This window comes from Theobroma cacao, chromosome 6 (genome assembly GCF_053813885.1).
Source record: "Theobroma cacao isolate CCN51 chromosome 6, ASM5381388v1, whole genome shotgun sequence".
Lineage (NCBI taxonomy): Eukaryota > Viridiplantae > Streptophyta > Magnoliopsida > Malvales > Malvaceae > Theobroma > Theobroma cacao.
This window is the reverse complement of record NC_142644.1, coordinates 22574352-22718530: the sequence shown is the minus strand read 5'-3', so window position 1 is coordinate 22718530 and position 144179 is coordinate 22574352. Positions and strand designations below refer to the sequence as shown.

At 34.3% G+C, this 144179-nt stretch overlaps 9 protein-coding genes, 1 long non-coding RNA gene and 2 pseudogenes across 20 annotated transcripts; 5 read left to right on the top strand and 7 right to left on the bottom strand.

Annotated features, from left to right (window-relative positions):
• Nucleotides 1-6659: 6659 nt before the first annotated feature.
• Nucleotides 6660-8583, top strand: LOC148762184 (uncharacterized). Its single transcript, XR_016027147.1, has 3 exons — nucleotides 6660-6787; nucleotides 7439-7518; nucleotides 8385-8583. It is a non-coding gene; the product is annotated as an uncharacterized LOC148762184 (long non-coding RNA).
• Nucleotides 8584-62358: 53775 nt separating this feature from the next.
• LOC18595960 (protein NRT1/ PTR FAMILY 1.2 pseudogene) lies at nucleotides 62359-64349 on the top strand (annotated as a pseudogene).
• Nucleotides 64350-64703: 354 nt separating this feature from the next.
• On the bottom strand, nucleotides 64704-65554 carry LOC18595959 (uncharacterized). The gene is made up of 3 exons (XM_018122676.2): nucleotides 65303-65554; nucleotides 65060-65200; nucleotides 64704-64975 (listed from the first exon to the last, which is right to left on the bottom strand). The coding sequence occupies exons 1-3, from the start codon at nucleotides 65465-65467 to the stop codon at nucleotides 64817-64819; spliced, it is 465 nt and encodes a 154-aa protein (XP_017978165.1). The 5' UTR covers nucleotides 65468-65554; the 3' UTR covers nucleotides 64704-64816.
• Nucleotides 65555-71983: 6429 nt separating this feature from the next.
• LOC18595957 (uncharacterized) lies at nucleotides 71984-73137 on the bottom strand. Its single transcript, XM_007024142.3, has 3 exons — nucleotides 72858-73137; nucleotides 72453-72593; nucleotides 71984-72311 (listed from the first exon to the last, which is right to left on the bottom strand). Exons 1-3 carry the CDS (start codon nucleotides 73023-73025, stop codon nucleotides 72156-72158), a joined length of 465 nt encoding a protein of 154 aa, XP_007024204.1. The 5' UTR covers nucleotides 73026-73137; the 3' UTR covers nucleotides 71984-72155.
• Nucleotides 73138-76280: 3143 nt separating this feature from the next.
• On the bottom strand, nucleotides 76281-84214 carry AAE13 (AMP-dependent synthetase and ligase family protein). 2 transcript variants are annotated; one of them, XM_088807734.1, is made up of 17 exons: nucleotides 83705-84214; nucleotides 83247-83419; nucleotides 82984-83160; nucleotides 82272-82443; nucleotides 82059-82147; nucleotides 81531-81599; nucleotides 81317-81370; nucleotides 80984-81091; nucleotides 80402-80500; nucleotides 80119-80211; nucleotides 79917-79994; nucleotides 79150-79251; nucleotides 78664-78754; nucleotides 77474-77547; nucleotides 77127-77303; nucleotides 76653-76706; nucleotides 76281-76540 (listed from the first exon to the last, which is right to left on the bottom strand). In XM_088807734.1, the coding sequence occupies exons 1-17, from the start codon at nucleotides 83886-83888 to the stop codon at nucleotides 76496-76498; spliced, it is 1839 nt and encodes a 612-aa protein (XP_088663860.1). In that variant the 5' UTR covers nucleotides 83889-84214; the 3' UTR covers nucleotides 76281-76495. The 2 variants fall into 2 exon arrangements, with proteins under 2 accessions (XP_088663860.1, XP_088663861.1); XM_088807735.1 differs by having other exon boundaries at nucleotides 83256-83419; nucleotides 83705-84213.
• Nucleotides 84215-86553: 2339 nt separating this feature from the next.
• CCMH (cytochrome c biogenesis protein family) lies at nucleotides 86554-88717 on the bottom strand. 2 transcript variants are annotated; one of them, XM_007024138.3, is made up of 4 exons: nucleotides 88558-88717; nucleotides 87877-88066; nucleotides 87092-87223; nucleotides 86554-86998 (listed from the first exon to the last, which is right to left on the bottom strand). In XM_007024138.3, the coding sequence occupies exons 2-4, from the start codon at nucleotides 88018-88020 to the stop codon at nucleotides 86795-86797; spliced, it is 480 nt and encodes a 159-aa protein (XP_007024200.3). In that variant the 5' UTR covers nucleotides 88021-88066; nucleotides 88558-88717; the 3' UTR covers nucleotides 86554-86794. The 2 variants fall into 2 exon arrangements, with proteins under 2 accessions (XP_007024200.3, XP_017978125.2); XM_018122636.2 differs by lacking the exon at nucleotides 88558-88717 and adding an exon at nucleotides 88277-88496.
• A 1571-nt stretch (nucleotides 88718-90288) lies between these two features.
• On the bottom strand, nucleotides 90289-96880 carry SGB1 (Major facilitator superfamily protein). 3 transcript variants are annotated; one of them, XM_007024136.3, is made up of 15 exons: nucleotides 96300-96880; nucleotides 95563-95707; nucleotides 94961-95072; nucleotides 94807-94874; nucleotides 94598-94730; nucleotides 94084-94183; nucleotides 93861-93973; nucleotides 93515-93608; nucleotides 92613-92766; nucleotides 92376-92519; nucleotides 92219-92292; nucleotides 92047-92135; nucleotides 91558-91672; nucleotides 90896-91080; nucleotides 90289-90620 (listed from the first exon to the last, which is right to left on the bottom strand). In XM_007024136.3, exons 2-14 carry the CDS (start codon nucleotides 95654-95656, stop codon nucleotides 90898-90900), a joined length of 1473 nt encoding a protein of 490 aa, XP_007024198.1. In that variant the 5' UTR covers nucleotides 95657-95707; nucleotides 96300-96880; the 3' UTR covers nucleotides 90289-90620; nucleotides 90896-90897. The 3 variants fall into 3 exon arrangements, with proteins under 3 accessions (XP_007024198.1, XP_088663819.1, XP_017979396.1); XM_088807693.1 differs by having other exon boundaries at nucleotides 95563-95681; XM_018123907.2 differs by lacking the exon at nucleotides 96300-96880 and adding an exon at nucleotides 96131-96245.
• Nucleotides 96881-98812: 1932 nt separating this feature from the next.
• GC5 (golgin Putative 5) lies at nucleotides 98813-109831 on the bottom strand. Of its 2 annotated transcripts, none has more exons than XM_018123668.2 (20): nucleotides 109610-109831; nucleotides 108983-109202; nucleotides 107229-108172; nucleotides 106548-106619; nucleotides 105317-105391; nucleotides 103623-103737; nucleotides 103051-103112; nucleotides 102894-102941; nucleotides 101879-102163; nucleotides 101732-101791; nucleotides 101540-101623; nucleotides 101366-101431; nucleotides 101168-101266; nucleotides 100868-101086; nucleotides 100398-100512; nucleotides 100106-100326; nucleotides 99903-99962; nucleotides 99675-99788; nucleotides 99277-99351; nucleotides 98813-99158 (listed from the first exon to the last, which is right to left on the bottom strand). In XM_018123668.2, exons 2-20 carry the CDS (start codon nucleotides 109131-109133, stop codon nucleotides 99129-99131), a joined length of 2895 nt encoding a protein of 964 aa, XP_017979157.2. In that variant the 5' UTR covers nucleotides 109134-109202; nucleotides 109610-109831; the 3' UTR covers nucleotides 98813-99128. The 2 variants fall into 2 exon arrangements, with proteins under 2 accessions (XP_017979157.2, XP_088663611.1); XM_088807485.1 differs by lacking the exon at nucleotides 109610-109831 and adding an exon at nucleotides 109304-109401.
• Nucleotides 109832-115907: 6076 nt separating this feature from the next.
• LOC18595952 (protein tesmin/TSO1-like CXC 5) lies at nucleotides 115908-120644 on the top strand. Of its 3 annotated transcripts, none has more exons than XM_018122694.2 (8): nucleotides 115908-116430; nucleotides 116734-116847; nucleotides 117414-117591; nucleotides 118099-118587; nucleotides 118715-118818; nucleotides 118919-119010; nucleotides 119333-119680; nucleotides 120424-120644. In XM_018122694.2, the coding sequence occupies exons 1-8, from the start codon at nucleotides 116135-116137 to the stop codon at nucleotides 120528-120530; spliced, it is 1728 nt and encodes a 575-aa protein (XP_017978183.2). In that variant the 5' UTR covers nucleotides 115908-116134; the 3' UTR covers nucleotides 120531-120644. The 3 variants fall into 3 exon arrangements, with proteins under 3 accessions (XP_017978183.2, XP_088663244.1, XP_088663245.1); XM_088807118.1 differs by having other exon boundaries at nucleotides 116731-116847; XM_088807119.1 differs by having other exon boundaries at nucleotides 116731-116847; nucleotides 119333-119618; nucleotides 120424-120639.
• Nucleotides 120645-121074: 430 nt separating this feature from the next.
• LOC18595951 (CURVATURE THYLAKOID protein) lies at nucleotides 121075-124235 on the bottom strand. 4 transcript variants are annotated; one of them, XM_018122496.2, is made up of 7 exons: nucleotides 124109-124235; nucleotides 123854-123959; nucleotides 122825-122919; nucleotides 122034-122123; nucleotides 121828-121890; nucleotides 121575-121612; nucleotides 121075-121406 (listed from the first exon to the last, which is right to left on the bottom strand). In XM_018122496.2, the coding sequence occupies exons 2-7, from the start codon at nucleotides 123951-123953 to the stop codon at nucleotides 121352-121354; spliced, it is 441 nt and encodes a 146-aa protein (XP_017977985.2). In that variant the 5' UTR covers nucleotides 123954-123959; nucleotides 124109-124235; the 3' UTR covers nucleotides 121075-121351. The 4 variants fall into 4 exon arrangements, with proteins under 4 accessions (XP_017977985.2, XP_007024192.3, XP_017977984.2 ...); XM_007024130.3 differs by having other exon boundaries at nucleotides 122825-122916; XM_018122495.2 differs by lacking the exon at nucleotides 124109-124235 and having other exon boundaries at nucleotides 123854-124102.
• A 1405-nt stretch (nucleotides 124236-125640) lies between these two features.
• Nucleotides 125641-128580, top strand: LOC18595950 (G-type lectin S-receptor-like serine/threonine-protein kinase SD2-5 pseudogene; annotated as a pseudogene).
• LOC148762183 (EP1-like glycoprotein 2) lies at nucleotides 125834-126666 on the top strand. The gene is made up of 2 exons (XM_088807656.1): nucleotides 125834-125990; nucleotides 126107-126666. The coding sequence occupies exons 1-2, from the start codon at nucleotides 125834-125836 to the stop codon at nucleotides 126664-126666; spliced, it is 717 nt and encodes a 238-aa protein (XP_088663782.1).
• Nucleotides 128581-144179: the final 15599 nt, after the last annotated feature.

Here is a 144179-nt window from a genome sequence, read left to right as displayed (position 1 = left end):
CCTGCATCAACACACACCCTAATCCCAACTTAAATGCATCGCTATATACCACAAATTCTTTTCCACTAACAGGAAGTGTTAAAACGGGAACAGAGGTTAACCGGTTCTTTAGCTCTTGAAATCGATTCTCACAAACATCATCCCACTCAAACTTAACTCCTTTACGAGTCAGACGAGTCAGAGGAGCTGCTATCAAAGAAAATCCCTGAACAAATCTCCGATAATAACCAGCTAAGCCAAGGAAACTACGAATCTTTGTAACCGTTCTTGGTTGCTCCCATTGCAAGATTGCCTCTATCTTCTTAGGATCGACATAAATTCCAGCTCCGGACACCACATGTCCCAAGAAAACCACTTCTTTCAACCAGAATTCACATTTAGAGAACTTGGCATAGAGTTGTCTCTCGCGCAAAGTTTGCAACACAATGCGCAAATGGGCAACATGTTCATCATCATTCTTCGAATAAACCAGGATGTCATCGATGAATACTATCACAAACTTATCCAAGTATGGATGGAACACCCTATTCATAAGATCCATAAAAACTGTCGGGGCATTAGTCAAACCAAACGGCATCACCAGAAACTCATAATGCCCATAACGCGTCCTGAAGGCAGTCTTAGGTACATCCTGCTCCTTAATCCTCAACTGATAGTACCCAGATCTCAAATCAATCTTAGAGAATACCATAGCACCTCGTAATTGATCAAAAAGATCATCTATCTAGGGTAAAGGGTATTTATTCTTGATGGTCACTCGGTTCAGCTGACGGTAATCGATACACAATCGAAGAGTGCCATCCTTCTTCTTTACAAATAGGACTGGTGCTCCCCAAGGAGAAATGCTAGGGCGAATGAAACCTTTATCCACCAAATCTTGCAACTGGACTTTCAGTTCCTTCAACTCTGCTGAAGCCATTCTATATGGAGGAATAGAAATAGGTGCAGTACCCGAAAGTAAATCAATAGGGAACTCAAGCTCTCGATCAGGGGGTAGTCCCGGTAAATCATCAGGAAATACATTAGGAAACTCGCTTACTATTGGGACATCCTCTAACTTAGGTTCCCCCTTTGAAGTATCGATCACGTATGCCAAATAAGCCGGATACCCTTTTTGCACTAATTTCGAAGCTTTGATGGCTGAGATTACACAAGATGGTAATACTCGACGTTCCCTTACAAACATAATCTCTACTCCCTCCGAATTCTGAAAAACAACTTCTTTTCGGAAACAATCCACGTTCGCCCGATGTGCAGTTAACCAGTCCATACCCAATATTAAATCAAAATCCAAGATCTCTAGAGGAATTAAATCACCCCTAAATTCTTCCTCACCTACCCTTACCCCACAGTCTCTATAACAAGTATTTCTAATCAATTGTTCTCCTAGAGGGGTATGCACTACAATTTCTCCCTCTAATGGTGACAGGTTTCTATCAGCAATTGATACAAATGTCGTACTCACATAAGATCTATCTGAGCCAGAATCTATCAAAACATAAGCATCTTTATCAAATAAAGACATAGTACCTATCACTGCTCCAGGTCGGACCCGTGCCTCATCTTCTGTCACAGCAAAAACTCTTGTCACGGTACGAGTCTGTGGTCTCGAAGGTGGATGTGACGGGGTATTACTCTCCACACCGGACCGTATGGCTACTCCCTGTCTCGGTGGTAACCCAGAAGAATCTCTCCTCTGTATATCAGTGCGAGCTGGTGGAGATGATGCAACTACAGTGGCTCGTCCTAACTGTGGGCAATTACTCCTAATGTGACCCGTCTATCCACATTGGAAACATCTTGTTGGCCCTCTACATAGCCCACTATGATAATTTCCACAATTTCTGCATCTATCAAAACCTCCGAAACTCTTCCCAGAACCAGTCATAGCAGATCTGCTAAACCTCGAAAGTCTCTGCTGTGATGGTGGAAATGGAGGTCGAGGAGATGTCACGGAAACAGAAGTAGTGCTCCCTGAAGTCGTTGAGTCCTTGCCTCTTTTTACTAGCTGACTAGAAGACATACCAGGATTCCTCCTTTTTACAAACTCAGTCCGAATCCTCATATTCTCAATCGCAAGCTTCTCAGCCCGTAAAGCCATCTGTACCACCTCCTTATGTGGCTCCTTACTAGTCACTGTCATTCGTTCTCTAATCTCATTACGGAGCCCTTCCTCGAAATAGCTGGCCTGATCCTGCTCAGATTTCACCAGATCCGGCACATATAACATCAACTCGTTAAAACAAGTCTTGTACTCCTATACAGTTAGATTTCCCTATTTCAAACTCAAAAATTCTCTCTTCTTTTCTTTCTGATGGAAATAAGTGAAATACTGACCATCAAATTCTCTGAGAAAATCAGACCATGTCTGAGGAGTAGCGGAACGAGACTTCACCGAATTCCACCAAGTACGAGCCCTCTTCTCTAATAATCTCGTAGCCACCATCAGCTTCATGTCGTCATCTAATCCCATATCAGAGAGAGTCTCTGAAACTTGATTAATCCAGTCCTTTGCCACCGTGGCATCCAACTCACCCGTGAAAGATACACAACCCAATTGCCTAGCCTCCTTCAGCTTTTTGGAAATGGATACATTCTGTACTGGTGGTGGAACTAAAGGAGTAGTTGGAGGCACTACAGGTGGAACTTGACCAGTCTGAGCTTGACCTGCCATTGTTGCAAAGAAAGCTGCCAATGCTTGTGCTGCCTCAGTAGGCATGGCGAGAATACCCGTAGGTGGCTGAGGAGATGGAGGATGTGGAGGACTATCGGCCTGCTCAGCAGCAGGTGCTGCCCGAAGGGTAGATGCAGTTGATTCCTCCTCTACTGTATTTGGCTGATGACGTTGGGAACGACCTCTTCCCCTCCCAATCGATCTAGTGAGAGGTGGGCGTCCGCGTCGAGGAGGCATTGTAATCTATAAAAAATACGAGCAAGTTTAGGTAACCTTAGGCTCTATATGCAGATGCATGCATTCTATTCAACCTAACCTAACTTAACTTAATTCGGGGCCACACTGATATTGTAAATTTTTAAAACAACTTTAAAACTAAAAACTTTGATCTTTAAAACCAAAAGCTCTGATACCAATCACGACCCGGTACTCCCCTCGAGCCCGTGACAACCGCCGCGGTGTCCCGGTAGACACTTATTGCCCGAAATGTCAACCCGAAACCCCGCAAGGCTTTACTATCAGTTTCTCTGTTCCCTTGTGAGCAACCATTGTCAAATATCATGTTCTAAAAGATTTTAAGCTGTTTCCAACTTTAAACAAATAAAATATTAATTTTTCGTCTCACAGGGGTAATTTGGTCATTTTTCTCAAAAATTTTGAAACTGGCTAAAACGTAATATACAAGTACAAAACACACAATTCATATTCAAAATGAGTTTAAAAGTCTAAAATCTTCATTTAAAACGAAATTATGGTTATTTGAATATAATAAGAAAATAAAGAAATATTAAGTAAAATATTCTATTTTCTTATAAAACAATATTTATAGAGTTATACGTGAATAATTTTTATAGCGTAAAAGCTAAATAAATTTATACATACTTAAATACAGTAAGCTAAAATATTTAATTTAATTTACAATAACAAGAGTGCCCCCGAATAAACAAAAGTAAAGAGGACTGTGAACCTACGGTTTGGAAAATGTAGATCCCACTGTAGTCCTCGATGAGATCAGCTATCTATAGTCTATACTGAACCTGAAATGGGTGGAAATGAGGGTAGTGAGATTATAAAATCCCAATGAGTAAACAAACATCATCATAAACATCTAGAGTTGAGTACATGGAGACAATAAAGTAAATCATCATAAACATCTAGAGTTGAGTACATGGAGACAATAAAGTAAATCATCATAAACTGGGTTATACAATTAGAACACATCTCGTTCAAAATACGTAAAAAGGCTTATGAATCTCATAAAAATCTAGGCTTGTGCCATAAATCCATTCTCGGGGACACCTTGGCCGAGGCATCCTACCCAGACCGCCAAGACTATTAAAATTCACATTTCACATAAATCAGGTTTTTGTTTTGAAAACATAGCCGTTCCTTGGCGTTGGCTGAGTTCCCCCTCACGTGGTGGTTTAGCGTGAAGTGAACCCTAAACTTTACCCCAGGAGATACCCTACGCGCCTCTCCGTTCGAGGTAAGAATATAATGGGGTTTACCGTACCCCTCTAAAAGGCTGGTCCACAGAAACCCCCTACTGCAGTGATTAATTAATATATAATCCACCATATAATAAAACTCAATAACATGATATGGCAATTTTGTAATTCGTAGTTTTTCAAGGTAACCAAACAATTCGCATTTCAATACAATTGCCAACTAGCCAATCATGCTCGATTTATCATAAGCCAGTTAATTTAAACAATCAAATTGCCACAATTAACAGTCTCCGTGTACTCTATTTTTCAAAATCACTATTAATTTCAAAACAATTTATAATTTAATTTCATTGAAACTCATTTATTCATAAAACATGAAAATTTATCTTTTTAAATTCCTTTTTCCATAGAATTCATGAAAGCATCTAAAAACCACCCTAGATAATTAAAATGACAGTAAGTTTACTCACCATGTCTAGAATGCAGACTTTCGAAGCACTCTGTCTACTGGTCCTCGGATGCAATTTCCTTGCCTTTATCGGAGGACTCACCACCTTGACACAGTACAAAATCGAGAGTTTCACCAAGTTGGTACTAAATCAAAATTAAACTAATTTAGACTACCAATGCATGATATGGAATGCAAAAATGCACTGGTAACTATCTAAACCCGGTATTGGCCTAATTCGTCTTATCACCCGATTAAATTCCTAACGGGTCCGTTTAAACTCCAATTTAATTATTTTCAGTTTCTATACCTCAATTGCACCCAAATTAACTTAATGTCCCTCAGTGTGGTGCAAATTATCAGTCCCAACAGCAAATTACGAAAATACCCCTAATGGGTAAAAATTCGTATTTTTGCTTCGAAAATTCCCATTATTTTTCTAGGCTCATAATTCATTATTCCTTAACCAATTCTCCTAGAATAAAATCAAACTCATCCTCACTCACTACATTGTAAATTCAGCCATTAATGGTTGGGGGAGAAAATAAATTCTTTTCTTGTTGTTTTGTTTCTAAATATGCTAAACTAACTAAAAACACTAACATAAATTAAAATCAAATAAATCCAACAACTTTCTCTCTCCTAACCCATTTTTTCAGAATTGAATTCATCATGAAAACATGTAATTTAATCATGGAAAATAAAGAGAAATGCTTGGGAATAAGAAAACTCAAGCTTAATAGAAAAAATCTCACCTTTTTCACTTAATTTCCTTGAAAATTCACACTTTTTCTTTGATTTTCTCTCTCTAGGGTTTTGTTTTTGTTTTCTCTCTCTTCTTGCTGGTTTGGCCGGCCATGGGGTGGAAGATGGGCTGATTTTGTGCCTTTTAAAAAGGAAAATAATAAATTAATTAAGGCGTGACACATGGCATCATGTCATTGGCCCCTTTTTAAAATTTTAAAAATTTAAACATTTTATCTCCACCACATGTTTAGTCATGGGTCAAAGATGAAGACAAAGGAAGACCATGTGCTGGAAAAAATATCCTGGTGGTGGAAAATTACAATTTTGCCCCTGAGGTGGCAAAATAACCATTTTACCCCTATACTCCAAATTATACCGAACTTAAAATTTTTCACTTCTAAACCTCAAATCATACTCCAATAAGTCAAATTATACTCCAATAAGTCAAATGGGGCCAAAAAATTCTTTTCTAAAATTCCCATTTTGTCCCCAAGTGGCAAATGACCATTTTGCCCCTAGTTAGTGAAAATTCCGATTTGACTCCAAATTGATCCTCAAACTCCAAATTACCATTTCAAGTCATCCATGAACTTTGAAACTCTTAATATCACCTTAAAATTCCTATTTGATCTACTTCGAGGATTAAATCAACTTTGTTGTACCTCTAGGTACAATACCGACTTTTGTAAATTTTTCGGGACTCTCCTAGCATGCAATCATTGTCAAACCCTGCTTTGTAAAATAATTATAATATCATTCACATGCTCGATAGAATGTTTGTATATTTAGGAAGTTCGAGAAATCGTTAAAAGACGATATTGCCCCTAATGGTATCATTAAGTCGATTAAGCCTCGAACTAGTTCAAATAGGAATTTTAAGGTGAAATTAAGAGTTTCACAGTTCAGGGATGACTCAAAATGGTAATTAGGAGTTCGAGGATCAATTCGGAGTCAAATTGAAATTTTCACTACATAGGGGTAAAATTGTAATTTTTCCATCTGCGGATAAAATTTGAGATTTTGAGAGAATTTAGATCACATTTGACAAATTGGGGAATGATATGAGTATAAGGGATAAAAAATATGTCTATGGGCAATTTTTCAATTTTTGGGGTAAAAATGTAATTTTTGATTTTTACAGGGGCAAAAGTGTAAATATCAAAAATTACTTCACCAAGACTTTGGATAAGTTTGAGAATTTTATCTAAGTTATGGATATTTTAAGGAATAATGTGTGGTGGAGATTTAAAGCTTGAAAGATAAGAATTTAAAAAATGGACCAATAATGTAGTGACATGTGGCAAGTTTAGATTATTATATTATTTAACTATAAAAATAAGCCCACACCACCATTTTCTCTTCATTATGGCCGGCCATAGCAAGAAAACAAAGGGGAAAAGAAAAACAAAAACCTAGGGGGAGAAATTCAAGGAAAAATTGGTGAAAATTCAAGGAAACAAGTGACCAAAGGTAAAATTTCTTGATTTTGACTTGTGCTTTACCTTTCCCATGCATTTCCCATCATTTTTCATGGTTGAATCATGTGATTTGAGGATGAATTCAATTCTGGAAAAATGGGTTAGGAGAGAGAAACTTGTTAGATTAATTTGATTTTAAGTTATGTTAGTGTTTTAAGTTAGTTTAGCATATTTAGGAACAAAACAACAAGAAAAGAATTTATTTTCCTCCATTACCATTATTGGCTGAATTTTCTAGGGGAATATTGGCTGATGATCTTGATGTTTATTTGAGGAATTATGATGAATAATGATGAATTATGAGTCTAGAAAAATAATGGAAATTTTTGGAGCAAAAATATGAATTTTTACCCATTAGGGGTATTTTCGTAATTTGCTATCAGGACTGATAATTTGCACCACACCGAGGGACATTAAGTCAATTTGGGTGCAATTGAGGTATAGAAACTGAAAAAAATTAATTTGAGATTAAATTGGACGCGTTAGTAATTTAATCGGGTAATAGGCCGAATTAAGTCAGCACCGCATTTAAGCGGTAGTCGAATAAGTTGCATGTCATATCATGCATATATACCGAGCCTGAATTGATTTTATAATGGTCAAGCATTGATGTGGTGAATTATGTATTGTACATTGTGGATAGGTGGTGAGCAAATTACACTGGTAAAAGTACCAAAATTGTGCTTGAAGACTGAGATTAGGAGTACATCGACTCCTAGAACTGTGAGTGGACAATTTATCGTCTTAAATATCTAGAGTAATTATACTTGTTTGATGCTTTTATTGAATGGTGAATTTAAATTATAAAATATTATGTTTTCCAATTAAAATGTTTTTTAATAAAAATGAGATTTATACTGGTTTTGAAATCAAATATTGTTTTGGGAAAATTGAGTATATGGAGACTGTGTTGAAATTTATGATTTTATATGTTATTGAAATTGGGGCTTATGACACTATGGTAGCATGATGGTTAAATTTTTGGGGTTGGCATGAAATATATGAACAATTTTGGATTGGTCTCGGTAGACTGGATTACATTTTATTCGCCATATTATGCTACTGGAATTTTTATGGGTCTGGTGGTATATTAAACGGTCACTGCAGTGGTGGGGGTTTCCGTGGACTGCCTATGAGAGGGGCACGGTAACTCAATTATATACTTACCTCCGGGGGGAGATGTTGGGTGAAGTATCTCTTGAGGTATGATTTGAGTGCACCTCACGTTCGGGCCACCACGTGAGAGTGAGACTCAGCCAACGCCAAGGAACGGCTGTGTGTCAGATGTGAAAACATGTTTATGGGTATGGGTCATTGAACAGCCTTGGCGGTCTCAGTGGGATACCTTGACGAAGGTACCCGCGAGAATGATATTGGCAGGGGCCAAGTTTAAAAAAATTCATAAGTCGGGGAAATTTTGATGAAAAGAAATTATTTGGTATAGATTGAAACGAATTTTGTGTTATGAACATTATTGAGATATAACGTTTTTATATTGCCTCCATCTACTCAGCTTTAGATGCTTTTGATGGTAATTGTTTACTCACTGGGATTATTTAATCTCACTCCTCTTCCTATCCATTTTTCAGGCTCAGGACAATTTGTTGATAGTTGATTAAGACGAGAATTAATCTCGGAGTTGCATCATAGGAAGTAAGGGTTCGTAGCTCTACACCTTCTTGGTTAGTTGGGGGCCCACGTGTCACTGTAAACGAAATTTCATACTTTAATTATCTTTATTACTATATGAATAAATTTATTTTACTCTTACGCTACAAAAGTTATTTTAGGAAGACTTTGAAAATATTGTGTTTTAAGAAAATAAAATATTTTATTTAATGTTTTTATTATATTCAAATAGCTATAATTTTACTTTAAACGAATGTTTTAGACTTCAAAATTTAATTTAAATCATGTAATATGTGTTTCCACTTACATATTACATTTTTTCGGATTTCGAAATTTCAAAAAAAAATGACGAAAATGCCCCAGTGAGCTAGAAAATAATATTTTTATTGTTTTGAGTTGGAAACAACTTATGATTTCTTGAAATGCGAGATTTAATAACTATCGCTCACCGGGGAGATGCGGAAGTTGATGCTAAGCCTTGCGGGGTTTCGATCGGCATTCGGGGTAATGAGTGCTTATCGGGACGTCGCGGCGGTTGTCACGGGCCCGATGGGAGTTCCGGGTCGTGACAATCATGCTATCATCACATGTAAGTCATGATAGTATTTTATAAGGTCGGGCTTTACAGCTGAATTTTGAGGAAAAACAGAGCAGCATAACTGCTAATTTTGGAGCCAAAATAAGCAGCTTTAGCTGCTAAAAAATTGAAGGACAAAAGGGAAAAAAGTGTGGTCGGTGGTGAGAGGGAGAGAGAGGAAGAGAGTGGGACAGGTTGACCATGTGAAGAGAAGAAAAAGAAAGATAACAAGGGCTGTTGACGGTGGAGGAAAGAAAGAAAGAAAGAAAAGAAAAGAAAAGAAAAGAAAATAACGAGAAAGGAAAATAGGCATGGCCTAACAAGCAAGAAAAATGGACATGGTCCAATAAAGGAAGAATGAGCATGGTCCAATTAAAAAGAAATGGGAGAAGTCCATGAATAAGAGTCCAAAAACAACAAAGGAAGAAAAATCCAAAAGAAAAGGAAGGTGGAGATTTGGGTCAACCTAGCTTAATTAGGTAAAATTTCTTTACTCTTCACCATGATTTATTTTGCAATTGGACTATATGGAGGCTAGCTTATTTTATTTAATTATGCATTGGTTAGTTGGTGATATGAAGTACATTTAAGTTGCTTAGAAGGTTGAAATAGGCACTTAATGCCATAAGTAAGTTACTAGTGTTAATAATCTAAAGAATTATGTGAATGAAGGTTGCAATCAATTATAGTAAAAATGTATTAAGATGTGAATTAGGTGAGTGAATTTATGATAGATTGAGAGAGAGAAAAGTAGAATTGATGCACTAAATGTATTGAATTTAAATGGTTGCTAGGAAAGTGTGTTGATCGAAGTAGGTGACGGGCAATTAGGAATAATTGTATGCGTATACGAATCAATAGCGACATAGAAATCCTGCTATTGTGAGGTGAGTAACCTTACTATCATTTTAATTATCTAAAGTATGTTTTTATTCGGTTTTGGTGAAATTTTATGAAAAGGAGTTTAAATGGTAAATCTTTGTGTTTTACAAACAAAATGTATTTACATGAAAGGATTTTATAAATTGTCTTGAAATCGAATAATGATTTTGAAAAATATAGTAATTGGAGACCACTTGTGTCACGACCCGGAACTCCCATCGAGCCCGTGACAACTACCCCGACGTCCCGATAGGCACTCATTACCTCGCAAGGCTTAGCATCAGCTTCCGTATCTCCCCGATGAGCAACAGTTATTAAATCTCACATTTCAAGAAATTATAAGTCATTTCCAAATCAAAATAATAAAATATTACTTTCTGACTCACAGGGGCATCTTCGTCATTTTTCTTTGAAATATCGAAATTTGCCAAAAATATGGTGTAAAAGCTAAATACATTCATACACACTTTAAATCAAATAACTGAAGAATAAAATTACTTTTACAGTGACACGTGGCCCCCAACTAACTAAGAAGATGTAGGGCTACGAACCCTTACTTTCTAGGATGCAACTCCGAGATTAATTCTCATCTTAATCAACTATCAACAAACTGTCTTGAGCCTGAAAAATGGATAGAAAGAGGGGTGAGATTATGATTACATAATCCCAGTGAGTAAACAATTATTATCAAAGCATCTAAAGCCGAGTAGATGGAGACAATATAAAAACATTATATCTCAATAATGTTCATAACGCAAAATTTGTTTCAATCTATACCAAACAATTTATTTTCATCAAAATTTCTCGGCTTATCAATTTCTTAAACTTGGCGCCTGCCAGAATCATTCTCATGAGTACCTTCGTCAAGGTATCCCACTAAGACCGCCAAGGCTGTTAAATGACCCATACCCATAAACATGTTTTCGCATCTGACACAAGTCGTTCCTTGGCGTTGGTTGAGTCTCACTCTCACGTGGTGGCCCGAACGTGAGGTGCACTCAAATCATACCTCAGGAGATACTTCATCCAACATCTCCCCCAAAGGTAGTTATATAATTGAGTTACCGTGCCCCTCTCATAGGCAGTCCACAGAAACCCCCACCACTGCAGTGACCGTTTAATATACCATCAGACCCATAAAATTTTCAGTAGCATAATATGGCGAATAAAATTTAATCCAGTCTACCGAGACCAATCCAAAACTGTTCACATATTTCATGCTAACCCCAAAAATTTAGCCATCATGCTACCATAGTGTCATAAGCCCCAATTTCAATAACATATAAAATCATAAATTTCAACACAGTCTCCATATACTCAATTTTCCCAAAACAATATTTGATTTCAAAACCAGTATAAATCTCATTTTTATTAAGAAACATTTTAATTGGAAAACATAATATTTTATAATTTAAATTCACCATTCAATAAAAGCATTAAACAAGTATAATTACTCTAGATATTTAAGACGATAAGTTGTCCACTCACAGTTTTAGGAGTCGATGTACTCCTAATCCTAGTCTTCAAGCACAATCTCTGTACTTTTACCAATATAATTTACTCATCACCTATCCACAATGTACAACATATAATTCACCACATTAATTCTTGACCATTATAAAATCAATTCAGGCTCGATGTATATGGATGATATGGTATGCAACCTATCTGACTACCGCTTAAATGCGGTGCTGACCTAATTCGGCCTATTACCCGATTAAATCGATATACGCATCCATTTAAACTCCAAATTAATTTTTTTCAATTTCTATACCTCAATTGCACCCAAATTGACTTAGTGTGGTGCAATTTATCAGTCTCGGTAGCAAATTACGAAAATACCCCTAGTGGGTAAAAATTCATATTTTTACTCCAAAAATTCCCATTATTTTTCTAGGCTCATAATTCATCATTATTCATCATAATTCCTCAAATAAACATCAAGATTAGCAGCCAATATTCCCCTAGAAAATTCGGCATAATCGGTTTCAATGGGAGAAAATTATTCCTCTAGCTTATTTTTGCTATATTTCAATATAACCTAACTAAAATCACTTAATTCAATTAAAATCAACCAAAACTCCAGCTCAAAACTCATACATGGAGGTTTGGCCAGCATGGGTGTCCATACCCACTTTCTAATTTTGCATGGAAATGAGAAAAAAATGCATGGGTAGTGAAAATCACAAGGAAAATCAATGAAATTTACCTTTTTAATGCTTGATTTCTCTTGATTTTCCCCAAATTTTTCAGCTAGGGTTCTTATTTCTTTTCCCCCTTTTCTCTCCTGGTTTGGACAGTTTGAAGAAGATGAGAATTCTGGAAATTTTGACCTTTTTAAAGGCTAAAATAATATAATATTATTTTTTTGTTTTATTAATTTCTTAAATTCTAGCCATCCATTTGTTTCCAAATTTTCACCATACACTTGTCCCACATATCCATAGCTTAGATAAATTCTCAGACTTATCCAAAGTCTTGGTGGAGTAATTTTTGAAATTTACACTTTTACCCCCGTAAAAGTCAAAAATTACATTTTTACCCCAAAAACTGAAAAATTGCCCATAGACATATTTTTCATCTCTTATACTCATACCATTCTCCAATTTTTCAAATGTGATCTAAATTCTCTCAAAATCTCAAATTTTATCCGTAGGTGGAAAAATTACGATTTTGCCTTTACACTCCAAAAATCACCGAAATTAAACTTTTTCACTGCCAAACCCTCAAATTATACTCCAATAAGTTAAATGGGGCCAAAAAAATCTTTTCTAAAAATTTTCATTTTGTCCCTAGGTGGCAAATGACTATTTTACCCTTGGTTAGTGAAAATTTCGGTTTCACTCCAAATTGATCCCCGAACTCCAAATCACCATTTTAAATCATTCCTGGACTATGAAACTCTTAATTTCACGTTAAAATTCCTATTTGAACTAGTTCGAGGCTTAATCGACTCAATGGTACTATTAGGGGCAATATCATCTTTGAACGATTTCTCGAACTTTCTAAATATGCAAACATCCTATTGAGCATGTAAATGACGTCGTAATTATTTTATAGAATAGGGTTTGATAACTTGTTATATTGTAAAATTATGATTTAAATCGAATGGCTTATGAAAATATTTACATCAATGGCTGAATTGGTATTTGTGTTGAAATATATGAAATATATATTTAGCCTTGAAAGGCTGTGAATTACAATAATTTCCATATCATGTTATTGAATTTTATTGTATGGTGGGTTTAGCTAGCTGCAGTGGGCGGATTTTGTGGACCAGCTTATTAGAGGGGCACGAAATCCGGATATATATATGTACCTCGATTAGAGAGGAGCGTAGGGTTTCTCTTGAGGTATAGATAGAGTTCACGTCACGCTGAACCACCTCGTGATGATGAACTCTGCTAACGTCAAGGAACGGCTGTGTTTTTCTCAAACTAAAAATATGTTTTACGTGTATATAAAATTTTAACAACCTTGGCGGGCTCGAGTGTACGCCTCTGATCAAGGTGTCATCGAGTACTATTTGATGGCATGAGCCAAATGTTTATGAAAGTCATAAGCCTTAATGAGAAATTAAATGAAATACCATCGTTTGCATGGGTTGGGATAAATTTTCAAATTGTGAAATACTTAAAATGATGGGATATTTTAATTGTCTCTTTTTACTCGACTTTAACTGATTTAAATGATGTTTGTTTACTCACTGAGATTTTACAATCTCACCACCTTCATTTCCACCCATTTCAAGCTCAGAGTAGGTTGTAGGTAGCCGATTCCATCGAGGGCTTCCATTGGATTGGGTCCTCCAAACTGTAGGTTCACCGTTTTCCTCAGTTATAGTTATTCGTGGGCCTGCTTGATATTATAAATTAAATTAATTTAATTTAAATGCATTGGTTTACTGTGTCACAGTATGAATGAAATTATTTTGCTTTTACGTTACAAAAAGTATTTACGTATAACACTAAAATTACTGTTTATAAGAAAATAAATCATTTTATTGAACATTTTGTTTTATCTTCTCATTATGTTCAAATAATTATAATTTCATTTTAAATAAAGGTTTTAGATGCTTAAACTTATTTTGTTGTGAATTATACGATTAGTACTTGCTTACTAAATTTTTAACTGGTTTCAAAATTTTTTAGTGAAAAATGACCAAAATGCCCCTGTGAGACAAAAACTTTTATTTTATCTGTTTTAAGTTTGAAATAGCTCAAAATCCTTTGGAACATAATATTTAGCAATGGTTACTCACTGGGGGAAATTCTGGAAGACGAGTGCCCATCGGGGCACCGCGACGGTTGTCATGAGCTCGAGGGGAGTTTCGGGTCGTGACACAAACAATCCTTAAATAAATAAGTAATAATTAACCTTAAGTGCTTAATTAAGATAGTAAATCCTAAATCAAAATCATCAAGTAGAAATTATTAAATAAAGAAAAAAAATTAAAATTAAAAATATTAAAAATAAAATAAGAAAAAAAACCAAACTTACCAATTATTATGACATAAAAATTTAGTTACTGACTACAAGATTTTCTGCACAAAGAATCCTGACAAGCAAAAAAGTGTAAAAAAATGATTTTTGTTATCTCTACAGTATTTGGTAAAAAGAAAAGAGAACAAGAGTGAGTGGTTATATGATTTTGGAAAAGTGGGGTTTGGGAATACTTCTATTGCAATAGGTTTTATTTTAGTCCTATTAAAATTAGTTGTTAACTAATTGTTGTGAGGTATCTCACAAAGAATGCTGGCAAGCAAAAAAGTGTAAAAAAATTATGACCTAAGAAGTGCAGACCAAGTTAAACAAATCAATAGGCAAGATACAAGAAATGTAATATGATTTGAACTCTTAGATAGAATTAAATTATGATTATGATTTAAGGGGTTGTTGAGCTATAAATAGATCTCTCAATTCATTTGTAAATACACACTTGAATAAGATCTTCTTACTCCCTCTAAATACTTTCTTTCCTTCGAAATACTTTTTCTTATATTTCTCTAACAGTTATTCTTTTAAGATTTATTTCATAACACGTTATCCAAACGATTCTCTGATCTCTCAAGGTTTGGTATTATTTTGTTTTCATCATCTTCATTCTGCAAAAGGATTTCAATAATTGGGTTTTGATATTTGGTTTTACCAAATAAGGTAAGTGTTGGTATAATTTTGTTTTCATCATCTCCAAGCTTTAAAATGATTTCAATGGCTGGTCTTTAATTTTTGATTGTAGCAAATTAGGTAAGTGATTTGATATCTCTTTGATGTTTTCATTCCCTAAAAATCAACCTTAATATGAATTTTGCTATCATGTATTATATATTAGATTTTGTTCCTTGATTGGAAAGTGAATTTGCTATTATATAACTATTAATGAAAAATCATGAATGTATATTCCCTTAAGTGAATGCAACAAACGAGCTACTAATAAAAAATCATGAATTCGTCCATTTCCTGAAATGAATGCGACATCATTTAATAATTATGGTATGATCATGAATCCGTCCATTCCTTGAAATGAATACAACATCATTTAATAATTATGATTGCTATAATAATTTATACTATCATTATTTTAATTTTAAGAATAATTTTACCACCAAAAGTGGATAAATAATTTTATTATCAGAATCTAAGAATAATTTTATGACCAGAAGTGGATGGATAATTTTACCATCAAAGTGGATGGATGCCTTAACCCACTAACCCGCTAAAAATGGATAATCCACCAAAAGTGGATAACCCATCATAAGTGGATCACCCACTAAACGTGAATGGATACTTGTAACCTACAAAAAGTGGATGAATACTTTCAACCCACCAGAAGTGAAAAAATAATGAAAAGATAAAAATGGAAAAATAAAAGGAATATAGAAAACATATTGTCATTGATGTGGCATGAAAGACCATTGGTCACATACTTGTTGTATGTGTTGAATTTCATTAAGCATCACTGAAAACGAAAGCATCTTGTGATAATTTTAATCATCGCCAAGTTGATATAGCAAATCAAGATATTTGTCCACACTGAAGAAGGAATTGATCATTTGATTAGTAATGGAAATATCCGAGAATGAACTTAATAGTAATTGGTAAATTTTAGTATAATTATATTATAAAGATGCTTGAATATGTTCTTATTATATTTAAATGATATGTTCTTATTATGTGTTTTAATTATGTATTTTTGTGTTAACTTGTAAATTTCTTGTTGTGTATATCTTATTTTATTGAAGAAAATTATGGATATTCATCTTTTTGAATCCAAAATCTATAATGTAAATATATGTCTAGCAGACATTGCTACAACGCACACTATATTTAAAGACAAGAAATATTTTTTTCCCATTTGACAATGGAAAATACCAATGTCAATACAATATCTAGTAGTACAATATTCATTGAAGGCTCCGGAAGAGCTAATATTTTACTACCTTAAGGGATAAAGTTTATAATTGTCATGACCCAAATTTCGGGCCATGATCGGCACATGGACCCAATGGACGTAGTCCACTAAGCCCAAGCAAGCCTATTAATCTGACATATTCATCATTCCATCATAAACTGCTAAGTCATATATCATAACTTAGAATTGAAATAATATTGAACATTGCCCCTCATACTGGCATACCAAACAAGTGTATATACACTGTCTACAACATGTATCTTAATAATTCACATTAGGTTCGTCTATACATAACAAAAGAAGACTCGATGTCTAGAGGAGGAACTTGACGAATGTATAGCTACTAAATGCCGAGACACCTACCAATAGTCGAGTCTACAAAGGTACCTTGACCTATTTACCAGCTGCCTCGTAATTTGAAAACATGAAGTTGAAAGCGGTGAGCATAAACTCAGTGAGTGAATAAGAAAAGGAACAAGCATACCATAAGGAATGTTTAACGAAATCATGATGCATTCATTTTCTCAAAACAATGCAATTGTTTTGGCTCTTTTAAACCCCTCATGTAAACCCCACATGAGTAAATCACTTTATAAAGATTCATGCTCAACTATGGTACCAAAAAAATGGAAAATATGGCAAAAACCCACAAGTTAGCAAAATGGACAGAAAGTTTCTCGCTGCAGCGAGAATGAATCTCGCTACAGCAAGGATCAGAACATCAAGGAAAAAGTCTCCTTTTCCCTTAAAACAAGCCATCCTGCTAACATAACAATAGCAACATGTAACACATGTAAACTCCCAAATTTCAACAAATCAAATGCTCACATATTTGCATTTACAACCATATACCCATCATCATCATGCACACCATCCTATCATCATCATCATGCACACCATCCCATCATCATCATTCCCAGCTCATGCGCACTCCCTACTCCCACATGGCTAGGTCATCACCGGGTTATGCGCACTCCCTACTCGCACATAACTGGGTCATCACCGGGTTATGTGCACTCCCTACTCGCACATAATCGGGTCATCATCGGCTTATGCGCACTCCCTACTCGCACATAGCCGAGTCAATATCATTACACAACAATGTATTCATACATATATATCAACACAATGTGGTAGTGCATGAATCAATAATAGTCACATGTCACAACATAAACCATTTCTCAAGAGCTTGTTCCCAAGGCACTCATTTTTAAGAAAAGTTGTATAAAATCATTCAAACACTTTGTACAAAACAGTCACATTCCCAAAATAGTTTTGATAGGCAGTCCACTCACCGATATTAGGAGTACAAATACTCCTATTTTTCAGTCCATGGGTACAGTCCTTTACCCGTATCCAATGGCTCACCACCTTGCCATAATCCATGACACATATTCCAATTAAATTATGTTTAACAGTCATAAGCTATTTCAGGCTCAATATATATATGATATGAAATTAAAAATGCACAGGTAGCCATCTAGACCCGGTATTGGTCTAAGTCGATTTTTTTATCCGATTAATTGGCCAATGCGTCCAATTTCACTCCAACTTGCTCCATTTCTTTTCCAATCCCTCAATTCACCAAGCACAAACTAATTAACACACAATTAGGCAAAATTTATCTTCATTTTTCTTCTTGAAACTTTCGGCCAACAAGGGCACACTAACTCCGTGATTTTTTCCTACTTAATTTTCTCACCATTATTCATTAATTCTTACACCAAAAACTATTATTTCTTAATCAAATCACCTAGAATAACATCCCATTCTTCCTCATTATTCACTTAGAGAATTCGACTATTGATGGGCACCAAACCTTTGGTGGTTTTCTTCACTTGTTTTCATGCTACACATCATTAATCACCTAAAAACACTAACATACCTAAAAATCAAACCAATCCAAGATCATTTTCTCTCCATACCCATTTTTCCTACCACTTATTCACTATGAAATCATGTTTCTCAACCATAGAAATAAGAAAATAAAGCATGGGCATTGTAAATCTCAAGTAAAAATAAAGAATTTTCACTTTACCTTGCTTAATTCCTTGGAATCCCACACTTTTTCTTCAATTTTCCCACCTAGGGTTTGTGTTCTTTCCTTTCCTCTTCATTTCATGCTTTGGCTAGCCATATGGGTGAGACTAAGAGAGTTTTAAATAGATTTTACAAGAAAATTCTAGAATGATCCAAGCTTGACACATAAAATGTTTCCATTGGTCCATGTGCAATACTTATCCATTAAGCAATCTCTCTCCACCACATAAAATGTTTCAATTATCCACAATGTAAAATGTTAATGGCTGAAATCCATTGGCATGACAAGTGTCAGGTGGTGTAAAATTCTAAAAATTCCCATTTTATCCTCAGGTGACAAAGTTACCATTTTGCCCCTAGAACATGAAAATCATCAAAATTTTTATTTCCTTGTCATTTCACCCATATTTTCATCATTCATTTATGCTTTCGGCCTACTTAAGCCATAATATTGTTTAAAACTTACTTTTATGGGCTTATTGGAAAAATGACGAAATTACCCCCGATTAGGGATATCACGTATATTTCTATTTACGAGTCTATAAAGGTCAAGGTCTCACAATAATAGAGGATGAATTATTTTCTATTAAGTCTCAAAGAAGTTCATTAAGTTTTAAAGATATTCATCTGAATAGATATCATATTGAGACAATAAATTAAAAAGATATTTAATACTTCTATATTACATCTATTATCTCAAGTAGGAAGTGTGTGTTGAGAAAAAAAAATAATCGCTTTGTTCTCTAGATTAAAATACACAAATATCATAATACTTGAAACTGATAGTAAACCAGAAGTTTACTAATGATTTTAAAGTTTGGCATGATTGGCTAGACTATCCTGGATCAATAATGATGCAAACAAATATTGAAAATTAATATGATCATTCATTGAAAAACCAAAAGATTTTTCAATCAAATGAAATACTCATATACTGCTTGCTCTCAAGGCAAATAAATTATAAGGCTATCACCAGCTCAAGTTGGGACTAAATTTCCTATGTTTTTTGAAACAGATTCAGGGTTATATGTGAATTCATAATCCACCATGAACCACTTAGATATTTTATAGTTTTAATCGATGCATTGACTAAATGGTGAATGTGTACTTATTATCAACTTACAATTTGACATTTGCAAGATTAATTGCCCAAATCATTTGTTTGGAAGCATATTTTTTTGATTATGTAATCAAGACAATTCATCTTGATGATGCTAGTGAATTTACATTTCAAGCCTTTAATATTACATATTAGTTGGAATAATTGTTGAAGAACCTACTGTTTATGTATATACACAAAACAATCTAGCAAAACGGTTTATTAAATACTTCCAATTGATTGCAAAGCCATTACTTATGAAATTTAAAATCTTAATTTCTATTTAGGGGCATACCATTTTGGATGCAACAGCATTTGTATGCATCAGGTCAAATGAGTTATTATAAATTCTCTCTTCTATAATTGGTTTATGGTCATAAACCAAATATCCCATCTAAGAATTTTTGGATGTGCAGTATATGCTCTAATTGCTCCACCACAACGCATAAAGATGGGTCCTCAATGAAGTTTAGGAATATATGTTGGATATAAATCTCTATCTATAATTAAATATCTGAAACCCCCAATAAGAGATTTATTTACTGCAAGGTTTGTTGATTGTCATTTCAATGAAATAATTTTTCCAACATTAAGAGGAGAAAATAAGCAGTTGGAAAAAGGAAATATCTTGGAATACATTATCATTATCTAAGTTTGATCTTCGTACAAACTAATGTGAGCAAAAAGTTCAAAAGATAATTCTTTTGTAAAATATAGTAAATCAGTTGCCAAACGTATTTATTGATCTAAAAATAATAATTAAATCTCATATATTAGCTACAAATGCTCCAATCAAAATTGATGTAGGACAATCTGATATTGCTAATGAGTCTAAGACATGCCAAAAGCATGGAGATTAATCGGTTGCAAAGATAAAAATCCTCAAAAAAAAAAAAAGAGCACATATTCAAAATGGTTAGAAAGAGGAAGTAAAAACTCTAGAAGAAACCCCTAACATAATTGATAAAATTCCAAAAGAAATGCAAGTACCTGAAATCATTGAAAATGATGAGATCTCAATCAATTATGTCATGACTGGAAAAGATGGAACCAAAATGAAATAAATGTCGATGATATTTTTGTCTATAATATAGCGGTCAATATTATGAAAGAAAAACAAAGATCTTGAACTTATATTTATTGAAGAATGTAAACAAAGAAATGATTGGCCAATGTGAAAAGGTGCAATTAAAAAGGAATTGTATTAAATTGCAAAATGTGAAGTTTTTGGACCTGTAGTCCGTACATCAAATGGTGTAAAACCAATGAGATATAAATGGGTATTTGTGCGAAAGTGAAATGAGAAAAATGAGATTATGAGATATAAACCACAGCTTGTCGCACAAGGTTTTACCCAAAGACCTAATATTTGTGAGGCATATTCTGTTGTGGTAGATGCAATTACAATTCTATATTAATTAGTTTGGCAATAAATGAGAAGATTGAAATGCGTCTAATGAATACAGCTACAGCCTATTTATATGACTCACTTGATAATGATATTTATATGAAAATCCCTGAAGGATTTAAGTTTCTTGAGGCACAAAATTTGAATTTTTGAGAAATTTATTCGATTAAATTAAATCTTTAAACTAGAAAGGTGTGTCATTTTTCAGAAGATTACAGAGTGGCTTGGAGATTCTAGAAAAATCCTTGATGAAATGCCTGTAGAAACCTACATGATTGAGAAAACTCCAAATGCCCTTTACTAATGTTGGAGGTGGAAGCTTATTAATCATCTCAGCCTTTACTTTGTCCATTTCTATACCTTCGCTAGAAACCTGATGTCTAAGAACAATATCTTCTTGTACCACAAAATGACATTTTTCCCAATTCAACACCAAGTTAGTTTCTTCACACCTTTTAAGAACTCTACAAGATTATGGAGACAATCATCAAATGAATTTTCAAAAACTGAAAAATCATCCATAAATAATTCTAGACATTGCTCAACCATATCGGTAAAGATGGCTATTATGCATCTTTGAAATGTAGCTAGGGCGTTACAAAATCCAAATGCTATCCTCTGAAAGGCAAAAGTCCCATAGAGGCAAGTGAAAGTACTTTTCTCTTAATCTTCAAGAGCTATGGCAATTTGGTTATACCTAGAATAACCATCCAAGAATCAATAAAACTCCTTACCAGCTAATCTTTCAAGCATCTAATCAATAAACAATAAAGGAAAAGGATTATTCCAAGTGGCCTTTTTAAGCTTCCTGTAATCCATACATACTTGTTAGCTGATCACAAATCTAGTGGGAATGAGCTCATTATTGGCATTGGAGATTACAATCATTCCTCTTTTGTTTAGCATGCATTAGACTGGACTTAACCATGAACTATCTGAAATAGAATACACAATACTCGCATCTAACCACTTGATGATCTCCTTTTTAACTAAAGTAGGAGATTACAGTCGTGATTGGGTTTAGTCGATGTTGATGCTCAACGGTAGCTTGGTGGTTGTCCTCGAAAAAGATCTTATGTGTGCAGATAGACAAACTAATTCCTTAAATGTCTACAACAGTCCACCCTAGTGTCTTTTTATACTTTTTTAGCATATAAAAGAGCTTGTCTTCTTACACATTAGTAAGAGAAAAAGAAATAATAACTAGTAATGTGGATGAGTTACCCAAAAAAGCGTACCATAGATGAGTTTGTAATGGCTTAAGTTCTAGTTTAGGTGGCTCTTCAATAAAAGGCTTGGTAGCTACAAAAGAAGAAGTTAGAATTTCCAAGGACTCGAATTAAAGATTAAATCTAATGACACGTGGTGGGGCATTCAACAAATTCAAACATTCAAGAAATTCATCATCATCCCTTTCAAAAGTAGAAATTAAAGAAACCTCAAGTGGATCATTAGGATAGTTTTCTATAAACACTTCATTGTTGATGCTATTTACCACATTGACTATAAAGCATTCATCAGACTTTGAGAAACTTTGTCACTCTGAAAATATTAGAAGTTACCTCTTGGTCTTGTACCATTAAGGTAAATTCTCTTTTTTCTAATCAATCAAAGCTGTAGCAATAGTTAAAAATGGCTTCCCAAGAATAATTGGTATTTTATGATCTTCTTCCATGTCAAGTACAACGAAGTCTACTAAAAAAATAAATTTATCAACTTTAATTAGCACATCTTCAACAATACCTCTTGGATAGGTGAATGATTGAACAGTGAGTTGCAAGGTCACAGAAGTAGGTTTGATTTCCCTTAAACCAAGTTTTCGATAAATAGATAGGAGCATGAAATTGATACTAGCTCTCAAATCACTTAAAGCTTTTGCAAAGAATAAAGTACTAATAATGCATGAAATGGTGAAACTTCCTAAATCCTTGAGCTTTAATGGAAGCTTATTTTGGATGATAACACTACACTTCTTAATAAGTGCAATTGTCTCAAACTCACCCAATCGTCTCTTCTTAGTCATAATGTGTTTAAGAAACTTAACATAGCTTGGCATCTGTTTCAAAGCTTCAGGAAAAGGGACATTAATATGGAGCTTCTTGAATACCTCTAGGAAATTTTGGAACTACTTATCAAGCTTTTGCTTTTGAAAACATTGAGAGAAATGTGGTGGTGGGTTGGGCTAAACCTTCTCTTCTTGAACCTTTTCATCCTTCTTCTCACTCATTGTTTCTTTTTGCACGAGTTTACTTAGAGAATTTGATTGCATGCTACTCCTCTCTACCTTTTTTCCATTTTTGAGTGTGATTGCCTTACAATGCTCATTTTCTTCTCTTCTTTGATTGGTTTCAATGTCACTTGGTGAAGTTCCTAAAGCCCAATTGTTACTGGTATTGGCAAGTTGAGCCATTTATGCCTCAAGATTTTGGAATGATGCTACTTGACTCTAGATTATTGCATCATCCAAAATGATGCAAGAGGAATTGCATGAACATCTCTTCCATAGATGACTTCTTGTCACGACCCGGAACCTCCCTCAGGCCCATGACAATCGCCGCGACGTCCCGATTGACACTCATTATCCGGAATGCCAACCGAAACCCCGCAAGGCTTACATATCAGTTTTTTTTCCTTTCCTGTGAGCAATCATTGTTAAATATCAAGTTTTTAGAGAATATACACTATTTTAGATCAAAATTAATCAAAATAAAATTTTCGCCACACAGCGGTATTTTGGTCATTTTTTTCTCAAAAATTTTGAAACTGGCTAAAACGTAATATACAAGTACAAAATACATAATTCATATTCAAAATGAGTTTAAAAGTCTAAAATTTTCATTTAAAACGAAATTACAGTTATTTGAATATAATAACAAAATAAAAGAAATATTAAGGGAAATATTCTATTTTCTTATAAAACAATATTTATAGAGTTATACGTGAATAATTTTTATAACGTAAAAGATAAATAAATTTATGCATACTGAAATACAGTAAGCCAAAATATTTAATTTAATTTACAATAACAAGAGGGCCCCCGAATAAACAAAAGTAAAGAGGACTGTGAACCTACGGTTTGAAAAATACAGATCCAATGGTAGTCCTCGATGAGATCAGCTATCTACAGTCTATATTGAACCTGAAATGGGTGGAAAGGAGTTGGGTGAGATTTTGCAATCCCAATGAGTAAACAGACATTATCATAAATATCTAAAGGCGAGTAAAATGGAGGCAAGTTTAAACAACAAATTTCAACCCATTTCATAATGTTTTCAATTTATTTCTTAAACCATAAAATATTTGTAATTTACCAAAACAATTGTTAAGGCTTATATCTTTTATTAAAACAAGGCTCAAGCCAAAACTAATCCTCGGGGATACCTTGGCCGAGGCATCTAACCGAGTCCGCCAAGGGTGCTAAAATATTCACATGTGAAACACATTTTTATTTTTAAAAACCAGCCGTTCCTTGGCGTTGGTCGAGTTACACATTCACGTGGGGGTTCGACGTGAAGTGAGCTCTAATACTACCCCAGGAGTTACCCTCCTCGCCTCTACAACCGGAGTAACTATATAACTGGGTTTACCGTGCCCCTCTAATAGGCAGTCCACGGAAACCAGTCACTGCAGTGACTAACCCACCAATTTTAATAAAATTTCGACAGTATAACGTGGCTTTTATTTATTTATCCAGCCTGCATAGTAAAACAACTTACATAAATTTCCCAATGCATTCACAAAATATAGCCACATATACTCATTTCTCATAAGACATTCCTAGGAAAATATATATTTTTCAAGTCAATTTGTAGCCTCCAATTACTCAATTTCATAATCAATACAATATATTTTTATTTGTCACATTTATTCCTAAAACATCAAAAATCTCGTTTTAATCTCGTTCTCATTTCATAAAATACATAAAGGGCATTTAAAATAAACTCTAGATAATTTACAATAATAATAAGTTTACTCACCGTTTGTACAAACTAAAAGCTTTCAAACGCCCTGATCACTACTCGTCGAGTACGACTTCTTTGCCTTTTCCGGAAGGCTCTCCTCCTAGACACATTACAAAAATTTACACAATTCATCACATTGATGCTAAATCACTATATAATTAACTTAAATCCTATACTAATGCATGGTATGAAATGTAATAGCGTAAAACGGCTTAAACGCGGTATTAACCTATTTTTGGCACTTTGCTCGATAAATTGCTAACGCGCTCCATTTTAGCTCTAAATCATCCCATTCTCTCTCCAACATTTCTAACCATTAAATATCAGCCAATAACCTTCTAAAAACAACAAAATCAGCTCACTCCCTTCCTTGAAAAATTCGGCCAAAAATGGGACATTAAGTCGGTTAATTTTCTACTTTGTTTTTCTATCACGTTTAATCGTTTTTCATCATTTTCTCTTCATTTTCCTTAGAATAAAATCAATTCATCATCATTGTACAGCATTGAGCATCCAGCAAAGAGTGGGTATTGTGAAAATTCAATGATTTCTTACCCAATTTAATTTCTAAACACATTTAACTAACTAAAACTATCAATTTAACTAAAAATCAAAACCTAAAAATTTCAATTTCTCTCCCCTAGAATTTCATCCAGCCCTTGATATCACTTTTTGATCTCTCTCCTCAAGCATGCTAAATGGAAATAAAGGCATAGGAAAGGTAGAAATCAAGCTAAAATCGAAAAATCTTACCGTTAGACGCGTAAACGGTCGAAAACCGCGAATTTCCCTTTGAATTTTCTTGTTTCTCTTTGGTTTTTCTTTTTTTCTTCCTTTCCTCTCTATTTCCTCTCTTGTTCTTCCTTATGGCCGGCCAGCACTCAAAATTTGGGTTTAAATGGGCTGACTTTTCATTAAAATAATATTATTTCATTAAAAAAATGCCACGTGTCACTTTCCCATTGACCCATTTTTAAAATTTCATCCATTTGTTTCTAAATTTTCACCATACACTTGTCCCACATATCCATAGCTTAGATAAAATTCTCAGACTTATCCAAAGTCTCGGTGGAGTAATTTTTGAAATTTACACTTTTGCCCCCGTAAAAGTGAAAAATTACATTTTTGCCCAAAAAATTGAAAAATTGCCCATAGACATATTTTTCATCCCTTATACTCATACCATTCTCCAATTTGTCAAATTTCATCTAAATTCTCTCAAAATCTCAAATTTTGTCCGTGGGTGGCAAAATTATGATTTTGCCCCTACACTCCAGAAATCACCAGAATTAAACTTTTTCACTTCCTATCATTAAATTTTACTCCAAATAGTTAATCTTGGTAAAAATTTCACTCCATGATCAAATTATTATCTTAGGTGGCAAAATGACGATTTTGCCCTTGAATATCAAAATTTCCAATTTTACCCCAAATGAACCCTCGAACTCCGAACAATAATTTTTAGTCATTCCTGGACTATAAAATATTAAATTTCATCCTAAAATTCCTATTTGAGCTAGCTCGAGGTTAAATCAATTTAAGTGTACCGTTAGGTACAATATCGGGTTTCGTCTATTCTTAGGTGCTTTTCTAGCGTAATAACATGCTACTCAATGCATGTATGTCATGACATGTATTTATAGGGTCGGGTTTTACAATTCTACCCCCCTTAAAATAAAATTTTGACCTCAAAATTTCACTTACCAGATTCGACAAATAGATGCGAGTATTGGTTCCTCATCTGATGCTCTACTTCCCATGTCATTTCCTCCATTCGAGCACTTTTCCACAACACTTTGACCATTGAAATACTCTTGTTTCTCAGTACTCGATCCTTTCGATCCAAGATACTCACAGGTTGTACCTCGAACTTCAAATCGTCATGCAATTCGATCGGAGGTGCTTCGAGGACGTGGGAGGGATCTGGTACATATTTCTTAAGCATGGAGACATGGAAAACATTGTGGATCCGATCTAACTCCGGAGGTAATTCTAACAGATAAGCCACTGGTCCAATCCTTTCAATGATTCGGAATGGTCCAATATATCTCGGGTTGAGCTTTCCCCTATTCGCAAATCGAATCACACCTTTCATTATCCAATAAAACACCATAATTTATCATGATAATATAATCAATAAGATTTAATACTTCAAAGTATTCAAATTATTACCTTTCCAAGGAGAAACCTTAAGAAAAACTTTATCATCGATCTCAAACTCCAAGTCTTTTCTCCGTTTATCTGCATAGCTCTTATGCCTATCCTGGGCTACCTTTAGCCTCTCTCGTATAACCTTGATCTTGTCATTAGTTAGCTCGATCAATTCCACACTCACTAACTTCCTTTCACCTACTTCATCCCAACAGAGCGGAGTTCGGCACTTCCTTCCATACAAAGCCTCGTATGGTGTCATCCCAATACTAGACTGAAAACTGTTATTATACGCGAACTCCACCAATGGCAAATGTCTGTCCCAACTCCTAATAAAATCAATGACACAAGCCCGTAACATATCCTCTAATGTCTGAATAGTTCTCTCAGATTGACCATCTGTCTGCGGATGAAAGGCAGTACTAAATCTCAATTTAGTTCCAAGAGCTTCCTGAAATTTCGGCCAAAATCGAGAAGTAAATCGAGGGTCTCAATCTGACACAATAGAAACTGGAACTCCATGTAATCTCACAACCTCATCTATATAAAGTCTTGCCAGCCTCTCAATAGAAAACGTGCTATGGATAGCCAAGAAATGGGCGGACTTAGTCAATCTATCCACAATCACCCAAATAGCATCCTTCCCACTTTGTGTCCGCAGTAAACCCAATATAAAGTCTATAGTCATGTGTTCCCACTTCCATTCAGAAATCGGTAAAGACTGAAGTGTACCTACTGGCCTCTGATGCTCCGCCTTAACTTGCTGACATACGAGACACTTTGCTACGAATTCTGCTACGTCTCGCTTCATACCCGGCCACCAATAATTCTCCCTGATAGTCCTATACATCTTGGTGCTTCCGGGATGAAATGCATAGGCAGATGAATGGGCTTCTTCCATGATCGCTTGTCTCAACTGGTTTCCCTCAGGAACACAAACTCGATCTCTAAACATCAAGACGTTATCCTCTCCAAATCTGAACTCACTGACTCCCCCATCGGTCAGTTTTTGAATTTCTTTTCTTAACTCATCATCAGACCTCTGAATGTCCTTGATCTGATTAAGTAACGAAGGTTGCACAATGAAGTTTGCCAATAAGGATCCATCCTCACCATTTCTCAACTGGACCCCAAGAGATTTCATCTCTATTAATGCTGAAAAATAACAACTCTGAAGTGCTGCTAAAGACGATGAAGACTTACGACTTAAGGCATCAGCTACAACGTTCGCCTTTCCCGGATGATAGTCTATCATCAAGTCATAATCGTTTATCAACTCCAACCATTGCCTTTGCCTCAAATTAAGCTCCTTTTGGGTGAGCAAATATTTTAAACTCTTGTGATCCGTAAATATCCAACAATGCTCACCATACAAGTAATGCCTCCAGATTTTTAAAGCAAACACCACTGCTGCTAACTCTAAATCATGGGTAGGGTAATTTGCTTCATGCCTCTTTAGCTGTCTAGAAGCATAAGCCACAACTTTTTCATCCTGCATCAATACGCACCCCAACCCCAACTTTGAGGCATCACTATATACTACAAATCCCTTACCATTAACAGGAAGTGTTAAAATAGGAGCAGTGGTTAACCGGTTCTTTAGCTCCTGAAATCGATTCTCACAAACATCATCCCACACAAACTTAACTCCCTTACGAGTTAGACGGGTCAAAAGAGCTGCTATTAAAGAAAACCCCTGAACAAACCTCCGATAATAACCGACTAATCCGAGGAAACTACGAATCTCCGTCACTGTCTTAGGTTGCTCCCATTGTAAAATTGCCTCTACTTTCTTAGGATCAACATATATTCCAGTTCTCGATACTACGTGGCCCAAGAATACCACTTCCTGTAACCAAAACTCACACTTCGAAAACTTTGCATACAACTGTCTTTCCCGCAAAGTTTGTAATACTATACGCAAGTGGGCAGCGTGCTCATCATTATCTCTCGAGTAAATCAGTATGTCATCAATGAACACAATAACAAACTTGTCCAAGTAAGGGTGGAACACCCTATTCATGAGATTCATAAAAGCTGTCGGTGCATTAGTTAACCCGAAAGGCATGACCAAGAACTCATAATGACTGTACCGAGTCCTGAACGCTGTCTTAGGTACATCCTATTCTTTAATCCTCAACTGATGATACCCAGACCTTAGATCAACCTTGGAAAACACTGTAGCTCCTTGTAATTGATCGAAAAGATCATCAATCCTCGGTAACGGATACTTGTTCTTAATGGTCATTCTGTTAAGCTGTCGGTAATCGATACATAACCGAAGTTACCGTCTTTCTTTTTCACAAATAAAATCGGTGCTCCCCACGGAGATATACTAGGGCGTATAAAACCCTTGTCCACCAACTCTTGCAATTGTACTTTCAACTCCTTCAACTCTGCCGGAGCCATTCTATATGGAGGGATAGAAATAGGTGCGGTACCCGGAAGCAAATCAATAGGGAACTCAAGCTCTCGATCAGGAGGCAGTCTAGGTAAATCATCAGGAAATACATCAGGAAACTCACTTACTATTGGGACATCCTCTAACTTAGGTTCCCCCTTTGAAGTATCAATCATGTATGCCAAATAAGTCAAATACCCTTTCTGCACTAATTTCGAAGTTTTGATGGCCGAGATTACACAGGACGGTAATACTCGACGTTTCCCTACAAACACAATCTCTGCTCCCTCCGAATTTTGAAGAACAACTTCCTTTCAAAAACAATCCACGTTCGCTCGATGTGCAGTTAACCAGTCCATACCCAATATTAGATCAAAATCCAGGATCTCTAGAGGAATTAAGTCACCCCTAAATTCTTCCTCGCCTACCCTTACTCCACAATCTCTATAACAACTATTTCTAACTAGTTTTTCTCCTAAAGGGGTGTGAATTACAATTTCTTCCTCTAATGGTGACAAGTTTCTATCAGCAATTGATGCAAATGTGGTGCTCACATAAGACCTATCTGAGCCAGAATCTATCAAAACATAAGCATCTTTATCAAATAAAGACATAGTACCTGTCACTGCTCTAGGTCGGACTTGTGCCTCATCTTCCGTCACAGCGAAAACTCTTGTCGAGGTACGAGTCTGTGGTCTCGAAGGTGGATGTGCCAGGGTATTACTCTCCTTACCGGATCGTATGGCCACTCCCTGTCTCGGTGGCAACCCAGAAGAATCTCTCCTCTGTATATCAGTGCGAGCTGGTGAAGATGATGCAACTACCGTGGCTCGTCCTAACCGTGGGCAATTACTCCGAATATGACCCGTCTGTCCACATTGAAAACATCTTGTTGGCTCTCTACATAGCCCACTATGATAATTTCCACAATTTCTGCATCTGTCAGAACCTCTGAAACTCTTCCCAGAACCAGTCATAGCAGATCTGCTAAACCTCGAAGGTCTCTGTTGTGATGGTGGAAATGGAGGTCGAGGAGATGTCACGGAAACAGAAGTAGTACTCCCTGAAATCGCTGAGCCCTTGCCTCTTTTTACTGGCTGACTAGAAGACATACCAGGATTCCTCCTTTTTGCAAACTCAGTCTGAATCCTCCTATTCTCTGTCGCGAGCTTCTCAGCTCGTAAAGCCATCTGTACCACCTCCTTATGCGGCTCCCTACCAGTCACTGTCATCCGCTCTCTAATCTCATTACGGAGCCCTTCCTCAAAATAACTGGCCTGATCCTGCTCAAATTTCACCAGATCCGGCACATATAACATTAACTCGTTAAAACGAGTCTCGTACTCCTCTACAGTTAGATTCCCTTGTTTCAAACTCAAAAATTCTCTCTTCTTTTCTTTTTGATGAAAATAAGTGAAATACTGACCATCGAATTCCCTGAAAAAATCGGACCACGTCTGAGGAGTAGTGGAACGGGACTTCACTGAATTCCACCAAGTACGAGCCCTCTTCTCTAATAATCTCGTAGCCACCATCAGTTTCATGTCATCGTCTAATCTCATATCAGAGAGAGTCTCTGAAACCTGATTAATCCAGTCCTTTGCCACAGTGGCATCCAACTCACCCGTGAAAGACACACAACCGAGCTGTCTAGCCTCCTTTAGCTTCTTGGAAATGGATACATCTTGCACCGGTGGTGGAACTAAAGGAGTAACTGGTGGTACTATAGGTGGACCTTGACCAGTCGGAGCTCCACCAGCCATTGCGGTAAAGAAAGCTGTCAATGCCTGTGCTGCCTCAGTGGGCATGGTGGGAATACCCGTAGGTGGCAGAGGAGGTGGAGGATGTGGAGGACTATCGGCCTGCTCAGCAGCAGGTGCTGCCCGAATGGTTGACGCAGCCGATTCTTCCCCTACTGCATCTAGCTGACGACGTTAGGAACGACCTTTTCCCCTCCCAACCGATCTAGTGAGAGGTGGGTGTCCGCGTCGAGGAGGCATAATAATCTATAAGAGAAAACGAGCAAGCTTAGGGAACTTTAGGCTCTATATGAAAATGCATGCATTCTGTTCAACCTAACTTAACTTAATCCGGGGCCACACTGATATTGTAATTTTTTTTTTAAAACCACTTTAAAACAAAAAACTCTTCCCTTTAAAACCAAAAGCTCTTATCTTTAAAACCAAAAGCTCTGATACCAATTGAATTGTCACGACCCGGAACCTCCCTCAGGCCCATGACAATCGCCGCGACGTCCCGATTGACATTCATTATCCGAAATGCCAACCGGAACCCCGCAAGGCTTACATATCAGTTTTTTTTCCTTTCCTGTGAGCAATCATTGTTAAATATCGAGTTTTTAGAGAATATACACTATTTTAGATCAAAAACAATCAAAATAAAATTTTCGCCACACAGGGGTATTTTGGTCATTTTTTTCTCAAAAATTTTGAAACTGGCTAAAACGTAATATACAAGTACAAAATACATAATTCATATTCAAAATGAGTTTAAATGTCTAAAATTTTCATTTAAAACGAAATTACAGTTATTTGAATATAATAACAAAATAAAAGAAATATTAAGGGAAATATTCTATTTTCTTATAAAACAATATTTATAGAGTTATACGTGAATAATTTTTATAGCGTAAAAGATAAATAAATTTATACATACTGAAATACAGTAAGCCAAAATATTTAATTTAACTTACAATAACAAGAGGGCCCCCGAATAAACAAAAGTAAAGAGGACTGTGAACCTACGGTTTGGAAAATGCAGATCCAATGGTAGTCCTCGATGAGATCAGCTATCTACAGTCTATATTGAACCTGAAATGGGTGAAAAGGAGTTGGGTGAGATTTTGCAATCCCAATGAGTAAACAGACATTATCATAAATATCTAAAGGCGAGTAAAATGGAGGCAAGTTTAAACAACAAATTTCAACCCATTTCATAATGTTTTCAATTTATTTCTTAAACCATAAAATATTTGTAATTTACCAAAACAATTGTTAAGGCTTATGTCTTTTATTAAAACAAGGCTCAAGCCAAAACTAATCCTCGGGGATACCTTGGCCGAGGCATCTAACCGAGTCCGCCAAGGGTGTTAAAATATTCACACGTGAAACACATTTTTATTTTTCAAAACCAGCCGTTCCTTGGTGTTGGCCGAGTTACACATTCACGTGGGGGTTCGACGTGAAGTGAGCTCTAATACTACCCCATGAGTTACCCTCCTCGCCTCTACAACCGGAGTAATTATATAACTGAGTTTACCGTGCCCCTCTAATAGGCAGTCCACGGAAACCCGTCACTGCAGTGACTAACCCACCAATTTTAATAAAATTTCGACAGTATAACGTGGCTTTTATTTATTTATCCAGCCTGCATAGTAAAACAACTTACATAAATTTCCCAATGCATTCACAAAATATAGCCACATATACTCATTTCTCATAAGCCATTCCTAGGAAAATATATATTTTTCAAGTCAATTTGTAGCCTCCAATTACTCAATTTCATAATCAATACAATATATTTTTATTTGTCACATTTATTCCTAAAACATCAAAAATCCCGTTTTAATCTCGTTCTCATTTCATAAAATATATAAAGGGCATTTAAAATAAACTCTAGATAATTTACAATAATAATAAGTTTACTCACCGTTTGTACAAACTAAAAGCTTTCTAAGCACCCCGATCACTACTCGTCGGGTACGACTTCTTTGCCTTTTTCGGAAGGCTCTCCTCCTAGACACATTACAAAAATTTACACAATTCATCACATTGATGCTAAATCACTATATAATTAACTTAAATCCTACTAATGCATGGTATGAAATGCAATAGCCTAAAACGGCTTAAACGCGGTATTAACCTATTTTTGGCACTTTGCTCGATAAATTGCTAACGCGCTCCATTTTAGCTCTAAATCATCCCATTCTCTCTCCAACATTTCTAACCATTAAATATCAGCCAATAACCTTCTAAAAACAACAAAATCAGCTCACTCCCTTCCTTGAAAAATTCGGCCAAAAATGGGACATTAAGTCGGTTAATTTTCTACTTTGTTTTTTTATCACGTTTAATCGTTTTTCATCATTGTCTCTTCATTTTCCTTAGAATAAAATCAATTCATCATCATTGTACAGCATTGAGCATCCAGCCAAGAGTGGGTATTGTGAAAATTCGATGATTTCTTGCCCAATTTAATTTCTAAACACATTTAACTAACTAAAACTATCAATTTAACTAAAAATCAAAACCTAAAATTTCAATTTCTCTCCCCTAGAATTTCGTCCAGCCCTTGATATCACTTTTTGATCTCTCTCTTCAAGCATGCTAAATGAAAATAAAGGCATAGGAAAGGTAGAAATCAAGCTAAAATCGAAAAATCTTACCATTAGACCCGTAAACGGTCGAAAATCGTGAATTTCCCTTTGAATTTTCTTGTTTCTCTTTGGTTTTTCTTTTTTTCTTCCTTTCCTCTCTATTTCCTCTCTTGTTCTTCCTTATGGCCGGCCAGCACTCAAAATTTGGGTTTAAATGGGCTGACTTTTCATTAAAATAATATTATTTCATTAAAAAAAATGCCACGTGTCACTTTCCCATTGACCCATTTTTTAAATTTCATCCATTTGTTTCCAAATTTTCACCATACACTTATCCCACATATCCATAGCTTAGATAAAATTCTCAGACTTATCCAAAGTCTCGGTGGAGTAATTTTTGAAATTTACACTTTTGCCCCCGTAAAAGTGAAAAATTACATTTTTACCCAAAAAATTGAAAATTTGCCCATAGACATATTTTTCATCCCTTATACTCATACCATTCTCCAATTTGTCAAATTTGATCTAAATTCTCTCAAAATCTCAAATTTTGTCCATGGGTGGTAAAATTACGATTTTGCCCCTACACTCCAGAAATCACCAGAATTAAACTTTTTCACTTCCTATCATTAAATTTTACTCCAAATAGTTAATCTTGGTAAAAATTTCACTCCATGATCAAATTATTATCTTAGGTGGCAAAATGACGATTTTGCCCTTGAATATCAAAATTTCTAATTTTACCCCAAATGAACCCTCGAACTCCGAACAATAATTTTTAGTCATTCCTGGACAATAAAATATTAAATTTCATCCTAAAATTTCTATTTGAACTAGTTCGAGGTTAAATCAATTTAAGTGTACCGTTAGATACAATATCGGGTTTCGTCTATTCTTAGGTGCTTTTCTAGCGTAATAACATGCTACTCAATGCATGTATGTCATTACATGTATTTATAGGGTCGGGTTTTACACTTCTTCTCAAGCACAAGAGCTCTAACTTGTGGAGAAAATCCAAGAGGAAAAATTGGCTTTGCTAAAGATAAAAGTCCTTGAGTGTTGCTCCACGAGAAATTAGAGGGATTCCTCCAACCAAAATTGAAATTGTTGAAATAAGCATTATTTTGCTACCTATTGTAATTTCCAACATACTGCATTGACTCAGCATTAACAGGACAATGATCACTGCCATGCCTCTCCTTACATAGTTCACATGTCACAAAAGGGCTCTAAAAGGCGTGAACACTCAAAGTGTCAAATTTCGTAAGCAAAGTAGTTACTTGTGCAGTTAAGGTAGTAATTGCACCCTTTCCTTTTCTTTTGGGATTGGTTTCAATGTCACTTGGTGTTCTTTAAGGCCAGTTGATGATGGCATTGGCAAGCTAACCCATTTGTGTCTCAAAATTTCAGAATGATGTTGCTTGACTCTAGATTATTGCATCATTCTTTGCCATGTATTGCATGAACATCTTTTCCACAAATGGCTTCTTTTTAAGCACAAGAGCTTTAACTTGTGGCAAAAATCTAAGAGGAAAAATTGGTTTTATTGAATATGAAGATCATTGAGTATTGCTCCATGAGAAATTAGGGTGATTCCTTCAATCAGGATTGAAATTGTTGAAATAAGGATTATTTTGCTGCCTATTGTAATTTCCAACATATTGTATTGACTCAACATTAGTAGGACAATAATCACTGCCATGCCCTTCCCCACATAGTTCAAATGTCACAAAAGGGCTCTAAATGGAATGAACACCCAGAATGTCAAATTTTTTAGATAAACCAGCTACTTGTGCAGTTAAGGCAATAATTGAATCCAACTCATGAACACTTGCAACCTTCCTCAACACCAATCTCTCAAACGGCCATTGATAAATACTGAAAGTCATTTCCTCTAACAAATCATATGCCTCATCTATAGATTTTCCCATTAGTGTTCTACATGCTGCAACATCAATAGTGGTTCTAATTGAACCAAACAACCCACTGTAGAAAGTCTGTACCAGTAGCCATTTCGGTAAACCCATGGTGAGGATATCTTCTAAGCAAATCGTTGTATCTCTCCCAAGCTTCATACAACGATTCTAAATCAAATTGCAAAAAAGATATGATGTCATTCCACATCTTTGCTATCTTAGCTAATGGAAAGAACTTAGCTAAAAACTTTTAAACCAAATCATCCCAAATAGAGATAGAACTCGCCATGAGTGAATTCAACCAAATCTTTGCCTTGTCTCGCAGCGAAAAAGGAAAGAGCCTTAATTCAAAAACATCATCTTAGACCCCATTTTGCTTAAAAGTATCACAAATTTTCAGAAAATTCACAATGTGAGCATTCGGATCATCATTGGGTAACCCGTCAAACTGCAATGAAGTTTGAATCATATGAATGATTGTGTGCTTAATCTTGAAGTTATTAGCATGAATAGTAGGTTTTCGGATGCTAATGTGAACGCCTTGCATAAGAGAAACAACATATTCCCGCAAAGACTTCTTCAGGAATTGTGTGGAGATGAGTTTAAGCTCATAAATTCTCTCCCTCAAGTCTTTGAAAAGTTTTGTCAATTTTTGAATAAAAAAAACAATTTCCAAATTGCTAACTCTTCACATACAACAACCAAGAGTACCTAAAAATAAAGAAAAAGAAAGTTTGAATTAAGACAAAAATTACTTGGTATTAATATTAATAAAAATTTGTTAGATTTACTACACAATTGCACATATCACTAACAAGTAATATAGTGAAGAGTAGAGTATTGTTCCCATGAGGATTTATTACCAAAATTCGTTAATTACTAAAAGTAAATCAATTTAATCTTATCCAAACAAAAAATTTAAATTGAGTAAAATAAAAATCTAAACTAACAATAAGAATGACAATCTAAACTTTAGAAATTAATCAGAAAAAGCCTAGGACAATAATTTTCCTCAACACTTCACTTGAATCTCTTTTACTCTATTATAACTTACTAAATGGAATGAGTTGTTAACCTAGAGTTTTAATTTATTTATAAGAATATTCCAATGTTCTCCCTCAACCAATTCACTACATTGCTATGCAAACTAAATCAAAGAAAGTCTCATTAAGCTTAGACTCTAATATTAGCTACATATGACATGTAAGTATATTCCTATCTCACACGCGTAACAAATCATTCAATCAACTAAATGAATTTGAACATATGCTATTCCATCCATGACTTACACTAAATTTCCATTTCCAAGTTTATTTAGGCTACCCAATCAATCTAATTGGAGATCAGACAATCAGACACATTAAACACAAGATTGGAATAAATAATTCAACTATAATTAATCATAAGAAAGAAAAAGTATTAAAAATCGAAACTACATGCTTAGTCTTATTGCAATGTTAGAAAAATAAATTTAGCTCATCCTAAATATTGAAAACATAATCCAAAGAAGTTTCACCATCAATTACAATACAAGAAAAACTAAGAAGAAACAGAGAAGAAAAGAAAACTAAAGATTTGTCGAATCTTTAATCTTCAATCTTTCTAAGTCTTTCTTACCTTCTTGTATGCTTGGTGGCTACTTTTCCTTTAGAGAAACCCTAGTTCAAACGTGCCTTTTAATTGCACCAAAGGTGCCTTTAAATAACATTTAAAAAACCTAATTCGAATCAAATTCGAAAAAAAAAATCAAAAAGAGATATCGTGCTGGTGTCGCGACCTCCACTTTCAGGCACTACAATGCCCTGCTTCTTGCCCTATGTACGATTGCCTTATCTGCTTCGCACTGCGTTGCCCACTCTTCCATGGCTACAACACCTAACTTGTTAATTTTTGGCTTGGCTTCAATTTTCTTCACCATTTTGAAACCTTTCGATCATGCACCTTAAAGAACAAACAAAACCAAGTTACTAACATAAAAAGCTGGCTTAATCAACATAAAATCTAACTAAAATTAAAAGACTTAAAAAATTAAAAGTAAACTTAAAGAAAAAGTACAAAGTGACAATTTCAAATCTAAACTCAAGGATTCAGCCAATTTCAATGCTTAAAATATGACAAAATAACTCTATAAAGTAGAGTTATCACTTAAATCCCTTAATTGGGGAATTAGGGTTTAGTTCTAGCATTGGGATTTAGGGAACCTGAACTTGAACCTGAACACTATCTCTAAATCACTAATTTCCAAAACCTTAACCCTAATTCTTGAATTTTTTAATTTAAAGTTAGAGTTCTAGAATTAATGATTTAAGGATAATGTTTGGGTTACCTGAACACTATCCCTAATTCCCCAATTATAAAACCTTAACCATAAATCGATAAATTAAGGAATTAAGGTTAGGGTTCTAGTAATCTCTAATTTAAGGATTCAAATTTGGGGGTTTTCAAAATAAGTTTTAATTGGTTAAGGTTTAGGGTTAACATTCGAGAATAGGGTTATTGTTCAATATTTTAGAGTTATTAATCTATTCTTATTGGGTTTTTCAAGTTTGGACATGGCAAAAATGTTGTATGACTAGGTGGTGCACCATGATAGAAAGGTGATGACCATCGACAATGTTGATCCAAATAGATATTCATACATAGAGATGACAAATGATGTCTTTGAAGTGTTGGTGGACGATTCCAATGCTGGAGTTGGAATGGGTATCTCCAATTCTGCACGACACCCTAAATCAAAGAAGGTTATTGAATTAAAGAGTGATGGTGATATGTTAAAGCTATTCAAAGTCAATGAAAGTACCAAGGAAATTCATCTGTACTTGGACTTGATTCTTGCTATTCCACTGTAGACAATGGGATCTGGTAAGTCTTCTGCTACCAAAAAAGTCAATATGTATGCTTCTGCTGAACTTGTGAATGTTGGTTTAGGTGTTGGCAGAGGCAGGATTGGTGAGTCTAGTTGTAGCATTCTAGTGTTAGGAATTTGAGAATATGGTGCCCTAGAGAGCAAGTATATTCTCATGTTTAATTTCATTTAATTTATTTGTAATGAAAGTACATTTTGATAATAAGACAAAGAGTTTGCTTCAAGTCAACATTCATTATCTAATTATTAAGGTACCATGATTCTATTGAGATATTAAAATACATTTATATGAAGAGTCATACATAGGAGACATGTATTTTAATTGAATCTAAAAATTGTTTACAACCATATAATAAAGGTAGTCACTTTATTGTGTTGAGGTTATAGTGTCCAAACTACTTCCAATGGAACAAATGTGATCCACTTCAAAGTAATGATGAGTCTTAAATCATCGAAATAGTTTACTTCGTGTAATAACACTAGAACATGAACTAGAATCATATGAGAATCAAATTTAAGTTTAACCATTACTTAAATATTGATCTCACACTTATGCATTTACTTATAGTATAACCGTAATCCTTATGGATAATGGACTCGTATTTTATCTCCTTATAATCTTTTATATACCATGGGCATGATCATCATAAAGCATAGATCTAGACTCTGTATGTTGGGATTATAATTGAGATAAACATCTAGGAACATATATCTAAATAATAGAGCATTAACATCACTTCTAGTGATTTCAAGAAGATTAATGATTAATCTGGGCTCAATGGATTGATAAATTAGCTACTCATCATATTTGGATATTCAAAAGATTAGATCTAGAGTATTGAATCACTAATTGGATGAAATTTGAGACTAAGGGACAAAATTGACATAAAGGGTAAAACGATAATTTCACCTTTTGTCATTGGATGGTTATGAGGGCTCACAATATAAAGTTTGCAATTAAACAATTAATAATTAATATCAAGTATTGAATCATTTCTTGTAATTATAGTTAATCCAAGAGTGCAACCATGAATCTATTGTGAATCTATGGTCGAGTGATTTTATGGTTAATAAGCTTGAATTATCTTAATGAGATTAAGAGTAATTCTAAGTTTATTAGAGCTTGGAATATTTATGTCTACATAGATTTCCCATTTAGCTTCGTAGAATTTAACTTGTTTAAGTTAGAATGCATATTTTATTTGATTAATTAAATTAGGTAAAAAAAAAACAGCTTTAACATGTTTTGTCTTAATTTAGACAAACAAACATGTTTGTCTTAATTTAGACAAGAAAACATATTTTGTCTTAATTTGGACAAGTTAATATGTTGTCTTAGTTTAGACAGGAAAACATGTTTGTCGTAGTTTAGACAAGAAAACATATTTTGTCTTAATTGAGACAAGAAAATTTTTTTGTCTTAATTTAGACAAGAAAGCATGTTTGTCTTAATTTAGATAAGAAAACATGTTTTGTCTTAATTTAAGATAGCAAAAATATGTTTTGTCTTAATCTAGACAAGAAAACATATTTGTCTCAATTTAGACAACTTAACATGTTTTGTCTTAATTAAAGAAAAGAGTTATCTTAAATTAAGATAATGCTAAGAGGATTCTTGTAAAATGAATCTAAACATCCATGTTGATAAAATGAGACTCCATGTTTGACTATCACTCTTTTATCTATTATTAATTCTTTTTAAATAAAGATGAATAACAATAAAATACGAGTTATTATTCAACAAAGATATTGTATCAAGAACTTTAAATGATAATTAAAAAATTAAATTATTTATTCTTTAATTTTTTGATAATTATGGAGCATGCTTGATGCATCCATAACTCTAAATAGATGGTCAAGATTGATTTAAAGGTTTTTCATTTTGATTAAACCTTTGAGGCAAGAATTTTAATAAAAGCAAAAAATATTGAAAGAAAAGAAACATTCGTTTCTTTCTTGAAAAAGTTTTAGCCGTCATTTCTTTCCTCCTCCTAACTTTGCCATACCTCTCATCCTCTCTCCCATTCCTGGCTGAATTTTTTGAAAGAAAAATAGCCATTAATTTTTAGGAAGAAAAAGAGGCAAAATCGATTATCATCTTATACTCTAGCATTTTGTACCTTGTCCACTCAAGGTTCAAGTTGAAAGCATTCTTGATGAATAAGTGGTAATTTTTTTTTTAATTAGGGAAAGGGGGATTCAAATCCTGTTATTTAGACAGGGGATCATGCACCAACCAATGAGCCAAATGCTTGGATGTGAATAAGTGGTAAGTTTGTTTGGTTGAGAAATCAATTGTTGGAGTGGTGGTGTTTGAAAATAAAAATCACAAAATAAAAAATACGTTTTATCTTACTTTAATAGATTCTTATTTTTTAAGGATATGATTATGTTACTTGCAATATGTATGATGTGTTTTTCCGCTTACGTAATTGGATTGCTTTCTTCTTTTATAAAAGAAATATTTTTGAAATCCATATTTTACACAAACACATTAATGCACTTAAATCTAACTCCATCATCTAGATGACTCTACTTTAAGCAGAGACTTCGAAGGTGAAGTTGGTGAAGTAAAGGTTGAAGTTGGAATTTCAAGTAGAGGTGGTTTAGGTTCAAGTAGAGGTAGAGGTTTAGGAAGAGGTAGAGTTAGTGAGGGTAGAGTTGCCAAAGGACTTTTTACTACTGTTGGTATTAGTAATGAAGAAAGTAGTGATTCAGTTTAGGACAATGACGGAGAGGACATATCTAGTGAAGATATAGACTGGATGCTTGAGACAAAAAGTGAGAAAACTCAAGACAGCTAGGATAGTGATGCAGAGAATGCTTAAATTGAAGAAGATGAAAATAATTATGGTTTTTCTAATATTGGCACTAATGTAGAAAAAGGGAACCAAGGTAGTGATGAATTTGACATGAAAGGTAGAGCAATAGATTGGTCCCTTAGAGGTATACCCTATGCTCCTGATGAGAATAGGAAAGTAGTGTTGGTAGAAAACATGTTGTTTACAGGTATGCATCACTTTAGGAAGGTGATGGTTGATTATAAGATCTAGGAAGGGACAGAGCTGTATAGAGCTAAAATAAGAAAACTAGGCTCAAGGCTTTCTGCAAAGGAAATGGCTGTGAGTGGATGGTTCAAGCAAATGTATGTTTGTTGGCTCCATTAGTTTTTGATGATAATAAAACAATCCCACTCATTTGTGTCTAATTCCTTTATTTAAGTGTGCAAGAAATTATTATATGAAATTAATCTATTGACCTTTCAAAAAGTATTTTTGAAAGAAAAAGAAGGATAAATTCAACAAAATATAATTGAATAACAAGGAGGAAGCTTATTGGTGAAACAAAGAAGAACAATGGTTAACCAAATTTCAAATTGGAGAAATGACGGGCTGAAGAGTTTGAAAAACAGAACCAACTTAGTCAACCAAGTCAGTCGACTAAGTGTCCTCTGCCATAATCTGTAAACCAGAAACAGAATCAACTTCATCAACCAAGTTAGTCGACTAAGAGCTTTCTGTCTGCAACTTGAACCAGAGCACTACAAGATAGATTAACGGCTAGAACTTATCTTCAACTGTTTTCAACGGGCATAAACTGCCCAACTGGCATCAGAGTTGCATCTCCAAGTATAAAAGTGTCTTCCAACAATGAGAAAGTAGTTTTTTTTTTAAGCTTTGAATGAGATTTGAGCTATAGAAAGTTGAAAACCAAAAAAGCTTCACTACATTTATCTGCACCTCAACGCCTACTCTTTATATTTGTGATTAGCACTCAATTCTATACCAATTAGATTATCCAGTGATTATAGGTACTTTTTTTTACCACTTCTTCTTATATACTTAGAGTGAGGGAGTCACTCTAAGGGGTTGTTCAAGCTTGGGAAAGCTTGAATGTTATAGGTTGTGGTTGAGCCTTGGAAAACCACTTTGGGTTTTAGTTTAGCCCGAGAAAAACTAATGTAAAGCTTGTGGCTGAGCCTACGAAAAGCCATTGTAAAAGCTTGGTGGAAGCTTGTGAATTTCACCAAATTCTTAGTGAATTGTTGGGAAAATCCTTAGTTCGATAATCAAGGTAGTGGATGTAGGTCTTGGACCGAACCACTATAAATTGTTGTCCATTGTCTACTCTGTTTTTACTTTCTTTGTTTTGAAAATTAGTTCCTCATCCAATCAAGAGCCAAATTGTGCTATTCACCCCCCCTCTAGCATATATTAACGGGACCAACAATTGGTATCAGAGCTAGTTCCCTATTTTTAAGGTTTAACATCCTTTGGGAGGATCCAAATGGCTCAACAAAAAACCATAGTTGCTGAGGGACAATCAACAAATAGACCACCTCTGTTTGATGGCTCTAATTATCCCTATTGGAGCATTAGAATGTCAATCTATATTAGGACTATAGATTATGAAATGTGGGACGTCATAACTAATGGACCCTTTATGCCCTCAACCATGAATGTAGTTACAAATGAGTTGATGCCTAAGCGAAGGTCAGAATGAACTGAGGCTGAAACGAAGAAGGTTCAAGTAAACTTTAAGGCCATCAACACATTACATTGTGCCTTGACCCCCACTGAATTTAACAAAGTCTCAAGCTGTACAACAGCTAAACAAGTGTGGGAAAAACTTAAAATAATTCATGAAGGGACTTCTCAAGTAAAGGAGTCCAAAATTGCTCTCTTAACACATAACTATGAAATGTTCAAAATGGAGCCTGTTGAAGACATCACCAGCATGTTTGATAGGTTTACAAATATTACAAATAAGTTAAGTCAGCTAGGGAAGCCTATCCCTGAACATGAATTAGTTAAGAGACTGCTTAGATGCCTACCAAAATCCTGGAAACCAAAAGTCACTACCATTAGAGAAGCTAAAGACCTGAACATCATCACTCTCGATAAGATATGTGGTTCTCTTCTCACTCATTAGCTAGAGCTCAAGGAAGAAGAAGAAGAAGAAGACCGAAAGGAAGCAAAGGAAAAGAAAAATAGCATTGCACTTAAAGCCAGCTTTCTTGAAGAAGAGCTGGAAGAGCTTTCCTATGATGATGATGAAGATTTAGCTCTAGTTGTAAGAAAATTCAGAAACCTAATGAGCAGAAGAAATCGAAGGCTAACTAGAAGAAGTATTAGGAAAGACCAGGGTGCTTCATGGAAAGTTAGGAACAAAAATGGCTCCAACAAAAAGGAAAAGATGATCTGTTATGAATGCAAGAAACCTGGTCACTTTAAGTCCGAGTGTCCATTGCTGAAAAATGAAACCCCCAAGAAAAAAAAAAGATCCAAGAAAGCAATGTTGGCTGCTGCATGGTCGGACAATGACACATCAAGCTCTGAAACTGATGATGAAAAATCTGAGGAAAGAGCAAACATCTGTCTAATGGCACAAGAGGATGAAACAGAGGTACCTTCATCCCCCTGCATTAATTCTTATGATGATTTACAAGATGAATATGAATGCCTTTATGATGAATTTGAAAAACTTTTTTCAAAATACAAATCATTGAAGAAAAAGGCTGCATTACTTGAAAATGATTTGGAACAAATCAAACAAGAATTCACCTTTGTTTTTTAGCAAAGAAATATTTTGCAAGCTAAGTTAGAACACTCAAAAACAGACTTTGAGTCTTTAAAACAAGAGTTGGAAAATACATCTGAAACCTTGCAAATAACTCTTGATGAAAACACAGCTCTTAAATGTTTGAAAAATGAATCTTCAAAAAGAAATGGATACCACAATAAAAATTCAACTAAAGCATTATCTACATGTTATAATTGTGGTAAACATGGTCATTTGTCATATGACTGTTTTAAGAAAAGGAAAGTGCAGAAAGTTAAGAAAATTTGGGTTCCTAAAGGATCCTTTGCTGCAACTAACACTCAAAGACCCATCAAAGTATGGGTACCTATAAAGAAAAACTGAAATTCTGTTTTGTAGGTTGAGCTGAACTTAAAAGAGACATGTTCAAGAGCTCAACTTGGGAAGAAACAGCCTTGGTAATTGGATAGTGGCTATTCACTGCATATGACAGGACATAAAGAGCTGTTTGCTCAGTTGAAAAAGAGAAAAAGAGGAACCGTATCTTTTGGAGATGATTCAAAAGGCAAAATCCATGGTATAGGTACGGTTGGTAAGAGTCCTCAAACTCAAATTAGTCATGTGTTGCTAGTTAAAGGCTTAAAGCATAATCTTCCAAGTATTAGTCAATTATGTGATAAAGGATTTAAAGTATGCTTTGATTCAACTAAATGTGAAGTGATTGATATGAGTACAAATAAAATCTCATTTGAAGGAAAAAGGTTGAAGAATATGTATGTAATTTTTTTTGAAGACCTTGATGTGAATAGTGAAGTTTGTTTTGTTGTAAATGCTGAAAATGATAGCTGGTTATGACATAGGAGATTAGGACATGTGAGCATGCATACAATGTCTAAATTAATAAAGAAAAATCTTGTTGTTGGACTACCGAAATTGAAATTTGAAAAAGATAGGATATGTGATGCTTGCCAATTAGGAAAACAAGTTAGAACATCCTTTAAGACTAAGAAAATAGTGTCAACATCAAGACCTCTTGAATTATTGCACATTGATCTATTTGGTCCAATAAGCACAACTAGCTTATGAGGTAAATCTTATGGCTTTGTAATAGTTGATGACTATTCTAGATATACTTGGGTATACTTCCTTACTCATAAGAATGATGCTCTACAAGCATTCTTAAGTTATTGTAAGAAAGTAGAAAATGAAAAAGGACTAGCCATAATCAGCATAAGGAGTGACCATGGAAGAGAATTTGAAAATGATGAGTTTGGAAAACTTTGCAATGAAAAGGGGTTGGATCACAATTTTTCTGCACCTAGAACACCCAAACAAAATGGAGTTGTAGAGAGGAAAAACAGAACATTAAAAAAAATGGCTAGGACCATGTTATGTGAGAACAACCTACCTAAATATCTTTAGGCTGAGGTAGTAAATATAGCAGCCTATATTCTTAATAGAGTCTCAATAAGACCCTTGATTTCAAATACTCCATATGAACTTTACAAGGTAGGAAACCAAATGTTTCTCACCTTAGGAGTTATGGCTGTAAATGTTTTGTATTGAACAATGGAAAACATCCCCTAGGGAAGTTTGATGCAAAGAGTGATGAAGCAATATTTTTAGGATATGCATTAAACTCAAAGGCCTATAAAGTTTTTAACAAAAGGACTCTAATTGTTGAAGAGTAAGTCCATGTAGTTTTTGATGAGTCAAACACTTTACAAAAAGAAGTTCATGATGATGATGATGATATAGAAATTCTAGAAAAACAAATGGAGGAAATGGGCTTAGAGAATAATAAAAATAATGAGGAAAGCTCATCTAGAAAAGAAAATGAAACTCCAATTCTAGAAAATTTGTAAAGAGCAGAAAATCAGCATGATGATCTACCAAGGAGTTGGAGATTTGTAAGAGATCACCCACAAGACCAAATAATAGGTGACATTTCACAAGGAGTTAGAACTAGGAAAGCAACTAGAGAAACTTGTGAGTTTTCGGCCTTTATATCTCAAATTGAACCTAAAAACTTTGAAGAAGCTAAAAAGGAGGAAAGTTGGATAATGGCCATGCAAGAAGAACTTGATCAATTCACTAGGAATCGAGTATGGTCATTGGTGCCTAGACCTTCAAATCATCCTATTGTTGGTACTAAATGGGTATTTAGAAATAAAGTATATGAGCAAAGAAATGTAGTTAGGAAGAAAGGTAGGCTGGTAGCAAAAGGATACAACTAAGAAGAAAAAATAGATTATGATGAAATCTTTGCTTCCTAGCTAGGATTGAAGCCATAAGGTTACTGCTAGCTTTTGCATGCTTCATGAATTTTAAGTTGTACCAAATGGATGTAAAAAGTGCATTCTTAAATGGACTAATTCAAGAAGAAGTTTTTGTAGAACAACCACCTGGTTTTGAAGATTTTGAAAAGTCTGATCATGTTTTTAAGCTTCACAAAGCATTGTATGGATTGAAACAAGCTCCTAAAGCTTGGTTTGAGAGGCTTTCAAAATTTCTAGTTGAAAATGGATATGATAGAGGCAGCATTGATACTACATTGTTCATTAAGAGATATCTAAATGATTTAATTGTTGTGCAAATATATGTGGATGATATTATATTCGGTTCAACTAATGAAGCTTTATGCAAGAACTTTGCAAAGGAAATGCATGGTGAATTTGAGATGAGCATGATGGGAGAATTGAAGTACTTCCTTGGTCTTCAAATTAAGCAAAGTGAGGAAGGAATCTTCATCAATCAAGAAAGATATACTCATGATATGCTCAAGAAATTTGATATGCTGAAACTGAAATCAATTTCCACACCAATGAGTCCATCCACCAAACTCGATTTAGATGAAAAAGGTAAAGATGTAGATCAAAAGCTCTATAGAGGTATGATCGGCTCTCTTCTTTACTTAATATCAAGTAGACTAGATATTCAGTTTTGTGTGTGCTTATGTGCTAGATTTCAGTCACAGCCTAAGGAATCACACCTAACTGCTGTTAAGAGAATTTTTAGATACCTCATAGACACTTAAGAACTAGAAATATGGTACTCTAGAAACTCAACTTTTAACTTAGTTGGATATCAGATGTTGACTTTGCTGGCAACAGAACTGATAGGAAAAGCACTAGTGGAACATGCCAATTTTTAGGAAGGATGCTTGTGTCTTGGTCCAGTAAGAAGCAAAACTTAGTAGCACTGTCAACAGTAGAGGCTGAATATGTTTCATTAGGTAGTTGTTGTGCACAAATCCTTTGGATCAAGCAACAATTAAAAGACTATGGAATAATTATGCACTGTGTACCAATATACTGTGATAACACAAGTGCAATCAATATATCAAAAAATCCTGTGCAACATTCTAGGACAAAACATATTGAAGTTAGACACCATTTTATTAGAGACTATGTAGTGAAAAATGATATTAAAATAGATTTTGTGAATACTCTACATCAATTAGCAAACATTTTTACCAAACCACTGAGTGAAGATAGATTTTGTGAGATTTGGAAAAATTTGGGAATGGTTAATGTGAAGGAATTATAAGAAAATCTTTGACTTTCATAGTGAAAATAGAATGCATTCAGTCGACTAAGGAATTCTTAGTCAACTGAGAGTGGTCTGACATTCTTAAATAATGAAACTCAGTGAGTTTAAATAAATAGGAGTAAATTGTGGTAAAATTTTAATTTACCAGGTGTAAAGAAAAATATAGTAGAGCTACCAAAGGTAAATAATCAAAATTTTATAAGGAGATTTGAAAATATGAAGAAATAAAAGTATGGCGATTTTTTTTTTTAGGAAGATGAGAAGTTTTCTGAGCAATAACTACTACCAACCTCTTCTTCCCTCTCCTCTTCGACTCGTTACTCTAAAAACAAAAACCTAAATCTTCCTAGTTGCCTCTAAAACCGACTCAGACCTTCAGAAATTTCCAAAACCAAAATGGCCAGAACTTCTCAAAGTAAAGAAGTATCAGAGAAGAAGCAAAGAAAAAGGCCAATGGAAGAAGAAATTGGAACAAAAAGTCAGAAAAAGAAACAGAAAATTGTGCCTACCTGAGTGAAGGAAATAGCCGAGAAGCTGAAGGAAAACAACCAGAAAATGCACAAGAAGAAAGATACAGAGCCCTCACTCCAGAAAGGTATTAGTTCCTCTTCTTCTTCAAAATTTAGAAATAAGCTGCATGAGTATCGATTCAAGAATATAGAAAATGCACCAATCTCCTGCGGAAAGTTCATTGACTAGAAGAGTTTTAAGGAAAATGTAGAAATCTAGACCAGTCTATCTGAGTACTTTGATGAACTTAAACTTAAAGGTTGCAACACCTTTAAGAATAGGTCATATAGTCCAAGTTTGGTTAAGGATTTTTACTCTGGCACTGCTCTGAAAGAAAAGGAATTAGCAGAATCTGATGACTATGTAAAAGATGGGTTGAATGTCTATTTGAATGGAAAAGAGTTTATTGTAATTGCTGAAGACTTAGGAAATCTACTGGAAATAGAGGGTGAATAGGTGAATTTGAACTTCCAGAAAAATATGATCAATCCTCACTGTGGGAGATCATCACTGGAAGAAAAGAAAAATACTCCTCTAAAAGTAATTCAGGACTGATAATCAATCCACTGATTAGGATACTGCATTACGTTATTGCTTGAAATATTCAAGGGAGGAGTGGAAGTTTTAGCTACATCAGCCTGCAGGATCTTTGGCTGATTGAGCATGCTTAAATGGAGTATCTCTAAATCTGGGGAGATTCATGATTGAGAAAATGAGAAGTACCTGCAGACTTGATAAGGTCAATCTGCCATATGGGAATGTGATTACATCCCTGATGCAGAAGAAAGGAATATGGGCTAAAAGGTATGATATGGACCTAGTGAAAACTAGAGACCAAGCCATTTATTATGGCAGCTTAATTAAGATGGGGTATGTGCTCGATGGAAAGAAGTTTATCAAAACCTCCAAAACTAGCCCAAGAAAATATCACAGTTTGCCTGCTCAACCTGAAAAAGCTCCTTCTAAATTTTCGAATGAGATGATTTTTAATTTGCTTATGAGGATCGATGGTAAGCTGACTGACCAAGGAATGAAGCTGTAGAAAATGGAAGATAAAATCACTGAGTTGGAAAACAAGTTGAAGAATAAGGAAAACATGGCATTTGAACTTGTGGCTGCAGACAGTTCAGCAACATCTAGCACTGCACCTGCACAGCAAGGTGCTAAAAGTTCAGCAGAACCAATAAAAAAGTCTGTAAGTTCTGGTACTCAAGCTAAAGGCTCTACCTAAAAGTCTGCCAGTCCTGTTCTGCAAACTGAAGACTCCCTACAAGGAGTTTATCAGCTAGTCAAATCAACCTCCCCTGAAACTCAAAGCAAAAATGACTCAAAACAAGGGACTAAGGCAGCTGGTGTAGAAACTGAGATACAGCAAGCATCTTCTCCAAATTCAGAGGAAGTTTCAATTATGGACCTTTTACACCAAATTGTTAGAGAGGAACAAGCTAAAAAAGACACTATCAAGACAACAACTCAGAAGGATGGTGCAAATGTAAGAAAAAGAAAGAAATCTGCTTTAACTCCCAAACCCAAGACCAAAATAGGGAAACTAGAAGCCACCACAGCACCACCAGCTGAGGCAAAACAACTAACCAAAGGAAGGAAGACTATGGCAACCAAGACAACTTTTCTCAAAAGAAGAAAGTCTTCCAAATTGGCAGAAAAGTCCAAACCAACCTTAGCCTCTTCTCTTCACAGTCTAGCTCACATTTCAGACAAGTCCACTCCAAAACCCTCTTCTAAAAAGTCATCTCCTCTCCGAGAACCCTCTCCATTCCCTCTTAATCCCTTTTATGGGACTAAATCCTCACCCTCTACCTCATCCGATGAGTAGAATTCCCCTCCTTTGATGCTGACAAAAAGGGGGAGAAGTATGGTACCAGGGACTAGGGGAGTAGAAACCAAGAACCAGAAAATAATGTTTAAAAACAAAAAATGTTAGGGTAGAGGAACCAAGAACCTAGAAAAGGAAAGAAAGCAGAACCAGGGGAGCATGAAATTAGAGAAATAGAATACAGGAAGCAAACTAGTCCAGGGTATTTTCGAAATAGTTTTTATTTAACTGTTATTTGTACCTTGGTGGCACTTAAACACTTAGCTTTAACTCTGTTATTTATGTGGATGTATGTGAAACATGAATGCTAACAAGTTTATGTTGCTCAACTGCTGAAAATTGAAATCTGCTGATATCTTATTATTTGAGCATTTTGACTACCATGAACAAAATTTACTGTTGCTATGCTTATATGGATTCACATGCTGATAGATGGTGTGTACTATCTACAAGTTGAAACATGAATAATATGGACAAAATCTAAATGTTAACAGCAGCTGGAATATTAATGAAAATCTGTCAAAACTTCAGCTAAAAATTTCTGACTGCAAATCACTCTACATTGATGAACATGTATCTACACATATATAGAATCTAAACGTATATTGTCATTCCCTCCACGTAACAATGAACAAAACTTGCTGGAATAAAGTAAGCAAATTATGCACACACTAAGGGGGAGCTTATACTTAGGGGGAGCAATCCCCATTTTCTACTGAAAATAAAATAAGTCAAAAGAACACCATGATATTAATGAAAGATTGTTTTGTCATCATCAAAAAGGGAGAGATTGTTGGCTCCATTAGTTTTTGATGATAACAAAATAATCCCACTCATTTGTGTCTAATTCTTTTATTTAAGTGTGCAGGAAATTATTATATGAAATTAATCTCTTGACCTTTCAAAATGTATTTTTGAAAGAAAAAGAAGGATAAATTCAACAAGATATAACTGAATAACGAGGAAGCTTATTGGTGAAACAAAGAAGAACATTGGCTGACCAAATTTCAAATTGAAGAAATGGCGGGCTAAAGAGTTTGAGAAACATAACCAACTTAGTGAACCAAGTCAGTCGACTAAGTGTCCTCTGTCAGAATCTGCAAACCAGAAACAGAATCAACTTAGTCAACCAAGTTAGTCGACTAAGAGCTTTTTGTCTGCAACTTGAACCAGAGCACTACAAGATAGATTATCGGCTAGAACTCATCTTCAACTGTTTCCAACGGGCATAAACTGCCCAACTGCCATTAGAGTTACATCTCCAAGTATAAAAGGGTCTTCCAACAATGAGAAAGTAGTTTTTTTTAAGCTTTCAATGAGATTTGAGTTATAGAAAGTTGAAAAACCAGAAAAGCTTCATTACACTTGTCTGCACCTTAACACCTACTCTTTGCATTTATGTTTAGCACTCAATCTTGTACCAATCAGATCATCCAGTGATCATAGGTACTTTTTTTTACCACTTCTTCTTATATACTTAAAGTGAGAGAGTCACTCTAAGGGGTTGTTCAAGCTTGGGAAAGCTTGAATGTTATAGGTTGTGGTTGAGCCTTGGAAAACCAGTTTGGGTTTTAGTTTCGCCCGAAAAAAACTAGTGTAAAGGTTGTGGCTGAGCTTGCGAAAAGCCATTGTAAAAGCTTGGTGGAAGCTTGTGAATTTCACTAGATTCTTAGTGAATTGTTAGGAAAATCCTTGGTTGGATAATCAAGGTAGTGGATGTAGGTCTTGGACCAAAACACTATAAATTGTTGTTCATTATCTACTCTGTTTTTACTTTCTTTGTTTTGAAAATTAGTTCCTCATCTAATCAAGAGCCAAATTGTGTTATTCACCCCCCCTCTAGCACATATTAACGGGACCAACAATGTTTGGATGGGAAAACCTTTAGGATCAAGAAGGTAGGGAATGAACACTATTGCATTAGGATCCGTAACAATAATGTTGCTGCTACAAGTGCTTGGATTGCTAACAAGTTTGATGCTTAGTTACAATCTGACCCAAATATGTCATACAATCTAATGCAGCATGAATTACAGGAGAGGTATAGAGTGAGTGTTCATTCTAAGCAGCTGTATAGGGCAAAGAAAAAGGCCCGAGAGAAGTTTGAAGGGACTCATGATAGGTCCTATTCTCATTACAAGGCAATGGAGGCTCCATTGGATCTATTTGCCCTCTAAACTCAACCATGGTGATGTCAAGTATAGGGTGAATGTACTCATTGTATACCAGCATGAACTTCTCTTTAAAGTAGTAGTTGTCACAATATTGCTTTAAATCACCCTGATGTGACCTATGCAAGCTGCTACATGGTTGTAAAAAATATCTAAAATGCTGCCAAACACAGGTTAGTAAACCTTGAAATATGCAACCAATCAATGTATACATGAAATATGTTGAGACACCCTTATTTGAAATATTCCAAACACCACATGGATAAGTTACCTTGCTCACCCCCAAGCTAATAGCAAATGTCTTGCCACCTTAAAACACATTAAACTCAAAATCGGAGGCAGGCACAACCTTACAAACCTGCCACTGTACTTGGCAAAAACCAACTTTCTCTTAATTTTTAGTGTCACCTACCTTTCCCATGTGCAAGCCTTCTCATAAAGATCATAAAACCTCTTCATAATTTTGACTTTAAGTTCCTCAAGCAAAACCAAAATGGGTTTACTCCTCACAAGCCCAATCTAGTGGTTGAAACTTTTGGCCATGCTGTTGATCACATGGTCACTTTTCACACTTGGGTCAAAAGTTTGCCTTACCCACAGTATGAGTGGTTTTTCCATCAACCAGTTGTATGCCTCTACATTTTCAACTTTAATCTTCATCATAGTTGATGGAGTTGGATCTAAGTGAATTAATGTGTTTGGGTAAAACATTGATTTCAAAATTTGTCTTTTATAAAGGAAGAAAGCAATGTAATTACACAAGTAGAAAAACTCATAATTCATATTGCAAATAAAATAATCACATCTTAAAAAATAAGAATCTATTAAAGTAAGATAAAGCATACCTTTATTTCTAGGTTCTTATGTTTAGACATCACCACACAAACTATTGATTTCTCAACCAAAGAAGCTTACCACTTATTTTTCAAGAATGCTTTCAACTTGAACCTTGAGTGGATAAGGTGTGAAATGTTAGACTATAAGATGGCAACTGATTTAGTCTTTCTTTTTTCCTAAAAATTAAAGGCTATTTTTTTTTTCTTGAGAAATCGACCAAGAATGGGAGAGATGAAGAAAGGTGTGGCAAAGTTAGGAGGAGGAAGAGAGAAGTGACGTCCCAAAAACTTTTTTTTTCAAGAAAGATATGTACATTTTTTTTTCAATCTCTTCTCTGTTTATTAAAACTCTTGCCTCAAAGGTTTAATCAAAATCAAATACCTTTGAATCAATCTTGATCACCCATTTAGAGTTATGGATGCATCAAATATGCTCCATAATTATCAATATTAAAATTAAAGAATAAATAATTTAATTTTTTAATTATCATTTACAGTTTTTTGATAGAAAAAACTCCTTGTTGAATAATAACTCTTACTTCATTATTATCCATATTTATTTAAAAAAATTAACAATAAATAAAAGAATGATACTCAAACATGGAGTCTCGTTTTATCAACATGCATATCTAGATTCATTTTGTAACAATCCTACTAGTACTATCTTAATTTAAGACAACTCTTGTCTTTAATTAAAATAACACAAGTTATCTTGTTTAAATTAAGATCAATATGTTTTCTTATCCAAATTAAGACAAAACATATTTTTCTTGTTTTAAATTCAGACAAACATGTTTTCTTGTCTAAATTAAGACAAATATGAAAAAGTTATCATTTTTGTACGAAAATTTAATTAATAAATTAAACATGCATTCCAACTTAAACAAGTTGAATTCTACGAAGCTAAGTGGGGAATCTATTTAAACATAGATATTCCAAACTCTAATAAACTTAAAATTATTCTTAATCTCATTAAGATAATGCAAGCTTATTACCATGAAATCACTTCACCATAGATTTATGGTTGCACTCTTAGATTACCTATAATTACGAGAAATGATTGAATACTTGATATTCATTATTAGTTGTCCAATTACAACCCTTATATTGTGAACCCTCATAACCATCCAATGACAAAAGATGAAATTACCGTTTTACCTTTTATGTCAATTTGGTCTCTTAAATTTCATCCAATTAGTGATCCAATACTCTAGATCTAATCTTTTAGGTATTAAGATGTGATAAGTATCTAATTTATCAATCTACTTGGTCTAGATTAATCACCAATCTTCCTTAAATCACTAGAAGTGATGTTAATGCTATGAACTCCACTATTTGGATATATGTTCTCCGATGTTCATCTCGATTATAATCCCAACATACGGAGTCTAGATAAATGTTTTATGATGATCATGCCCATGGTATATCAAAAGATTATAAGGAGATAAAACACGAGTCCACTATCCATCAAGATTTAGACTATACTATAAGCAAATGCATAAGTGCGAGATCTAAATGTATGTAATGGTTAAACTTAAATTTGATTCTCACATTATTCTTGTTCATATTATAATGTCATTACTCAAAATCAACCATTCTGATTATTTGAGACTCATGATTCCCTTAAAGTGAATCACATTCATTTTGTTGGAAGTAATTTGGACACTACAGCCTTATCACAATAAAGTGATCAGCTTTATTATATGTCTGTGAACAAATTTTAGATTCAATTAAAATACATGTCTCTTATGTATGGCTCTTCATACAAATGTATTTTAATATCTCAATAGAATCGTGATACCTTAATAAATAGATAATGAATGCTTACTTAAAACAAACTCTTCATCTTATTATCAAAATATACTTTCATTACAAATAAATTAAATAAAATTAAACATGAGAATATCCCTGCTTTTTAGGGTACCATATTCTTAAATTCCTAATAATGGATTCATTTCAATCCCAACGATTGTATGCTTTTACACTTTTCCAAAAGTTCACTGTCACAGCCCAAATTCTCGGGCCATGATCGGCGCATGGGCCCAATAGGCATAGCCCACTAAGCCCAAGCAAGCCTATTTATGCAATCCCGATCATTAATCCCAACCATCATTTCTAAAACCACATATTTTAGTTCTCAATGATGAATGTTTCAGTAATAATTTATAACAATCAAATATTCATATTTGTATTATCTCAAAGTATTGTCATTCATTACCGTCTCATAAGGCATCATCATCAATCCAACATATACATACTTCATTTATAACATGACTCCTAGTAATTTACATTCCATATACATGTACACAGATAAAAGACTCTCAACCGTCAGCGCAGTGACTTTAAGTGAAGGTACCGCTACTGAGATGCCATAGTACCTACCAAGAAGGCGAGCATATGTGTGCGACTCAATCTAGGTCCCAACTACCTTCGAATCTGAAAACATGAATATAAAACTCAGTGAGTGAACATAAGAAGGGAGCAAGCAATCGATAGGAAGAATTTGGAAATCATGATGCACTTGTTTCAAAAACAATGCACTTGATTTAATTTCTTACTAAAAACCCTTCATTTCAAACCTTGATTAATACCCTCATAGTGTTTCACAAACTCATGATCAATCCATGAAGTTAAATGGGTGAAAAGTAGGTCCAAATCAAGCAAGGTAACAAGCATGGCAGCAAGTTTCTTGCTGTAGTGAAGTTCATTCTCGCTGCAGCGAGATTCCGACGACCAAAACAGAAAATTTCTTGCTGCAGCGAGAAATAGTATCAGTTTGCACGTGTTTCAGTTTTTCTATAATATCTCCAGCTACATAAGTCCAATTGACCTGATTTTTTACCATTAGAAAGCTGAAAGGCATGGCTACAACTTTGATGTTTACCACTTTTCCCAGTTCGAACAGGAAGGGGGTCATCAAAGTGAAGGCACTGCATCAGAATCAAAGAGTTTCTCACTACAGCGAGATTTATTTTCGCTGCAGCGAGTTTTCTGCTACCAAAACAGAATGTTCCTCGCTACAGCAAGAAAGCATTCTCGCTGCAGCGAGAAGCAGGGCACCTAAGTGAAAAAGGGACCTCTTTTGCACAAAAAATCCATTTGGTGCTGCAATAAAGATCAATTTGCAAGAAAATGAGAATTTCTCAAGATTCATCATGCCAAATTTCACATGCATTTCAATCATATATCATATTCATGAACTTTCATTTCATAAGCATGATATGCATAAATACATAGATAAACATCAATATCATCATAATCACACCCGGCTCATGTGCATCCCCCCACATAGTGCACATAGCCGGTGCCATCGCGTGCATCCCCCCACATCGTGCACAATCAGTGCCATCATGTACATCCCCCCACATCGTGCACACAGGCACTATCATCATCCATCTCCCACACCACCATCATCACCGGCATGTGCATCCCCCCACATCGAGCACACACACGGTTATAATGATCATACACAATATCAACTATCATGCACAATATATATATATATATATCATCACAATGCAATAGTACATGAATCCATAACAACCACATATCAAAACATAAAACCATTTAGCAAAAACTTGTTCCCAAGGCACTTGTTTTAAGAAAAAGTTGTATAAAATCATTCAAATGCTTTGTACAAAACAGTCAGGTTCCCAAAACGATTTTGAAATGTAGTTCACTCACCGGTATTGCTGAACCTCTAATCGACTCTAACCTCCACTAATGGTTCAAATGGGCAAGTGAGGCCTTGTTGGAACCTATACACACACAACATCACAACCAATCCAATTTACATTAATATCTCTCCAAAAGTTAGTTTCTAATTCAAATTCTTCTAGTCATTCCTATTTGGCTTCCAACTATATCAAATGGCTATTCCTTACACTACTCTAATCACACTAAAAATGAATAAACAACTCAACAATAAAACGGCTCATAATCCCAATTACTAGCCATTATCAACAACTTAAAACCAAGCCTAGTTCATCACTCACCTTAGGGTTTTTTTATAGTTGAATTCTCTTCCAATAGCTTCCAAACAATTGTGAAAAATCTCTCTTTCTCTCTCTAAACCTCCAACTAGTGAGAGAAAGTGCTGAACAAGGACTTTTTGAGGGTTTTAAAGTGAGAGAGTGAAAGAGCACAAGGGTTCTAGTCAAAAGGCCACAAAGGTATGAAAAATTAGAGCTAGAGAGAGAAAGTTGTGAAAGTTTCATATCAAGCTTCCATGGAGGATGGAAGCAACGTGAGATGGAAGAAGAAGAAGGAGAAGAAGCTGCTAGAAGAAAAAGATATTTATAGCTCAAGGTTATCCATTCCACTTGAAATTACGAAAATACCCTTAGCACATTAACTTGTTCTCCTTCAATCATTGGTGCAATCTTTTTACTCTTTTGATACTTAAACAAGTCCATAATGGTCTCGACATACTCGGGTTTACGAAACTTAAAAATTTTGACCCGATGTGAAAAATGACCATTTTGCCCTTGTGATGAAAATTATAGAAACTTCTAGTTTTCTTCGTGTTTTCATCATTACACATTATTTATTCAGTCTTATGCCTATTTAGACCTTAAAATATCATAAAACCTTCTTCTGGGAGCTTTTTAAAGAAAATAACGAAACTACCCTTGGCTCGTGTTATTGCATCTCTGCGTAGTTATGAGCCTATAGGGGTTGAGGTCTCACATTCACTTTCATGTCCAACCTCTAAAACCTTTGCCTAAAATTGCTATAAAGGTGCCTAACACACCTTCTTTAAGTGGCATAGGGCTTTATCTCTGTAATTATATCATCTAGGCCTTGCCATATAAGAATAAGTAACAGTTAATAAGAAATTGAAATTAACTAATTGAATGTAAAACAGTAGGTGTTTAGGATTTACCTTTTGCCCATCACTCATCAATGCCAATTGTTTGTTGAAGTCCCCATTAATAGTATTAACCAAATTCAGAAACCAAGACTATGAGTCACTATCCTCTAACTCCACCATAACAACAATAACAAGAAACAGACCACAATTCCCATCAATGGCAATAGCATATAGCAAGACCCCTCCATATGGCCCGATAAGGTCAAAAACTTGTCAGTTAAAATTCTACTACATAAGAATACGTATCGAATATATAGTATATAAGCAAGCAAAGCATCGATCCCACAGGGAATTGATCTAAAATTTTACTAAGTACTAAAATTAGAATAAATTAAACTTATCCAAACACTCAAAATTAATTGATTAACTAAAACTAATTAACTAAACTTTAAACTAACAAGAAAAATCAAAATAATAATAACTTGAGAAAATATCAAATCAAACAAGCCTAGAATTACAATATCCGTTACACTTCATCTAAATCTTACCTCTCTTCCTTAACTTATTTCAATGAGTTGAATTGCTAACCTAGAGTCTTAAATTATTTATAAGGGCCTCTCGAGTCATCTTATAAAAATATCTATTTTAACCAAAACACTATATCCCTATGTGAATTGGAATTAAAACAGTCTCATTAAGTTCAGGCTCTAATCTGGCTACATATGACCTATAGGTATATTCCTATCCTATACGTAAATCAATTAATATGATCATATGTTTTCCCAATTTTAGTCTACACTAAACTCCCTTTCCCAAGTTTGTTTAGGTTCCTAAATCAATTTAATTGGTGGCCAAGCAATTAAAAGCATTAAGAACAAATTGGAATAAACAATTCAATTCCCATTGAAGATAAGTAAGAAAAAGATTAAAAATCTAGATTACATGTAAGTTCAATTGCAATCCTAGAAAAAGAAAATTAGCTACTCATAACTACAAAAAAGCAAATAACATTGTATATAATTCAACCATTGAAAGTAACAAGAACAATAAAAGCCAAGGAAGGAAACAAAACAACATTTGCCACCTTGATCTCCAAATTTCAACCTCAACTTCTAACTTCTTGAATCTCCCAAAAGTTTTCGACCCTAATGTTGTTAAACATATCCTATTTATACTAATAAACTTAACCTAAAGTTCCTAAGTTGACCTATGGTTTAATTGGGCTTAAAAGTGTAATGAGAGGCCCAAAAAATCAATTGTCAGTCTTTGCAAATTTCCATTCCCGGCACAATACACCCATCTATTTTCTAACATGATTTTTTCTATCTTCAATGTAGAATTGGGTAAAGTGATCTTCATGAAAGTTGTAGCTCTGTCTCTTAACTTTTCAATGGTCTAAGAATTGCATCATTTGGAGTTCTGTAGAATGAGTTATGACCAAAATATTGAAGCATATGCAAGTAGACTTTCGAGTCTTTCAACATCTCACTTTCCAAAATTAAGCCCAATTTCTTTTAGTTCCTACAAAAATATAAAAACTAATAAATAACAACCAAATTAAAAAGAATAATATAAAATTAAAATAACTCACTTAAAAATAAACTAATTATAAAAATAACTAAAAATAAATAAATTATAATTGAAAATTAAGGACTTAGCTAATATTTAATAACAAAATTAGAATAAAATAATTCTATAAAATAGAATTATCAACAGCCATCAACCCCAATGAAAGGCCTACACCCTTTGTTGAAGCTTTTCCTTAAAGCATCAAAGGATAGGAAAAACCTTTTGAAAGTTGGGTACCTGCTCAACTTAGGCCTCTCTAACTTCACGATGGCTATGTTCCCAAGATTTGTATCCCTTACTATTCGAGCATACAGGTGCATGTAAGAATAAGACCTACCATGAGTCCCTTTAGACTCTTCTCGAGTCCTTTTATTTGCCCTATACAGCTTCTTAGAATGAACACTCACTCCATAGCTCTCCTATAATTCATGCTGCATCAAACTGTATGACGTATTTAGGTTAGACTGCAACTGAGAAATAAGCTTGTTAGTAGGCTTGTTAGCAATCCAAGCACTTGTAGCAGCAGGATTATTGTTATTGATCCTAATGCAAGAGTGTTCATTCCCTACCTTCCTAATCTTAAAGGTCTTCCTATCTAAACATACATTTGCTTGAACCATCCATTCACAGCCATTTCTTTTATAGAAAGCCTTGAACTTAGTTTTCTCATTTTTTGCTCTATACAACTCTATTCCTTCCTAAATCATATGATAAGCCAAAACCTCCCTAGAGTGTTGCACACTTGTAAACAACATGTTCTCTACCAATACAATATTCCCATTCTCATTAAGAGCATAAGGTATGCCTTTAAGGACCTATCTATTGCTCGACCCTCTTTATCAGATTCATCACTATCTCGGTTTCCTTCCTCTACATTAGTACCAATATAAGAAAAACATCATTCTCTACATATTCTTCAACCTCAACACTCAGTGCATCACTATCTTGGTTGCTTAGAGATTCCTCACTTTCTATCTCACGCATCCAGTCTATAGCTTCACTGGATACATCTTCTCCATCAACTGATTCACTACTTTCCTTACCAATACTTTATTCATTATTAATACCAACAGTAGCAGAAAGTACTTCACCACCTAAACCTAAACCCTAAACCCTTAAATTAAGGAATTACACCCGAGCATTTGACTCATTGGCTAGTGCATAATTCCTCTACTTAAAAGAGCAGGATTCGAATCCCCCCTCCCCCAATTATAAAATAAAAAACCCTTAATTTAAGGAATTAAGGTTAGGGTTTTGGAAATTAAGGGAACCCAAACCCAAACAACTAACCCCAAAACCCTAATTTCTAAAACCCTAACCCTAATTCCCCAATTTAAGGCTTTAAAGTTCTAGGTTTAGGTTCAACCCAACCTTTAATCCAAACCCATTCTCAAACCCTCACCACATCAACAACAGACAAAGAACCCTAAACCACAAAACCATTCTTGCACATGAAGACCATAACTACAAAAAAACAACCCTAAATGACAAAACTTGCTCCTGTACATAAGGACCATATAAAAAAAAATGTCCATAAACCACAAAACCCTAACCCTAGACAAAGCAATAAAACACACCAATGTTTAACGATTGATGAACCCTTCACTCTCTCAATTTAGGTCAAGGTTTAAAGGGTTCGATACCAAGGTTTGATTTTGAGTTATTTTGTTGTAGGGTGAAGCTTCTAATCAAAGTAAAAGGGTAAAAAAAACCTTAATCAATCAGTGATGTAACGGTTAATGAGAGAACCAAAGGAGAGAAAAGGAGTATAGTGATTAGCAAACATTAGCACGTGATTAAGATTTATTTACACAAAGGTAAATTCAACATTTCACACTTCCCATTAACGGCATTTAGACTTTTGGGGTGAACTGTCCATTTCTATTACTAATGAACCCGCGTGGAATTATGCCTAAAATTTAGGAGTGGGGGTATTTTACCCTTTCTTCTTTTGTGGAGTGCCAAAAATCAACAAGAAATCTAAAGCATTTCAGTAAGAAATCTGGATTTTTAGCTTTTGGTTTGAGGGAGTTTTAGTCTCAACAAGAACTCTAAAGGAAAGGCAAAATTATCTTAAAAATTAACAAAGAAACAAAGACTGATAGTAGGACTAATAGCAGGTTTTCTATGTCTAGCGAAATATATTCTTCTAAGACGAATTGTCTATTTCGAATATTAATAGACCCACATGAAATTATAACTAAAACTTAAGAGAGTGAAAGTATTTTACCATTTTTTTATAATTTCATCAGTTGAGTTGATGTCACTTGGCTTGCAACACCAAAACCGAATCAATAATTTTATTAATACTGTGCATACTTTTTCATTTCATATTATATGTTCGCTTTTTATTTAGTAGAGATATTTTTAAAAAAGAAAACCCTTTAATGTAAGTGGTATTTATATTAAATTTTGAATATTTGTATCACATTGATGTTTTTACTAATTTTTAATACAAAAAATATTAAAAAAGGTTAAAAAATGTGAAATATAGAAAGTAAAATCTGTAAATGTATAAAAAGAATGAAAGAAAATATGGTTTTGTGAGAGAGGAAGACTAATATAGAAGATAAGAATGGATGCTTTAAGTCTGTAGTGATACAAATAGGAGAGAACTAATTTCCGTTTTACAACTACAAATCATTCCATTATTCCACTGGTATGAAACCGAAACCAAAACCAAAAAATTCTTTAATGCCACTGTGTAAAGACAGTTTTCAATCAAAGGCAATAACAATATCTTCAGTTTTCTCAGGTGTACAATTTGATGATGAGTAATTAAAGTAAATAAAATAAAATACCAAAATTCCACTAATAAACAGAGCGGAAAGCTAGATATTACAAACAGAAAGAAATGAAAATACCAGAATAGTGTTTCCTTTGGTTCATGAATAACATATTTCAGTTTTTTAAACGTTGGCAGAAGGATGAATACCCAATTCTGGTAATTGACTTCAGAAGAGAAATTAAGTATAAATATCTCTTCTGCTTTTGTTCTCCTCAAATTCTCAAATAACTCTGAAGTCTGAATTAAGCCACATCGTTGACAAGGGGATTAATGGCTTCTGAAAAAATTATGGAGAAAGGGATCCGTCAAGATTCTTCTGAAAGGCGAAAAGGCGGCTTCATTGCCTTGCCATTCATCATAGGTAAATGCAGCAAATGCATATACATATTCTTGAATGCTTTTTGCGTTATGATTTTGGATACTTTTACATGCTCCAGACCAATATTAATGGTCTTTTACGTTTATAATTGTTTTGAACGCTGAATTTGATTGTTTCAACTACAGCAAATGAGGCGCTTGAGAAGGTGCCAAGCTACGCGCTGGTGCCAAGCATGACGTTGTACTTGAAGAGTAACTATCACTTGACCATTGCCGCAGTGCACAATCTTATCAACCATTGGCAAGCTTTTAGCAATTTCGCACCTATTTTGGGTGCTTTCTTCGCTGATTCTTTTATGGGCCGATTCGTTACCATTGGCTTGGGCTCAATTTCCAGTTTCCTGGTAAACTCTTCTTTTTTGCAGCATCATTTCTAGTTCTGATTCTTAATGATAATAAGGATAGTTGTGATCATGTTATGATTCTTTTGTCTTGTTAATAGAATCTTTAATTCGGATTTTCATACCTAACTTTCAATGTTACAGGGTGTGGCAATTCTATGGTTAACAACTGTTATACCACAGGCAACGCCTCCTCCTTGTGACCACTTAGCTCAAAGCTGCAAATCTGCAACAGCAGGCCAGGTGGCTATCCTGGTTGCTGCCTTGTTTTTCAAATCAATTGGAGCTGGCGGCATTAGGCCATGTTCCATGCCATTTGGTGCGGATCAGTTGAGCAACAAAAATGAAAAGATCCTGGAGAGCTACTTCAGCTGGTATTATGCTGCAGCATCCCTCGGTGGTTCCCTTGGCTTGACGAGTGTCATTTACATTCTACAAATGTATGGGTGGATGGTGGGATATGGAGTTTGCGCAATTCTAATGTTCCTGGCGACTGTGGCGTTTTACATTGCTTCTCCGCTCTATGTTAAGCGCAAAGCAAGCACAAGCCTCTTCACGGGTTTTGCACAAGTTCTTGTGGTTGCTTATAAGAATAGAAACCTCCCATTTCCATCAAAAGATTCAGGTTACCATCACGGAAAGGATTCAGAGATTACCGTGCCAAGTGAGAAATTGAAGTTTTTGAACAAAGCGTGCATAATTAGAAATGCTGAACAGGAGATAGGCTCTGATGGATTGGCCTTGGACCCCTGGAGAGTCTCCACGGTGTGGAAAGTCGAAGAGCTTAAAGCACTTTTGAAGGTAATACCAATATGGTCTACGGGGATCGTTATGGCGATTGCTGGAAGCCAACACTCTTTTCCGGTACTCCAAGCCAGTTCCGTAAACAGACACGTTTTGGGAGGTTTCGAGATACCGGCAGCCTCTGTAACCGTGTTTGTTTATTGCACTGTAGTGGTTTGGGTTGTTCTCTATGAGCGTGTCATAATTCCATTGGCGTCAAAGATAAAGGGTGAACAAGTATACATCAGTGTTCAATTGAGAATGGGAATTGGGTTATTCCTGTCCGTCATAGCCTTGGGACTTACAGCAATTGTTGAGAGTGCGAGACGAAGAAAAGCAATCCAGGAGGGGCTCTTGAAAAATCCTATTGCAGTGGTAAATATGTCAGTAATATGGCTACTCCCACAGCATATCGTGATGGGAGTAGCTGAGGCTTTTAGTACACTTGGGTATTTCGAGTTTTATCATCGCGAGTTCCCTAAGACCATGTCAAGTATTGGTAATTCCCTGTTCTTTCTGGCACTGGCATTCGCACACATACTGAGTAGTGCTCTGTTTAACATTGTCAACAAGACTACTTCAAGAGGTGGAAAACCGAGTTGGGTTGCTGACAATCTCAATGAGGCTCGCTTCGACAATTATTACTGGCTTCTTGCAGGGTTGAGTCTTGTCAATCTGTTGTATTACATCATCTGTAGCAGGTCTTATGGATCTACGGCAGAAGTTATTGATGAAGGATATGAATCAGAGGAGGAGTAACAAACCAGAGAGACCTCAGGTTTGACAGATGAAAGGAATTTAAAAGCCTGGAGGAGAGAAAGGACTTATCTCAGTTTTGGATCGTGCCAGCCTGATTTACATATGTTTTGGCTGGCTATTGAACCGTGATTGTCAGATCGAATGCTCCACCTGCATAAGCTTTTATTTTATTGCATGAATTCTCCCCTTCAATGAATATATTCCATTCTTTCAATTTTTTTTGTAGAGGAAAAGTTACGGGTTAAATCAATGAATTCACACTTGTTCAAAATTACAGGTTGATTGATTAACAGTGTGGGATTTAATGCATGACTCCTTTCATAATTCTTCAATTTAACCAAATAAAAAACAAACTAACCAAACTCATTCAATCTCTTTAACTGGGAAAAAGAAAATCAATACATCTTAGAATCTTCATTAGATGTTAAGAGATGATAAGTAAAAGCATCTTAATTAATCTTTAGTTCTCAAAGCTTACTGACTTGAGATACCCTGAGGTTATTTGAAGCCATCCACTGTTTTCCCGAAGCAATTAGCTCTCCATTTCCTTTCCTTCTAACCTCCACCATCACTTGTGTAAGCCTTCCCTTGTTTGCCATAACCTTGGCATCTACCTCCACTTGCTCCTACCGTCAAACCAATCAACAGCTTCAATTGATAAGACTAGAAAAGAACTTGCGGTAACAAAATTTGAACAAGAAAACACTGACATGAATCTTGGCTGTTGAATAATATGAAATGCTGAAATCAACGGAGGTTATGACGCGATGGGCAACAGAGTATACAGCAACAGCTCCGACCACATCCATCAACGTTGCTATAGCTCCAACATGCCAATTCCCATCAACACCCTATGCATAGATAAAAAAGTAAACATTAAAGAAAAAAAGGTTACATAGTCTCATAATTTAATAACCAAAGAAAAAGGCAAATAGTTGATCCAGATTTTATACTGATGCACGATTTGATACGACGAAATTACATCGTATAAATCCCTTCTGAGCATGGGTGATGCGTAGTCCGTCAAGGGCTCGGGTCTCCAACTCCTGACCTATGGCCCCTTGGACAACATCTTGCAGCCATGCTAGGGATTTCTCCAGGCTGTTATCTTCTTGCATCTCTTAGGACCTCTGTCAGTTTCTTGCTCTGTTTCTCTTTGGCCGTTTTGCAACGGGGCGACTTTTTTTTTCTCCCTTCACCGTATTGGTAGCGGCATGGTCTCATATACTTTAAGTCATTTAATTTTAAATAATTACATTTTAACCACCAAAATTTATAAAAAATTATTATTTTAGTCACTTAATCATTAAAAATTATTTAACTTGATTTTTTTACTACCTTAATAACATGACATGACATGTTCATATTAATTCATTTATCACGCATTATCCACTTAATCAAAATTAATTAATTTGAAAAGTTACTTCAAATTATCAAAATATTCATTTTCATAAATAATGATAATCAAAGTATGATTTATTTAAAAAGAAATTGAACGATCAAATTAAATATTTTTTTATTAAATAATTTATTAACTCTTGTAATTTGGAAATTGAGGTGCCCCTATATATATAAACAAATGCCAATGGCATTTTATCTTGAGACATTAGTCTACATGACGTCATTGGAGGAAAGTTCAGATTTTTAGGATCATTTTCAATCTAATCAGTTTCCTTGTCGCCTCAAACTTCTTTTTCCTACTTTGTTGTAATTGGCTGGAGAGAAAATAACAATTCAATTGCAACTGACGGTTTTCATTTAGCAAAAAAAGTTTAAACCAACGGGAAAGTATTATTATCACAGATTCAACTCCATCTGTGAAAATCCTATCAATTAAATGTTACTAAGCTTAGGCGACTCATAGGCAAAAATAAAGTAAATTGAAAAAAAAATTCTTGAACATTTTGAAATTGAACTATCATTACAAAAACAAGAAAAAAAAATAGGATTAAAAGTAAAAAATGAATAGTGTGTTGTTGGTCCAGAGATGAGGAAGAAATTTGTGACCATATCTTTATTTCTTGTCCACACAGCTGCGCTGCTCCATCGTTAGCTGGTGGAATGTTGTCTGAGTTGAATTCCACCTTCGGTTGAAGCCTTTATTCGTTTATGGGTGGATAGTGGGTGTAGGGGTGGTTCATCATCGAGGTAGTTGGCTATTTGTGAAGCAACTTTTTGGTTTTCTGTGTAGCCAACGAATGATTCCTTTTTTAACGAGAAAAACCGGGACGGAGATGAAATTGTGTTTTTAATTAAAAGGCAATCAAGGGTGGTGATTGCTTTAAGGAAAATAGTTGGTAGGCAAAATCATGAAAGATTAAGTGTTTGTTTGGTTTGGTTTTTTTATCTATCTCTTAAAAATAGAAATCAGACCAAACAAGATTTTTGAAAAAACTCTTAAAGAAAAGTTTCAAAAAAAAAAAGCTTTCTTTTCTTTTTTTTAAAAACACACTACTTTTCAAAAAATGCTCCTCAATCAATCTCCTTATCTTCTCTCTCTCTCTATCTGCAAATCACCTGTCTCCAATGCAAAATCACGATGTCCCTCTCCTTTATCTCTCTTTACAAAAACTATTAGAAAAAAAATTAAAAGACTTAGAAACAGAAAAGCAAAATCTAAGTTTTTTTGTTCTTACAAATATTAAGAGAAAAGAAAATCTACATTCAAGTATTATTTAAAAGTTTTCTCTCTTCTTCATCAAAAAATCTAATACTATTACTAATATACAAGTTTAAGAGTCATTCCGTTTCTTTATTGATTTCTTTGACTTTTAACATTTGAATACGCATATAAACTTGAAATAGACTCGTTTCGTTTTGATTTATTAGGTAATTAAAAATAGCATCAATATCCGTTATGATAATTTTAACTAAAATTAGAATTTATATAATTTATTTTGTCAAACAACTTACCAAATAGGTTTAACTTAATTTTAAAAACTATTATTTTTCATAAGAGCTTTTAATAACTTTTAAGCTAAAAAAAAATTAGGTCAAACAGGCTCTAAGTCTCTTATCTCATGTGCTCAACCTTGTACTGATGTGTTGTTGTCCCACCGAGAAGCAGAGCTGCTCATGGTAAACCTTTAATTACGTTGGGGGATTGCATGCACAAACGTGGGAATTAATGGAGCTGCAAAAGTTTAGGCAAACTCGAACTCTATCTAATTCAAATAGCATATCGAGAGTTTGGGCAATTGTGAACTCAATGTAATTCAAATTAGATATTGGATAGGAAAGAGATATTAGACTTGAATTAAGACTCTATTCCTCAAAACCTTTAACTACTTCGAATCTAATGGCTAGATTCAGACATCATAGGGTGTATTAAAAAGTGTCGATTTGATAACGAGATCAATATCCTACCAGCATTGTTTGACTTTCTACAAATAACCTATGCACGACATGGACAGCAAAATGTGCTAAGAGAAAAGATAGTTTTTGGATAAGCGTGCTTGGTGAAAAAAAGTTTTGAACAAGGGATGGATAAAAGATAGTTATGTGTACCCAATTATCCTCAAATCTGGGTTAACATTACCAAGATTTTAAATTTTCTATTATAATCATAAAATCTAAAAAGTAATTTGACTTTAATGTCATAGGTTCATGTTTCCAACGAAAAAAACATGTCTAGTGGAAGGCTCATATTTATATTCTCAAGACCCGCTTCATCTCTTATTTGTGACATTCTAGCCCATTCAATTGTACAATGCTCTTATTGCACTGACTCTTTACTCATAGAGAAAAGGGACTTTTACTTTAGTTCAGGTCTACCTCGACCCTTATATCTCTCATGAAAGCTCACATCAATGAAGATCCGAGTCTACTTTGATACCAACTATTACATGTTGGAATTTAAACTCAACCTCGTGTGACCTTAAACTCTGAAAATAGAGTTTAAGTAAGCCTTAAAACTAACAAAAGCAAAAGCTAAAGAAATGAAGAATAAAGAAAACTATTTCGAGAAATGGAATGCTTTGTTATTTCTTTTATCTATGTTAGAATAGATTAATGGCTCTTTTGTTAGATAAGATTAGGTTACAAGATAGGGATAAAATAAGATAAGATAAAGAGATAATAATAAAGGATTTAATAAGGTGCTTTTTTTAAGTTGGAAGAAAAAAGGATGTTGTGGTGTGAAGGAGTTCATGTCAATGCAAGAGTCAAACTATGGCAAAGAGCACATGCTGAAGAAGGTCATGGCTTCAACTATTGATGTTAGGCTATTTTGGGATGGGCTTCAATAATTGATCTCTGTTGGTTAAGGCTTGTGAGGTAGTACACTTTTCTGATGATCATTGTGAGCTATGTATGTGGGTTGCATAGTCATGATTAGGCGCAACCAGTATGACTTGCCCAAGTGTTTTGTTAATGGGTTTTGTGTTGTTTTTGTACGTAGGTTGTTAAACGGTTAAGATACTAGGAAAGTATGTTTAATTTTTGTCAATGAGTGGTGATAAGTGTTTTGATCTTGGGTAATCTGCCTAAGTCTTCTAATCATTGTACTATTTTTTTATGCTTTAACCATTTTCATTAATGTCACAAGAAGTCTCTTACCATGATGTTTCAGACTTACAATGGCATATCGGTTATGAGGCAAATAAATTCGCTTTAAAAAAAATTTAATTTGAAAAGATAATATTAAAATTAAATCTAAATCTTAATCTAATCTAGTAAATTTACAATTAAATTTAGATATACATTACCAAATCTAAGAATTTGAGTCAAATTAGACACTCTTAGGGGTGTGTGGGCATTTCTACCCCTATGACTCAAGCTAGGCCTTTTGATTGATTTGTTGGCTTGTTTGGCTTGTTGATTTATTTGGACTATTTGTCCTACTTGTTTGGCCTGGGCTAGTCTGAACTCTTGAGCTATGACATTCTCTCCCACTTAATTTAGCAACGTCCTCGTTGCCTAGTGGAAAAGCTCCACCAAGATACATCCAGTTTTCCACGTCAATATGTTGAAGCCTTACCATGCAGATGCACACAATCCTAGTAGAAGTGTAAGCCATAAAGTGTCGGTAAGAATATAGGCAACATATGAGCAAGAAGTGGAGCAAGTGTTGGCCCATGAAGTGCTAAGGCAAAAAAATTATAGACTAAGGCACCAATATTTAATGAAATGGAAAGGACTGCTAGAGAATGAGACAAGTTGGGAGTTAGCGAAGGATTTATAGCAGTTCCAAGACAAGGTGGAGCTTTTTCACAAGGCCACGAGACAATGAAGACGTTGTCGAATTGAGTGAGAGAGAACGTCACAACCCAAGAGTTCATACCAACTCAGACTCAACAAGTAGGCCAAATGGCTCAAACAAACCAGCAAGCTAGACAAGCCAACAAACCAATCAAAAGGCTCAGCCTGTGGCATAGGAGTAAAATGTCCACACACCTTAAGAGTATCTAATTTGACTTGAAATCTTGGATTTGCTAATATATATCTAAATTTAGATGTAAATTTACTATGTTAGATTAGAATTTGGATTTAATTTGAATATTATCTTTTCAAATTAAATCCCTTATCGTTATCTCTTTATCTTATCCTATTTTATCCTTATCTTATAACCTAATTTTATCTAACAGGAGCCATTAATCTATAAATATACCTCTTCTTTCTCATTTTTAACACACATCATAAAAATAATAAAGTATTCCATTTCTCTAAATAACTTTATCTTATCTCAACTTTCATTTTTGTTAATTTTAATTAATATTTATTTAAGTTTTATTTTCAAAATTTAAGACCACATGATATTAGATTTAAATTCCATGTGATTGCACAAGATCGGACTTAAATTTCAATGCTTGACACATTAGTACATTAGTACTAAACAATAAAATACTTAAAAAAAAACCTAATCCTAGCCGTCGAGTAATATGAAATGTTAAAATCAAAAGTGACTTTCAAACGGTCAATAGTGGAGTACATGGCGGCGCCTCCAACGTTGTCGATTAGAGTTGCTATGTCTCCAACTTGCCAATTCCTATTATATCATCCTATAATAGCAAATCAAACCACAAAAAATTAACAATATACTATCCATTCATGTAATCCAAATTAGAACAAGGGCTTTATATTTTATCTCATATCCAATGAAAAAAATTTATATAGTTTACATTTACGTTCTGGTCAGCATAAATTCAAATTCCTGTCTAATCTAAGTATGGCAATGAAAATAAAAATCAAATGAGGTTAACATTAAGAAGTTAAATAATTAAAAGTATTTATGGGGGTTAAAAGTTGAAACGGAATTAAATTTAAATTTTAAAAAACAATAAGAAAGTAAACAAGAGTTTTTGGATGCATGATTGGGAACGGTAAAACTACAACGTAAGAACCCTTGCCTAGCTCGGATTACCCGAAGACCTTGAAGGGTTCAAGACTCCAGCTCAGAATCTATGGCCCCTGTTGTTACATCTTCCAACCTTCGTAGAGATCTTTGTATCTGCACAATGCTCTCATCCACCATTCTCTGCTGAGATCTTCTATAATCTCTCTTGTTTTCAGAACCTAGCCTCTCTTGTTATGTTACATATATAGATGAGGGGGGCTAAACAAAAAATCGTCAATGACAAAAAAGCTTCATTTATTGACAATTATTTAGTATAATATAATTTTGTGCAGTGAGACCGTCACACGTTTGTGTATACCTGTCAAAATGGACCTGGCCCATTGGGTTGATTCATTTTTTATAAAATATGAAGTAGGTTGGGTTTAAAAATTTAGACCCATATTAAAATTGAGCCTAAATGGGTCAGCCCACCAAATCAAAAGGCTAGGGTGGGTTAAGGCGGGCCAACCTTATGGGTAAAAAAAATTAATAATTTTAATTAATTTAATAATTTTATATATTTAACTACATAAAATTAATAATTTAATTATCAATAATATTACTTATTTTATATATTTCAATGTGTTTAAGCTTTACATAGCAAATTAATAATTTTAATTTATGAATTAAATCATAAAATAATTTTATTAATAGAAAATTTATTAAGTAAAATTATAAAAATAATTTTTTTAAAAAAATGGACTGACCCAACTCAACCCATGAGCTAACAAGGGATGGGCTGGGTTGAGGTTTTGATGAACCATATAAAAAATGGACTGATTCGATCTAACTCATATTTTTTTAACCCACAAGGACTTGAGCTGAGCCAAACTGAGTCGGACCGGCCCGGGCTAGCTCATATTGACAGCTCTACGTTTGCTCACACCATGTACTTCAATATATTGAGCATTTGCAGTGCAAGTGCACATGATGGTAGTTAACTGTAGAGTCATCAACTATAAAAGGGTAGCTTGTAATAGATTCTTGAATTTAATGAAGAATTACAGGAAGCTTTATTCTTCTTTTGCCTTTGCCTTTTATCAATTCTCTATTTACAGTTTTGACAAACTAAACAAACAAAAAAAAAAACAAAGGAAAAGTAAAGTAATCATAATACAATGCAATAATATCTTTAGGAAAAAAAAGAAATTTGAAATAAAAAAAAAAGCACAGGCAAAAAAGAAAAATAGAAGCCAATAAATCTTTATTGGTCAAAATACTCATAAGTCCTTATATTATAAATTTTATCAATTTAATTTTTTTATTCAAAATTGAGCAATTTAATCTCATTATTATGAGATTTTGTACAATCAAATTTTTTTATTTAAATTAATATAAATTAACTGTTAATAACTAACACTGACGTAATGTGAACATGTTAAATAATTTAACATACTGTTGACGTATCAAATAAAAAAAATTTGAATATTTCTATCACATTAATTTTTTTATATCACATCATTAAAACTAAATTAAAGCTTAGATTGAGGTGACCTATAAGCATTAGAAGCCGTCCATTGTTTGCCAATTGCAATTAACTCTCCATTGTCTTTCTTTCTGACCTCCACCACTACAGATGTTAACTTTCCCTTGTTCCCTATTACCTTTGCCTCTATCTCTACTTGTTCCTGCAGCCGTAAAGGATGTATTAACATTCTATTCATTGTTAATTAATAAAAAGTAATGTTTTAAAATTTAGTTTGTAAATTGGGTATTATTATATATAAAAGATTATTTTAGGGGACAAAAACAAATAGAAGATAATGAACCTGAGTCCTGGCCGCCGAATAATATGAAATGTTGAAATCAAGAGTGACTTTTACACGATCAGCTGTGGAGTATATGGCGGCGCCTCCAACGTTGTCGATTATAGTTGCTATGGCTCCAACATGCCAATTCCCGTTTGCATCCTACGATAACCAATCAAACCACAAAAAACTTAACAATGCATAACCATGTAGTGCAAAAACAGAATAAGGGGTTTATATTTTATCACATGCACAACGAAAAAGATTTCACCACGTTAGCATAAATTCAAATCCCTGTCTAATCTAATTATATGGCAATGAAAATAAAAATCAAATGAGGTTAACATTAAGAAGTTAAATAACAAGTATTTCTAAGGGTTAAACTTTAAATGTAGAAAAACAATAAGAAAGTGAACAAGATTTTACGGATGCATCACTGGGGACGGTAAAACTACAACGTAGGAACCCCCTCTGGGCTCGGATGACCCGAAGACCTTGAAGGGTTCGAGACTCCAGCTCAAAACCTATGGCACCTGTTGTTATGTCTTCCAGCCATTTTACCGATCTCTGCACCTGCACAAAGCTCTCTTCCATTATTCTCTGCTGACAGCTTCTCAAATCTCTCTTTTTTTCTCAAAGCCTAGCCTCCCTTGCTCTAATCTCTCTGTTTTTTTCCAAAGCCTAGCCTCTCTTGTTATGTTATATAGCGGTCTAAACAAAAAATCGTCTATGACAACTAAGTTTCACTTATTGACAATTATTTAGTATATATAATGGCTTTCCCGTTTTGCACACCATGTAGTACAACTAATCAAATAAAAAAAATATAATGTTCAAATAAGTTATTAAATTATTAAAAAATTTAAATAAATTTTTATTTTTTATTATATTTAATTAAGTTTTATATTTTTATTTTCGATCAAATAAATCATTAATGATTGATTAATTATCATTAGTCAAAATATCACATAACATTTGATATTTACATGGTAATGACATGCCGTTGGTATGAAGAGTGAAAAGTGGAGAGTGAAAAATACTATATGATAATGTTATCATGTAATGTCATCATCGATTATGATATATTAACATATCACACAGTAACATTTGCTATAAAATAACAAATGACGTTTTGATTAAGTCAATTATTAAATAAAAGCTTATTTGACTCAAAATAGAAAATATAAAAATTTATTTCACTAAAAATAAAAAAAATAAAAACTTGATTGAATGTAATAAAAGTATAAAGATTTTTTTAATTTTTTTAAATAATTTTAAAAAAAATTAAATATTATGTAACAAAAAAATTTTAAAGAGGAAATTATGAGAAATAACCCTTCTTGATAAGGGCATTTCAAAAATAACCATCAAAATAAATTTAACTATTTTTAGCCATATTTAGTAATTACTTAACAAAAATACCCTTGAAACTATTTTAAATAAATTAAACCATTCATCATAATTTCTCTCCATGTGTACTTTCGATTTCTCTCTCTCACCATCCCATTTTCACTAATTTTGTTGATTTCTTTTTTCGGCATTCGTCTGCTATGCTTTCGATTTCTCTCTCATGTTTTCATATTTTTCTTTCTTGCGCTTTCAAGACACCAAGTGATGGTTTTGATGTGCTTGGATGGATAGCTATTTAGGAAATTTGATTTTTAAGTATTTTAGATAAAACTAAAATGGTAAAAATGATCACAGATATTTGAAATAGCTTTTAATTGGATTAATTTGGGACCTAGACACCAATAAACTCAAAATTTTGAAATTTACAAACTTAGATTTTCAAAGAAATTTTTTTTATTTTTGTCGAAATAGGTGTTTTAGATAAGAAATTTGTGTTTTGATTTATGAAAACATGTTAGAAACACTTTAATATGTGCCAAATTGTCAAAAAAAAAAAGAAATAAAGAGAGTTGATAAGATTTGAAGTTTTGGTTCGTAAGTAACAATAACATTTTAAGCATTAAAGTGTAACAAGATATTTTGAATATGACGTGTAAGAATAATATTTTTTCAACATAACGTGTAATAACAATATTTTTTTTTCAATATGGCATGTAACAACCTAACCATGTTGTGTCACATGTTCTTGTACATAACGTGTAGCAACCTAACCATGGAGTGTCACATGTTTTTGTACATGATGTGTAACAACCTAACCATGGCGTGTCACATATTTTTGTACATGACATATCACATATTTTTGTACATTACGTGTGACATGTTTTTATACATTACGTGTAACATGTTTTTATACATTGCGTGTAATAACTTAATCATAACATGTCACATGTTTTTATACATGACGTGTAACAATTTAACCAGGCGTATAACATCATAACGTGTAATTTTATTAAGAGTAATTTTACTTGACTAAAAATAATTAAAATTATAAAAAATTATTTTTAAAAATATCTTATTTATGAGAATTATTTTTAAAAATGCCTCAAAATTAGAAGTAAAGTCAACACAGTAAAGTACAGTAACTTGTTATTAAATTGTTTAAACTTTAGAAAGTCAGAAGTTTTGAACTAAAAAAGCAGAGAGGAAAAATGAAAACGTAAAAGACAACAAATCTTGATTTGACGTGTTTGAATGTAAGATCACAAAAACGTGTTGCAGCCTTTTGAAGATTTGAAGATTCTTCTAATACAAAATTTTATTTCAAACACGTGAAGCCGTGTGCAATAAGTATGTACCGAACCTCTAAAGTATTTTGATTTTTATCACAAGCTACAAAAAGTAATTAAATTATGATTTCTTTTGATATTTAAAAAAAATTATTAAAATCAAATCTTTTTCGTGCAAAACGTTTTATTAAAAAATTCAATATTTTTGTATTATTTAAGTAAACTATCAAAAATATATTTTATTATTTAATTATATCATTTTATAAAAAAATATTTTTCATGTTTTTACAATAGTATATTTAGATTCTAAGTTAACATATATATATTTTGATTGTTAGCACAAATTACAAAGAAAAATGACGAAAAAGTTTTCATTTTTACCAAAGGAACCTCTATATATATATACATACACGCCTATCCACCAGTAGATAGATAGCAATTTAAAAAAAAAAAACCTATATATATATATATATATATATATATTTCTTTATATAAAAATGTCCAATTCTAAAAGTGCTAAAAGTTATTAACTTAAATACTCCTAAAAATTTATCAAATTTAACAATCTGCTCTTATGTTATCTTTGAAAAAATTTAATCGTTGATTTTCTCATTTTTTGTATTGAAATACTACAAATTATTATGACAATTGGAAAAAGAAATATCGTAGGGCATCAAAATCAGAATAAATATGTAGTTTAGATAATACATAAAAAAATAACTTCAACTTTATTCGTTTTCACATATTCAACCACATAATAGCTTTAAAAAAAATAATAAACTAGATCCTAGACCTTAATTAAAATTTAAAGGTAATCTAAGTCAACTTACTATGCCATTTAAAATTTTTCAGTACTTTTAAGCCAATTTTAATGTACCAATTAAATTCCCTTTACTTGTAATTACTTTTTCCTGCTTATAGTTTGGCAAATTGCTTTCTTCCACACAATTTAAGATTGAGATTGTTTCAATAAAAAGTACAAAGCGAGTCTTTGTTATGGAAAAACAATACAAACTTAATTTATGTAATTGAACAACATTTTTTTTTTTTTGTAAAAAGAAAACCAAATTTATGCAATTCTCGAAACTACATTTTAGTTTAAATGGTATTCCATTTGCCAATTAATTTTCTCACTTCTTTTACATTTTAAAAGCACTTCCAGATGTCGGTTAATCAAATCTGATACGAATCCAAGCATTAGAAAACAAAAAAATTTACCCTTCAAAAACAATTTCTTCATTCAGAAATATGTGGGAATCAGCTACAGAAGATAAACAGCTGATTTCCCTCAAAAAGGCCGCATAAAATAGTTAAAATTAAGTAAATCTGTAAAAAAAATTATATCTTATTTGTCATTTCACAGCTTGGCACAAGGAAGGGAACCGTCATAAGCTTCTCACTTTTATTGTAGTTTACAATAAGGTCAGCTTACTTTTCACCACCCAACTGTCTCTTCAGCTCTTTCTTGTTCACCTGGAATTTAACATCTCAATTAAAAACCCTTGGAAATCTTTACCTTGCAAGTTGACTGTCAGACAACAAAAGAAACAGTTGCTAGCACACAAAAAGTCAAAAAGAAATTCACCTTTCCCATAGCATTACGAGGAAGAGAATCCCACAACATTAATCTTGTTGGTAGCTGGAAACCAGACACATGATAATTATTAATATAGAACAGATAAAAACGGTGTTTGGAACCGAACTTCAGGTTCATGAGAGAGTGCAAAATGGGAGGAATACTGTCCTGCTAACTTCATAAAATCTAAGTCTGGTGGTATGTAAAAGCTTTCACTTCAGCTAATACTTTTGGTATATATAGCCTTATTGGTTGAAACCTCAAAAATGCCTGATTATTGATTCGAAACTTCACTAAGCCATTTCTAAAGGTCAAACTACATGCCTAAATAGAGCCTCACTCTTTAGAAGATGGTATTAACAAGGCTTCCAGTTAATAATGACATCAATAGAAATTAAGATGACAGTGGACTCAAAGGTCCAGAGATCATGGTTCGGTATAAAATGAGACAGAAATTTACAAAAGATAGTGACGCTGCAATACCTTGTATGGAGCAAGTTTGTCTTTAGCCCAGGTGCAAAGCTCTTCCAAACTCAAAGCAGAATTTGAGTCTTCTTGTTTCCCTTTTCTTTCAGACTCCAGCACCACTATTGCAGATACAGCTTCTCCATAATCCTTGTCTGGTAAGCCCAACACACAACACTCTGCTATATCAGGGTGCTGCACAAAAAAGGGACACTTTTGGTTTATTGATAATTGTCTAAGCACCCCACCCCAACCCTGATGGGGGCCTTTTTTCTGTTTCCAGAGAGAGAGAACAAGTATTGAGGACAGCAAAGAAAGGGGTTTTATGACCCATAGAATTGGAATACAAGAGGACAAGTAGTTACCTCTAAAAGAACTGATTCAATTTCCAAGGCAGACAATTTGTATCCACCAACCTTCATGATATCAGCACTTGTACCTGACAAATTATACATAAAATAAAAAAAGGCATGAACAAGAATAAGTAGCAATACAGATGATTACACGCTTTTTGGGTCATGCATGAAATAACGGGACAAACTCACATCCATACAATTACTATAAGGAAATGAAATTGCAGAGAGTGGAATCAGAGTTTATAAGAAGGAATAGGAGAACCAAAGGTCAAATCAAGGAGTATATAACAAGAAATCAACAAGCCATAGCATACATTTGTCCCTTTGTCATAGTTTGAGCCATTATAGTTCACCAAAGACAGGAGGGAACAAAACACTCAAAAGTTGTAATCTCCTGCCCAACTTCTCTTCTTCGGAAAACATAGGATAGACATGTTACACATATCAAATTAAATATGAACATCCTTGATGAAGTATGAAATTAGTCTGTTCTGGTAGACAAGAGGACTGGAAGCATTCTTTGGAAAGAAAATGGCCAGCAAAACAGGGGAACAGGGCCTATACAAGGAAGAGGAGGTTTTAGAATTTTGAAATAATTATATCCATGAAAATATAGAATTAAAGGGTGTAGGTAAAGCCAGCACTGATACTACAGAAAAATGTTACTAAAAGTCATTAGAAAATTCATAAAATGATTGGTCAAAATGGACTGATGACATACAAGTTAGCCAGGTAGATAAATGTGAATTCTGGACTCAGATTTTAGCAATCCAAAACACAATCAAGAAAGATGGCGATTTAGCTGAAGCCCATAAGAGATGATATTTTCTAGGTTCCTACAGCTAAAATTTAGTTTAGACTCAACACAGTCCATCGGACTATCATCATCCTAACTTCTTTTGGAGATCATTTGACCAAAAACTTGTAGCTATACTGTTGGAGTTCAACCAAACAACAGAGGAAACAGATGGACATATTCCACATCCCACAGGAGGGAAGGGAGAATGTATTGACAGTAACAACCAGGAGAATCAGTTGATGAGCATGTTAAACATTGTGTAGTATGGAAGTGCTAAAATGCATGTCATTTATTATCAATTCTTTACTAGGAAGGAAAAAGATGAAGATTATTAAGCAATGGTGCATAAGTTATTAACAAACAAATGAAAATTCAACAACATGAAACTAGATCTCCTTACGTCCCAAAATGATATAGTATCCATCTTCGTCCACTCTACCAGCATCCCCAGTCTTGAAGAACCCATCATCAGTAAATGATTCCTTAGTTACCTACATTCAAGAAGAAAAGGAAATTGAATGAAATTACCATCCTTGTAGTTAAAGCATTTTATAATCGCAAAATGCATCTCATAGATATGTCTGCCTAGCTGAAATCTCACACATTTCTTAGTTGTTGACTTAGGGGGGTGGGGGGCATATCCGTAAATTCAAAAACAGAAAAGCAGCAACAATACTAGGCAGCTACAACTTCTATTCCTCCACTAGAGTTGTAAGAAATAAAATTGGAGAACCAAATTCCAGCTTAATTTGGAAATCCAGAAAAGAATTTTTTGTATCTGAATTTGGAGAAATTCTGTAAAATTCTAAAGCAATGAGTATATTTGATAAAGGAGAAATGAAAAACTGGAGCACGAGAAAATATTCCATTAGATTACAAGAAATACCTGAGGAAGTTTCCAGTATTCCTTAAACAATGAAGGACTTTTAACACAAAGCTCACCCACACCCATCATATCACCCCCGCTTTTATCTTCAGCAATCCTGACCTGATAGAGATAATTAAATTGAAAACAATTATCTGAAAAATCCATGGAAGGAAAGTTGTAGATAGTAACCTTTCTGGAGAAAAAAAGGTTTCACTAGAATGTTTCTTCTGTGCTCAGAAGTGGAAAATGACATGTTTTCTAACCTTTATCTTTGTTTTTGTCCCCAATTTCTACTTCATTTTCCATACAAGAAACCATGTTTTCTCAAGTAATATAGAAAATTTAGGATAGAATTTAACAACAAAAAGTGAAAAAAAAAAATCAAAGATTATCCCTGGCACACATTGTAAAACAGGGTTTTCTAGGAGGTGCAAAGTTGTACTTCAAACAAATTTTCTCCTCAATGTCCAACTTCTGAAAGCATCTTTGGAGAAAACCAATTTTCCACAGTCAAAGAGACCCTTATATTCTCATTCTGCACGAAGGAAGCAAAATGATTTTGCCCAAAATTTCCCTTATTTATTAATAATTTATTATGAATACTTCACTTTGCCAGCTGTTTATTTATTATGAAGTTGCAATTTATTTTCTCTTTTTGCTGCATCCAAGAGTTCAACAGTAAGAAGCAACTATGCCCAAATCACCTTTTAAAGCCCTTGTATATCCACTTTTCAAACTACAATGACTATGAAAATCGGATACCATAACCAACAAATCCTCCTAACCTGAACTCCAGGAAATGGTTTGCCAACTGTTCCCGCCTTCCGTGCACCCCTTAAGGGATTTGATATTGCCATGACAAACTGAATACATCCAGTCCAGCCAAACAGCATAACCATAAGAACATTTCTGACAGACCACATCAATGAATTGTTGAATGAAGCAAACAAAAAACATGAAAAAGCTCTTAAATTTGAGATCACTTACCTCAGTCATCCCATACCGTTCTAAAAGAAGGTGTCCTGTGATGGTCTCCCATTCTTGCATGACAGGTTGAGGAAGTGCAGAGGAGCCACACATCTGAAGAAAAAAAAAAACACATTTTACCATCTTTAGAGCTCAAGTCAATTGATCACAAGGTTTTGACATATACTGTGGCAATAAAGAGATTGTAAAGGATTAATTAGACTGCAAATGGGAAGAAAGCACCTTGTACTTCTACCCAAATTTTAGCAAACATGTTATGGGAAGAGCTTTCCAGGCAACTAACCATAAGACGCAACTGTCTTGCTGCAGAGGCAGATACAGCTTGTTGCTCTGGATCCATTGCATGATAACCTTGTATCAATCTAGTATACATGGTTGGAACCTATGCATTATAAAATACAACATAAATTATCATCTACAGACTATTTTCCTGAAAAGCATGACATTGTAGAATGCTGGATGACAGACACAGGATTATGCAAGGAAAAACAAAGTGCTATTGTCCCTATAATCTGCATGCTACAATATAATTTTGGGGAAGAAAGTTTATGAATTAAGAAACTGAATAACTTTAAAAAGGAGCAGCAGCTTCAAGCTCAGACTTGCGTATGGATGTTAAGGACATGGGCACATTCAGCAAAGGTCCATTCAATTTTTCACAAGTTTTTCCTCATATTGGGAGAATCATAACCAAATACCAATGTCTAATTGAGGTGTTTTATATATTTCCGATTTACGTACTCGAAAATAAACTGACAAGTGAGCACCATGATTCTCTATGATTGTACAAAGACAAGATTAAACTGTACTAGAACAATTTCCCCTGTTAAAATACTGAACTGATGAAGGTGCAAACTACACTTACTCCTGTAAAAACAGTAATGGAATCATCAGCCTTACTCCCATTTATTGTGTATGATTCACGCCATCTTTGCCAAATTCCCCTCACACTAAACTTTGGCATAAATTCAACCTTAAACAAGAAGAGCAAATATATTACAACAATAATAATAGTTTGATTACATGTCCAGAAATAATATGATAATAACTACTATAACCCAACTGAATAACAACTGTCATATAGCACTTTTGTTGCATAAATAAGTGCTTGGATGAGAAACTTATAACTTAAGGAAGAAGAACAGTAAAAAGAAAAACCCAAAAATCAGAAACTGAGACATAAACTAGTATTGCTTACTGTTGAGCCTGCATACAGAGGGGCAAGTAAAGCATTGAAAAGCCCATGAACATGTATAGTGTGAGTTAAGGATCAATATGAGGCAATATTCTCAAATGAGGAATTTAACATAGGCACCAAGAAGTTAACAACAGTATCATCAAGAAACATGCTTGATCAATAATGTGAAGAATTCAGGCTATTTCAATTATATAAATGTTCGTTGATGGATATGATGTAGTGGTAGACAATGCAGAAACTGATCACTAGATGTATACTCCCAAGCTTCAGTCAGCATTTGCACCTGAAATCAAGAAAAGGTTGTCAAAATGTTAAAGTCAAATTCAGCAATAAAAAGAAAAGAAAAATGAAGAAAATGCAGAAAGTCAAGAAGTTCACTGTCGCATTATGGTATCAGTTTCAAAAATGCATTACTATTTCCGGGCATACATCATAATACCACTTCCATGCAAGATAGTAAGGAATCTATGTTCCAATAAGTGACTTGGAAAACAGTTAGCCCAAAAAAAAAAAAAAACATTTCTATTTTGTTTCCATTACATCCTATGGATAAACATTGACATCATAAATATAGAGATTGTATAAACATGCTTGTATATGTATGGCATATCACAATTGAGGTCCTAAACACAGAAAAACTCTAGATTTTAAATCTAATTACAGCAGTGTGAATATCAAACAAATAAATTCGCGTGTTAATGTTAAAAAATTATTAGCTACACAAAAACTTTTAGAAAATTACCTGAGCAGTGATGCTCTTGTGGGTATGAACTACTCCTTTAGGTTTACCGGTTGTACCACTAGTGTAGACAACCAATGCTGGATTTTCACCTACGCCATTGAAAATGAAAAACCAGGAGTATGAGAGGAAAAATTTGTCCAAACACTAAACGATATAATATTATAAATTCTCAGAAAGGTAAACAATTACTCCTACCAAAGTTCTAAATATTACCTATCAAACTTCCTTCTGCTTCTATCTCCCCAATTTGTATTTGATCAGTAAAATTTGGGGATGAGGAAATACTGGGAACAGGAGGAATAAGAGAAAACTGTGCAGCACTTCTAGCAGCAACACTTTGCATAGTTTCACGATACTCTTCAGTACTCAATACAAAAGATATATCCTAATACAGTAAAAAAAAAAAAGAGAGAGTAAAAATTCACATTTAAAAATTTATAAAAAAAAAAAAAAACAATTCCAAATGAGGACTATGCAGGGTGGCACGAAAGGAAACAACTCCCGGCATTCATAGGGTATTTTCCTCCTCACCATATGTTATTGAATTCATAGCATTGCTAATACTTCACATCTATTATTAGTCTGATTAGGTTTCCTACCAGCTAACACCAAATATCATCCAATTGTATATTTTATCTTTATACAGATTATTCCGACATCAAGTTGCAAAATTCTCTTTGAAAAGCTTACAAAACCTTATTATGGTTAAAGACAAATGCAAATTTGAACATAAATAATACAGTGGTTGGGATTCATAGCTTATGGACAGTAAAATAGTTCCCTACTCGGCAGCAATAGCTTATACACAAAATATTTAACTATATAGTGGCACATCTAATAACAAGGAAGTAGAATAGCAATTAACAAGCATCATTCAACAAGCAACTTAACAAAATGGGAAAATAGTGGTACTTTCAGGTCATACTGAATCATTCATAACATGCAAGAGCTCAGCCTCAGGATAGCTGAGGGCTAGTGGAACAGCAACACCTCCACTAAACCAAGTGCCCAGCATTCCAGCTACAAACTCAGCAGAAGGTTTAGCTACAATACCAATTCGAGCTCCGCCAAGATTTCCATGCCCACTACTGACTCCATCATTCTGAAAGCACCAAAAGAATAAGTTTTAATAAACTATTTAAAATTCAATAGCCACGTTTGTTTATATTAAGTGCACCCAAAGCATACGGTTTTTACGTTGCTGCTGGATAACAGCCTAGATATGTTGAACGCAGAGGAGACGAGTTGCGTGTAAGTGTAACTGTTTTGATCAGCTCGAATTGCTATTCTGTCCGCAGCAGATGATCCTCGCCTACAAGCTGCTTTAACCACCTCCATGAATGAACCTGATTCCGATCCCGCTGCCAAAAGATAAATTTAAACAGAACAATTTGAAGGGTATTTAGTAAGATATCTAGATAAGTCAAATAGCTCTTAAATCGCGTAAAATTCCGTTGAAACCGTTGAAAGTGAAGTTGAAGTAACTTTATGATATAAAAAAACCATAATCTTGAGAAAGATCAAGGCTGAGTCACTCATTTCCTCAAACACCAGACAGACACTCAACAGAAAAACCCCAACAAGTTCCACCACTTTCTTTTAGATCTTCTCAGCAACCAAACAAAGGAGAGAGAAAGAGAACTTACAGCAGTGAGAGGAGGAAGAGAAGGAAGCGCTTGCGAAAGGAGGTCTGACGAAAGGATAAAGATAATAATAGTAATTGTTGTTGTTAAAAAGAAAGCGGTGGCGGTTAAAAAGACAGGGGCGTGGTAGTAGAATTAGGGAGTTGTAGTTGAGGGCTTTAAATGAGGAGATGATGCTCCCCCTCATTTACTGACTATTTCTTCTTGTATTAAATTTGGCTGACAAATCTTGGTTTCTCTTCTTTCTCGGTTTTTTTTTTTTTTTTTGGCTTTTCTTTATGAGCTGTTTATTCAGTTACGGTTTGAAATGCGGGTAAATAATAGTACTAAGAATTAAGATTGGTGGGGGAGATTTTTCTCTGAGCTGTTTCGCACGGAGATTTGCACGGCGATGGTCGGTACTCATGAGCTCAATAGGCGCGCAACTACTGCTCACAAATGTAGTTGCCATTGGCGGGGTCGGAATCGTCGTATCAAATTTCCCAGCAAGTTTTCGCCAGGTGGCTTTGTTTTTTTCTTTTTCTTTTTTTTTATTTTATTTTGATATAATATTTTAAGAAAATTTTAAATTATTTAATAAAATTCAGACATAACGGCTTTTGTATACTGAAAATGAAATTCAAATGGAAAAAATTTTATGAATCAACTGTTACAATGGTCGTTGACCTCCTCAATTGTGAGTCGGAGGCAATTTCTGAGATGCAACTTTTACAAGCGTTCTGACAAAAAGATTAACTCAGAAAACTCATAAAAAAAATATTATTTACACGTTATGTTATGTTAAAAAAAAATTATTATACGTCATGTTAAAAAAATATTATTATATATTATATTAAAAAAATATTATTACATATAATGTTTAAGATGTTTAATTCATAAAGTTTATATTCTAGCGAAATATAAATATAAAGATCAAGTTACAGGACACGTTAAAAAAATTTTATTATGTTGAAAAAAGTTATTACACACCATATTTAAGGTGTTTAACTTTTAGAGTTTTTTTTTTTATATAATTGGATGAAGGAAGATTCGAACCTTACTCTTAAAGTATGGAGATTATGCACCAACCACTAAGCTAAATGCTCGGGTGCAACTTTTAGTATTTATATCTTAGCGAATTATAAAGATAGAAACCAAATTATACACCATGTTGAGAAAAACATTGTTACATTGAAAAAAAAATTATTACACATCATGTTTAAGATGTTTAACTCCAACAATTTATATCCTAATGAAATAAAAAGATAGAAATCAAGTTACACGGTATATTAAAATAAATTATTACACTCTATGATGAAAAAAAATTATTACACGATATTTAACTCCAAGAGTTTATATCCTAATAAAATACAAAAATAGAGATTAAGTTACTTACTATTTTTAAACCATGTCGTATTCAATAAATTTGTTACATGTCAAATGTATTAGAATTGTTACATGCAAGTAAGGAATGTAACAACTTTGAGCATTGTTTTAATTTACAGATTTTACTTATAGAACTTTAACCCATTAATTTTGTAATTCCATGAATGTAAATCAATAAATCCAAGAACATACATTAATGACATTTTTACTCTTTGGTCTGTAAATCAACAATGATATGATTAGAAATAGACAAGAGATAGCATAATGGTAAATTTAGAAAGAGTTGAATGATGAGAGAGAGAAATTGAGAGCACAGCAGACGAACGTGAGAGAGAAAAATTGATAAAATTAGAAAAAGTTAGATGGTAACAGAGAGAAATCAAAAGCACAGTAAACCAACATCGGAGAGAGAAATCAAAAGAGAAATTGTGATAAATAGTTTAATTTATCTAAAATGGTTCTAAGGACATTTTTGTTAAGTGATGACAAAAATTTGGTAAAAATAGTTAAATTTATATTATGAGCTATTTTTTAATTGGTGTTATGAGGTTGGTCATTTTTCATAATTTCTTCTTTTTTAATTTTTTGGTTTGATTTTTTTTATTCTACCTTGATTTATGATTTGCGTGTGTACACTTTTTGATTTTGACTTGATTTATGTTTACAATCCACTCTCATCTAATGAGAGTTTGATCTCGCATTAAAATTTTTGACATTGTAATGGTGTTGAAAGGGGTCTAAGCGATTTTTTATTGGTTATGAGTGATAATGAAAAATATTTTCAATAAGTTAATTCAAACAATAGAAAATGTTTTTTTGCAATTTATCCAACAATAAAAAATATAAAATTTTCTATGAAATATTTTACACAAAAAATTTTCCTCCAATAAGTTATTTTACTGTTACCAAACCAACCTTTTATTTTTTTTATTTTCAATAAAAATCCATTGTATTTTTATTTTATATCAAATAAGTCCATAGATTGACAGTTGATTAAGTGTCGTTTAGTTAAAATGTCACTTAATATTTTTTATACACACACAACATTGATGTGATATTGAGATAGAAAGTAAAAATACTACATGATCATAATATTATGTCACACCACTACTCACTATGACATATCAACAAGTCTTATTAGCATTATATGATATAAAGTGACATGTGGTGTTTTAATTAATAATAATCAACTATTAATTATAAAAGTCTATTTGATTAAAATAAAAATACAAAACCTTGATGATCCCTAGCACCGATCTTGAATACTATAAACGGTAAAATTAGTGGTATAATAATCGTAGTATATGGACGGACCATTATTAAAGGGATAACGGTGGTCAATAGTTTTGAAGAGGGCAACACAAAACTTTGCATGGGAGAATAAACGGTTTTCGTCCTTTGAGTACAGACTTTGTTGAAACAAACCAAATGAATTAATCAAAACTTTACACTTTGATAGCAAATACATGTTAAAGAATAACACGATGTGACTAACAAAACGTTTATAATTTCAATAGGATAGTATTAATTAGCTTATTAACTTCAGAAATTGAAAGAAATAATACAAGGTTTCTCAGCTGGAAGATCTTCCACTAATCTTATCTTCACTGCGCAGTTGTGATCTTGATTGTTGACTACAGTACTGAATTTTACATCAAGCAAATATGAAACTCTCATCAACATGTATATTCAAGGTCCAGTGAAATGGACATAGAAAATAGAAGAACATCATTGACCTCGCCACCTACTCCACAGGGAGGAAGGAGTGACTCCTTGTGGAGGAGGAGGTGTGAGGAGGTCTAGCATAGTTTCCTTCTCTTTTGGGGTCAATGGAACACCCCTAACAAGGTTCAAAGCCATGATGTGCACATTAGTGTTTTGCCTGTGCTTGTTGTAAGCCCATATCCCAGCAGCAGCACCAGCAACAAGAAGCTGTCCCCAAAACCTTTGATTTTAGTTTAATTTCGAAAGGTGGAAAAGATTAACAATTACCATCAGACAATCCTTTTAGGATCTTAAACTGACCGGTGATAGCCACAAGGCTGCAGTCTGCAGATCAAATTTAGGGGCATAAAGTACTGTCTCCCCGTAATCTTCTTCAAGCTTTTTATAAATCTCTTTGTCACTCTTTCCAGATCGAATCTCATCACGGATTAACTGCAATAGCAAAATACAGGTTGAAAGTTGCTCATTAGCAAAGTTGCAATAAGATAACCACAGGAGTACAGAAAAACAGAAATGATGCTACAAGAGAACAAGGGCAAACAGACAATAAGAAGTTAGAGAAACAGAACAAAGCTATCTTCTGAAGAGAAAGTTAGAAAAGGTTGATTTTGCTACCCAAATCACAGTTCATAATTTTAATTATTTAGAGTAAAGAACAGGTAGATGCAACACTAGAGTTTCAGGGAATGCTGAGAGTTAGAAGGTTTTAGGAATATTGGGACATGCACAAGTTCATTATTACACACAATAAGAATTGGTCCAATTGGAGATCTATGGATTGGAGGTTAACAAATATCTGAAAAGCAAGCCATTGACAGCACAAACTACTAGTTCAAGTAACAATTTCACAGTTATAAACAGTCCTCCTCTCCGCCAGCCTTAGAAAAGTCCCAAGTGTATAATCTATGTAATTCGAGGTTTGACAACTAATCAAGTGATAAATTGTAACAAGAAATAAAATATTCTTTTTATGAGATTATAACACAGAAAATTTGTTTACAAGCACTGAATTCATCTGATTGCCTATGCTGAAAGAAACATCTTGGCTTTTTACATTACCATTTAGACGAGATAAAATATCATACCTTTCTGAGGAGAATTGCAATATCAGCTTGTGAATCTTCAATGGACTGACTCCCACACTCTGTACAACGCACATTGTGGCTGATATTTCTTGCCCTGGCTTCCACAACTTGTGCCTTCTTCACCTCACCATCCTTGTTTTCCATTGTAAATATATATCACCTCAGTTTCAAAGAAAGTGTCAAAAACACCCTGAAGATAAATACATGGGCAACATTAGAACTTGCTAGGCCTTTCTTTGTCATCATTGAAGCATTTTATCAAACACTTTGCTTAAGGAAAAAGGAAGAACCAGAAAAGACAGCATATGCACACGCTTTCTCTTAAGCCTCTTCTACAAATCGAATGATTTAGTTTAACACAAAGTCCAAAATCAAAAAAGCAAAAAGATTATAAACTTACTTAAAAAGGGTGGATTTAGTTTCAACCATCAAGTAAACAGACCTCATTCAACTGAAGCTAATCCGTTGCTAAAAGTACCAAAAAAAAAAGTCTTTCATTGTCTTAGTTACAATCCAGCACTTGGGTTTCTTTTTGTGTGACTTATCTATCAACTCAAAATCCCAACTTTTTCAGGTTTCTTTTCCATTTTCTATATTTTCTGGGTCATCGAAACAAAATAATAAAAAAAAAAGCATAGAATAGTAGTAGGAATAAGGAGACACAAACACAAAAGAGAATACCTCACTGACTAATGATCAATTCAAGAGCTTGTAATTTGAATAAAGGTTTAGCTTATGAAAGAGTTTTGAGGAGGGTTTAATTTAAGCTCTGTTCCCCTTGAAACGAGCTGATGCTGATGGAAACTTGGAAAGGACGTGGCAGTGGCCAGTGGCACTCGTGGGAACGAATTAGAAAGCCGCCACGTTTAGGAATTAGGGCCCTTTATTCGTTCGATAGTTTCATGGAATGAAATGCTAGTTCCATGAAAATCGACATTCTCGAAATATTTTAATGTTTGGTTAATAAGAATATTTTAATATTTAATTAATAAGAATAGTTTTGAAATAATAAAAGCATAAGCAAAAATGACAAAAATTCTCTTTATTATAATTTAATAAAATTTTAGAACTTATTATTTTTTAATAATATGTTATTATTAAATTATAATTTAAAATATTAAGATTTAATATTAAAATATTAATTTAATTTCTTTTTATTTTTTCTCTATTTTCATTTTCCTTTTTTAATCTTTTAATTTTCATTAAAATTTTAATAATACTAATAATTTATTATTGAAATAGGTCAAACTACCTAAGAAGTTCCTCTATTGTAATTTTTTTTTATCAATTTAGCCCCTCCATTCAAAAACCGATCAATATAACCTCTATACTTTGACATTTTATACAATTGGATCTTCTGTTTAACTCCATTCAATTTGACTATTAATGTGTCAAAAAAAAATTTTGTCACATCATAGACAAATCAAATTACAAAATATAGAAACTAATTGAATAAAACTCTATAATATAAGAATTAGATTGAAAAAATCTTTATAATATAGAGACTTTTTGAATATTTTATCATTTTTTGTTTGATATTACATATGGAAATGTTGGTGGTAGACTGGAATGGTATATGAAGTATATGAAGATCTTGAAACACTGTAATGGAATGCAATTTTTACTTATAATATGAAAATCTTTTTATTTTGTTGATATGTTTATGCAATCTAAGAAAAAGTATAATAAACTGATATCATTGTTTTAACTTTCCATTTGTATAAAAAAGTAGACAAACCAATTACATGTTAATTACAAAAAATCAAATCTAGTTTAAAAAGAATTATAAAGACCATCAACAGTGGTGTAGTTACAAAAGCAATTGCAAGACCCAAATATGGTAGCAGTCCCAAAACCTTTGACTAAGTCTACAAAAACAACGAACAACAAAATAAATCAGGTAGCATACATTAGACATTTGTTATGCTTTCTTGAATTGCCAATTCAACAACTGAGGATTCGGATCTATTGTTTTGTGCAGTTTTTCGCGACGATAGTAACAAATTCAATATTTTAATGATAAAAAATAAGACAACATAACGTAATTAATTTTCTTCTTCGATGAAATTGTAATTAGCAGTTGTAACTACCGATTGCTTTTTCCTTCTACCAAAAACAAATAGTTTTATGCTGTTGTCAAAGAGAATGCTTTGTGTGCAATAATAATACATTTGCAGGGACCAAACAGAGGCTATCATTGAACCATTAAACCTCTGTTTTATACTATCTAGTAAATCACCTTTGATTTGATTTTGACCACTTCCAAAAACCTCATTACCTGCCCACTAACAGGCACCTGTAAGTGTGTGTTAAAAATATTGACTACATTTTCTGAAATCAAGTTTCTTTCACAGAATTCAGAATCAAAATAAGCAATTCATTAACAACAAAAGCATAAGAGCATGGAGACACTTCAAAAAAAGAGGTTCTATCATTGATTAACTATATTGAAGCTGAACATATTATTCCGTGTGAAAACCCGTTTGGATGTGTATGCTACATTAATTTCCAGCAGGAAATGTGCTCACCCAGTATTAAAAAGACCACAAAAAGAAAAAAAATAAAAATGAAACGCTCATAGAATATACATGGGCCTTGGAGAGTGAGCACTGAATGAATGTGTTCTTTCCAATTACTCCATCTATGACATCATTCAGCAAAGTCTGTATCTTTGTATTTGTATCCAGGCAGAATTTGATACAAGAGACATGGGTGCATTGAACCACTTAATATTCAGCAGCTCCCTGCAAAATGCCCACATATTCAGAAGGACGGACAGAATCAAGCTGTACAAACTCCCTCCCTCTAAACTATTAAATGTTTTAGCAATCTTTACATTTCCAAGTTTCTTTCACAACCTTAAAGCAGGCAACTAGACAACCTGATTGACTGAAACTACAGGGGTTTTGAGTCCCACAACCATACTCAAACTAATTTTGAACTAAAGATCGGTTGACCTAACTTTTGCCTTAATGTACTAAGTTCACACGGTTCAGAAAATTAGATGAGACTGATATACCTCTATTCTGGTGGAAGAAATGCAATTTCAATCTCTTGAAGTGATTTTCCTTTAGTTTCCAACACATTTTTCTTCACAAAAATTACTGCCAGCAAACAAAAGGTGCCAAAAATTGTATTCAGGACTAATGGTCCAATCTGCTCCAGTAACCGCAAAAACAACAGGCCAACAAAGAAATTTATCACCTGTTACAAAGACCAAAAGACAGTCACAGGAGGTAAGGAAAGCAGGAGAAACAAAAGAGAGAGATTGCACCATGGTCAAGTGTCTGTTCACCATTAATCATAATTCCAAATGCATTTAAACTGATTATGAGTGCTTGTTTGCAAATTTACGAGACAAAATTAAGGAAAAAAAAAACCAACACCTCTACCATAAAAGCATCACTACTAGGAGATATTAGGAAACTGTCCAATGGGACCTCTAGATTTAATATAATGCTTTCACTAAATAACCAACAGCATTAAATTTACAAAATCAACCAATAAAAAGAAAACCTACCCGCAATTGATTGAGATACCTAACAATCTATTCAGGTTCTTTTCAAAAAATATATATATTCAGGCAATTTTAATTGATTAACTTGTAGCAAAATAGGGAAAAAATTAAAATCCCTTGTCTGGCAGCAGAATGTAAGAGGAAGAAGAGTTAAAACTGGTTACCCAGTGGACAGCCATGCAAATTGACATTGCCTTTGCCCTAATCCGACCAGGAAACATTTCTGATAGGAGGAGACCAGGGACTGGCCCAGCACCCATTGCAAAGGTCAAGACAAACCTGCATTGTCACATCATCAAGTTTGTATTCAGAGAATGCCACCCCACAAAATGAAGTTGCTAGACATAGATGTTTCTTTTGAATAGCCTTCATTAAAGCCTGTAACAGGGTACATTTTAAACATGGTCTATGGCACCACTGAACTAGAAAAAAATTATTTAAGCAGTTTATGCTAGACATGACCCATTCATGTCCTAAGATGCATTTTTCTCGAGTGGCAAATTGTAATGCATTCAACAGTCTGATATCCATCATCTCATGATGAATGAAGCAGATATTTGTAAATATCCCAAGTGACACAAAGCCTTGAGGTTTAATAAGCTTATCTCCACTCCAAAATAAAACATTTTATTATTCAAAGATTAAAAACTTACAACAGCATGCCTCCAACAGACATATAAACTTCATTGCTGCTCGAGACTAAGGAACTAGCTGAAGTTGCCTGAAGACCCATAGCCACTGCCTGAAAAAACAAAAGCATAAAGGGTAGATTAGATAAAATATCAAAATTGTATCAAAAGACCTGCAAACATTTTTCTTCCTTACCATGCCTGAAAAACTTCCAATGAGAAGTAACTTCCTTCCCAGTTTATCCATCAAAAGCAACGCAACAAATGATCCTGAAGAAGTATAAACAGAACACTAAACAAAACACCCCACCATGATGCGTAAGTTAAATACTTGGTAATGTAGCCATTTATACCTATCAAATTGGCAATTCCCACACATATGTTTGCAGACTCTGAAGGTACACCGGCATTTTTAAAGACAGTTGATGAGAAATAGAATACAGCATTTATACCAGAGAGCTGTTGTAAAGCAAAAAGGGTAGACCCAATGAAAATAACTGCAAATGGAGAAATTAACAAGTAATCATTTAGAACGAAAAACATAGATACTATGACTTATAAGTCTTACTGCAAATTATTAGCATGTGCACCTTTACGATGACGGCCGTAAAGAAGCTCTGAGAACCTGACTGTATCTGCCTCATCCCCTCTATCTGACTTTGACAATTCAGCCATTGCGCCTTTGACATATGGTCCACCCAAAAGTTTCTCAAACTCAGCTTCAGCATCAGCACCTCTTCCTCTCTGAAGCAAGTTTATAAAGTTTATAAGAGTCTACTGAGAAAGGCTACTTGAAGATAAACAAAGAGAAAGGATATCAAACTGCTCATATCTTCATTTTCTTCTTTTTTGACAATAGATAAAGGAGAAATGAGCATATACTAAAAGCAAAAAAAAAAAAAAATGTTGAGATTCCCCATCCTAGAAGAGATGATGTTAGAATAGTGGCAGTCAGCATAATCTACAACTCTGACTTGAGCCTTGCTTTCCCTGTCAGGATATTACATTCTCCTGTGGTCCATCACATTAAAATTTCTGCCTCAAAAGACTTGGTTTAAAACAATATAATGAGTTCTCAACACCTAGAGCACAAGCAACATAGGTGCATCTAAGATCTTACTTACATATTTAATTCAGATCTAAATCCAGGAAGTGAAAATTGATTTTTTTTTTTTTCACAAAGATGTAACTGCACAATGGCTTTATATTCAAATCATTATATCTTAATGCAATTGCCTCTTAGTTTTTCAAGTAATAGTGCTTATGCATAATATATGTAGACGAATGTTCACAGTTCCAGAGAATATACTAATATAAAATGTAAACAAAATTTGAACTTTGTTTTTCTTTTTCCTAATTTTTAATAACATTTGCATCTCTACCTGAATCTAAATATTGTTTGATAAGGCGAAGCTCAACTGATGCTGAACACGCAATAAGAGAAGAACAATGTAAAATCCTTATAACTGAATATGAAGGGAAAGCAAATGACCTTGAAAAGCCACTGAGGGCTCTCTGCAGAAAACTCCATAAAAAGAGCAAGCATAGCAGCAGGAACAGCAGATACCCAAAAACATATTCGCCACCTGCCCACATCAACCAGTTATGGAATATGATATCAATTTATGTGCCACCAAAGCACAATACCAAGTTGTGAAATATGTTGTTTTGGTCACATTTTTTTGAAAAAGAGAATGTGCCACCAAGCACATCATTATAGTGGTGGCGATGACGGTCTTGTTGTAAAATTTGCTTCAAATAGCCATAAATAACAGTTAAAACAACTTTTGTTGATTATCAATTCTAAAGCTACTACTAATTCACTTATCGTTTCTTACCAACCCTCAGTTTCCTTAGCAGGGAGTCCAATAAATAGAGCGCCCATCAATCCTAGGCACGTAGCAATTTGAGTGCAGCTTCCGTAAGTACCCCTTACATAAGCTGGAGAAACCTGTGCATGGATAGTAAAAGAATCAATATACCATGTGAAAATAGGGAAAGAATAGAAGAAAAGACCCTGCAATATCACAGAAAAAATTATATTAACCATCTTTCTTATACCTCTGTCACATAAAGAGCAGCAACAGGTGGGCCAATACCCATTCCGCTTCCAACAAATAACCTCCCTAGAAGCATGCCCCAAAGGTTTTTTGCTGTTGCACTGCAAGAATATTTTTGGAATTATATAAGCATGTAGAATGAGGAACTTTATTACGATTATCAATTTAAAAGACTGCAAGCAAGCCGCCAAGGAGTACCTCTTACTTATTCTGTATAAATTTAATTTGCTTTTATGAGAACTAAATGAAAAAGGTAGGAGGGACTCAACATTCCTCAACAATATCTCTCAGGCACTCTAAACGCAGGTGATGGATATTAGCAACATAAGTTTTATTAGTTAAACTGAATTTTTGCCTTGTGAATATTAAAATGAGCTAAAATCTGCAAAAGTTTTCTGAATAAACCCTTATAGACATATCATAAAAAAGCATTCAAGGCTAATAGACAGCCAATTTGAGATAAATTTAGCACACAAATGCTTGAAATTAAGGTGAATTGAAAAATGTGCAATTACCTCATTGAAGACCCAATTATCATAGGTAAAGCACATAGCTGGAATGCCCTGCGACGCCCAACCCCATCTGCAATCGAACCACTGAACAGTGATCCAACAAAGGCACCCCCTAAACATGTACTTACAACCAGACCTTGATTTCAACAAAAAACAACAAATTAGAGCAATTTCTCAAATAAGACAAGAACAACAGATTCTTACACCAGTACCTTCAGCCATGGTATTCCCATGAAAACCAAGGTCATGTGACATACTTTCAAGTGTTTCATTAACTACTCTGCATTAATAATAGCAAACGTTAAGAGTACAGTATCTCCAGGATTTCCAGAAATTCCAACAAAAGATTTCCCAAAATGAACACACCCCAGATGGTAACCAAATAACAAGGAAGATAAGGTTGCCACGAGTATATGTGGGAGCGAACGGTTCCAAGAAGGGTTTCCAATATCTTTGCCCGCTCCATTCAGCAAACGTGCTTAAAAGCCCACATAGAGAACCCGTAAACTGTCAGTACTTGTACAATTGAAACTAATACAGACAACTTTCATTCAGAAAATGCTTATAACATATAAATATTCCCCATCCTAATATATGGAAAAAAAAAAAAAAAAAGATAGACTTCAAGCCATTCCAAATTTGGAGCGAAACTCATGCAGATATGCGATGAGGTAATAAATAAACCCATAACACAGGAAAGCATAACATAAAGGAAAAAGAAAACTTTCAACTTCATGGCAACTTGCACTTTTTAAAAGGTTATAAATTGGCTAACTATATTACTATCTTAATCACTAAAAATACAACTTTTAGCACCCAATTCAAAACACAAACAATAATGAAAAACCTTTGCTTAAGTGTCTTCTAAATAAATTAATGATTATTAAACCAAAATTAATCCCCTTTTTCATACAAACGAAGGCAATTATTAAAAAAAATAACAAAGAATGAAGTAAAGTGAAGAATACCTGAACCTTGTTCTTTGTCATGGGCATTGATATAGTCCTTGGAACCACGCTTGTACATGGAATAAGCATCGAGGTGTCGCCCTCGCATTGCCATGTTATTATAGGCACCGTCTCCAGAACTAAATACAAAACTTTCTGCTGTCAACTGCAAAATAAAATCAAAGAGAGCACTTCTATTTATAAATTAATTCATCAAACTACTAAGTTGGACTGATTGTGAGATCAAAAGAATAAAGAGATCGGAAATGTTAAAAAAAATCCTATAGATATAGTATTTAACTGTAGATCTGGTACAGTACTTAACACAATAACAGAAATTTTAGAAACTGACAAGCAAAGAAAAAACAAAAAGAAAAAACAGAATTTGTTAGAATGTAGAGAGAGAGAGAGAAACTGAATAGTCGCCTGAAGCAAGAGAAACAAAACGTTGTCGTTTATAGGGGATCAAAGCAACAGAGAAAGAACAGAACAGAATAAAAAGATCAATGATTGAGGAACAGAGGAGGAGTTGGATTGAGCTGAAAAACGGCACCGTTTTTGCAAAGATCAAAACTTAAGAAACTCTCACCATTTTTGGCTTCAGACTGGAAGAGAGAAAGAAAAGATTCAAGGCGAAAAAGAAAAAGAACACTGGAAAGCAAACATATTTAGTTCCAAAAAAGTACAGAATTCAAAGATAGAGAAGCATCTGAGTATATACACAAAGACGACACGTCGTGTAAGGAAGAAATAAATACCTGTAATTAGAAATGAGAGCATTAGCTTTGGGAATGCTCCAGAATGGCGATTTTAGAATTTATTAAGATAAGAGCTTGAAAATGAGGTGAAGAGAGGAATCAGAAATGGCGAAAGGAGAAAAAGGGAAGAAGGAAACAGACAGGTCGCTATATTGCACCGGGAAGGAAGGGGCTTAGGTGCCTGATGATTGTTGCTAACATACGCACTCTCACTCTCTCTTTTTTTGGAAAAGCGTCAGTATTCTTAAGCGTCAGCTTTCAACTGAAGACAAGGAAATCCAAGCGAGGAATTCGAAACCGTTTTTTGGGGAAGGAGGAAAAACAACCAACCAGCGGTCCATGCTAACGTGCGCGGCTGGTGCTTATGATTTTAATTATTTTTTTTTATTTTATTTTACTTATGCTGTTGGAAGCGGGGAGACGAACAAGAGAGGGAAGGTGTGGTGCTTTTGGCGGTGCAGACGTGTCCTGTCTCTAACGAATTAGAAAGGTATGGGATTTATCTTTTGTTTAACAACGAATTAGAAAGTTGGGATACAGTTGGTGTGTCAAAATCAAGTCAGTGTGGTGGGAATTCTGATCTTTTCACCTCATCCTCACATGGCGTTTTTCCATTATCAATGTAATGATTTGTTGGTAAATCTCTTTTCTTATGTAATGACTTTACACAAGAGGAGGAGGCGTGTGGGACTGGGGGGCAACTCCAAATTTTGTCTTGGCCTCGAACTCAAGCTTACCCCTTCGATTGTAAAGTGGTGATGAAACTTTCTCTGATCCATCGCTAGCCATTTATATTTCGGAGGCAAATTAAAGAAGCAGAGGAGAAAGTATTTTACTTCTACGCAGTCACATGTCACCTACCAATACCTTATCAAATTTCCTGGGAGAATTGGATTAATTTTCTTATGTCTAAAGTACATGTTATGCCTTTGAACTTATTCCCATGCATCAGACCTTCCAGGATTCACCAAGAATTATAAAAGCTTCATTACCCAAAGAGAATATTTAAAACATTCTTGAATGTTGACTCGGACCTAATAAAATCTATTTGGCTTTTTTCTTTTTCTCTTTTATTCCTTCCTTCTTTTTAATCTTTGGTGTAACTTTATTTCTCTCCCGTTTGTTGCTAAGATGTAATCTGTCCTAATAACATAATTATGGGCCATAAATGTTTGGAGCAAGTGGAGATTTAAGACAATGAGTGGAGTTGATATATAAAAACCTAGCTATTGCAGAAAAATGAAAAACTCTTTCCACACCTTCTAAGATGAACATGATTGATGTGGTTACAGGCACTATCCAGAAACTGACCTCTATCAAATGGTCTGCATTCTGATCTCATGAAATTATAGACTTTGGCTATGTATATATAGATAGAGTAGAATTGGGAAACACATGTTTGATCCAGATGGAGCAAGATAATGATACCAAAGATATAGTGGCAAGGCATGCTTTGCATGGTAGAGCCCAGAAAGCACCACAAAACCAATCACTACCAATAAAATCTTTCTAACAAGTTAGTCTAGTCGAGGTACACCTGAAGGTGGAGCTAGTGCTTTATAGACCTAAGCTCCCCTTTTCCATTTCCTTTTTCATGGTGCAGTTAGGAATTTTCTTTGAAAATCAAACTTTTATTCAAAAAACGAACCCCCAGTACAATTTTTCAAAGTTGCCCATGGCCATGTGCGCATCCCTTCGCATATGAATGTGTAAACGTTAAAAGTGCTTCGCTAGGGAAGAAGCCCGCCTGGCGTCGTGTATGATAAGGACGGGTATTGATGGCCTTTAAATCCTTTTTAATTCTTGCCATAGTAATAAACATGAGAGCAAGACCCCAAACATGGAGACCGATATTCTGACCTGCATGCGAGCCTCAGCCGTCGTTTGTTACCTTTTTACTATTTCAAGATTTAAATAGAATGTGTTTGTTGGAAAAATAATTTATCACTTTATAATTTCAATGAAATATCATTGTTGAGATAAAAGCATTACAATGTTTAATAAATAAATATATATATGAAAAAATATTGATTAAATTTTTTTAAAAAAATAACATTAAAATATTTGATATACCAGTATTTTATTAAATTAAAAATGCGTTATTAATTTTCCAAACTACTTTTATGTATCAAATTGTAAATTTAACAATTTAATACACTTGCATGTCCAGTGATGCCCATAGGTCGGGTTGAGTCCACTGAGCATTCCTTTTCAAGTTGTCATGAGCTCGAATTAACTTGCACATATAACTAATATTTTATTATCAAAATAATAAAATAATTTTTCATATTTTCCAATATATTTTAAAAAATAAATGAAATATTATTTATTCATAAAATAATTTATTAATCAAGTAATGTTTGGGTTTCAAAATATATACCCAAAGTGAAACGAATCGGAAGAGTAGTTAATTTTGTTCAAAAAATTACTTTTACTTCCCCGTGACATGGAAAAGTCACGTTACTTTCTCCTCATGTAATATAAATGTGATGCAACATATTCTAAGCCCATCATTTTATGGCATAAAATAATGTCCCCTTTTTATTACATATTTTTATATATTTAAACAAGGAAAACGGATTTCTCACATTAAAATTTGTTCTGTACAACAAACTATAAAATAAAAATAAATATATATTTGAGTTTGACAAAGCCATGCTCCCTGAATACCTTATGAACCAAAAGCTTGCACAAAGCACAACCTTGAACTAGCGAGTATAAAGAACAAAAATTTTTGAATCATCATTGCATTAACTGGATCTACTATAACTATACCATGCACATCAAGTCTCGGAATTACCACCCAACCAAAATTTTGCTTACAAGGCATTACCCATTCGAAGAACTCATTATTTGGATCTGTTCAAACACAGATGTCGAATCAGCAAAATTAATAATACTAACTACTACAAATAATGAATATAAATAAGCAGCAAACGAAAACAATGAAATAAAACCTTTACGTAAAACAAATTACCTTATTCACAAGCAAGTTTACTTGTTCTCTGTACATTTCCTTCAAGTCTACAATATCAGCGCGGAGTTCCTCCAGCTGGATAGATGCAACCACTTAAACGTAAGAACATAATGTGTAACAACACTATCATATCATGTTCTTCTCATTTTACTATTGGAAAGCCAGACTGAGTCAGAAATCCAGACACTCAATGAGACATGATACTCAAAAATAGATTGCTTATGAACATTCATTTTCATCATAATATTTAGTTAAGCAAAGCTCATGCAGTCTCTCTGCTTAATGATCTACTGATACCCTACATCAAAATTATATCGGTAAGCCTCATGACACATCCTTGAATGCAAAATTTTGTTTGCTAGCAATTAGAGGGAGTACAAATTTAAACGGGCATGTACCTCCTCATCACGTTCACCCATTAGTTCCAGAGCAGCAGAGTGTCTTCGCCTCAAGGCTTCTAGCTCTGCGCGGATTCCAGGCAGCGTGGCAGCCTCTGCCTTCAACTTTTCGCACTGCAGCCATTGTAAAAAAAATGTTTATGGGCAATGATTTGAGAAAACTACAGACTAGAATATTGATAAATAAAACCTCACTCACTTTAACTCCGCAGCAGATGGAAAACTCACCTGTTCAGTCATTTTGACTAACTCCTCGGCTAAAGAGTCACGGATAGACTCCATTGAAGTCTGAAGTAAACAACAAACAGAGTTAGTTAATATTAGCTATTTAATCATTAACTCAAACCAGGAAATGTCCAGTACAGCACACGGGTTGAAAACATGTAGTGATAAATATAGTTTAATTCAAGAGCTCAAAGAATAATTCATACCAAACGAGACATGTATGATGCAAGTTCACCCTCCTTTTGACGAAGGGCAGACTCAAAAGCACTAGGTGTCATGCTCTTCATGTAGAGTGGACTTAATGTTGCCTCTCCAATATTTCTCTTTTCAGCGAAACCATCAGATGAGTCCAAAGATGCTTGTAGAAAATAGCTTTCCTCCATACTTCCCATGCTGCTAGCAGTAGAGAGTTTCCGGGACAAGCTTCCTGCACCACAGTCACACAATAAGCAAAGAAGATCACAAAGATCAACTACATCATAATTTGAAGTATCATACCATTCTCCAAAGCAGAATTATGCCTTGATATTGAAGCTTGCTCAGACACAGCCACAGAATGTACCCGCGCTGTCCTTTCCAAGTCTAACCGAGCAGCTTTCTCCCTTTCCACTTCCTGTCACAAACCAAAAGCTTCCTTCTGTAAACTGAACCATAAGATCAAATCTAAGTACTAACAGTTTAAATGGGAAGAGGGTTTCCTAAGTTCATACAGGCATAAAAAACACTCAAGTAATGCCTCATGTACTATAAACTATATATGAAACTTTTAGAATATGCAATCATGTCAAGAATACAACATTGCCTTCTTTCTTACCATCAAAGTTCAAAAAAAAAAAAAAAATCACAAAAGGTCATTCAATTAAAGAGAGCTCCCTTAGAAGCTACAGACAAAGAAAGGGAGATGTCCCACCTGATCAAATAGAAGCAAAGAAATTAACATAATTTCAGCTATGAATCAAAAGCACAACCTGCTGTAGAAGTTCCCGGTGCACAAGTGCATCATGTAACTCTTGCTTATGTTTCCGTCTCAGTTCTCTAATTTCTTCTTCAAGCTGGTTTGCCCGACCTTCCTGAGTATCAGCTTCCTCCTTTGCTGCTAGGTATTCCTGTCTATTTTCAGCAGCTCTCTGTCTCTCTTTCTCAATGGACTTGCTTAGCTGCGTTTGTTCCGCTCTAAGACATGAAATCTGAAGCAAAGCAAAGCAAATGTTTAAGCTGATAAGTAGAAATGTTTCCACATAAAAATAAATCAGCCACAGAAGTAGAACCTGAGCTTCAAGAACATTAATTCGTGATAAGGTTTGAGATAAGCGTTCATTCACAGATCGCTCTCTCTCTTCGGCAGCGGCAGCTTTGGCCTCTGCTTCCTGTAGATTCAATAGAATAAATAAATATTAAGAAAAAGTTAGGACTATGTATAAACTTCACACATGTGATATCATAACATGCAACAACATTCTAGACACCTGAAGACGAGAGTTTAGAGATCTCTCCACAGCAGCCCAAGCTTCTGCTCTTCTGGAAGTTGTTTCCTATTGACATTAGAGCAAAGAATCAGTATGCAAACACATTTAACATAAATATAAGGACCAATAGTCCCTAGAAGTTTGTTAAGAATGCATCAGAAAAACATATTTCACCTGCATGGCTTCAATCTGCCTTAGAAGAGGTCTTGTAGACTCTGGAACTTGAGTAATCAACTCCTCACACCGACGCTCACTTGCCTAGAAAACAACAAGATAGAGCTATGAACTGCTTGAAACAAATTTCTGAAAGAAAATGTATCAAGGAAAGGTTTTAATATCTATATAGTCAGCAGAAGATCAGCGCACTTGATAACGTTTTTGAAGATCTTCAACGTCCCTGCGAAGCATGTCTTCTCTAAAAACTGCCTACAAAATAAGAAAACAACAATAACATCATATTTCTCATCAGTTTGCATTATCAAATCTGAAATATTGATTTAAACAAGAAAAAACCTGTTGCTCCTTTCTGCTTAAGGTTTGCCTTAATTCCTCCAGTGTCTGTACTAGCATGGCTTCACGTTCTTCAGCCTCTCTTAATCGACTCTCCAATTCAGTTCTGGCTTCACTGTTGGCACGTGCCTCTGCTAGTGCTTCAGCCTCCTTTGCTGCATTTAGAGCATTTGTATAGAATTCTTTTTGACCTGCAAGCTCTGCTTGGTGTTTTTCAATTGTTTCTTGCAGCAACTTCTCTGTAGCTGTCTTGTCCTTCTTGATGCTCTCTACTTTGTTCTCTTCGACCTAAAAGCAAGAACAAGGGGCATGCATGATAAACAAGTGGAAAGAAAAGTGTAATTTCTAACAGGAATTCATTTGTTAATGACAGAAATCCTTTTATGCAGTTCAAGGAATTCTTTGACAAAAAAATGGTACATTGTAGAAGGTCAAGAGTAAAATATCCCCTAGGAGTAGGGAATTTCCACTTCGTCTCAGGTCTTATGGAATTGAGTACAATTTGTTTACATCAGTTTCAAAAAAATGAAGAAAGTAATAATGAACATTAAAAATAACAAGCAGTGTTTCTTATTCTTTTTGAAGTTTTGTTAGGTGAATAAACAGCATCAATAGTATGAGAATCCAAGTGTAAGGCTAACTTTACAGAACAAAAGATTTAATAAATTAACAGCATCTGGTAGTTCTATGACGCTCCGCCTATTGAACCAAAAAAATACCAAGTATGAAACCAAGCATCCTAATGAACAAAGTGTGAATACAGAATACCAAACAAAATATCTATAACAAGCAGTGTTTCACAACTACATTGAATAAAACTATATGATATAAGTAAATCATATTTAAGCCTTGTGATACTATGTAAAAATCCATTAACCTCAATGAAATTGTTTTGCTCAAGGGAGGTTAGAAATCGAACGAGGCAAGAATACAGCTCATATTATCTTGAATTCTACAATAACAGGAGGGAGAAAAGCTAATTAACCAACTAAATTCCAATTTTAAGACATGCACTTGCCTGAAGCTTTGTTGTTAGGCCTTTCTTCTCCTCTTCGAGCTCTCTAATCTAGTATCACAAAAATACAAGGAAAAAGAAAAGTAAGAAAGGGAAGAGAAATAAAGAACAAAGAATATTTACCAGATAAATCCCAGAACCATCAAACCTGTTATCATACCTGAGCCCTTAATTTCCTAATTTGAGCTTCTTGAGCAGCCTGCTTCTTTGAAAGCTCTTCACCTGAGAGGATAAGCAAATATCTCGCAATAAGAATGCATAACAAACAAGTGGATTATATTTTCTCAAGAATCATCTAACCAACTAAATCTCAACCACAAACTCAAGTAGATGCACCAAAGAGTACTCTTTTTACACTAAAATCCCATTTGTGGTAAATTCTAAAAGCCTCCCTTAGATTAGAGTTCAATTCTAAGGGTTAGGTGAGAAAGGAATTGGTGGTATACATGGAGAAATTTAACCATTTTCTTTGTAGAATCCTCTATATATACAACCTATACCTGCTTTCAACTTTGTTGCCTGATAATCCAACTCATATTATTTCTTAACAATGAAGCATGTCCATATATTCTCCATAATACCCTTTTTACACAAGCCCCAGTATAAAGATTTGACATGAGGACTATCCAACAAGTAACAACAATCTAAGATAAGAAAATAATATAATTTTGGACAAAAAAGAATTACAGAACATTGCATCAAATGTAAACAGGAGTTTTCATAACTCTCTACCTTCAGCCATCACTTGATTAATTATTTCATCTTTTTCCTTCAAAAGAGCTGCAGCATCACTTTTTTTATTCTGCTCTCTCCGAAGTGTATCCCTTTCCTTAGTAAGAGCATAAACCTGGAAAAACACATGCCGAGAGACAACTATAGATAAAAAATATTAAATTTGAGGGGAAAAAGACACAATGTTTTCCCAGAAAATCTGTCCACTTATCATGATCTTCTATGAAAGCATAGAAATGCATTGACACCATTTCAACTAAATATTAATTACAACTAAAGGGGGCAGACTACATATGCCATTTAGCACCTTTTTAAACCTACCCTGAATGCAACAAATCTCATGAAGAAACTTCTTGATTGGTAATAAAAAAAATTGCAGGGCAATTAGAAAGAAAAATGCAAAAATATCATGGGGAGGCAACTTTTGACAAGGGCAGAATTTCATTTTTGTCGTTGAGAAAGATGACTATACTGTTATACATAAGATACTTAAAGCATATTATCACCTTATCATTGATGCTGTTATGAGAATGAGAAAGAGCAAGAAAACGCATTGCTAGAAACTTGAGATGAGTCCATGTTCTGACCTCCTATTGTATTTAATCATGTACATGTAGTCAACAATACATTTAACCCAATACACTCTGTAAAAGATGTCTAAAACATGACAGACAATACTTTTCCTTTTGAGTCAAGATATTGCGACAATTAAAGTGCAAGTCTTAACTGCTAACCTATTCCACAAAATAAAATTATTAATTTTTTAACATAGTAACTGTGGCTAAAGACACTACCAAACGTTAATAACAGATTTCCATAAGCACTTGAATTGAACTCGGTTATATACTCTTTTTCTTTTTCTTTTACATCAGAAATGCACTGTAACAAGAAATTATCAATTAGCTCTATGGAATGCAATATGATAAAGCTCAACCTAACTGAACCTTGATTCAGAACTAGCTGCAATACCTTGTATGTTGAATGATGAAATAACTGCAATTACTAACTATGGAAAATGGTGAGAGCCTTTATGCAATCAATTTTACTAGATACTCAAAATTACCAACTTATATCATGCTTGCCTTCTTCAATCAATTTTGACCACTCAATGCACTTAAAAAAGAGCATAAAAGCTGATAATTGAGTGCAAGGTCCATATATTGATAGGCATTGAATATAAAATGTACAATGAAGATAGTAGCTAAAAAGGCCGCATCATAATAAAAAAGTTGGAATATATAAACTTTTGAAGAGCTTGCCCAATGCATGCTAAGGCAAGATGGTATGCTAGATCATTAAAAGCACACATAGCATTTAAAGATATGCTATTCAGTCCTGATGGGGACATCCCAAAAATAAGTTGCTGGGACTTTCAACTCAGAGGTCCTAGATTCAAACCTCATGGGGCTTGGGGTAATGGAATGGAATAGGGCTAATGCTTCCTGTGCAGCTCAAGGCCTAGTATGCTGTCATACATACGCAAGAATATGCTATACTGATAACAGGGTCATTCTGTCCACCAATTGAGGAACAACAAGGTACATAATCAACACTTCAAAATTTCGACAACAATTTACTTCTTGGCTAAAAGTCCTAACAATTCTCAATGGAAATATCTCAAGCATAAATATAAACAGAAAATTAATAGAGAAAGAAGTAAAAAGTAATGGAGGAGAGGGATTTTTTGCCCATACCTTTCTTTCAAGAGTTGCAACCCTTTGATGGTATTCCTCTCGCAAAGACTCAATTTCGGCTTCATTGGATTTTCTCTGTTTCACAATTTTTGGCTGTTAACTTGCAATTACATTTTATATTTTTATGAGGAGAGAGACATTGGAGTATATTTCTAATCATCTAATTTAGAAATTATCACTCATTTCTTCAACTGTTGGGAGATTAAACTAGAAGCAGCAGAAAAAGGGAATAGAATGTGGTCGAAAGTGATTGACTTGTATTTAAAAAAAAAAATGAAAATTAGAAGAACTAGAAACAAATGACAATGTTATAACAATTAAGATAAAGGTTTCAACAATTTGAATGCTACATATAAGTGTTTCTCATTTAAACAAATTAGTACTTTTTACATCATTAGATTAATTCAACAAGGAACTGAACCAACCAACAATGCTGCTACCAACTTCTCCAAGAAAGTTGAGCTATAAATAAAAATCAGAGAGAATAACTGTCCCCGTCATTGAGAATGGTTTGCATAAACAGAATTCTAACTACTCAGAGACTACACATTCAGAATCCGTACGAACCAGTGTTCTACAGCAAATATCAGAAGCCTCATACGAAATTTACTAGAGAGGAATGGAACTCCACCACTGGGGATGCCTCAAATCTATGATGAACATCAGACAGAATAATATATGATAAAAAATTTCTTCACATAAGAGATTCAACCATATTTCATCTCTAAGATATCCAATTTAAAGACACATTTACCAATTGATGATTCTAAGGTGTATTAGGTTAGATTAAGTTTTATACATGGAGTAAAAACACATATGCAGAAAAAAAGAGAGCTTGATCAGCAACAGTAAAACATATATGATAAGAGGCCTTCCTTAATACACTAATAGATCTTATAAAAAATGTATAGAAATGGAACATGAAGATCAGATCTCCATCTATGCATCAATCTATCATCATACATTAGCCATGGCACACAGCTATTATTATTATATTAACAGCCTTCAAGATGAATCTTCTAATTGAAAACTTGGATTTTGAAAAAGAAATGCTGTCCTTCATTCTTTTTAATCTCTATTTAAATGTTCACCGCTGTTCAAAAGATTAATGCACTCACAACGTACTGATAATCAACAGAGAGAAGAATAAAACACATTTAAGTGTCACTAGCACAGAGACAAAGCCAAACAATGTTAAAATTTCTAGGGGAAGAAAAATGCCCATACATACCTTCAAATCCTCGATTACAACTTTAAGTTGCTCATTCTCATTCATCAGCTTTGCAATTTCATCAGCTTTTGCCTGAAAAGATAACAAATTGAAATTGCAAATAACCATAAAACTTCAACCAAAATGGATAATAAAAAAGGATATTTCTTTTCTTTAGTGCCCTCCCGCTCAGATAAATGTAGCATAAGGTATCCTCAGCAGATGCATGGAAGAGAAAGGAAGTGAAAATTTATAACCAAAAAAAAAAGAGAGAGAAGTATACCATATAAACATTCCCTGTTTAATTTTAGTTGTAAGGACATATTGTTATAGAAGGTAAAAGCTGAAGGCTAAGGTTTAATCTCAGAAGATCACCCTTGCAAAGAATGAAATACACACTAGTATAAGAACCACACCCTCCCCCTTTCCCCCCTTCTCTATTGAAAAGAAAGGAATGAATTAAAGAAACAAGCTTTCTGATGTTGCGAACCATCATAAAGGATCTAGCATACATAATTTTCTTTTAGTCAATATAGGAGAAGTGATGCAAATGACAGAAAGAATAAGGGAAGGAAAGTTGCTCAAGAGCTTCATCCACAATTAACAGGCCATCAATGAACTTCTGAATGAACAGCAACCATGCATCAAGTCAATTTCATACGTGCATGCTTCCTATATAAAACAATAGAGCATGTGACGTACCTGAGCTTGCCTTGCAGCACCTTGCAATGCAGATTCCATCATTTTCATTTCCATCTTCACCTTCTCCAATTCATGCATAGAATCTGCTGAGTCAGACATGGTAGTTGCAGAGCTCAAGCATTGCTCTTCTTTAGCATCAGTCTCACTATCATTAGTCCGCTGATCCACTTCAACTCTTTTGGTATTTGCATCATTTTCAAAAAAAACAGATTCAGAAACCATCCCTTGAGCCTCATCTGAAGGAACCACACTGGGCAGCAAAAATTCATGAGCACTTTTAGTCTCCTCAACCGTGATAGAATGTGAACGCAAGAACTCTAGCTCATCAGGGCCACCACCAGCACTAGCTTGGCTATCTCTTGATTCTTCGGATTTAACTGGAGAACCTTTCTCTAAAGCGTCTTCTGTTTGTGGCTTTTGTTCATCTGTACTTTCATGCATGTCTACAACATTGCTTGACTCTGCTGGCACAGCCATAGCATCCTCAACTTGGTCTATTTCTGCAGCTTCTAACTTGGCTTCCTTGGAGTCTGCACTTTCAGAAGGTACCAATCCTGAGCTTTCTTTCTGTTGTTCATTGTCAGGTGAATCTGATGATTCAACATTCTGAAAGGTAGATTCAGAAGGCTGAACAGAAACTGGTTCTGATTCTGGTTCAGTTTTACCAGGGTCTGGAAACACATTATCTGAACTCTCCACAACCTCAGAATGTTCATCATCTTTTTCTACCTGGACAGCACTTTTATCCTCTTCAGCAGTGGTTTGGTCAGGAGAATGCAGTGACCTGTCAGTTTCAGCCTCTTCTTTTTCCTCAACTTCTGGTGGAGCCTGTGAGGATTCAAGTTTTCCTGATGATTCAACAGCAGTTTCCTCACTTTTATGGCCCATCAAGGCCATAACTGGATCAAAGAGTGCTTTTCTGTCCGAAGACCACAATCCTGAACCTGGAATGAATGTGGATGGTAGGTCATATGCATGATTTGTCCAAAACTCACTAATAACTTCCAAACAACAGTGATTTAATAAGCTTTTCAATTTTAAGATTCTTAGATCGAAATGAATAAGCAGTTAGATACATCTTTTCTTTTCTTTCACAAGTATGTTCCCTTTTTTAAGTAGTAAGAGATCAGCATTGAATTTTTCATGCAAGGGTATATGCCAAAATACAGTTATATGGAGATAACTTCATTTTAAAAAAGAGAAGAAGAAAACCGAGTTAGGTAAGTCCAAACTCCATCAGTAGGATTGAGATTACAAAGAATGGGGAAGTAAAGAAGTCATTAGATTACAATTCCTTATTTTCCATTATTCCAATCTCAAACAAAATAGTAAAACAATTGACCTTCACAGGATCATTCAGGAACAACAATTTGTCAACAATGCAAACCTTGTATTTCATTATTCCATTCTTATTTTCGCATTTGTACATGCACCAGCAAATTAGCACTACTATGGGTAAGCACAGACAAATTACTAGTTAGTTTTCCTAATTAAATTCCCACAAGATGAAATTAAAGCAGCATGCTTGAAACATGCCACCATCCCAAAACACACAAATTTACAACTACAGCTTGAATGATCGAATAATTCTCATAAAGTTTCTTTCAACGATTATAACAGCAGCCATTTATTCATCAACAAGAATCTAATATCACAATGCCGAAAACATAGGTTTACACTACAACTCCCATTCAAATACAAGCGATTGCATAAAATACTAACAGTGTGAACAACGTAAAAAAAAAAAAAAATACCTTCATTGCTGCTGGATTCAGACTTCTCCTCAAACCCGAGAGCAGTATCAAAATTCTTCTCAATATTCTTCACGCTCTCCTGGAGCTTATTCACCGCCCCGGCTAGATCGGGAAAGCCCCCTAAGGACACCTTCCCGCTAAACCAAGCCATCCTTCTTTAAATACCTAAAATAACTCGATCCAAAAACTCAAATCCACCGATTCAAGAACATGAGAAACCCTACATTGACATGCCCCAAATTCGGTATTAAAAAAAAATAATTAGAAAAATGCCGTGATCCAAACTGTTCAAATCAGAATCCAAAAAGATCTAAATCGAACCTTGAATAAAGGAAAGAATTAAGATCCATTCAAAGAAATAAAAATGTCGAGAATGAGAAACTAAGCGTGAAAAAAAGAAAGAATTGAAAGAAAACTAAGAAAAATCACCGTTGTAATTATTATTTAATCGTTAATTGTTATAAGTAAATTAGAGAAAGTGAAAAAGACACCTGAACTAAGAAGGATACGCAGTTAAATCGATTTGAAAGGAATTATTTTAAAGATAACGCGAGATTCAAATTACGGAATCAAGATTTCTACTTGTCTTTCGTTTTAAGAGAAACGATACAGAAAAAAGAGAAGAACCTGATAATAATGCGCGTGGATTTGAGATTTCAAATCATGGAGACTGGTTTCAAAATTCTTGTTTACAGAGTGAAAGAGAGGTTCGGTGGAACAATGGGGTCGATCTACTTTGCTCTGTAACTTTCCTTTTTTTTTTTTTTCTTCAGTCTTTGATGAAGCTGATTGATCCTAGGTGGTACGCCGTCGTTTGCATGGGACTGAAATTTTTAGTGCAAGAAAGAGATGTCAATGAATAATTTCTTTTTCATTTTAAAAACCGCCAATAATTATTTATTTACTGATGGGTGTCCGCCAACAGTCAGTTATATCAATATTGGCGCTTAATAGATTTTAGTCGATTAATTTTTTTAACCGATTTAATGATTATTTTTATTTTTGAATTTATTTAGTAATTTATTTTGAAAAATTATTGATTTATTATTTTTTTATGGTTAATATAACTTTTTTTTGAAAAAAAAATTTACTTTGATATTAAAATAAAAGAAATATAAAATATTTTTATATTTAAAATAAAATAAATTAGTGACATAAGTTTTTTACATAGTAAAATAGAATTTATTCTTACCAAATTCAGGAAGCGTGATTTGTACCGTGTAAAATTAAAACGGCAAATTGACAATGGCTGACATTTTTGTAATTACCTCAAATAAACAAGGGAAAAGAAGTGGTAAATTAAAATAAGAAATGTCATTTTAGTATCAAAATCATACAAAAAAAAAAGGCACATACTTGGTATCCTCTTCACCAGCATCACATTCAAAGTTACAAATATGTATTCAAATCATTTCATAGGCAGCACATTATAATCAGTAATAAACCAATAAACCATAAGCAAACAAACACACCAATAAAACAGAACCAATAAACTAGTAGACATTATAACCAGCGAAATAAAAGCACAAATCAAATCAACAAGAAGTTCCAACAGGCAACAACAAGTCACAGCTACAGATATTAAAAAGTTTTCAAAAGTAAAATGAGTTAATAACATGTTAATTGTCAAATATTAACAAGTTAAAACGTAAAAAAAAAATTTGTTAACTAATAGGAAAATCTTCCGAATTTAACTTTTTTGTCATTATTTCATTAATCAATTATCAGCTCCAAAATAATTCTTGAAGATCTACAAATGCATAAACAAAAACAACAAAAGCAAAGTTAAACAAGAATTAAAAAAATTAAGATATAATAACTTTATAAAGAAGAAAGATTAAATAGTATGTATATGTAAAATATTACCTAAATCGATTTTCGCAAACTCCTTGATTTCTTCCTCGATATAACTTGAATCTAGATATGATGATTCTTGTAGTCAATCTTGAGCACAAATAAAAACTTGTACCAACTTAGAAGTTAAAGAACTCTTATATACATCAAGCACATATCCATTAATATTGAAAGCATATTTTGAAGCAATAATGAATATAAATATTGACAAAATATAACAAGTCAAATGGGAAAGGATGAGAAATCTATGACTATATACGTTCCATCAGTTCAGGATATTAAAATCCTCATCCTCTTCATCACCATCATTAAGCTCTTCACTCATGTACTTATCCAACTTTGTTTTTTGCTCCACACATCCACTTTCAACCCTAAAATTTTTGAAATCTAACTCAATAGCCTTTTTTCGTTACTATCATTAGTGCCTTGTGTTGCTTGGTTCATTTCACTATTGTCACTTAGGTGCTCAAATTGCAAGGGCTATATCATTCTCTTATAATGATGAAACAAATCAAACATTAATTCCTTCACTTTTTTTTTTCATCAAATCAGCTTCATTTTTCTATAACAGAATTCCTCAAAATCAAGTGTATGTGGAGGATCAAGAACAACGACGACATAAAGCAACATATTCATTTTCTCCGCATTCCCCTAAATAGTTATTATACTTTTCCTTCCTTCTTCAAACCTTTGAATTGAATTCAACACTATCGCTTAATCGCTAATCATGCAAAAAACAATGAACTTCACAAATTTCCTCAAAAAAAATATTAAAAGTGATATATGACTATTTTGAAACTTTCATGGTAGAATTGAAAAAATGTTATCAAAAAGTGACTAATCTCCTAATAGATGCTCAATCATCACTATTAGGCGTACCATCTCCTAATAAGAGATCACTTCTATAAAGATCCCTCTCATTAAACCTCTCAAAGGTCTTTTCAAATTTTCGAGCCGCATCCAATATCAAGTAAGTCAATTCCACCTAATGCTAACATCTAAGCACAACAAACTCTTGGTTTGAATTTTTTCAATCTTAACACATTCCTTAAATTTTTACAACCTAGATAGTGATTGTCTTGCATATCTCACTACTTTCTTAACACAAGGAGCTAAATTATTAAATTCTTTTAATCCATCATTGACTACTAGGTTAATTATGTGTGTAATGCATCTCGAATGAAGATATTTGCCTTGTACAATACTTATTCCTAATTGGTTGAACTTTTTTTTCAAGTATGTTATTGCAACATATTTGAACTAGCATTGTCAACTATGATAGTCAAAACCTTATCAATTCTTCAACATGTAAATCCTTGTCAATAACCCTACCAACAACATCACTTCTATGACAAGATATTATACAAAATTTTAATTTTTTTTGTTTAATTTCCAATCATCATCTTTAAAGTGTATTGTAAGACAAATGTAGTTAACTCTTTGTAATAAGGTCCAAGTGTTTGTGGTTAGGGATATCCAATACAAAGAACAATGTAAAAATTTCTTCAAACTAATCTTTTCATCAATATACAAATGATAACAGTATCTAACAATAATCCATCTAGATGGAACATGAAACCTTAAACATGAAGCTAACATGTATCACTTAAATCCCTTTCTTTCCACAAATTAACTTAAAGGGCAACTCATCTAAAATTATCATTTTAGCCAAACTTGTTAACTTGAAAATGATTAGAGTTTTGAAATTACAAAAATAATCAAAATTTATTGTTTGAGTAATCCTTGAATGCTTTTGAAATGCCTTAATGTTTCCTTACTTGAATGATATTTGAAATAGTTGTCTGAAGTTGTTTGTGAAAGGAAAATTTTTTTAATATTTTGAATTTCAAGTTCAAGCAAGAAGAATCAACTACTAGAAAAGGAAAAATCAATTCTTGAATATATGAAAGCCACTAAAAGAGCAAGAATCGACTTCTTAAGCATCAAGTGATCGATTTTCAAAGTTGCAAGAGAAAAACTTAAAAAGTTGAAGAATAAGAAGAAGAAGAAAAAAGTGGAGAATTGAATAAGATGGAGTCGATAAAAGCAAATTGGAATTTTGAATTTGGTGTCCAAAGCAAAAGTAGAATCGACTTCTAGAAGAGCAAAAGATCAATTCTTAAAAATCTGAGATGAAGAAGAATCAATGTCTCAAGAATATAAATATTAATTCTCAGAAAACAAAATACTCTAGAGACAAGAAAAATCAACTTCTCAAGAATGCAAAAGTCTACTCTTAAAAAACAGAATACTCTAAGGGTAAGAAGAATTGACTTCTCAAGAATGCACTGAAATATTTTTACAAGACAGAATGCTTCAAACCAAAAAAAAAATTGATTTCTTGTGAAGAAAAGGTCGATTCCCAAGCTCCAGAAAGTAGTCGTTATACACGAAAAAGACAAGAAAAGTGGCTAGCTTTCCCATCAAGTTATACCCAATGCTTATAAACTTTTTCCAAGTATAATAAAAACTTTTCCAACACATTTTGGAAAAGAGAAGAGAAGAGAAGAGAAAAAGATTACTTGATCAAAAATTAAATGAGATGAAGAAGAAGAGGAAAAAAAGAGAAAAACCAAGCTAAAAAAAGCCACTTATATTCTTCCACCTAGCTTTTGAGCTTTAAATTCTTTGTTCTTTCATTCATATCTTTTGTAATCATCTTTAGCTCTTTCAAACTCTTCCTCCATGTACTTTCATAGCGAAACCAACCTTTAGAGGTATATCTACTACGTTATTGTAAAAGAGAGAAAGGTTTTGCCTAAACTTTCAAAAAGTAATGTTTGTAAATGTTATGCTTAATCTTGAAAAGTAAAGAGGTTATGCTTGAACTTTTAAAAAGTAGAGAGGTTATACATGAACTTTTAAAAAGTAGTAAGGTTATGTTTGATCTGTGAAAAGCAGTGGTTTGTAAAGGTTGTACTTAATCCTTTAAAAGTTAGATCTTTTAGTGGATTTCAAACTCCTCGGTGAGTCAAGGGAGAAAATGTAAGCATCAATGGAGAAAGTTGAACCTTTGTAAAATTTGTGTCTTTTCTCTCTTCTTTTCACTATTTGAACTTATGTTTTTTGTCTTGAAGAAGTTTTAGAAACTCCCAGCTCACTCACTCTTCAATTCACATTTGATTTACTTTGATATATTTGTACGCTTTATTTTGAAAAGTTTTGAAAATTTATTTTCAACTTAATTGTTTATTTCTTTTGGTTTTTTAAGTGAAAACAATTTTGAAACCTTGTCTTCAAACTTAAAAGTTCAATTTGTTAAAAAGAATTTTTAAAAATCGAATTCACTCCCATCTTGGATATTTCCTTATCATTATTAAGCTTACATTTCTAACAAAACTCTTTTTAACAGACTTTTGATCATATTTCCAATTACCAGAGATCCATCTACATTAAAAATTATTTCTGATTGGCTTGAGCCAGCAGATTAAGAAACTTTATACACACTCTTTTACGATAATTCATAGAAGCAATTCTATTTTTCTTTGAATCAGTACAAAACTCTCTATTATAGTGATGCATCTAGCTTTTGGCTCATATTTGTCATTCACAAATTTGGTGAAATGAGTCACATTTTTTACCATGTCTTTTAAGGGTGAGCAAAATTCGGCAAAAGTCAATTAATCGACAAATTCGATTAATTCGGTTTGGTTAATTTGGTTTGATTTGGTTAAATTGGTTAACAAGTTCGGTTCAGTCGGTTCAATTCGATAAAACATTTTTTAAGTAGGATAACCAAATTTACCAATTTTGAAATTAGTATATTTTAAGGGCTTTAATTACATGTATGCACTCACATAGTTTTTTCCATGCATACATATGAATGAAGGGCTAGATTTAATCATCAAGAGGGCTTTTCTTACATGTATTCACTCTCACATTTTTCTATACTTATGTATAAATAAATGACTTAGATTTAATCATCAAGCATCAAAGAATAAAAATTAAAATACACTTTATTTAGACATTAATATTATTGACATAAATACAATCATAGAAAAAGTTATTTAACAATAAACATAATGAAAAATATAATGAAAACTATACCCTAAATTTAAGTTAATAATTTATTAACATATTAGTGTAACTTATTATATTACCTTATTTTTATATTAAGTTATTAACATATTATACTCTATATAACATATTTATTAATATACAATATATAGTCTATACACTATAGACTATAGACTGTAGTAACTTATTTTTTATAAATTACTAATAAAGTATAATTTATATTAACATAGTAAGTTTTATTAAATTATTAATATTAGTATATTGTAGTAATGTAACTTATATTAGTAATTAAATATAATAACTTATTAATACACTATATATTGATATATGAATGACTTAATGAGTTAATGTTATTATATTATAATATATAACAATATATTATCATACTATATATATTATATGACTTCTAAGTATGCTTATATACTATATAAGTATATTTTAACTATATATAGTAATATATTAATACAATATACATATATACTATATAATTATATATAGTAAATATTAATACAATATCCATTGTTTATAGTTATACATATAATATATATCTTAATACACTATTCATAGTATACTTATTAATATACTAATTAGTCAAAAATTATATATTAGCAATATACTATATTGGTATATTAGTAAAATTATAAGGAATAATGTAATATGTGGTAACAGAAAGTATATTATTAATATATAATTAAATGAATTTAGAACAAGTTTAAAAAATTAGGTTAAATTGATTAAAACTGATTTAACCGATGTCACAAAATTTATGATAAGATCAAGTAAATAAAAAATTTTATTTAAAGCAAATATAAATAATAAAAATGGGACTTAGACTCTCCAATTAATCTAAATCGTTACATCATTAAAATATTAATCTCTTTAATCCTAATGTTTGTCTCTTTTTAACTTTTATAAATGTAAAGATAAAAATTTTGATTTTAATATAATGTCATATTACAATTTAAATTTTTTTTATAATATAAATGTTTAATAGCAAAAGCAATATTAAAACACCCGAATTAACGGCCTTCCTAACCACCCCTCCATCCCCCACCCCCTTTCTCTCTCTCTCTCTCCCTTTCTCTCTCTTAAATACTCAAAACTTTCGCTCCAAAATCTCTCTTTCTCTCTCTTCATGAAACTGTCTTTTTCGTTTTCTCTTCTTTCATTTTCCAGCTATCAAACAGACAGATGATAAAATCTCCAGTTTTGTTTTTATAATTTGATTTACCGACTTACTTCACCTCTGTCTACACTGAGAATCAGAAAACCTCAAAAGCGATGCGGCAACTCGAGATCGAGAATGGAGATTTCCCGCCGAAAACGATCGAGGTAGTTACAGCGACTCCTTGTTTCCCGCCAAAAGGGATCAAATCAGTTGAAAGGACGAGGGATTCGGTTAAGGTTACAGTTAAAGAGAGATCATCACCACATTTCCCACCAAAAAAGAAGCTGGCTAGGCAGCTTATCTTCACAGAGTTCGGCCTATCTCCCATCATCACCACCTCGCCGCCGTTGCCGGTGGTGAAGCCGAGCTCCGAGCTGCATTTATCTCCTCGGTGTGCGTTTTCCTCTATGTGAGTTTATTCTTTATTAGAATTAGTTCTTGCTTTTCCCGGTTTAAGTTTGCTAGAGTTCAAATTTTTTTTTTTTAAAAAAGAAATGACAAGGAAGGGGAAAGGTAAAATCAGCTTTATTTTCTGTTTGGTTGCTGAGAAATCGGAGGAAAAGGGAAAAGAGAACAGAGATAAAGGTTCTTATAACAAAAGGTTTAAGTTCATGAAAATGATAGAACTTCTTGCGTTTATATTTCTTAAAAGCAAGCTTCTTTGACATTGTAAAATCTAATTCCATTTTATCGTTTTATTTATTTCAAGCAGCAAGTCAGAGACTCCAATACCAATACCACTCCCGCAGGCTAATATTAAAGCAAACAGTGGTACTCCGAAGGGTCCAAAACAATGCGGTTGCAAACAATCCAAATGCTTAAAATTGTGAGTTACATTACTTAATTTTATGTAGTTAAAATTCGAGTTGCTTATGTAGTGACAAATGAACTGTTTCTTCAGTCATGCATTAGCTTCTTTGTTACTTATTTAACTGCCATCCCCAAAGTCTGCAGAATTGCATGTTATAAACCAGATGAAAATCTTTCTATATTCTATGTTTTTCTAAACTGGTGAAATAAAAATGTATGATAGCCTGTCCAAGATGGGCCTTGAAATGAAACCCTGCGTTGTTATCCAAAAAAAGTTGTAATCTAACAAGCAATGAGGGGTGAAAGTGGATATCTTGCTTTATGATTACTGCAACCATTATTTCCATCAATTTACCGATCTCCCTTTTCCCCTGTATCCGAAGTAGTGGTCTTGGTAAGTTCATTCTGTTTTTTGTCCTGTTGGTGCTTGACAAATGGCTGTATCCCGTATCCGACATACAACTCTGCAGCTTGATTGGATGCAACATGATTTTTGTTTTGCATATAGAGTACAAATCTACAACGCAATGCATTTGCTTTTCATAGAATTACTCTCTAGACTTCCCATGCACAAATGGACAGGTATTGCGAGTGCTTTGCTTCCAGAGAGTACTGTAATGGGTGTAATTGTGCTGATTGTTGCAATAATGTTGAGAATGGGGATTTGAGGAAAGCAGCTGCTGAAATCATCCTAGAACGTAATCCACACGCCTTCAAGCCTAAGATTGCAAGCACTCCATGTAGTCCTCAAAATGTCGGGGTATGTAAGTAAATCTTTCCAAAAAAAGAAAAAATGCCCCAGTTACTTTCTTGGGTTGATTCTTATGGGCAATAACTCATTGTATAGAGACATTTAATTTGAAATTTCTACAGATGGATACATTTGATAAAAGCTCCTACATGCGGCAATTCAACCGGTCGCTTAGTCTGCTGAAAATTTCTTGTCACTTTCATGAATTTCAGGGATCATTAACATGTTTAACAGAAGAGAATCTAAATCAAGGCTTATGAGAAATAATTATCGTTACTTGTTCTTTAAAAGGGGATGCAAGAAAAATTTGGTAAATTATCCCTGAAGTTCAGTGGTTGAGAGAAATGAAATTTTGTTCAAATCCTCTGTATAGTTCTGCATCTTTTTTTCTTTGGGCAAGAGGGCTTTCAGGTTTAGTTCGGGTCACACATGTACTAACCTGCTTTTATTATCTTCTGAAGTTATTTTTCCTGTCATTCATTCTCTCAATTTCAACTGCAAATGATATAAAAGTAGGGCGATAAAGAGGATACTCCACCAGTGGGGAGACACGAGAGGGGATGCCACTGCAAGAAATCTGAATGCCTCAAGAGGTACTGTGAGTGTTTCCAAGCCAATGTCTTCTGCTCTGAGAACTGCAAATGTATGGATTGCAAGAATTTTGAGGTATGCAAGGGCACGATGGCTGCTTCTGGCAAAGATGACAGTAAATCCAAAATCTGTGAGAACTCTAAAGGATGTGAGGGTAGGATTGCTATTTCTCCGAAGGACAATGGTAATAGAAAATTTTACAGGAGTTTTAAAGGATCTGAGGGGCTAATGGCAGAAATTGGTGAGGATTGTATTGATACCAAAATATACACTCAAAGGGTTACTGCTGCAACATCAAATGCCACTGGTTTATCAGGCCAGTGCTTGTCCCAGGAATCGAGGAAGAGGAAACATCTGGAGCTCCACTCAAATGAGAAAGAAACACTAATTGAAAGCTTCTCTGATTTTCAGAAGGTATCAAATGCTTAGCAACATTCAAGTATTGTCTTCTCTTTTTGTGGTTGGAGCAACACCTATTACAAGTTTTCTTCACTTCAAACTTCGGGGGCTGTTTGGTTACTGAGTTTTTCTTCTTTGGCAGGTGAATAATCTAAAAAATTCTTGTCCGTCGGCTACCTTGTCAGTTGAGCCTACTTGTCATATCATTAATTCTGCTATGGTGGGCTCTTTTAGGCATCCATACAGGTTTATATTATCCTGAGTGATTCTTCATTTACTTGACCGAAAGTGTTGTATTCTTGTTTGTAAACAATATCTAACTGGTGATATCTGATTGTGGTGCAAGATTGACGTTAGCTGATGTCCTTCATCTAGAAGACACAAGAAAAGTCTGCTCAGGATTGGCAGTGTTAGCAGAAGCTGCCAAACAATTTGCAGGTATACTGTGGTTGGGACCAAAATATTCTATTCTAATTGTTGTTGTCTATCCACTTTTCTATTGTTTTTGATATCTTGTTACAATGTTTAAATTAAACATTTTATCTTACCTTTCAACCTTCCCTTATTCTGGGTTATTTCTCTTGTGCATCAAAGTCTTGAGCTCATATTGTAGAAAGATATATGTGACTTACAGATAAAGTTTTTGTTTACAACTCTGCACTTATTTTTTAGACAAAGTTGACAAGGCAGACGTAGAGATATAAGTGACTTACAAATAAAGCTGTTTTTTTTTACAACCCTGCAATTTTTTTGGGCCCAGACAAAGTTGGCAAGGCAGACGTGAAAGATGCAGCAGAAAACAAGCATGGAGATGCTCTTGGAGCCAAGGAGAAGGACTGCCAAGGGGGACCTGCTTATTTTCAGAAAAGGGTCCCTGATGACCTTCATCTAGATGGTGGTGCTACTGATGCGCACGAAGGAAGGACTTTGCCTCATGGAACAGTCAAATTAATCTGTAATGAGAAGCATAAACAGTTCATGGAGCCTACTTCTCCAAAGCAGATTCTGGACCGTGACATCAAGAATGCCAGCGCAGAGCAGGAAAGGTGTGTTTTGTCAAGTTTCCGGGATTTTCTTGAGAAACTCATTACTTTCACAAACATTAAAGGTATGTTTCCATGCCTCATCTCATCTATCACTCAAGAATAAATATGAAAAGTTTATGTGAGAATATGAAAATATATCCTGAACTGAATAATTATCCTCTGGAAAATGCCTATCTGTCAAGCAGCACATGTTTGAAAGTACTGCTAGTCCACCATTTTACCCTTACTAATGTCATTTCCAAAGAGGTTGGAAGGATATAGATACTACAACTCACTTAAAAGGGAATAGCAACCAAACTTTAGGGCAGTTTTGGAAGATAATCACGACATTAGAACAGTCATAAAACTAGGCTTACAACTGACAACCGAGACAGAGGTGATACGAATTTGGGTTGCTATCTTCCCCTGCCTGTCTTCCTGACTCTAAATGGAACCATCAGGATGATATTTCAGTCTTGACGAAAACAATAAGATAGGACGCAATTATGCAAATGTCTTTGTTTGTTATTGTGCTCAGAGGTGGTCAACGGACGGTTGGATTATTTCGGTTCCGATCACAAAAATTCTGATCATTTCAATTTCGGAATGTTCAAGATTTGGATTATTATGACACTAATAATTATTTCTAAAATTTCAATGTTAATTCGAGATATTATAATTTTGAGTCGGATTGCTCTTTGGATTGTTTTAAATTTGAGTTTTTAACTTTGTGATCTGAGTTTTTCAAACGGTTTTTGGGGTTGGGATTCATTTTGCTTCCTCTAAAAACTAACATGTTTTTGTAAATCTTTTGTTTCAAATGTAGATGAAGCTTTTCTGTTCCCTTATTGGTATCTTGTTCATGTTACGGGGACAAATGAGTTCTCATCAGCTAGAGCAGTCCTAATGGAGAAGACAGGAACTGAAGGTTGATGTTAACAGGATGCCGGCGGTGGTATCCTCCGGCTTAAACATGTTGACATATTTCGTGTATTTCCGCATCCAATCTTGGGAATACATAATCGAGCATAACCTTTTTGAATAGAATGTCTGTTTGATTTAACCTTTTTTCATTTATTTTCTTTTAAAATCAAAATCTAAGTCAATTAAGATTTTGAGAAATTTAAAAAAAATAACTTTTTTTTACAAAATAAAATCTAAATAATATTTTAAGAATCCAAAAAGAAACTTTTTCTTTTTTAAAAACACGCTAAAGAAAATTTTTATTTTTTTATAAAAAATATCCTCATCCATTAAATATGATCCAAATTATATTTTTTTATAATAATTTTAATTAAAATTAAAACTTATATTAATTATTTTACCAACAACTTATACAAATAAATTTATCAAACAATTTTAACTTAATTTTAAAAATTATTACTTTCCATAAAAGCATCATAATATCTTTTAAACTAACAAAAAAACCAAACCAAACATGCGAACAAAAGTAGCAACCACACCCACAAGCAGAAGAAAAATTGAACTTGAGTCGAAATTTTTCATATGGCACCATGGGGAAACAGTGACGCTGTAACCTGCCCATGACATCTACACACATACGCTTTGGTTGTTTCTATGGATAGCAACTCTGGACATCACACTTCACACTAATACAAAAAGATTACACTATGAAGATGCCGCCGTATTTCAATTATCACAACACAAACCATATACCAACTGCGGGGTTGGCTCTCTGTTATGTTCAGAAATTACACCCTCCACTACATGTAAATATGGTTTGGCAGCAGAATTCACCGTCCAAAAATTTCTGATATTGACTTGATGATGATTTGGAACAGTTCTTCCCTGCAAAAATCGAAAAGTTCAGACGTGGGTTGCTCCAGATTGAGTTAAAGTTCGACCAATCACCTATAGTGTTCTCTTCTTCACAGTAGGAGAACAATATCTCATGTACAAGTGACATCTACAGGTTTCACCATCAACCAATCTCTGAAGTCAAAGAATTCTACTTACCGATCAGGTTTGAACAAGAGATATCGATATATAAACCACTGAAAAGGAAGCAAAAAAAATATGAGTTAGTACTTTGTAGTTCAAACCTTGAAGAGCAAAGGTGAAACATAAAGATGTACCAGTGAGATATTATCCAGCTGAAAGCTAAAGAGGGACCAAAATATAAAGAAAATAAACAAGAGATTTTCAGACTTCATAAACTAGCTAGTGCTCTTAGCAACAAGTCTTAACATAAATGTATCAGATTCCTTACCAATGAAAACAGTATTCCAATAACTTCTAGCACATTTGGGATAAGGGGCAACTTGTCAACAGCCTGTTCAGATCAATAAAAGGATGAAGGGGTGGAGATTGAAACCATGACAAGTTCTCTTTGACCTCAAGCTATTAAAATAAGAAAGATGGTATGATCTTAAAATAAGGAAAGGATAGATTGAAACTCCAAAGCAATCATATTACCGAAACCAAATTTGCTGATGCCCACAGGGCCACTATAGTTGCAAATCCCAGTCCAATGAGACCTACCCTATCTTCATCAGATTTATCCCACTGTTTCAAACAAATTAAAGCAATGTAAGTAAAAAAAATGTTATGCCTATACGAGAACAGCTGTCTAAGGAAAGTGTCCGAGGACAAACACATAAACAACTGATAAAACTAGAGTAGAAAATCTTTTGGCTTCCTGTTTGCTGAATCTACCAAGCATACTGATACTGCACCAAGCAACTCACGTTGCATGAAAATGTTGGACTTCTGAGATAACACCCATAATGGTCTAAACAAGCTAACCAATTTATCAAAAGATAAGGATTTACCCCTTCGTTATCTTGGTAAATTAAGTTACCATTACCAAGATAATTATATATCAAGATTATTCAGCAGTTTAAAGTTACCAGATTATCGAATAAAAGGAGTTCAATAAATAGCCTTGAAATTTAAGCAAAATGCAAAGTTAGCTAGAGCAATATAAAAAATTTAACTAAAAACTATACAAGGAAGAAAAAATGGCAAATGTAGAATGAAAAACAAAAAGATAGGTTATAGTCTGATACAAAACTGATCCAAGCATACAAATTCTGCAATTTCTTGAGCAAAGTACGTTCTATTGCATCCCCACCCCCCTAATATGTTTTTGACCATAAAGGGAGTACAATGATGATGATGAAGATTTGTGTGTGTGTGTGTATGTGTGTGTGTGTGTGAGAGAGAGAGAGAGAGAGAGAGAGAAGAAGAAGAAGAAGAAGACTTACAACATTTTGAACGGACTTGACAATACTAAGTGAGGTGGAAGACTCAGAGCTTTCCCCTGTAGCCTTTACAACAAAAGCACAGTTTTGTCTCTCTGCTAAAAAGGGAAATCATGAAACAAGGGGAAAGTGTAAATCACCCAAAACATGGAATATTGCAACTAATAGAACCTGATTACCAGAACATTTTTAGTTTTGAATCCAAGAAGGGTTTCTGTCAACATGAAACAGAACCAAAAACAAACTATGTTCTGCCCGAAAAATAAGTCTTAAAGACATTTTTACTAATTAGAAGTAATTGTTCTCTACCTACAACCGCAACTGTCCTGAGATTAACACAAATGAATCCCATTAACGGCATGAATCAAGGATAGTCAATAAACATAATGCTAGATTCTGGAAGTCTGAATTTAGCTAGCGCACTGAGGACCATTAAGTACTGAGCATTTCTTCCCTGCCCTAAGCTAGGACTTTCCAATGCCACCAATTAACAAATGAGTCTTTCATTTTCCAAGTCTTAACTTTAATCTAAAACTTCATCATTGATATTCCACCGGGAACCTTCTTTTACCAGACCGCCACACAAAAATATAAAAGATGCCACTGTTTTAGCTAAATTCCCACAGTGATTAGACACCCTTTTTTTCCAAAAGTTTTTACATCAATACTCTTAACTCCAAATCTAAGCTCGAGATTAGACATCCTTTACGAAATAAGTGTTCCTCAATTTTCGACTCAAATATCCCTAGCTTACCCAAAAGTAAGTCTAGTTTTTCAGTGTTGAAAGTTTCTTCCTTTTACATTTTGCTCTTTCGTTTCAGAAACTGGAATCCACAAAAATCTATACGTAACTAAAGGCGCCATCACTTTGAAAAAAAAAATACATTTAAAATAACTAATATAAACTGTAAAATTTACGAAAAACTATCCCAGTAAACAAGTGCAGTAGTTAAACTAAACCGCGCTATTTTACAGTAGACTAAAACATACTAAAAAAAGGTTGTTATAAAATCGGTAAAGTCAAATTCATACCTCTTATACAAGGAACTGGAGGTTTCTGAAGAGTCCTGAAAAGGGTTTTACTCGCTTGCAAGAACAACGGTGGAGGCAAACTTGCTGTAATGGAAGCCATGAATACCTGCTAGAAAGAAAGCACCAAAAAGGGGAAAAAAGAAGTGATTTTGCGAAGTGGGTAATTTGCTTTAAAGTCCAACAGGGATTAGATTTATCATAAAAAGAACGAAGATTCTGGTCCGAAGAAGAGAACCGAGTTTAGGTTCTTTTTACCTTCGGACTTGGGAAGTGCCCAAATAGAAAGAGACAGAGACAGACAGGAGTATGGGTTTTTTTTTTTTTTCCTTTTTCTGTGGTGAGGGAGCGCCGGAGTAATGTATTGGTTTGTGGATTTTAAAATTTAGTATTTAAATTTAGTATAAATTGCGTGATATTGTATATGTACATATGATTTTTATGATTATTTTTAAATTTATAAATTTTTGGATATTCCTATTTAAATTAATCCTTTTATACCTTTTCAAATACATATTTATATTGAATTTGTAAATTTTAAATTAATCTTTTTATATCTCTTTAAAAATTTAAGTATATTGAATCTTAATTAATTTTTATATAATATATACATGTCATTTTCACAATTTATATAATAACTAATCAAATCCAAATTCACTCCCATAAATTTATGTTTTCAAATAATTTTTTTTGAAAGATATTATGTTTTCAAATATAGTAGAAATTGATTAAGTTTGTGATTCATTAAATTGAATATGAACATTTATGTAGTAGTTATTTTTGTCACTGTTTTTTTGCTTTTAGAAAAAAAAGTAAAAAAAATTATTACAAAATCAAATAATAAGTAATGAAAAATTTTATTTTTATGTAAACACATACACACACACACACACACACACATATATATATATATATATATATATATATGAACAATTTTGTTTACATATGAATTAACATATTTTATTTATTTACCCTTTTAATTAAGTACTATATGGGATTATACATATTTACTCCTTTTTTTTTTAAGCAAACTTTGAAAAGATATTTGTCTCAAAAAAAAAACTTTGAAAAGAAATAAATAACAAGAAATAGAAAAAAAAAAAAAAAGCCATGAAAACAATTAAAGAAAGCCTAAAATTAAAGTTGCTTCGTTGCTCAATTGCTCAGGCCAGTAGAAGCTCTCAACTTCAAGTCTTTAACTCCATACTAACAGGTGAAGCATAAAGCGAGTAGGGAAAAAGGATTTCCTCACATCCAAGGATGTCTCCATTGATAACGTGGAAAACAGATTCAGCAGCTAATTCATAACGCAATGATATGTGTTAGCTTTTGTGCCCCAAAAGGGGATGCAAACTTGACTTTGACCTTTTGTTTGCTATGAATATTCCTTGAAACTTTATGGCAATGAAATTGTTCTTCAACTTGTGCTTATAGAAAGTTGAATTAATTGCCTTACCAGGACTTTACTAAAGCGGATGGAAATCGGAATCCAAGTCGGCTAGACTGTTGATCAAGCATGGTTGTCCATTTGGGACAGCCCAACACACTTCGTAATCAATCTTTAGCATAGCCTGTAACTGTAAGAATATGGCTCTAGGTCCCAACCGCAATTTCTTTTTCATGGTTAACGCATCTTTCTAGCCCTACCTAAACTTTGGGAATCGTTCTTTGACTCTACCATTGCTGGGACCCTGCTCATTTCTTGCATTCAATGCCAAGTTGCTTCAGAAAATAGTGGTTATGGTTTTTCATATACGGCAATGAGCTACTCCAAAAGTGTGCTTAGGGAAACCTGAAAATGTTTTATCTCAAAAAAATAGAAAAAGCAGAGGAAGCATGAGCTTTTTGAGCCTCAATAAAATTACCTTCTTTCATGGTTTTACCAAGCCCCAATACTCATATTTTAAGCATAGCTTTGGCTTTTCTCTCTAACTCAGCCTACCTAAACCTGAGCTGATGATTTCGTGTCTACAAGAAAATACTATGGCTGTCGTGACATGCTTAGTTCAACTTATTCTATCCTTTGTTAATTTTCCTTTCTTCCTCCATGCAGTCGAAACTGATTATGCCTCTGCTGAACTATCAAACACCTGGAGAAACAATGATTTCATATCAAGGGGAAGTGTAGACTTTGTTGATGGTTCAACTATTAATCTATACTTCTCAATACCAGCAACCCAGCAAATTTCCCAGCTTTCGGGTGTGGATTTTATGGTCATAAAACCACTAATTCCTTCTATTTTGCTGTTTTTGCAGTCGAAGCAACAATTGATTCTACAATCATTGAGTCAGGTTCTCCACAAATACTCTGGATAGCCAACAGGGACAATCCTGTCGAGAACAATGCCACGCTTGAGTTCACTGGAGATGGAAATTTGGTGCTAACTGATGCTGATGGTATGTTTATATGGTCCTCGAATACGTCAGATAGTTCAGTTAATTATATGAACATAACAGGAAATGGGACTCTTATGCTTGTTGAATTCAACGGTCTGGAGCTTTTTAGCACCACCGTTTGGAGCTCTTTGGATTATCCTATAAATACATGGCTCCCAGGTCAAACAATAGAGGAAGGGCAAAGGCTGATCCCCAGTGTGTCTGCTTCAAATTGGACGCCGGGCCAGTTTTACTTGTCTTTTGCAAATGACAATCTGTACGCTTTTATTCAGTCCAGTCCCCCACAGATGTACCTTAAAGTCTTTAGTGAAGGTGCTGAATCTAAGCAATTTAGGACTGGAAAGCTTGAACTTGAAAAAACAAGACACAGAATTGCAGCAAGTTTCACTTCTGAAACACAAAAATTTCAGTTTCTATGATTAGATACAGATGGACATTTGAGAGTCTACCAATGGGATCGATCAAAAGCGTCGGAAGTTGCTGACATCTTGACAGACAATCGTGGCATATGTGCGTATCCGACTGTTAGTGGAAAGTATGGGATATGCTCAAACGGACAATGTAGTTGTCCTGTAGGAAATAATGGAGACACTAGCTATTTCCAGCAGTTGAATTCCAGTGCTGGATGCAAACAAGCCACCCCTCTGTCCTGCCATTCTACTCATCTTCACTCATTTATAGAACTTCCTAACGTTTCTTATTTTAGTTTTGTGGCAGCTATTTCCGATACAGACATTGAGAATTGCAAACAAGCTTGTTTAGAGAATTGTTCCTGCAAAGCAGCTTTCTTTCACTACAATTCTAATAACTTGAGTGGCAACTGCTCCTTACCATCTCAAATTTTTTCATTGATGAGCACTTCACCAGTGTTAGATCCTTACAACTCTACATCCTTCATAAAGGTGCAGAGATCAACATTGGTTCCAGCAAGCCCTGAATCACCAAGTCCAAGTCCACCCTTGGCTCCATTGCCTAGTCCACCATTGGCAAGAAAGAAATCAATTCGGATTGAATTAATCATAGGACCTCTAGTTGCAGCTTTAATATTCACATTTATCCTAATTTGGGCATCTGTTCACTTCCTAAGAAAGCGGGGATCTATAGAGGAAGAAGGAAGAAGGAAAACTGAAGATGACTGGGAGAAGTCATTAAATCTTGCAACAAATTTGCCCACAAGATTCAATTATGAAGATCTGAGGTCTGCGACGGAAAATTTCAATAGAAGGATTGGGGGAGGAGGATTTGGATCAGTGTTTGAAGGGACTTTGGGTGACGGTACAAAAATTGCAGTAAAGCGCTTGGATCGTTTAGGTCAAGGTAGGAAAGAGTTTTTAGCAGAGGTAAAGACAATCGGCAGCATACATCATGTCAACTTGGTGAGATTAATAGGCTTCTGCATTGGAAATTCAAATAGGCTTTTGGTTTATGAGCACATGAATAATGGGTCTTTGGATAAGTGGATCTTCCACAAAAATCCAGCTACAACACTCAAATGGGAAATCAGGAAGAACATCATCCTTGATATTGCCAAAGGACTAGCATATCTGCATGAGGATTGTCGAATGAGAATAGCTCATTTAGATGTTAAGCCTGAAAACATTCTTCTAGATGGCAGCTTTAATGCCAAGTTATCAGATTTTGGTTTGGCAAGGCCTATTGACAGGAACCAAAGCCATGTCATAACTCAAATGCGAGGAACAAGAGGATATCTGGCCCCTGAATGGTTAAGCAGAAGGATAACAGAAAAGGTTGATGTGTATAGCTTTGGTGTTGTCATATTGGAAATTGTTTGTGGAAGAAGAAATCTGGATTTCTCTCAGCCTGATGAAGATGACTATTTACTTTTGCCCGTACTGAAACAAAAGGCAGAACAGAATCAACTTTTCGACATGGTCGATAGTTGTATTGAAGGCATACAACAAAATGCAGAAGAAGTTGTCAAGATGATAAGGATTGCCATTTGGTGCTTGCAAAGAGATTATAATAAAAGGCCTTCAATGTCCATGGTATTGAAGGTTTTGGAAGGTCTACTGACTATGGAACCTATTTCTGATTATAGGTTTTTAACTTCAACGGTAGTGGAAGCTCCAGCAGAAGTGGTTATGGTACCTTCAAGTCCACAGCCAGCATCTATTCTATCTGGACCCAGGTGACGAAACAAGGGTGATTGAAGTTTCTAACCTGCAATGCTCTTACCAGGAAAGAAATTCTAGACCTAGGCGTAATGCTGTTTTCCTTGTTGTTTTATTTTCCCTTTAATGAGTAAATTAGTTACTTTGCATTGTTCTGTATTCATCCAGTAATTCTCAAACTTATAGAAACAACCTTAAAAACTCTAAGGAGAGCCACTCAAAGGCCTTCAATTGCCATGGTAGTGAAGGTTTTGGAAGGAGTAATGACCATGGAACTTACTTGTCATCATGGCTTGTCGACATTGACACTATGGTAGCTCTCCAGCTAAAGTTGCAAGGAGATTATCTAGAATTACAATAATCCTATGTTCAGAATATATGCAATTGTTGACTCAGAACTTGCAACTTTAGTTTAATTATGAAAATCTTCATGCATTATTTATTCCAGAGTTAAAAGTGCCTGCAGCCAAACCAAGGCACCAAAGCAAAATAAAAGAATTTGCTTGTAATCAACACAGTCAGCTGATAGAATCCTTAACGACTACTCCTCCCTCTTATGTTATGCAGTTATCAATTACAAATAATGAAATTTAAACTAGTTTTAATTGATTGAAATAACTCCAAAAATAAAAAATAATAATTTTAAGGAGACAATTACTATAATTAATATTTTGTTTAAATTGATTTAAAAAATTGGAAAAGTTTGGGTTGATAGATGAAAGCAGGCCAGGGATAATAAAAGATGCAGAAATATGAGGCCCAATCTATTGTAGCCCAAAGAGAAGGGAAAAGCAACACAAACTGTTCTTTAAAGTTGACACCCTCTGCCCATCAAATCAAATTTCCCGCAGTTTCTTCCCGTTTCTCAATTTTCTCGGCGTCCAAACACGGGACGTTAGAAAATAACTTCTCAACGCGTTTCCTAGTTCCCCCATCATCTGGCATTGATCTCACTTCTCCCCAATGTTTCTCCTGCCTTTCTTCCCAGGTTTGACAGTTACCCTCTGTTTGGTTCCACAGAAAACATAAGAAACGAAATAAAATGTGAAGGAAAGAAAATGGAAGAAAACACTTGGATTTTGGCCATTTCTTGCACTAATTTTTATATTTGATATATTTTTTAAATCTGTTGATTTCAGTTTTTATTATGAATTTCATATAATGATATGTAAATATAAAGCATTGGTATCTTAAATGTGCTATCTCGGTTTTTAGATTCTATTAAAAGGGAATTTCTTTGAGTAAATGCAACTCTATTGTAATCTCTGGAGTGATTACCTCCCTGGGATTTGATTTTATAGCTGTAAACAGGCACTTTTCTTTCTCTTTTTTTTTTTTATTAAGATTGACTGTCAAACAATTGTCATACAATTTGAGAAAAGTTTCTTTCCAACTTTTCCTATTTAATTGTCAGAAAAATAGGGAAATTATTGGTCATTGATAAGAAAAATTGATATTATGCTTTTGATATAATTCTGTTAGTAGACACCTCTAAAAAAAATATAAAATAAAATATTATATATAATAATAACAAAAAAAAAGAGGAACGGTTGGGTGTATGCTCAGCCATCCTTTCCCCCAACCACCATAAATGATGGAGCTCTAGTTACCAACTCCTTGGTACCAGAACTCCATTGTCGGGTTGTCCAAATTTTTGGACAACTCAACTTTTAAAGATGGAACTTGCAAAACGAAAAGGAAGAAGCCAAAATCAGAGAGCAAGAATCAGAAACCAAAAAGCCAAAAGAATAATCAAGAATAACCAAAAAAAAAAAAAAATCCTAAATCTACCAGCAAAAACTACCTTAGCCACAAGAGGAAAAAATAAAAAAGATTAATCAGAAAAAAAAGCCAAAAAAAGAAAGCCAAAAAATCAGTGTTTTAACAAGGGGGTTCGGGTAGTGTGTGAAAAAAGGGGGAGTTGATTTGTGTGGGTGTGGTCGGCTGGCTGTGAATAGAGAGAGGAGGGTCCGGTCATAGGAGAAGTGTCAGCGCAGGGAAGGAATCGGTGAAGGGAAACCGATCGGAGGTGATTTAGGGGAGTAGATCTAGAGCCGATTGGTGGGGTTTGGAGAGTAATATGGAGATTTCGAGGTTAGAGAGAGTGTGAGGAAGCGGCCAAAAGATTTGGGAGAAGAAAGGGGAGGACGCCGGTGTCGGCGAAGAGAGGGAAGTTTTTTTTAGAGAGAAGGCAAAAAGAGCGACCGACTAGAAAGAGAAAATGAAAGTTGAAAATGAGAAGAAAGGCCAACAAGGGGGTTTATATATCCAAGTTTAGAGTCTAAACGACTCCGTTTCAGTGGAGTAAGGAATTAAAAGGGATCAACGCCTAAACGACGTCGTTTGAGGGAATCCCCGGAGCCCTAAAACGGTGCGTTTGGGGAAAGCCAGATGGACCAACGAAGCAGGCTTGGGATGCCTCTGTGCAACCCAGATAACTTGGGCCATCATTCTAGCCCAAGCAAGGTGAGGCCTTGCCCATTTATTGTGGATTTGGACTTGTTATTTAGGGCTTATCCAGTTTATTCAATTAGAAATTTGCTTAGCTTAGATAGAAATAAAAAAAACTACAGAATGTTTTAAAATAAATAATAGATTTAGTTTACCTTCTTTTTTTAAAAAAATAATGATAATAACAATAATAATAATAAGTGAATAAAAAATATTTATATTATAAATATATTTAGAGGCTTGCAAATAATAAAATAATAATAATAATAATAATTCATTATACAAATATAAAAATTACAAAAAATAATAATATAATGGAACAATTATTTAAGTATTACTACCTAAAAGGGGCAAAGAGTTCTCTTTCGGGTGGGTCACTTAAGTGCGGAGTTTGAAACGGATTTTCACCGAAGCGTTGGGACAAATCCGAATTCTATACTCTGATACCCATTAGTCCGAATAATTATTGTTTAAAATAGTATATATAAAAAAATGATAAATCATAATGATAAATATATAGATAAATCAATAAATTACCTTAAATTATTAAGTATGTTATTATTACCAACCAACTAATTAATAAACATGGTCATGTAGATTTCATCATTTTATACTGTCATTGCATGCCACATTTATTTTGCAAATGGTGTGAGAATTTCAATGATGGATTTCCCCGAGGAGCTTGTAGAGACGAGTTCTTCCGGAGATATCTCTAGGTGAGGAAAATTTCGAGACTTCACCAAAGCTTTGGGATGGTCTTCGAATAATTTTTCAATAAACGATTGCCAACCCCATCATTTAAAATAAACAAGTCATGATATCATTTTATGCTTCCATCATGTGCATATGTAAAACTAAATAAAAAAATCAGTTGGCCAATTTAATAAAAAATTAGTTAATAAGCAGGGATTAAATCAAAAGTAGGCTATAATAGGACAACTTAAGATTAAATGGTATCGTTCGTGGAACGGAGACCACAGAGGTGCTAACCCTTCTCCGTGCGTAACTGTACTCCTGAACCTATATATGGAAAACGTGGACCAGTTTTCGTTCTATCGACATGACCTAAAATTAATTTAAGACTTCGTTGATTAGAACCGGGTTAATAGGTGGCCAATCACACCTAGATAAAAAAAGATTGGTGGCGACTCCTAAACAATTTTAATTTTCACCCACGTCTGACGGACGGGTTCCCGAACCCGCATGTTACGACAGATGGTGACGACTCCATTGGGGATATGGAGAGTCAAGCCATTAATTAATCATAAGTTATCTTAAGCCTTAAATAATTTGTTGTTTTCCTTAGCATCAATTTTGCATATTTTTGTTTAATGCATTCATTTATTTTACTATTATTACTTCATTATTTTTAATAATTACGGGAAATTTAGGATAAGGGGAGTGTGAAATTATTGGTCCAAGGTCAGTATATTCCTTCTCACACACTACACATCTTGCATTCATGCATAAGCCTTCCACCCGGGCTTTGTCCTTAATTAGGAGGGAGTTAAGTAGCTACGCTCTCGTGAGGTAATAATCTCCGCATGGGCAAGTGAAGACTCCCACTCAGATCAAACCAAGTCCGTTTGAAGCCTGTAATGGGTGAGGACCGGGGTGCCTTACTAGTTCGTGTGGGCGACAAAAGGAGCGATTTGGGAACCTTTAGCTCCATTTTCAACCTAAACTTAGCATGTAGAATATCGAGAGTCGCATTTGCTTAGGTAGAGCTTCACTTGTGAGAATATACTTTTTGACTAGGTACACATGAAGGAATTTTCATAATCCATTTGTTATAAATTCTTCTCCGCAAGGTAATAAAGGTATCATATCATTAATTATTTTCATTCATCTCTTTTAATCAGAATAACTTTTAGAATTCCTGTTTACTGTACTAACTTGAACTTTTTGCATATGCATGTTTGCATCATAATTTTGCATATAGGAAAAGTATGTCATCTGACAACCATTGACGGAGTAGCTGTAAAAGATGACTCCTGAATTGCAACAAGAAACAATAGCTTATGCACTGAATTACTTTGTTGAGGGGTGTTATGTGACAGATACTTTTAGTACATGATCATTCATTTATACGTGCATAAATCTTCATTTCATGACCATAAGCATTTTCGCCTATAAATAAAGATAAGGGATTCATTTTTTCATTTCATTCATGCATGCATCTAATTCACGTTTATGATTACAATAAGGTTCCAAAAATAGCTCGACCACCTAAGCCAAGTGACCAACGTGTTCATAATACGCGTTGACGAGCAAGGATCATGGAAGAAGAAAAAAGTGAGCGAATGGATAGAATGGAAAGAGCTCAAGAAGATATGAGAGAACAGTTAGCAAAGATGATGGAATTGATGACAAGTTTAAGTAAGGGAAAAAGAGTGATCGAAGAGCCAACTCCGCTAGAAAAATCCACCAGCCCAAGACACCGAAAACCCAAGGGATGATCCACCTTATCCCCCAAGGTTCACTCCACCACATGCCCAAACCTCTCAAAGGGTCCACCCTCAAGCAATGCCATCCGTTTATTACAATGCACCACCCCCGATGGGCCATCAACCGACTCATGGGCAATTTGGGTCATATTCTGGGATAAATCCTGCTGAACCAATACACGTCCCAGATTTAGACGATCCAAAAGAGCATGAGAAATTAAGAAAGGAGTCATCACAAATAGGAGAAAATAAAAAATATAAAAAAAGTACGATTTGTTGGAAGAGCGTCTTCGTGCTATTGAATGAGTTGATAGGTTCGGTACCATGGATGCAACTGAACTATGCTTAGTGCCTGATGTACTGATCCCGGCCAAGTTCAAAGTTCTAGAATTTGAAAAATATGACGGAATAAAGTGTCCCATGACACATATTACTATGTATTGTCGAAAGATGGCTACACAATCTCATGATAACAAGCTACTAATCCATTTTTTCCAAGACAGCTTAACTGGGTCAGCTGCTCAGTGGTACGTACAGCTAGATCAAAATCGTATTAAGACTTGGAAAGATTTGGCAAGAGCCTTCATAGCCCAATACAAGCATGTGGCTGAATTAGCCCCTGATCGGTTGTCATTGCAGACTATGGAAAAGAAGCAAAGTGAGAACTTCAAGGAATATGCCCAAAGGTGGAGGGATACAGCAGCGCAAGTTCAGCCACCTCTCACTGATAAGAAAATGACTATGTTGTTCATAAACACACTCTGAGCTCCATTTTACGAACGCTTGATCGGCAACGCTACAAAAAACTTTACGAATTTGGTCTTATTTGGAGAAATAATAGAAGGAGCTATCAAAAGTGAAAAAATTGAAGGGCAGGAGGTTGCTAGCTCAAAGAAAGGGAGTATGCCCAAGAGAAAAGAAGGAGATGTACAAGTAGTGGCTCATGACAAACAACAGACCCACAACTTTAACCCATATTACCCGTACCCCCCATACCAACCCTTCTATCTGAACATAGACAACATCGCACAAAACCCATATGTATACCAACCTGCCCCACAACCAACGTTTCAGACCAATGTTCTCCTATAAGCTCCACCACAAAGACCGATAGCTTCAACCAATAATTCTAGCAATGTTCAAAGAGAACCTAAATCTACCCTAGAAAAACGAAAGTTTGATCCTATTCTAGTCCCTTACACTACATTGTTGCCACAACTCATTGAAAATTGACTCCTTGCTCGAATCGCTTTAGAACTACTCCGACCACCTTTCTTGAAATGGTATGACCCGAATGCACATTGTGATTACCATTTTGGAATTCAAGGACACTCCACGGAGAATTGTACGGCATTAAAACATAAAGTCCAAGTGCTCATTAAGGCAGGACTTTTAAGTTTTGCTAAAAAGGACAATTTAAATGTTGATGGGAATCCTTTGCCTAACCATGGAGGTCCGATAGTAAATGCAATACATGAAGGGATGATTCGAAGGGTAAAAAAGAATGTCGACGAGATTCAAACGTCGATGGATAGAGTGTTTGAGGCATTGTCCAAAATAAAAGTCATCACTCCAGAACCGATAGACATGAAAGATGTAGGACATGATCTCACCTGTTCTTGCAAATTCCATATGGGGGTTGTTGGACATTCTATTCAAAATTGTGATGGCTGTCACCTTAAGTTGCAAGAGTTGATGGATTTGTTAGAAATCGAGTTTTTTGATGAAGGTGAGGAGGAAGAATTTAGGAAAAAGACAATTCCCTTCTTGTATGAAACCTTTCGATCCACGGGGTGCAAGGCATCGGACGAGGTCAATCAGGTTCCACGGATGTTTGGTGAGCTATCAATCCATATGATCAAAGGTGAAGAACCTAACGAGAAGATCCTTGTGGTGTATTTAGTACTGCTAGGAGAGGAGCTAAGCAATTGGACAGCCACGAAATTGCCCATCATATTTAAGTCTTCGAAAATGTAATGAACAATTTTATCTAAATGCCTATGCCCAAGGGTATTAAGAGTAATTTTTTGTTTAAGTAGGGCTTTCTGTTACCTTCATCATTTAAATAAATGACAATGCATAATGTGTTTCATAATTCATTAACCTTTTTTCATATTCCCTTTCATCTATTTTTAGCCAATAAATACTTGCCCATACACGCATCTAATTTTACCTGTTTGCAAGTCTTTAAATAATGAACACGAAGACAATCTAGACAACGATTTGAATATCGATTTTGAGATGATTCCGAACGTTGATGAATTGAAAAATGAAGAGGAGGTAGATGACTATGGCTTACCCCCTGATTTGTCGAGAATGTTGGAATAGGAGGAAAGGGATATTTTACCTCATTAGGAACTCACAGAAATGATTAATCTCGAAAATGGGGAAGAAAAGAAAGAGGTTAAGATTGGCACATCGCTGTCATCTAATGAACGACAGAAGCTAGAAAAACTGCTTCGTGAATATGTGGATGTGTTCGCTTGGTCATATCAGGACATGCCAGGTCTCAATACTGACATTGTCGTCCATAAGTTGCCTTTGAGATCAGACTGCAAGCCTATTAAACAGAAATTGAGAAGAATGAAGCCAGAAATGTTGCTGAAGATTAAAAAAGAAGTAAAGAAGCAATTTGACGCTGGTTTCTTGGAGGTGGCCAAGTATCCTAAATGGGTAGCTAATATAGTCCCGGTTTCTAAAAAGGATGGAAAAGTTTGAATGTGCGTCGATTACAGGGATTTGAACAGAGTGAGTCCGAAAGATAGCTTTCCTTTTCCACATATTGATACTCTTATGGACAACACAGCAAAGCATGCTTTGTTCTCATTTATGGATGGTTTTTCTGGTTACAATCAGATCAAGATGGCACCCGAAGATATGGAAAAAACAACATTCGTAACCATGTGGGGAACGTTTTGTTACAAAGTAATGCCATTTGGATTGAAGAATGCAGGTGCCACCTACCAAAGGGCAATGGTAGCTTTGTTTCACGATATGATGCATAAAGAGATAGAGGTATATGTGGATGACATGATTGCAAAATCTCATACAGAAAGGGATCATACTGTCAATCTCAGGAAGCTGTTCGAGAGATTGCAAAAGTTTCAGCTCAAGTTGAATCTTGCAAAATGCACTTTTGGTGTAACTTCTAGGAAATTGTTGGAGTTCATAGTAAGTGAAAAAGGAATTGAAGTGGACCCGGATAAGATACGAGCTATTCAAGAGCTGCCACCTCCCAAAACGTAAAAAGAAGTGAGGATTTTTAGGGAGGTTGAATTACATTGCTCGATTTATATCCCAACTCACCTGCAAATGTGATCCAATCTTTAAGCTGCTTCGAAAACGAGACCCAGGAGAGTGGAATGAGGAATGTCAAATAGCCTTTGATAAAATCAAAGAATATCTCACAAATCCACCGGTGTTGGTGCCACCGACGGTTGAAAAACCTCTTATTTTGTATTTGACTGTGAACAAGAATTCTATAGGATGTGTACTAAGACAACATGATGGAACTGAGAAGAAAAAACAGGCCGTATATTACTTGAGCAAGAAATTCACGGAGTATAAGTCCAAATACTCTGCGCTCGAAAAGATGTGCTGTGTGCTAGCATGGACTGCCTAGAGGCTCCGACAGTATATGTTGTATCACATAACATGGTTGGTGGCGAAATTAGATCCCATCAAATATATTTTTGAAAAACCCTTCCTGTCTGGAAGAATAGCTCAATGGCAAATGCTATTGTCTGAGTATGATATTGTGTATGTGTCCAAAAAATTAATCAAAAAGAGCACCATCGCTGATTTCCTCGTAGATCGAGCTAATGAGGATTATGCATCTGTAAGTTTCGATTTTTCAGATGAAGATTTGATGGCTGTCTTGCACATAGAAAAGGAATGTCCAATGAACTTAATCCCTGGAAGATGTATTTTGATGGGGCATCCAACGCTTTGGGGCACAGAATTGGGGCAGTGTTGATTTCTCCAAATGGAAAGTACTATCCAGCCACGGCAAAATTGAATTTCAATTGTACTAATAACATAGCGGAGTATGAGGCATTGGTAATGGGATTACAAGCAGCAATTGATATGAAGGTTGGCATGATAGAGGTTTACGGAGATTCGACTTTAGTGATATGTCAAATGAGAAGTGAATGGGAAACTAGAGATTTTAAACTGGTTCCATATAAAAAGCTAGTTACAAAATTAAGCAAACAGTTCAAAGAAATCAGCTTCAACCATTTGCCTCGAGAAGAGAATCAGGTTTCTAATGCTTTGGCCACTTTCGCCGCAATGCTCAAAATAAAAGAAATGGCTGATATACGCCTTTTTGATTTAGAAGTCCGTGAAGTCTCCGCACACTGCTTGAATGTTGAGGAAGAGATTGATAGTAAGCCGTGGTATCATGATATCATGCAATACATCAAGCATCAGGCATATCCTGAGAATGTCACAGACAATGACAAACGAACTCTTAGAAGATTAGCAATGGGTTTCTTTCTTAGCGGAGAAGTGCTCTACAAAAGGAGTCGAGATCAAATACTTTTGAGATGTGTGGATGTTACGGAAGCCAACAAAATAATGAAAGAAGTCCACGAAGGAACTTGTGGAGCTCATGCTAATGGACATATGTTGGCTAGATAAATTATGAGAGCTGGTTATTATTAGTTGACATTGGAATCAGACTGCATAAACTTTGCTCGAAAATGCCACAAGTGTCAAGTTTATGTAGATGGAATCCATGCTCCACCAACCTCATTGCACGTTTTCACAGTGCCTTAGCCATTTTCAATGTGGGTAATGGATGTGATTGGGCTTATTACGCTAAAAGCCTCTAATGGACATCGATTCATATTGGTGGCCATTGATTATTTCACGAAATGGGTAGAAGCAGCTTCCTATGCTAATGTGACACAAAAGGTGGTGTGCAGGTTCATCCAAAGGGAAATCATATGTAGGTATGAGCTGTCGAAAATGATCATTACTGATAATGCAAGCAATTTGAATGGTGCGATGGTGAAGGAGGTTTGCGCTAAATTCAAGATCAAGCATCATAACTCGACAACTTACCGTCCGAAGATGAACGGAGTAGTAGAGGCAGCCAACAAAAATATCAAAAAGATTATCGAAAAGATGACTAAAGTTTATAAAGACTGGCGTGAGAAACTTCCTTTTGCCTTGCATGCATATCGAACTTCGGTGCGTACCTCCACCGGTGTAACTCCGTACTCATTAGTATATGGTACAGAAGCAGTTCTACCTATTGAAGTAGAAATCCCATCATTGAGGGTGTTGATGGAAACAGAATTGGAAGATGCTGAGTGGGTCCGCTCTCGCTATGAACAATTGAATCTGATTGAGGAGAAAAGGCTTGTGGCTCTTTGTCATGGCCAGATGTACCAACGAAGGATGATGAGAGCATACGAGAAAAAAGTTCGTCCCAAGCAGTTTCGAGAAAGAGAGTTGGTTATCAAGAGAATACTCCCTAATCAAACTGATTTTCGAGGAAAGTGGATGTCGAATTGGGAAGGGCCATATGTGGTAAAGAAAGCTTTTTCAGGAGGAGCTTTGATTTTGGCTAACATGGATAAGGAGGATTTGCCTAATCCGATAAATGCGGATGTAGTGAAGAAGTACTATACTTAAAAAAAAAAAACACGAAAGGGGTTCATGCTGAAAACCCGAAAAGGGCAACTCGTACCTAAAGGAGAAGGCTCATGCTGAAAACCCGAAAAGGGCGGTTTGAGGCCGAAAAGCAGGAAGTTAGAATGAAATTTAAAGATGTCAGCCTAAATGGAACACAAGATTGAGGTAGAAATACATTATGAATGGAGCTCCACGATTTCGTAAAACAGGGGAAGTCAAGGAGTTTGCAATCTACAGATTTGCTCAAAGCATCAATCAAGGACAATTCTTGAAATCGAATATCATATTGTTTTCTCTAAATGGTTTGAGTGTTCATTGGTTAAAGATCTAATGTTTGCTCTGTAAATTTTCTTTGCCTTGAATTATTTGATTTCTCATATATGAAATTATCCTTCGCCTCTTTATTTTAACCCTTTCATTATTTATCATCCCATGATTCACATAGTAATTGTCATAGAAATGAATGATAACTGGTAAAAGAAATAAACTAATTAAGCAATAAATTACGCTCATTGTTTAGCAAAAGACTTAATGATGAGGAAAAGGAATGGCAGAGCCTTGAACCTAAGGCAAAGTCAAATGTCAAAAGAGAGGGTACTTAGGGAAAATCTGGAGTTACCTAAAATCTCCAGAAGGAAAGTAAACAGGCAAAGAAGATCGAAAGTTGCAGTGAAAAATTGGATGAAGCAAGAGAAGGGTCTTGGAACCTTGATGAATCATAAACATGAAAACATTTCATCATTTCAATCATGCATACATGCCTAGCCATGCACTCGACAAGAATCAAAATTAATTCATGTCCCAAGCTTCGAAGGTAGAAATTCACTTGATCTAAAGTGTTGAGATTGTAAAACTTTGATGGAAGGATTTGAGTCTTTTCATTTCATGTTAATCCATTTAAGTTAGCATTAAAGAATTAAATCGAACCTGTTGTGAGATAGGGCGAGCCTAGATTAAGTCTAAGAATTTTAATTTTTAAATCGAACTTGTTACAAGATAGGTTGAGCCTAGATTATGTCTAGGAATTTCAATTTTTAAATCGAACCTGTTGTGAGATAGATCGAGCCTAGATTAAGTCTAGAAATTTCAATTTTTAAATCTAACTTGTTGTGAGATAGGTTGAGCCTAGATTAAGTCTAGGAATTTCAATTTTTAAATCGAACCTGGTGTGAGATAGGTCAAACCTAGATTAAGTCTAGGAATTTTAATTTTTAAATCGAACCTGTTGTGAGATAGGTCGAGCTTAAATTAAGTTTAGAAATTTTAATTTTTTTTAAATCGAACCTGTTGTGAGATAGGTCGAGCCTAGATTAAGTCTAGGAATTTCAATTTTAAATTGAACCTGTTGTGAGATAGGTCGAGCCTAAATTAAGTTTAGGAATTTCAATTTTGTTTAAATCGAACCTGTTGTGAGATAGGTCGAGCTAAGATTAAGTCTAGGAATTTTAATCGAATTTGTTCTAATATGGGTCAAGCCTAGATCAAGTCTAGAAATTTCAATTTTGTTTAAATCGAACTTGTTGTGAGATAGGTCGAGCCTAGATTAAGTCTAGGAATTTTAATCGAATTTGTTCTAATATGAGTCAAGCCTAGATCAAGTCTAGAAATTTCATTTTTTGTTTAAATTGAACTTATTTTGAGATAAATCGAGCCTAGATCGATTTGATTAAATCAACTGGTTTCGAGATAAGTTAAATGTGGTGTCTACGTCTTTGCACTATCCTTAATTCTCAAGAATGTACAAAGAAGGGCAACTGTAGACACCTCAAAAAAATAAAAAATATAATAAAATAAAATATTATATATAATAAAAAAAAAAAGAAGAATGGCTGGGCGTATGTCTAGCCATCCTTTCCCCCAACCACCATGAATGATGGGGCTCTAGCTACCAACTCCTTGGTGCTAGAACCCCATTACCAGGTTGTCTAAATTTTTAGACAACCCAACTTTCAAAGATGGAACCTGCAAAACGAAAAGGAGGAAGCCAAAATCAGAGAGCAAGAATCAGAAACCAAAAAGCCAAAAGAACAATCAAGAAAAAACCAAAAAAAAAAAAATCCTAAATCTATCAGCAAAAACTACCTTAGCCACAAGAGAAAAAAAATAAAAAAAGATCAATCAGAAAAAAAAACCAAAAAAAGAAAGCCAAAAAATCAGTGTTTTAACAAGAGGGTTCGGGTAGTGTGTGAAAAAGGGGGGAGTTGATCTGTGTGGGTGTGGTCGGTTGGCTGTGAATAAAGAGAGGAGGGTTCGGTCATAAGGGAGGTGTCGGCGTAGGGAAGGAATTGGTGAAGGAAAACTGATAGGAGGTGATTTAGGGGAGTAGATCTAGAGCCGATTGGTGGGGTTTGGAGAGTAATATGGAGATTTCGAGGTTAGAGAGAGTATGAGGAAGCTGGCAAAAGATTTGGGAGAAGAGAGGGGAGGACGCTGGCGCCGGCGAAGAGAGGGAAGTTTTTTTTAGAGAGAAGGCAGAGAGAGCGACCTAGAAAGAGAAAATGAAAGTTGAAAATGAGAAGAAAGGCCAAAAAGGGGGTTTATATACCCAAGTTTAGAGTCTAAACGGCTCCGTTTCAGTGGAGTAAGGAATTAAAAGGGATCAACGCCTAAACGGCGTCGTTTGAGGGAATCCCTGGAGCCCCAAAACGGTGCGTTTGGGGAAAGCCAGACGGACCAACGAAGCAAGCTTGAGACGCCTCTGTGCAGCCCAGATAACTTGGGCCATCATTCTAGCCCAAGCAAAGTGAGGCCTTGCCCATTTATTGTGGATTTGGACTTGTTATTTAGGGCTTATCCAGTTTATTTAATTAGAAATTTGCTTAGCTTAGATAGAAATAAAAAAAACTATAGAATGTTTTAAAATAAATAATAGATTTAGTTTACCTTCTTTTTTTAAAAAATAATGATAATAACAATAATAATAATAAGTGAAAAAAAATATTTATATTATAAATATATTTAGAGGCTTGCAAATAATAAAATAATAATAATAATAATAATTCATGATACAAATATAAAAATTATAAAATATAATAATATAATGGAACAATTATTTGAGTATTACTACCTAAAAGGGGCAAAGAGTTGTCTCTTTCGGGTGGGTCACTTAAGTGCGGAGTTCGAAACGGATTTTCACCGAAGTATCGGGATAAATCCGAATTCTATACTCCGATACCCATTAGTTCGAATAATTGTTGTTTAAAATAGTATACATAAAAAAATGATAAATAATAATGACAAATATATAAATAAGTCAATAAATTATCTTAAATTATTAAGCATGTTATTATTACCAACCAACTAATTAATAAACATGGTCATGTAGATTTCATCATTTTATACTGTCATTGCATGCCACATTTATTTTACAAATGGTGCGGGAATTCCGATGATGGGATTTTCCCGAGAAGCTTGTAGAGACGAGTTCTTCCGGAGATATCTCTAGGTGAGAAAAATTTCAAGACTTCATCAAAGCGTTGGGATGGTCTTCAAATAATTTTTCAATAAAAGACTGCCAACCCCATTATTTAAAATAAACAAGTCATGACATCATTTTACGCTTGCATCATGTGCATACGTAAAACCAAATAAAAAAATAAGTTAGCCAATTTAATAAAAAATTAGTTAATAAGCAGGGATTAAATCAAAAGTAGGCTATAATAGGATAACTTAAAATTAAATGGTACCGTTCGTAGAACGGGCGTCACGGAGGTGCTAACCCTTCTCTATGCGTAACTGTACTCCCGAACCTATCTTTGAAAAACGTGGACCAGTTCTTGTTCTATCGATAGGACCTAAAATTAATTTAGGACTTAGTCGATTAGAACCGGGTTAATAGGCGGCCAATCACACCTAAATAAAAAAAGATTAGTGGCGGCTCCTAAATAATTTTAATTTTCGCCTGAGTCTGGCGGACGGGTTCTCGGACCCGCACGTTACGACACTACCTTTGTGACTTCCATGATGATTAATGGTGCATTCGGCAATATATATTGGCTATTGCATCTTAAATTGGATAGGATTCTAGAAGGACTCAATGGAAAGCTTCAAGCTTTATAATTGAATACTAAATCATTTATTTGGATTTTTTTTTTGAATATCTCTTTTATACAATTATCTATATCCTACTTCGAGTACTTGTAGCGTATAGTTTCTTTTTGACATAAGAAGAATAAGGAAAGGAAAGAAACGTCATCAACCTATTCATTGCTTATATCTAGGGCTATAAATGATCCAAGCTTGAGTGAGCTCCAATTGCTGAAGCTTGGCTTGATCAAGGTTTTAGCTAAAACTTAGATTTTTAAGCTAGAGTGTAGCTCATGCACATAAAAGAGCTCCAGCTTGAGGAGCTTGATCTTGTTAGCTACCTTAGACAGCTCTATAAATTTTTACTTTCATATCATTGTATGATAAATAATTATGACAAAGCAAAATGAACATTCATATTGTCATTTCTATTCTAGATATAGAATAAAGGTAGCATAATATAAAAATTATAGTTGATGTTTTCCAAGTAAACTAGTTCATTAGTGAGCCCCTAAACAAGCTACTGACTAGCTTTATTCACGAGCTTAAACGAGCCAAGCATTCTTATGTTCAAGGTTGTCCTGTTTATTAAACAAGGTTGAGAATCAAGCTCCAGAGTGTTTATTCAAAGCGATTAATGAGCTGAATCAGCTTTGATCAAATTGAGTTTGAGTAGTTTTTGAGCCACTCTATTCACTTACAACCCTACTTATATCTCTAGTCTTTGTTATTTTCTGCTGTGGATGCACAAATATATAACTTGACAAAATGGTTTCAAAATATCCCTGAATTATTATACATTTTCATATTACAGATTGGTAAAAGAAGGTATGCTATGTGCCACAAAATTGATCAATGTATTATCTTTTTTATTGAATTTTAGACAGCACAGTATTGTATATGCCACCACGAAAAGTAAAGAAGATATTGGTTCTGTTGTATGACTGTCCCTTGATCTTTTTATGTACCCTGTCCCTATGCTGCAAAACAGTCAACAATGAAGATAATATTGTTGAAACTTGAAAGACACCTTGAAAACTAACTCATGCACTTTGTAGAATATAAATAAATAGGACTTGATTATTTTCTTTAATCCCTCTAGCCTTTCAATTCTTGATTATTTGTTTCAAATGTGGCAGTTAGGTGAGGCTTGATTGAATAAGTTCAGCGGCCCTTTCTAAAATTATCAGCTTACCTTGTAGGTGGTTGCCATGAAAATATGTATAGCTTTTC

Coding starts and splice junctions, on each gene's coding strand:
- LOC18595959 (XM_018122676.2), bottom strand. CDS start 65,467: ATGCAAGAAGATAACAGCCTGGAGAAATCCCTAGCATGGCTGCAAGAT. Junction 65,201..65,302: donor TCGTATCAAATCGTGCATCA/GTATAAAATCTG, acceptor ATCTATGCATAG/GGTGTTGATGGGAATTGGCA. Junction 64,976..65,059: donor ATTCAACAGCCAAGATTCAT/GTCAGTGTTTTC, acceptor GTTTGACGGTAG/GAGCAAGTGGAGGTAGATGC.
- LOC18595957 (XM_007024142.3), bottom strand. CDS start 73,025: ATGGAAGAGAGCTTTGTGCAGGTGCAGAGATCGGTAAAATGGCTGGAA. Junction 72,594..72,857: donor CCGTCCCCAGTGATGCATCC/GTAAAATCTTGT, acceptor TGGTTATCGTAG/GATGCAAACGGGAATTGGCA. Junction 72,312..72,452: donor ATTCGGCGGCCAGGACTCAG/GTTCATTATCTT, acceptor TTACGGCTGCAG/GAACAAGTAGAGATAGAGGC.
- AAE13 (XM_088807734.1), bottom strand. CDS start 83,888: ATGAGGGGGAGCATCATCTCCTCATTTAAAGCCCTCAACTACAACTCC. Junction 83,420..83,704: donor CTCTTCCTCCTCTCACTGCT/GTAAGTTCTCTT, acceptor ATCTTTTGGCAG/CGGGATCGGAATCAGGTTCA. Junction 77,548..78,663: donor ATACTATATCATTTTGGGAC/GTAAGGAGATCT, acceptor ATAATTTGTCAG/GTACAAGTGCTGATATCATG.
- CCMH (XM_007024138.3), bottom strand. CDS start 88,020: ATGGAAAACAAGGATGGTGAGGTGAAGAAGGCACAAGTTGTGGAAGCC. Junction 87,224..87,876: donor TTGCAATTCTCCTCAGAAAG/GTATGATATTTT, acceptor TTGCTATTGCAG/TTAATCCGTGATGAGATTCG. Junction 86,999..87,091: donor CAGCCTTGTGGCTATCACCG/GTCAGTTTAAGA, acceptor TTTTGGGGACAG/CTTCTTGTTGCTGGTGCTGC.
- SGB1 (XM_018123907.2), bottom strand. Junction 94,731..94,806: donor TGGGAATACCATGGCTGAAG/GTACTGGTGTAA, acceptor GTTGAAATCAAG/GTCTGGTTGTAAGTACATGT. Junction 92,293..92,375: donor GGGAATTGCCAATTTGATAG/GTATAAATGGCT, acceptor ATACTTCTTCAG/GATCATTTGTTGCGTTGCTT.
- GC5 (XM_018123668.2), bottom strand. CDS start 109,133: ATGGCTTGGTTTAGCGGGAAGGTGTCCTTAGGGGGCTTTCCCGATCTA. Junction 101,087..101,167: donor TTAATGTTCTTGAAGCTCAG/GTTCTACTTCTG, acceptor GCTTTGCTTCAG/ATTTCATGTCTTAGAGCGGA. Junction 99,352..99,674: donor TGGGTGAACGTGATGAGGAG/GTACATGCCCGT, acceptor GCATCTATCCAG/CTGGAGGAACTCCGCGCTGA.
- LOC18595952 (XM_088807118.1), top strand. CDS start 116,135: ATGCGGCAACTCGAGATCGAGAATGGAGATTTCCCGCCGAAAACGATC. Junction 116,848..117,413: donor CAATCCAAATGCTTAAAATT/GTGAGTTACATT, acceptor ACAAATGGACAG/GTATTGCGAGTGCTTTGCTT. Junction 119,011..119,332: donor AGCTGCCAAACAATTTGCAG/GTATACTGTGGT, acceptor TTTTGGGCCCAG/ACAAAGTTGGCAAGGCAGAC.
- LOC18595951 (XM_018122496.2), bottom strand. CDS start 123,953: ATGGCTTCCATTACAGCAAGTTTGCCTCCACCGTTGTTCTTGCAAGCG. Junction 122,920..123,853: donor TCCAGTTCCTTGTATAAGAG/GTATGAATTTGA, acceptor TTCCCTTTTTAG/CAGAGAGACAAAACTGTGCT. Junction 121,407..121,574: donor CTCTTGTTCAAACCTGATCG/GTAAGTAGAATT, acceptor CGATTTTTGCAG/GGAAGAACTGTTCCAAATCA.
- LOC148762183 (XM_088807656.1), top strand. CDS start 125,834: ATGGCTGTCGTGACATGCTTAGTTCAACTTATTCTATCCTTTGTTAAT. Junction 125,991..126,106: donor AAGTGTAGACTTTGTTGATG/GTTCAACTATTA, acceptor CTGTTTTTGCAG/TCGAAGCAACAATTGATTCT.